We start from the raw sequence: 144,179 nt of genomic DNA on the forward strand, positions 1-144,179 counted from the left end.
CCCCTGTGTTGAACGCAGGCCACAGATGCCTGCTGGCGCGCATTTACTCAGGACAGTACCGTGTGGTCAGCACCAAAGCACAGGGATCCCCATGCCTGCCTTCCACATCCCTAGAGAAGACGGGGATAGACGTGCTCATGGGTGCCAGTCGGGACTCTGGTGGTGTTCTCAGGTGGTCGCAAGGTGGACTGACATGCAACTTGTGCATTGTCACACAACTGCGTTTCGGCCAAGGACACTCAGGGTTCAGACATGGCCAACCTTTGCGCCTCACAATCCTGTCACCGCAAGTCTATACTTGACTGATTGGGTGCAGCTTGGCATGCTTACTAAGGTTTCCTGGACACTCTGGAGTGATATCCGTCATAGTGTTCTCCGGTGAGAAGCCGTCTCCACCGACCTCGTGGCCACACTGAGGAATGGAGACTCTGGTGGATAATGGAGGGTACAGGTCAATTGTTGTGGATTCGCTCTGGGTCAATTTTGGAGATGTAGCGCAGTGCCCAAGTTGGAGCAGATGGCAGGGTGGGAGCCAATGGGTCGAAGAGCAGCCATCATCTTCACAGCCCGCTTCCTCCGTTGGGCTGTGATCCAGAAATCTCCAGCGATCCAGAAATCCAGGTTCCCTTTGGAGGTGAGAATAATTTCCAAAGAGACGCCAGAGAAACCCTTTGCACGATGTTTAGTAGCTCTCTTCTCACTGGACTTTGCGTTTGTGTTTTATTTCTCGTGTGCTCTTGCCCCGTGTGGCCTCGTGTGGCCCAGGCCTTTTTGAAATAAGGTACTTGTGCAAGGTTCGCAGGAAAACGCCACCACAAAACAAAAATGGTACAAAGTATTGGGCTCTGTAGGTCCACTTGTCAGTAGAGCTTCCTGGTTTCAAAATCTCTAACTCCGTCTCTCTCTGTTTATCTCTCGGTCCGCCTCCGTCTCTCTCTCAGCCTCCCAGCCCCTCCCCAAGTTATCTCATTCTTTCTGCCCGCCTTGCAGCAGGCTCTCGCTCAATGTGTCACTGTTTGAGAGATCATCTCTAGCCACTACAGTCTCCTCGTATCTGACTCGTTCTGATACGGTCTCTGTGGCTCTATCTGTGACTACCTGGCCAATAGTGACAGAAACTCTGTTGTGCCGAGACTTCTGGACAGACTAGTGTCCTCAATCTTATCGCTCAATCGTTCTTTCGTTCTTTCCTTCAGATCCTGCCGAGGCCTTGGAGAAGACTGACCAGGCGACTGACGGGGATGGCAGCAGAGGTTAGTGCTTACCCTATGTTCCCCGCCCCCCAACGCATTGCCATTTTGTTTTGGCCCACATTTCCATTCTCGTTGGGGAGTTCTTGTCTTGCAACTCCAAGAAACCCGTTTTCAATGCTAGCCATCCTTGCGCTTTCCATCTCTTCTTACCCAGATGGTTGAACCCTCATGTCTTCGTGCAGCGCTCCTCTTCAGAAACTTTCCCAGGTGAAGTCATCCTCAAACTTCAAAGGCACCGTCATTGTGTACTCTTTCTGTTTGTCCCTTGAGAAAAGTTGGTTGGCCATATTCAAAACTCCTCTACAATTTCGCCAGCTTTGGTAGTGATGGAAAATGTGCAGACGTGTGTAACTTGAGAAAGAGCCCCGTGATTTGCCTCTGGTAGCGACTATCTAGCATCCAGACATTTAGTTCCTGTCTGGACGATTTGAAACTTAGCATCGTTTCCTTGTATTTCTACACCACCTGCCCCACCCCCGAAGCCTTTGTCCACACTGGCTTTGGACTCAGGTGTCTGCTTCGCTTCCATCGGCTGTGTAAAGAGGGGATTGATTCCTTTGAAGGGGGAAAGAGCCTGCCGTAGAGCCAGCGGGTGTTGGATACATAGGGAGTGAGGGAAAGTGGGAGTCAGATGATTCCTGGATATGGTCAACAGCAACGGAAGTCTTCCACACGGAGTGCACTGGTATCAGGTTGTCTCAGAAGCTAGGACGGCCATTGCTTTTCAGACACATGAAATTCTTCACAGGCAGCCCTGCATTCAGACGTTCTCGGCGTCCGCAGGCTCTCAGTCGAAAGAGAGGCCTACTTCTCAGACTCTGAGAGTCCCAAGTCCAGTTTCTGTGACAGCCTTCACAGTGCTCTCGGCCACTGCTGCCAAGTTCCCCACACAATGCGCACATAGCTGTGTGTCGCCCTAGGCCCGAGAAGTGCTCCTCCTATATCGGCTGCGCACCTCAACGGTGCTTCCATCCCCAGAGTTGCTGGTATTCTTTTGACGTCTATGACAAACGGCATGCTTGCGCGTGAGAGGGGCGTCTTCTGCCCTTCACATGCTTGCCATGTGTCCCATCAAAGGTGGGTGAAAGTGCATGAGAGTCTGATGACGAGATTGCTGGCGAGGGCGGTTTATATGGCATGTTTTCTCCGAGAGTCTGTCTACAAATGCATGCTCATCTCTGATGAAGATGGAGCTGCTTCTCTCTACGGCCAACTTAGCAGGGCAACACGAAATACCTCCTGCAGAAGGATAGTTAGAGCTAGCTGGCTCGCTTTCTCCGTGAAGAGGGAGCAAGTGGGAGACTGAGAGGTCTAGACATAGCGAAAGATGTCGTTCTACGGATCCATGCACAAGTTGAAAGGGAAAGAAGATTGTTCCGCGGTTCTTATCAAGCATCCTGTTTTGAGGTGTTCCTGCGTTGATTTCACAACCCTCAACAGATTGGGGCATCTAAGGTTCCTTGGTATCAGACATGGGTGTGATGTTCATGATTTGCACATGAAGGAAGAGGAGGAAGTGGCATGGCACCCAAATTCCAGCCCAAGACAGGCTTGTCCAAATCCTGTGCTCTACTTTTTCCCTGGGAGTTTGCACGTGGTCCTGCCATCTCGTCTAAACTGAGTTCAATGCTGTCCGCAGATCCCGTCCTAGCTGCATTTTCCTCTTGTGTTGCCGGAACATGGAACATGTTTTCCTTCCATTCCTGCCATGTTCTCGTTACTTTCTCAGAAGTCATCTATCGAGAACGTCCTGGGGATCCGTGGGCTCTACCTGGATGACCCATGTGCCAAAACGTTGGCGGGGTCTAATGTACATGACATCCTTGGAAAAGGGGGAGCTTCCAGATGGTATTTCTGTGCCTGGTCTATTTCCCTGGTGACCTCTGTGGCTACAGATCAGCGATTCCCTGCACTCGAACAGGACTTTCCCGTGGCTCGGTATATTTGGTGGAATGATGAAGAACGCCCCTGTGTTGAACGCAGGCCACAGATGCCTGCTGGCGCGCATTTACTCAGGACAGTACCGTGTGGTCAGCACCAAAGCACAGGGATCCCCATGCCTGCCTTCCACATCCCTAGAGAAGACGGGGATAGACGTGCTCATGGGTGCCAGTCGGGACTCTGGTGGTGTTCTCAGGTGGTCGCAAGGTGGACTGATATGCAACTTGTGCATTGTCACACAACTGCGTTTCGGCCAAGGACACTCAGGGTGCAGACATGGCCAACCTTTGCGCCTCACAATCCTGTCACCGCAAGTCTATACTTGACTGATTGGGTGCAGCTTGGCATGCTTACTAAGGTTTCCTGGACACTCTGGAGTGATATCCGTCATAGTGTTCTCCGGTGAGAAGCCGTCTCCACCGACCTCGTGGCCACACTGAGGAATGGAGACTCTGGTGGATAATGGAGGGTACAGGTCAATTGTTGTGGATTCGCTCTGGGTCAATTTTGGAGATGTAGCGCAGTGCCCAAGTTGGAGCAGATGGCAGGGTGGGAGCCAATGGGTCGAAGAGCAGCCATCATCTTCACAGCCCGCTTCCTCCGTTGGGCTGTGATCCAGAAATCTCCAGCGATCCAGAAATCCAGGTTCCCTTTGGAGGTGAGAATAATTTCCAAAGAGACGCCAGAGAAACCCTTTGCACGATGTTTAGTAGCTCTCTTCTCACTGGACTTTGCGTTTGTGTTTTATTTCTCGTGTGCTCTTGCCCCGTGTGGCCTCGTGTGGCCCAGGCCTTTTTGAAATAAGGTACTTGTGCAAGGTTCGCAGGAAAACGCCACCACAAAACAAAAATGGTACAAAGTATTGGGCTCTGTAGGTCCACTTGTCAGTAGAGCTTCCTGGTTTCAAAATCTCTAACTCCGTCTCTCTCTGTTTATCTCTCGGTCCGCCTCCGTCTCTCTCTCAGCCTCCCAGCCCCTCCGCAAGTTATCTCATTCTTTCTGCCCGTCTTGCAGCAGGCTCTCGCTCAATGTGTCACTGTTTGAGAGATCATCTCTAGCCACTACAGTCTCCTCGTATCTGACTCGTTCTGATACGGTCTCTGTGGCTCTATCTGTGACTACCTGGCCAATAGTGACAGAAACTCTGTTGTGCCGAGACTTCTGGACAGACTAGTGTCCTCAATCTTATCGCTCAATCGTTCTTTCGTTCTTTCCTTCAGATCCTGCCGAGGCCTTGGAGAAGACTGACCAGGTGACTGACGGGGATGGCAGCAGAGGTTAGTGCTTACCCTATGTTCCCCGCCCCCCAACGCATTGCCATTTTGTTTTGGCCCACATTTCCATTCTCGTTGGGGAGTTCTTGTCTTGCAACTCCAAGAAACCCGTTTTCAATGCTAGCCATCCTTGCGCTTTCCATCTCTTCTTACCCAGATGGTTGAACCCTCATGTCTTCGTGCAGCGCTCCTCTTCAGAAACTTTCCCAGGTGAAGTCATCCTCAAACTTCAAAGGCACCGTCATTGTGTACTCTTTCTGTTTGTCCCTTGAGAAAAGTTGGTTGGCCATATTCAAAACTCCTCTACAATTTCGCCAGCTTTGGTAGTGATGGAAAATGTGCAGACGTGTGTAACTTGAGAAAGAGCCCCGTGATTTGCCTCTGGTAGCGACTATCTAGCATCCAGACATTTAGTTCCTGTCTGGACGATTTGAAACTTAGCATCGTTTCCTTGTATTTCTACACCACCTGCCCCACCCCCGAAGCCTTTGTCCACACTGGCTTTGGACTCAGGTGTCTGCTTCGCTTCCATCGGCTGTGTAAAGAGGGGATTGATTCCTTTGAAGGGGGAAAGAGCCTGCCGTAGAGCCAGCGGGTGTTGGATACATAGGGAGTGAGGGAAAGTGGGAGTCAGATGATTCCTGGATATGGTCAACAGCAACGGAAGTCTTCCACACGGAGTGCACTGGTATCAGGTTGTCTCAGAAGCTAGGACGGCCATTGCTTTTCAGACACATGAAATTCTTCACAGGCAGCCCTGCATTCAGACGTTCTCGGCGTCCGCAGGCTCTCAGTCGAAAGAGAGGCCTACTTCTCAGACTCTGAGAGTCCCAAGTCCAGTTTCTGTGACAGCCTTCACAGTGCTCTCGGCCACTGCTGCCAAGTTCCCCACACAATGCGCACATAGCTGTGTGTCGCCCTAGGCCCGAGAAGTGCTCCTCCTATATCGGCTGCGCACCTCAACGGTGCTTCCATCCCCAGAGTTGCTGGTATTCTTTTGACGTCTATGACAAACGGCATGCTTGCGCGTGAGAGGGGCGTCTTCTGCCCTTCACATGCTTGCCATGTGTCCCATCAAAGGTGGGTGAAAGTGCATGAGAGTCTGATGACGAGATTGCTGGCGAGGGCGGTTTATATGGCATGTTTTCTCCGAGAGTCTGTCTACAAATGCATGCTCATCTCTGATGAAGATGGAGCTGCTTCTCTCTACGGCCAACTTAGCAGGGCAACACGAAATACCTCCTGCAGAAGGATAGTTAGAGCTAGCTGGCTCGCTTTCTCCGTGAAGAGGGAGCAAGTGGGAGACTGAGAGGTCTAGACATAGCGAAAGATGTCGTTCTACGGATCCATGCACAAGTTGAAAGGGAAAGAAGATTGTTCCGCGGTTCTTATCAAGCATCCTGTTTTGAGGTGTTCCTGCGTTGATTTCACAACCCTCAACAGATTGGGGCATCTAAGGTTCCTTGGTATCAGACATGGGTGTGATGTTCATGATTTGCACATGAAGGAAGAGGAGGAAGTGGCATGGCACCCAAATTCCAGCCCAAGACAGGCTTGTCCAAATCCTGTGCTCTACTTTTTCCCTGGGAGTTTGCACGTGGTCCTGCCATCTCGTCTAAACTGAGTTCAATGCTGTCCGCAGATCCCGTCCTAGCTGCATTTTCCTCTTGTGTTGCCGGAACATGGAACATGTTTTCCTTCCATTCCTGCCATGTTCTCGTTACTTTCTCAGAAGTCATCTATCGAGAACGTCCTGGGGATCCGTGGGCTCTACCTGGATGACCCATGTGCCAAAACGTTGGCGGGGTCTAATGTACATGACATCCTTGGAAAAGGGGGAGCTTCCAGATGGTATTTCTGTGCCTGGTCTATTTCCCTGGTGACCTCTGTGGCTACAGATCAGCGATTCCCTGCACTCGAACAGGACTTTCCCGTGGCTCGGTATATTTGGTGGAACGATGAAGAACGCCCCTGTGTTGAACGCAGGCCACAGATGCCTGCTGGCGCGCATTTACTCAGGACAGTACCGTGTGGTCAGCACCAAAGCACAGGGATCCCCATGCCTGCCTTCCACATCCCTAGAGAAGACGGGGATAGACGTGCTCATGGGTGCCAGTCGGGACTCTGGTGGTGTTCTCAGGTGGTCGCAAGGTGGACTGACATGCAACTTGTGCATTGTCACACAACTGCGTTTCGGCCAAGGACACTCAGGGTGCAGACATGGCCAACCTTTGCGCCTCACAATCCTGTCACCGCAAGTCTATACTTGACTGATTGGGTGCAGCTTGGCATGCTTACTAAGGTTTCCTGGACACTCTGGAGTGATATCCGTCATAGTGTTCTCCGGTGAGAAGCCGTCTCCACCGACCTCGTGGCCACACTGAGGAATGGAGACTCTGGTGGATAATGGAGGGTACAGGTCAATTGTTGTGGATTCGCTCTGGGTCAATTTTGGAGATGTAGCGCAGTGCCCAAGTTGGAGCAGATGGCAGGGTGGGAGCCAATGGGTCGAAGAGCAGCCATCATCTTCACAGCCCGCTTCCTCCGTTGGGCTGTGATCCAGAAATCTCCAGCGATCCAGAAATCCAGGTTCCCTTTGGAGGTGAGAAGAAATTTCCAAAGAGACGCCAGAGAAACCCTTTGCACGATGTTTAGTAGCTCTCTTCTCACTGGACTTTGCGTTTGTGTTTTATTTCTCGTGTGCTCTTGCCCCGTGTGGCCTCGTGTGGCCCAGGCCTTTTTGAAATAAGGTACTTGTGCAAGGTTCGCAGGAAAACGCCACCACAAAACAAAAATGGTACAAAGTATTGGGCTCTGTAGGTCCACTTGTCAGTAGAGCTTCCTGGTTTCAAAATCTCTAACTCCGTCTCTCTCTGTTTATCTCTCGGTCCGCCTCCGTCTCTCTCTCAGCCTCCCAGCCCCTCCACAAGGTATCTCATTCTTTCTGCCCGTCTTGCAGCAGGCTCTCGCTCAATGTGTCACTGTTTGAGAGATCATCTCTAGCCACTACAGTCTCCTCGTATCTGACTCGTTCTGATACGGTCTCTGTGGCTCTATCTGTGACTACCTGGCCAATAGTGACAGAAACTCTGTTGTGCCGAGACTTCTGGACAGACTAGTGTCCTCAATCTTATCGCTCAATCGTTCTTTCGTTCTTTCCTTCAGATCCTGCCGAGGCCTTGGAGAAGACTGACCAGGTGACTGACGGGGATGGCAGCAGAGGTTAGTGCTTACCCTATGTTCCCCGCCCCCCAACGCATTGCCATTTTGTTTTGGCCCACATTTCCATTCTCGTTTGGGAGTTCTTGTCTTGCAACTCCAAGAAACCCGTTTTCAATGCTAGCCATCCTTGCGCTTTCCATCTCTTCTTACCCAGATGGTTGAACCCTCATGTCTTCGTGCAGCGCTCCTCTTCAGAAACTTTCCCAGGTGAAGTCATCCTCAAACTTCAAAGGCACCGTCATTGTGTACTCTTTCTGTTTGTCCCTTGAGAAAAGTTGGTTGGCCATATTCAAAACTCCTCTACAATTTCGCCAGCTTTGGTAGTGATGGAAAATGTGCAGACGTATGTAACTTGAGAAAGAGCCCCGTGATTTGCCTCTGGTAGCGACTATCTAGCATCCAGACATTTAGTTCCTGTCTGGACGATTTGAAACTTAGCATCGTTTCCTTGTATTTCTACACCACCTGCCCCACCCCCGAAGCCTTTGTCCACACTGGCTTTGGACTCAGGTGTCTGCTTCGCTTCCATCGGCTGTGTAAAGAGGGGATTGATTCCTTTGAAGGGGGAAAGAGCCTGCCGTAGAGCCAGCGGGTGTTGGATACATAGGGAGTGAGGGAAAGTGGGAGTCAGATGATTCCTGGATATGGTCAACAGCAACGGAAGTCTTCCACACGGAGTGCACTGGTATCAGGTTGTCTCAGAAGCTAGGACGGCCATTGCTTTTCAGACACATGAAATTCTTCACAGGCAGCCCTGCATTCAGACGTTCTCGGCGTCCGCAGGCTCTCAGTCGAAAGAGAGGCCTACTTCTCAGACTCTGAGAGTCCCAAGTCCAGTTTCTGTGACAGCCTTCACAGTGCTCTCGGCCACTGCTGCCAAGTTCCCCACACAATGCGCACATAGCTGTGTGTCGCCCTAGGCCCGCGAAGTGCTCCTCCTATATCGGCTGCGCACCTCAACGGTGCTTCCATCCCCAGAGTTGCTGGTATTCTTTTGACGTCTATGACAAACGGCATGCTTGCGCGTGAGAGGGGCGTCTTCTGCCCTTCACATGCTTGCCATGTGTCCCATCAAAGGTGGGTGAAAGTGCATGAGAGTCTGATGACGAGATTGCTGGCGAGGGCGGTTTATATGGCATGTTTTCTCCGAGAGTCTGTCTACAAATGCATGCTCATCTCTGATGAAGATGGAGCTGCTTCTCTCTACGGCCAACTTAGCAGGGCAACACGAAATACCTCCTGCAGAAGGATAGTTAGAGCTAGCTGGCTCGCTTTCTCCGTGAAGAGGGAGCATGTGGGAGACTGAGAGGTCTAGACATAGCGAAAGATGTCGTTCTACGGATCCATGCACAAGTTGAAAGGGAAAGAAGATTGTTCCGCGGTTCTTATCAAGCATCCTGTTTTGAGGTGTTCCTGCGTTGATTTCACAACCCTCAACAGATTGGGGCATCTAAGGTTCCTTGGTATCAGACATGGGTGTGATGTTCATGATTTGCACATGAAGGAAGAGGAGGAAGTGGCATGGCACCCAAATTCCAGCCCAAGACAGGCTTGTCCAAATCCTGTGCTCTACTTTTTCCCTGGGAGTTTGCACGTGGTCCTGCCATCTCGTCTAAACTGAGTTCAATGCTGTCCGCAGATCCCGTCCTAGCTGCATTTTCCTCTTGTGTTGCCGGAACATGGAACATGTTTTCCTTCCATTCCTGCCATGTTCTCGTTACTTTCTCAGAAGTCATCTATCGAGAACGTCCTGGGGATCCGTGGGCTCTACCTGGATGACCCATGTGCCAAAACGTTGGCGGGGTCTAATGTACATGACATCCTTGGAAAAGGGGGAGCTTCCAGATGGTATTTCTGTGCCTGGTCTATTTCCCTGGTGACCTCTGTGGCTACAGATCAGCGATTCCCTGCACTCGAACAGGACTTTCCCGTGGCTCGGTATATTTGGTGGAACGATGAAGAACGCCCCTGTGTTGAACGCAGGCCACAGATGCCTGCTGGCGCGCATTTACTCAGGACAGTACCGTGTGGTCAGCACCAAAGCACAGGGATCCCCATGCCTGCCTTCCACATCCCTAGAGAAGACGGGGATAGAAGTGCTCATGGGTGCCAGTCGGGACTCTGGTGGTGTTCTCAGGTGGTCGCAAGGTGGACTGATATGCAACTTGTGCATTGTCACACAACTGCGTTTCGGCCAAGGACACTCAGGGTGCAGACATGGCCAACCTTTGCGCCTCACAATCCTGTCACCGCAAGTCTATTCTTGACTGATTGGGTGCAGCTTGGCATGCTTACTAAGGTTTCCTGGACACTCTGGGGTGATATCCGTCATAGTGTTCTCCGGTGAGAAGCCGTCTCCACCGACCTCGTGGCCACACTGAGGAATGGAGACTCTGGTGGATAATGGAGGGTACAGGTCAATTGTTGTGGATTCGCTCTGGGTCAATTTTGGAGATGTAGCGCAGTGCCCAAGTTGGAGCAGATGGCAGGGTGGGAGCCAATGGGTCGAAGAGCAGCCATCATCTTCACAGCCCGCTTCCTCTGTTGGGCTGTGATCCAGAAATCTCCAGCGATCCAGAAATCCAGGTTCCCTTTGGAGGTGAGAAGAAATTTCCAAAGAGACGCCAGAGAAACCCTTTGCACGATGTTTAGTAACTCTCTTCTCACTGGACTTTGCGTTTGTGTTTTATTTCTCGTGTGCTCTTGCCCCGTGTGGCCTCGTGTGGCCCAGGCCTTTTTGAAATAAGGTACTTGTGCAAGGTTCGCAGGAAAACGCCACCACAAAACAAAAATGGTACAAAGTATTGGGCTCTGTAGGTCCACTTGTCAGTAGAGCTTCCTGGTTTCAAAATCTCTAACTCCGTCTCTCTCTGTTTATCTCTCGGTCCGCCTCCGTCTCTCTCTCAGCCTCCCAGCCCCTCCCCAAGTTATCTCATTCTTTCTGCCCGTCTTGCAGCAGGCTCTCGCTCAATGTGTCACTGTTTGAGAGATCATCTCTAGCCACTACAGTCTCCTCGTATCTGACTCGTTCTGATACGGTCTCTGTGGCTCTATCTGTGACTACCTGGCCAATAGTGACAGAAACTCTGTTGTGCCGAGACTTCTGGACAGACTAGTGTCCTCAATCTTATCGCTCAATCGTTCTTTCGTTCTTTCCTTCAGATCCTGCCGAGGCCTTGGAGAAGACTGACCAGGCGACTGACGGGGATGGCAGCAGAGGTAAGTGCTTACCCTATGTTCCCCGCCCCCCAACGCATTGCCATTTTGTTTTGGCCCACATTTCCATTCTCGTTGGGGAGTTCTTGTCTTGCAACTCCAAGAAACCCGTTTTCAATGCTAGCCATCCTTGCGCTTTCCATCTCTTCTTACCCAGATGGTTGAACCCTCATGTCTTCGTGCAGCGCTCCTCTTCAGAAACTTTCCCAGGTGAAGTCATCCTCAAACTTCAAAGGCACCGTCATTGTGTACTCTTTCTGTTTGTCCCTTGAGAAAAGTTGGTTGGCCATATTCAAAACTCCTCTACAATTTCGCCAGCTTTGGTAGTGATGGAAAATGTGCAGACGTGTGTAACTTGAGAAAGAGCCCCGTGATTTGCCTCTGGTAGCGACTATCTAGCATCCAGACATTTAGTTCCTGTCTGGACGATTTGAAACTTAGCATCGTTTCCTTGTATTTCTACACCACCTGCCCCACCCCCGAAGCCTTTGTCCACACTGGCTTTGGACTCAGGTGTCCGCTTCGCTTCCATCGGCTGTGTAAAGAGGGGATTGATTCCTTTGAAGGGGGAAAGAGCCTGCCGTAGAGCCAGCGGGTGTTGGATACATAGGGAGTGAGGGAAAGTGGGAGTCAGATGATTCCTGGATATGGTCAACAGCAACGGAAGTCTTCCACACGGAGTGCACTGGTATCAGGTTGTCTCAGAAGCTAGGACGGCCATTGCTTTTCAGACACATGAAATTCTTCACAGGCAGCCCTGCATTCAGACGTTCTCGGCGTCCGCAGGCTCTCAGTCGAAAGAGAGGCCTACTTCTCAGACTCTGAGAGTCCCAAGTCCAGTTTCTGTGACAGCCTTCACAGTGCTCTCGGCCACTGCTGCCAAGTTCCCCACACAATGCGCACATAGCTGTGTGTCGCCCTAGGCCCGCGAAGTGCTCCTCCTATATCGGCTGCGCACCTCAACGGTGCTTCCATCCCCAGAGTTGCTGGTATTCTTTTGACGTCTATGACAAACGGCATGCTTGCGCGTGAGAGGGGCGTCTTCTGCCCTTCACATGCTTGCCATGTGTCCCATCAAAGGTGGGTGAAAGTGCATGAGAGTCTGATGACGAGATTGCTGGCGAGGGCGGTTTATATGGCATGTTTTCTCCGAGAGTCTGTCTACAAATGCATGCTCATCTCTGATGAAGATGGAGCTGCTTCTCTCTACGGCCAACTTAGCAGGGCAACACGAAATACCTCCTGCAGAAGGATAGTTAGAGCTAGCTGGCTCGCTTTCTCCGTGAAGAGGGAGCATGTGGGAGACTGAGAGGTCTAGACATAGCGAAAGATGTCGTTCTACGGATCCATGCGCAAGTTGAAAGGGAAAGAAGATTGTTCCGCGGTTCTTATCAAGCATCCTGTTTTGAGGTGTTCCTGCGTTGATTTCACAACCCTCAACAGATTGGGGCATCTAAGGTTCCTTGGTATCAGACATGGGTGTGATGTTCATGATTTGCACATGAAGGAAGAGGAGGAAGTGGCATGGCACCCAAATTCCAGCCCAAGACAGGCTTGTCCAAATCCTGTGCTCTACTTTTTCCCTGGGAGTTTGCACGTGGTCCTGCCATCTCGTCTAAACTGAGTTCAATGCTGTCCGCAGATCCCGTCCTAGCTGCATTTTCCTCTTGTGTTGCCGGAACATGGAACATGTTTTCCTTCCATTCCTGCCATGTTCTCGTTACTTTCTCAGAAGTCATCTATCGAGAACGTCCTGGGGATCCGTGGGCTCTACCTGGATGACCCATGTGCCAAAACGTTGGCGGGGTCTAATGTACATGACATCCTTGGAAAAGGGGGAGCTTCCAGATGGTATTTCTGTGCCTGGTCTATTTCCCTGGTGACCTCTGTGGCTACAGATCAGCGATTCCCTGCACTCGAACAGGACTTTCCCGTGGCTCGGTATATTTGGTGGAACGATGAAGAACGCCCCTGTGTTGAACGCAGGCCACAGATGCCTGCTGGCGCGCATTTACTCAGGACAGTACCGTGTGGTCAGCACCAAAGCACAGGGATCCCCATGCCTGCCTTCCACATCCCTAGAGAAGACGGGGATAGACGTGCTCATGGGTGCCAGTCGGGACTCTGGTGGTGTTCTCAGGTGGTCGCAAGGTGGACTGACATGCAACTTGTGCATTGTCACACAACTGCGTTTCGGCCAAGGACACTCAGGGTGCAGACATGGCCAACCTTTGCGCCTCACAATCCTGTCACCGCAAGTCTATTCTTGACTGATTGGGTGCAGCTTGGCATGCTTACTAAGGTTTCATGGACAGTCTGGAGTGATATCCGTCATAGTGTTCTCCGGTGAGAAGCCGTCTCCACCGACCTCGTGGCCACACTGAGGAATGGAGACTCTGGTGGATAATGGAGGGTACAGGTCAATTGTTGTGGATTCGCTCTGGGTCAATTTTGGAGATGTAGCGCAGTGCCCAAGTTGGAGCAGATGGCAGGGTGGGAGCCAATGGGTCGAAGAGCAGCCATCATCTTCACAGCCCGCTTCCTCCGTTGGGCTGTGATCCAGAAATCTCCAGCGATCCAGAAATCCAGGTTCCCTTTGGAGGTGAGAAGAAATTTCCAAAGAGACGCCAGAGAAACCCTTTGCACGATGTTTAGTAGCTCTCTTCTCACTGGACTTTGCGTTTGTGTTTTATTTCTCGTGTGCTCTTGCCCCGTGTGGCCTCGTGTGGCCCAGGCCTTTTTGAAATAAGGTACTTGTGCAAGGTTCGCAGGAAAACGCCACCACAAAACAAAAATGGTACAAAGTATTGGGCTCTGTAGGTCCACTTGTCAGTAGAGCTTCCTGGTTTCAAAATCTCTAACTCCGTCTCTCTCTGTTTATCTCTCGGTCCGCCTCCGTCTCTCTCTCAGCCTCCCAGCCCCTCCGCAAGTTATCTCATTCTTTCTGCCCGTCTTGCAGCAGGCTCTCGCTCAATGTGTCACTGTTTGAGAGATCATCTCTAGCCACTACAGTCTCCTCGTATCTGACTCGTTCTGATACGGTCTCTGTGGCTCTATCTGTGACTACCTGGCCAATAGTGACAGAAACTCTGTTGTGCCGAGACTTCTGGACAGACTAGTGTCCTCAATCTTATCGCTCAATCGTTCTTTCGTTCTTTCCTTCAGATCCTGCCGAGGCCTTGGAGAAGACTGACCAGGCGACTGACGGGGATGGCAGCAGAGGTTAGTGCTTACCCTATGTTCCCCGCCCCCCAACGCATTGCCATTTTGTTTTGGCCCACATTTCCATTCTCGTTGGGGAGTTCTTGTCTTGCAACTCCAAGAAACCCGTTTTCAATGCTAGCCATCCTTGCGCTTTCCATCTCTTCTTACCCAGATGGTTGAACCCTCATGTCTTCGTGCAGCGCTCCTCTTCAGAAACTTTCCCAGGTGAAGTCATCCTCAAACTTCAAAGGCACCGTCATTGTGTACTCTTTCTGTTTGTCCCTTGAGAAAAGTTGGTTGGCCATATTCAAAACTCCTCTACAATTTCGCCAGCTTTGGTAGTGATGGAAAATGTGCAGACGTGTGTAACTTGAGAAAGAGCCCCGTGATTTGCCTCTGGTAGCGACTATCTAGCATCCAGACATTTAGTTCCTGTCTGGACGATTTGAAACTTAGCATCGTTTCCTTGTATTTCTACACCACCTGCCCCACCCCCGAAGCCTTTGTCCACACTGGCTTTGGACTCAGGTGTCTGCTTCGCTTCCATCGGCTGTGTAAAGAGGGGATTGATTCCTTTGAAGGGGGAAAGAGCCTGCCGTAGAGCCAGCGGGTGTTGGATACATAGGGAGTGAGGGAAAGTGGGAGTCAGATGATTCCTGGATATGGTCAACAGCAACGGAAGTCTTCCACACGGAGTGCACTGGTATCAGGTTGTCTCAGAAGCTAGGACGGCCATTGCTTTTCAGACACATGAAATTCTTCACAGGCAGCCCTGCATTCAGACGTTCTCGGCGTCCGCAGGCTCTCAGTCGAAAGAGAGGCCTACTTCTCAGACTCTGAGAGTCCCAAGTCCAGTTTCTGTGACAGCCTTCACAGTGCTCTCGGCCACTGCTGCCAAGTTCCCCACACAATGCGCACATAGCTGTGTGTCGCCCTAGGCCCGCGAAGTGCTCCTCCTATATCGGCTGCGCACCTCAACGGTGCTTCCATCCCCAGAGTTGCTGGTATTCTTTTGACGTCTATGACAAACGGCATGCTTGCGCGTGAGAGGGGCGTCTTCTGCCCTTCACATGCTTGCCATGTGTCCCATCAAAGGTGGGTGAAAGTGCATGAGAGTCTGATGACGAGATTGCTGGCGCGGGCGGTTTATATGGCATGTTTTCTCCGAGAGTCTGTCTACAAATGCATGCTCATCTCTGATGAAGATGGAGCTGCTTCTCTCTACGGCCAACTTAGCAGGGCAACACGAAATACCTCCTGCAGAAGGATAGTTAGAGCTAGCTGGCTCGCTTTCTCCGTGAAGAGGGAGCATGTGGGAGACTGAGAGGTCTAGACATAGCGAAAGATGTCGTTCTACGGATCCATGCACAAGTTGAAAGGGAAAGAAGATTGTTCCGCGGTTCTTATCAAGCATCCTGTTTTGAGGTGTTCCTGCGTTGATTTCACAACCCTCAACAGATTGGGGCATCTAAGGTTCCTTGGTATCAGACATGGGTGTGATGTTCATGATTTGCACATGAAGGAAGAGGAGGAAGTGGCATGGCACCCAAATTCCAGCCCAAGACAGGCTTGTCCAAATCCTGTGCTCTACTTTTTCCCTGGGAGTTTGCACGTGGTCCTGCCATCTCGTCTAAACTGAGTTCAATGCTGTCCGCAGATCCCGTCCTAGCTGCATTTTCCTCTTGTGTTGCCGGAACATGGAACATGTTTTCCTTCCATTCCTGCCATGTTCTCGTTACTTTCTCAGAAGTCATCTATCGAGAACGTCCTGGGGATCCGTGGGCTCTACCTGGATGACCCATGTGCCAAAACGTTGGCGGGGTCTAATGTACATGACATCCTTGGAAAAGGGGGAGCTTCCAGATGGTATTTCTGTGCCTGGTCTATTTCCCTGGTGACCTCTGTGGCTACAGATCAGCGATTCCCTGCACTCGAACAGGACTTTCCCGTGGCTCGGTATATTTGGTGGAACGATGAAGAACGCCCCTGTGTTGAACGCAGGCCACAGATGCCTGCTGGCGCGCATTTACTCAGGACAGTACCGTGTGGTCAGCACCAAAGCACAGGGATCCCCATGCCTGCCTTCCACATCCCTAGAGAAGACGGGGATAGACGTGCTCATGGGTGCCAGTCGGGACTCTGGTGGTGTTCTCAGGTGGTCGCAAGGTGGACTGACATGCAACTTGTGCATTGTCACACAACTGCGTTTCGGCCAAGGACACTCAGGGTGCAGACATGGCCAACCTTTGCGCCTCACAATCCTGTCACCGCAAGTCTATTCTTGACTGATTGGGTGCAGCTTGGCATGCTTACTAAGGTTTCATGGACACTCTGGAGTGATATCCGTCATAGTGTTCTCCGGTGAGAAGCCGTCTCCACCGACCTCGTGGCCACACTGAGGAATGGAGACTCTGGTGGATAATGGAGGGTACAGGTCAATTGTTGTGGATTCGCTCTGGGTCAATTTTGGAGATGTAGCGCAGTGCCCAAGTTGGAGCAGATGGCAGGGTGGGAGCCAATGGGTCGAAGAGCAGCCATCATCTTCACAGCCCGCTTCCTCCGTTGGGCTGTGATCCAGAAATCTCCAGCGATCCAGAAATCCAGGTTCCCTTTGGAGGTGAGAATAATTTCCAAAGAGACGCCAGAGAAACCCTTTGCACGATGTTTAGTAGCTCTCTTCTCACTGGACTTTGCGTTTGTGTTTTATTTCTCGTGTGCTCTTGCCCCGTGTGGCCTCGTGTGGCCCAGGCCTTTTTGAAATAAGGTACTTGTGCAAGGTTCGCAGGAAAACGCCACCACAAAACAAAAATGGTACAAAGTATTGGGCTCTGTAGGTCCACTTGTCAGTAGAGCTTCCTGGTTTCAAAATCTCTAACTCCGTCTCTCTCTGTTTATCTCTCGGTCCGCCTCCGTCTCTCTCTCAGCCTCCCAGCCCCTCCCCAAGTTATCTCATTCTTTCTGCCCGTCTTGCAGCAGGCTCTCGCTCAATGTGTCACTGTTTGAGAGATCATCTCTAGCCACTACAGTCTCCTCGTATCTGACTCGTTCTGATACGGTCTCTGTGGCTCTATCTGTGACTACCTGGCCAATAGTGACAGAAACTCTGTTGTGCCGAGACTTCTGGACAGACTAGTGTCCTCAATCTTATCGCTCAATCGTTCTTTCGTTCTTTCCTTCAGATCCTGCCGAGGCCTTGGAGAAGACTGACCAGGCAACTGACGGGGATGGCAGCAGAGGTTAGTGCTTACCCTATGTTCCCCGCCCCCCAACGCATTGCCATTTTGTTTTGGCCCACATTTCCATTCTCGTTGGGGAGTTCTTGTCTTGCAACTCCAAGAAACCCGTTTTCAATGCTAGCCATCCTTGCGCTTTCCATCTCTTCTTACCCAGATGGTTGAACCCTCATGTCTTCGTGCAGCGCTCCTCTTCAGAAACTTTCCCAGGTGAAGTCATCCTCAAACTTCAAAGGCACCGTCATTGTGTACTCTTTCTGTTTGTCCCTTGAGAAAAGTTGGTTGGCCATATTCAAAACTCCTCTACAATTTCGCCAGCTTTGGTAGTGATGGAAAATGTGCAGACGTGTGTAACTTGAGAAAGAGCCCCGTGATTTGCCTCTGGTAGCGACTATCTAGCATCCAGACATTTAGTTCCTGTCTGGACGATTTGAAACTTAGCATCGTTTCCTTGTATTTCTACACCACCTGCCCCACCCCCGAAGCCTTTGTCCACACTGGCTTTGGACTCAGGTGTCCGCTTCGCTTCCATCGGCTGTGTAAAGAGGGGATTGATTCCTTTGAAGGGGGAAAGAGCCTGCCGTAGAGCCAGCGGGTGTTGGATACATAGGGAGTGAGGGAAAGTGGGAGTCAGATGATTCCTGGATATGGTCAACAGCAACGGAAGTCTTCCACACGGAGTGCACTGGTATCAGGTTGTCTCAGAAGCTAGGACGGCCATTGCTTTTCAGACACATGAAATTCTTCACAGGCAGCCCTGCATTCAGACGTTCTCGGCGTCCGCAGGCTCTCAGTCGAAAGAGAGGCCTACTTCTCAGACTCTGAGAGTCCCAAGTCTAGTTTCTGTGACAGCCTTCACAGTGCTCTCGGCCACTGCTGCCAAGTTCCCCACACAATGCGCACATAGCTGTGTGTCGCCCTAGGCCCGCGAAGTGCTCCTCCTATATCGGCTGCGCACCTCAACGGTGCTTCCATCCCCAGAGTTGCTGGTATTCTTTTGACGTCTATGACAAACGGCATGCTTGCGCGTGAGAGGGGCGTCTTCTGCCCTTCACATGCTTGCCATGTGTCCCATCAAAGGTGGGTGAAAGTGCATGAGAGTCTGATGACGAGATTGCTGGCGAGGGCGGTTTATATGGCATGTTTTCTCCGAGAGTCTGTCTACAAATGCATGCTCATCTCTGATGAAGATGGAGCTGCTTCTCTCTACGGCCAACTTAGCAGGGCAACACGAAATACCTCCTGCAGAAGGATAGTTAGAGCTAGCTGGCTCGCTTTCTCCGTGAAGAGGGAGCATGTGGGAGACTGAGAGGTCTAGACATAGCGAAAGATGTCGTTCTACGGATCCATGCACAAGTTGAAAGGGAAAGAAGATTGTTCCGCGGTTCTTATCAAGCATCCTGTTTTGAGGTGTTCCTGCCTTGATTTCACAACCCTCAACAGATTGGGGCATCTAAGGTTCCTTGGTATCAGACATGGGTGTGATGTTCATGATTTGCACATGAAGGAAGAGGAGGAAGTGGCATGGCACCCAAATTCCAGCCCAAGACAGGCTTGTCCAAATCCTGTGCTCTACTTTTTCCCTGGGAGTTTGCACGTGGTCCTGCCATCTCGTCTAAACTGAGTTCAATGCTGTCCGCAGATCCCGTCCTAGCTGCATTTTCCTCTTGTGTTGCCGGAACATGGAACATGTTTTCCTTCCATTCCTGCCATGTTCTCGTTACTTTCTCAGAAGTCATCTATCGAGAACGTCCTGGGGATCCGTGGGCTCTACCTGGATGACCCATGTGCCAAAACGTTGGCGGGGTCTAATGTACATGACATCCTTGGAAAAGGGGGAGCTTCCAGATGGTATTTCTGTGCCTGGTCTATTTCCCTGGTGACCTCTGTGGCTACAGATCAGCGATTCCCTGCACTCGAACAGGACTTTCCCGTGGCTCGGTATATTTGGTGGAACGATGAAGAACGCCCCTGTGTTGAACGCAGGCCACAGATGCCTGCTGGCGCGCATTTACTCAGGACAGTACCGTGTGGTCAGCACCAAAGCACAGGGATCCCCATGCCTGCCTTCCACATCCCTAGAGAAGACGGGGATAGACGTGCTCATGGGTGCCAGTCGGGACTCTGGTGGTGTTCTCAGGGGGTCGCAAGGTGGACTGACATGCAACTTGTGCATTGTCACACAACTGCGTTTCGGCCAAGGACACTCAGGGTGCAGACATGGCCAACCTTTGCGCCTCACAATCCTGTCACCGCAAGTCTATTCTTGACTGATTGGGTGCAGCTTGGCATGCTTACTAAGGTTTCATGGACACTCTGGAGTGATATCCGTCATAGTGTTCTCCGGTGAGAAGCCGTCTCCACCGACCTCGTGGCCACACTGAGGAATGGAGACTCTGGTGGATAATGGAGGGTACAGGTCAATTGTTGTGGATTCGCTCTGGGTCAATTTTGGAGATGTAGCGCAGTGCCCAAGTTGGAGCAGATGGCAGGGTGGGAGCCAATGGGTCGAAGAGCAGCCATCATCTTCACAGCCCGCTTCCTCCGTTGGGCTGTGATCCAGAAATCTCCAGCGATCCAGAAATCCAGGTTCCCTTTGGAGGTGAGAAGAAATTTCCAAAGAGACGCCAGAGAAACCCTTTGCACGATGTTTAGTAGCTCTCTTCTCACTGGACTTTGCGTTTGTGTTTTATTTCTCGTGTGCTCTTGCCCCGTGTGGCCTCGTGTGGCCCAGGCCTTTTTGAAATAAGGTACTTGTGCAAGGTTCGCAGGAAAACGCCACCACAAAACAAAAATGGTACAAAGTATTGGGCTCTGTAGGTCCACTTGTCAGTAGAGCTTCCTGGTTTCAAAATCTCTAACTCCGTCTCTCTCTGTTTATCTCTCGGTCCGCCTCCGTCTCTCTCTCAGCCTCCCAGCCCCTCCGCAAGTTATCTCATTCTTTCTGCCCGTCTTGCAGCAGGCTCTCGCTCAATGTGTCACTGTTTGAGAGATCATCTCTAGCCACTACAGTCTCCTCGTATCTGACTCGTTCTGATACGGTCTCTGTGGCTCTATCTGTGACTACCTGGCCAATAGTGACAGAAACTCTGTTGTGCCGAGACTTCTGGACAGACTAGTGTCCTCAATCTTATCGCTCAATCGTTCTTTCGTTCTTTCCTTCAGATCCTGCCGAGGCCTTGGAGAAGACTGACCAGGCGACTGACGGGGATGGCAGCAGAGGTTAGTGCTTACCCTATGTTCCCCGCCCCCCAACGCATTGCCATTTTGTTTTGGCCCACATTTCCATTCTCGTTGGGGAGTTCTTGTCTTGCAACTCCAAGAAACCCGTTTTCAATGCTAGCCATCCTTGCGCTTTCCATCTCTTCTTACCCAGATGGTTGAACCCTCATGTCTTCGTGCAGCGCTCCTCTTCAGAAACTTTCCCAGGTGAAGTCATCCTCAAACTTCAAAGGCACCGTCATTGTGTACTCTTTCTGTTTGTCCCTTGAGAAAAGGTGGTTGGCCATATTCAAAACTCCTCTACAATTTCGCCAGCTTTGGTAGTGATGGAAAATGTGCAGACGTGTGTAACTTGAGAAAGAGCCCCGTGATTTGCCTCTGGTAGCGACTATCTAGCATCCAGACATTTAGTTCCTGTCTGGACGATTTGAAACTTAGCATCGTTTCCTTGTATTTCTACACCACCTGCCCCACCCCCGAAGCCTTTGTCCACACTGGCTTTGGACTCAGGTGTCTGCTTCGCTTCCATCGGCTGTGTAAAGAGGGGATTGATTCCTTTGAAGGGGGAAAGAGCCTGCCGTAGAGCCAGCGGGTGTTGGATACATAGGGAGTGAGGGAAAGTGGGAGTCAGATGATTCCTGGATATGGTCAACAGCAACGGAAGTCTTCCACACGGAGTGCACTGGTATCAGGTTGTCTCAGAAGCTAGGACGGCCATTGCTTTTCAGACACATGAAATTCTTCACAGGCAGCCCTGCATTCAGACGTTCTCGGCGTCCGCAGGCTCTCAGTCGAAAGAGAGGCCTACTTCTCAGACTCTGAGAGTCCCAAGTCCAGTTTCTGTGACAGCCTTCACAGTGCTCTCGGCCACTGCTGCCAAGTTCCCCACACAATGCGCACATAGCTGTGTGTCGCCCTAGGCCCGCGAAGTGCTCCTCCTATATCGGCTGCGCACCTCAACGGTGCTTCCATCCCCAGAGTTGCTGGTATTCTTTTGACGTCTATGACAAACGGCATGCTTGCGCGTGAGAGGGGCGTCTTCTGCCCTTCACATGCTTGCCATGTGTCCCATCAAAGGTGGGTGAAAGTGCATGAGAGTCTGATGACGAGATTGCTGGCGAGGGCGGTTTATATGGCGTGTTTTCTCCGAGAGTCTGTCTACAAATGCATGCTCATCTCTGATGATGATGGAGCTGCTTCTCTCTACGGCCAACTTAGCAGGGCAACACGAAATACCTCCTGCAGAAGGATAGTTAGAGCTAGCTGGCTCGCTTTCTCCGTGAAGAGGGAGCAAGTGGGAGACTGAGAGGTCTAGACATAGCGAAAGATGTCGTTCTACGGATCCATGCACAAGTTGAAAGGGAAAGAAGATTGTTCCGCGGTTCTTATCAAGCATCCTGTTTTGAGGTGTTCCTGCCTTGATTTCACAACCCTCAACAGATTGGGGCATCTAAGGTTCCTTGGTATCAGACATGGGTGTGATGTTCATGATTTGCACATGAAGGAAGAGGAGGAAGTGGCATGGCACACAAATTCCAGCCCAAGACAGGCTTGTCCAAATCCTGTGCTCTACTTTTTCCCTGGGAGTTTGCACGTGGTCCTGCCATCTCGTCTAAACTGAGTTCAATGCTGTCCGCAGATCCCGTCCTAGCTGCATTTTCCTCTTGTGTTGCCGGAACATGGAACATGTTTTCCTTCCATTCCTGCCATGTTCTCGTTACTTTCTCAGAAGTCATCTATCGAGAACGTCCTGGGGATCCGTGGGCTCTACCTGGATGACCCATGTGCCAAAACGTTGGCGGGGTCTAATGTACATGACATCCTTGGAAAAGGGGGAGCTTCCAGATGGTATTTCTGTGCCTGGTCTATTTCCCTGGTGACCTCTGTGGCTACAGATCAGCGATTCCCTGCACTCGAACAGGACTTTCCTGTGGCTCGGTATATTTGGTGGAACGATGAAGAACGCCCCTGTGTTGAACGCAGGCCACAGATGCCTGCTGGCGCGCATTTACTCAGGACAGTACCGTGTGGTCAGCACCAAAGCACAGGGATCCCCATGCCTGCCTTCCACATCCCTAGAGAAGACGGGGATAGACGTGCTCATGGGTGCCAGTCGGGACTCTGGTGGTGTTCTCAGGTGGTCGCAAGGTGGACTGACATGCAACTTGTGCATTGTCACACAACTGCGTTTCGGCCAAGGACACTCAGGGTGCAGACATGGCCAACCTTTGCGCCTCACAATCCTGTCACCGCAAGTCTATTCTTGACTGATTGGGTGCAGCTTGGCATGCTTACTAAGGTTTCATGGACACTCTGGAGTGATATCCGTCATAGTGTTCTCCGGTGAGAAGCCATCTCCACCGACCTCGTGGCCACACTGAGGAATGGAGACTCTGGTGGATAATGGAGGGTACAGGTCAATTGTTGTGGATTCGCTCTGGGTCAATTTTGGAGATGTAGCGCAGTGCCCAAGTTGGAGCAGATGGCAGGGTGGGAGCCAATGGGTCGAAGAGCAGCCATCATCTTCACAGCCCGCTTCCTCCGTTGGGCTGTGATCCAGAAATCTCCAGCGATCCAGAAATCCAGGTTCCCTTTGGAGGTGAGAATAATTTCCAAAGAGACGCCAGAGAAACCCTTTGCACGATGTTTAGTAGCTCTCTTCTCACTGGACTTTGCGTTTGTGTTTTATTTCTCGTGTGCTCTTGCCCCGTGTGGCCTCGTGTGGCCCAGGCCTTTTTGAAATATGGTACTTGTGCAAGGTTCGCAGGAAAACGCCACCACAAAACAAAAATGGTACAAAGTATTGGGCTCTGTAGGTCCACTTGTCAGTAGAGCTTCCTGGTTTCAAAATCTCTAACTCCGTCTCTCTCTGTTTATCTCTCGGTCCGCCTCCGTCTCTCTCTCAGCCTCCCAGCCCCTCCGCAAGTTATCTCATTCTTTCTGCCCGTCTTGCAGCAGGCTCTCACTCAATGTGTCACTGTTTGAGAGATCATCTCTAGCCACTACAGTCTCCTCGTATCTGACTCGTTCTGATACGGTCTCTGTGGCTCTATCTGTGACTACCTGGCCAATAGTGACAGAAACTCTGTTGTGCCGAGACTTCTGGACAGACTAGTGTCCTCAATCTTATCGCTCAATCGTTCTTTCGTTCTTTCCTTCAGATCCTGCCGAGGCCTTGGAGAAGACTGACCAGGCGACTGACGGGGATGGCAGCAGAGGTTAGTGCTTACCCTATGTTCCCCGCCCCCCAACGCATTGCCATTTTGTTTTGGCCCACATTTCCATTCTCGTTGGGGAGTTCTTGTCTTGCAACTCCAAGAAACCCGTTTTCAATGCTAGCCATCCTTGCGCTTTCCATCTCTTCTTACCCAGATGGTTGAACCCTCATGTCTTCGTGCAGCGCTCCTCTTCAGAAACTTTCCCAGGTGAAGTCATCCTCAAACTTCAAAGGCACCGTCATTGTGTACTCTTTCTGTTTGTCCCTTGAGAAAAGTTGGTTGGCCATATTCAAAACTCCTCTACAATTTCGCCAGCTTTGGTAGTGATGGAAAATGTGCAGACGTGTGTAACTTGAGAAAGAGCCCCGTGATTTGCCTCTGGTAGCGATTATCTAGCATCCAGACATTTAGTTCCTGTCTGGACGATTTGAAACTTAGCATCGTTTCCTTGTATTTCTACACCACCTGCCCCACCCCCGAAGCCTTTGTCCACACTGGCTTTGGACTCAGGTGTCTGCTTCGCTTCCATCGGCTGTGTAAAGAGGGGATTGATTCCTTTGAAGGGGGAAAGAGCCTGCCGTAGAGCCAGCGGGTGTTGGATACATAGGGAGTGAGGGAAAGTGGGAGTCAGATGATTCCTGGATATGGTCAACAGCAACGGAAGTCTTCCACACGGAGTGCACTGGTATCAGGTTGTCTCAGAAGCTAGGACGGCCATTGCTTTTCAGACACATGAAATTCTTCACAGGCAGCCCTGCATTCAGACGTTCTCGGCGTCCGCAGGCTCTCAGTCGAAAGAGAGGCCTACTTCTCAGACTCTGAGAGTCCCAAGTCCAGGTTCTGTGACAGCCTTCACAGTGCTCTCGGCCACTGCTGCCAAGTTCCCCACACAATGCGCACATAGCTGTGTGTCGCCCTAGGCCCGCGAAGTGCTCCTCCTATATCGGCTGCGCACCTCAACGGTGCTTCCATCCCCAGAGTTGCTGGTATTCTTTTGACGTCTATGACAAACGGCATGCTTGCGCGTGAGAGGGGCGTCTTCTGCCCTTCACATGCTTGCCATGTGTCCCATCAAAGGTGGGTGAAAGTGCATGAGAGTCTGATGACGAGATTGCTGGCGAGGGCGGTTTATATGGCATGTTTTCTCCGAGAGTCTGTCTACAAATGCATGCTCATCTCTGATGAAGATGGAGCTGCTTCTCTCTACGGCCAACTTAGCAGGGCAACACGAAATACCTCCTGCAGAAGGATAGTTAGAGCTAGCTGGCTCGCTTTCTCCGTGAAGAGGGAGCATGTGGGAGACTGAGAGGTCTAGACATAGCGAAAGATGTCGTTCTACGGATCCATGCACAAGTTGAAAGGGAAAGAAGATTGTTCCGCGGTTCTTATCAAGCATCCTGTTTTGAGGTGTTCCTGCGTTGATTTCACAACCCTCAACAGATTGGGGCATCTAAGGTTCCTTGGTATCAGACATGGGTGTGATGTTCATGATTTGCACATGAAGGAAGAGGAGGAAGTGGCATGGCACCCAAATTCCAGCCCAAGACAGGCTTGTCCAAATCCTGTGCTCTACTTTTTCCCTGGGAGTTTGCACGTGGTCCTGCCATCTCGTCTAAACTGAGTTCAATGCTGTCCGCAGATCCCGTCCTAGCTGCATTTTCCTCTTGTGTTGCCGGAACATGGAACATGTTTTCCTTCCATTCCTGCCATGTTCTCGTTACTTTCTCAGAAGTCATCTATCGAGAACGTCCTGGGGATCCGTGGGCTCTACCTGGATGACCCATGTGCCAAAACGTTGGCGGGGTCTAATGTACATGACATCCTTGGAAAAGGGGGAGCTTCCAGATGGTATTTCTGTGCCTGGTCTATTTCCCTGGTGACCTCTGTGGCTACAGATCAGCGATTCCCTGCACTCGAACAGGACTTTCCCGTGGCTCGGTATATTTGGTGGAACGATGAAGAACGCCCCTGTGTTGAACGCAGGCCACAGATGCCTGCTGGCGCGCATTTACTCAGGACAGTACCGTGTGGTCAGCACCAAAGCACAGGGATCCCCATGCCTGCCTTCCACATCCCTAGAGAAGACGGGGATAGACGTGCTCATGGGTGCCAGTCGGGACTCTGGTGGTGTTCTCAGGTGGTCGCAAGGTGGACTGATATGCAACTTGTGCATTGTCACACAACTGCGTTTCGGCCAAGGACACTCAGGGTGCAGACATGGCCAACCTTTGCGCCTCACAATCCTGTCACCGCAAGTCTATTCTTGACTGATTGGGTGCAGCTTGGCATGCTTACTAAGGTTTCATGGACACTCTGGAGTGATATCCGTCATAGTGTTCTCCGGTGAGAAGCCGTCTCCACTGACCTCGTGGCCACACTGAGGAATGGAGACTCTGGTGGATAATGGAGGGTACAGGTCAATTGTTGTGGATTCGCTCTGGGTCAATTTTGGAGATGTAGCGCAGTGCCCAAGTTGGAGCAGATGGCAGGGTGGGAGCCAATGGGTCGAAGAGCAGCCATCATCTTCACAGCCCGCTTCCTCCGTTGGGCTGTGATCCAGAAATCTCCAGCGATCCAGAAATCCAGGTTCCCTTTGGAGGTGAGAATAATTTCCAAAGAGACGCCAGAGAAACCCTTTGCACGATGTTTAGTAGCTCTCTTCTCACTGGACTTTGCGTTTGTGTTTTATTTCTCGTGTGCTCTTGCCCCGTGTGGCCTCGTGTGGCCCAGGCCTTTTTGAAATAAGGTACTTGTGCAAGGTTCGCAGGAAAACGCCACCACAAAACAAAAATGGTACAAAGTATTGGGCTCTGTAGGTCCACTTGTCAGTAGAGCTTCCTGGTTTCAAAATCTCTAACTCCGTCTCTCTCTGTTTATCTCTCGGTCCGCCTCCGTCTCTCTCTCAGCCTCCCAGCCCCTCCCCAAGTTATCTCATTCTTTCTGCCCGTCTTGCAGCAGGCTCTCGCTCAATGTGTCACTGTTTGAGAGATCATCTCTAGCCACTACAGTCTCCTCGTATCTGACTCGTTCTGATACGGTCTCTGTGGCTCTATCTGTGACTACCTGGCCAATAGTGACAGAAACTCTGTTGTGCCGAGACTTCTGGACAGACTAGTGTCCTCAATCTTATCGCTCAATCGTTCTTTCGTTCTTTCCTTCAGATCCTGCCGAGGCCTTGGAGAAGACTGACCAGGCAACTGACGGGGATGGCAGCAGAGGTTAGTGCTTACCCTATGTTCCCCGCCCCCCAACGCATTGCCATTTTGTTTTGGCCCACATTTCCATTCTCGTTGGGGAGTTCTTGTCTTGCAACTCCAAGAAACCCGTTTTCAATGCTAGCCATCCTTGCGCTTTCCATCTCTTCTTACCCAGATGGTTGAACCCTCATGTCTTCGTGCAGCGCTCCTCTTCAGAAACTTTCCCAGGTGAAGTCATCCTCAAACTTCAAAGGCACCGTCATTGTGTACTCTTTCTGTTTGTCCCTTGAGAAAAGTTGGTTGGCCATATTCAAAACTCCTCTACAATTTCGCCAGCTTTGGTAGTGATGGAAAATGTGCAGACGTGTGTAACTTGAGAAAGAGCCCCGTGATTTGCCTCTGGTAGCGACTATCTAGCATCCAGACATTTAGTTCCTGTCTGGACGATTTGAAACTTAGCATCGTTTCCTTGTATTTCTACACCACCTGCCCCACCCCCGAAGCCTTTGTCCACACTGGCTTTGGACTCAGGTGTCCGCTTCGCTTCCATCGGCTGTGTAAAGAGGGGATTGATTCCTTTGAAGGGGGAAAGAGCCTGCCGTAGAGCCAGCGGGTGTTGGATACATAGGGAGTGAGGGAAAGTGGGAGTCAGATGATTCCTGGATATGGTCAACAGCAACGGAAGTCTTCCACACGGAGTGCACTGGTATCAGGTTGTCTCAGAAGCTAGGACGGCCATTGCTTTTCAGACACATGAAATTCTTCACAGGCAGCCCTGCATTCAGACGTTCTCGGCGTCCGCAGGCTCTCAGTCGAAAGAGAGGCCTACTTCTCAGACTCTGAGAGTCCCAAGTCTAGTTTCTGTGACAGCCTTCACAGTGCTCTCGGCCACTGCTGCCAAGTTCCCCACACAATGCGCACATAGCTGTGTGTCGCCCTAGGCCCGCGAAGTGCTCCTCCTATATCGGCTGCGCACCTCAACGGTGCTTCCATCCCCAGAGTTGCTGGTATTCTTTTGACGTCTATGACAAACGGCATGCTTGCGCGTGAGAGGGGCGTCTTCTGCCCTTCACATGCTTGCCATGTGTCCCATCAAAGGTGGGTGAAAGTGCATGAGAGTCTGATGACGAGATTGCTGGCGAGGGCGGTTTATATGGCATGTTTTCTCCGAGAGTCTGTCTACAAATGCATGCTCATCTCTGATGAAGATGGAGCTGCTTCTCTCTACGGCCAACTTAGCAGGGCAACACGAAATACCTCCTGCAGAAGGATAGTTAGAGCTAGCTGGCTCGCTTTCTCCGTGAAGAGGGAGCATGTGGGAGACTGAGAGGTCTAGACATAGCGAAAGATGTCGTTCTACGGATCCATGCACAAGTTGAAAGGGAAAGAAGATTGTTCCGCGGTTCTTATCAAGCATCCTGTTTTGAGGTGTTCCTGCGTTGATTTCACAACCCTCAACAGATTGGGGCATCTAAGGTTCCTTGGTATCAGACATGGGTGTGATGTTCATGATTTGCACATGAAGGAAGAGGAGGAAGTGGCATGGCACCCAAATTCCAGCCCAAGACAGGCTTGTCCAAATCCTGTGCTCTACTTTTTCCCTGGGAGTTTGCACGTGGTCCTGCCATCTCGTCTAAACTGAGTTCAATGCTGTCCGCAGATCCCGTCCTAGCTGCATTTTCCTCTTGTGTTGCCGGAACATGGAACATGTTTTCCTTCCATTCCTGCCATGTTCTCGTTACTTTCTCAGAAGTCATCTATCGAGAACGTCCTGGGGATCCGTGGGCTCTACCTGGATGACCCATGTGCCAAAACGTTGGCGGGGTCTAATGTACATGACATCCTTGGAAAAGGGGGAGCTTCCAGATGGTATTTCTGTGCCTGGTCTATTTCCCTGGTGACCTCTGTGGCTACAGATCAGCGATTCCCTGCACTCGAACAGGACTTTCCCGTGGCTCGGTATATTTGGTGGAACGATGAAGAACGCCCCTGTGTTGAACGCAGGCCACAGATGCCTGCTGGCGCGCATTTACTCAGGACAGTACCGTGTGGTCAGCACCAAAGCACAGGGATCCCCATGCCTGCCTTCCACATCCCTAGAGAAGACGGGGATAGACGTGCTCATGGGTGCCAGTCGGGACTCTGGTGGTGTTCTCAGGGGGTCGCAAGGTGGACTGACATGCAACTTGTGCATTGTCACACAACTGCGTTTCGGCCAAGGACACTCAGGGTGCAGACATGGCCAACCTTTGCGCCTCACAATCCTGTCACCGCAAGTCTATTCTTGACTGATTGGGTGCAGCTTGGCATGCTTACTAAGGTTTCATGGACACTCTGGAGTGATATCCGTCATAGTGTTCTCCGGTGAGAAGCCGTCTCCACCGACCTCGTGGCCACACTGAGGAATGGAGACTCTGGTGGATAATGGAGGGTACAGGTCAATTGTTGTGGATTCGCTCTGGGTCAATTTTGGAGATGTAGCGCAGTGCCCAAGTTGGAGCAGATGGCAGGGTGGGAGCCAATGGGTCGAAGAGCAGCCATCATCTTCACAGCCCGCTTCCTCCGTTGGGCTGTGATCCAGAAATCTCCAGCGATCCAGAAATCCAGGTTCCCTTTGGAGGTGAGAATAATTTCCAAAGAGACGCCAGAGAAACCCTTTGCACGATGTTTAGTAGCTCTCTTCTCACTGGACTTTGCGTTTGTGTTTTATTTCTCGTGTGCTCTTGCCCCGTGTGGCCTCGTGTGGCCCAGGCCTTTTTGAAATAAGGTACTTGTGCAAGGTTCGCAGGAAAACGCCACCACAAAACAAAAATGGTACAAAGTATTGGGCTCTGTAGGTCCACTTGTCAGTAGAGCTTCCTGGTTTCAAAATCTCTAACTCCGTCTCTCTCTGTTTATCTCTCGGTCCGCCTCCGTCTCTCTCTCAGCCTCCCAGCCCCTCCGCAAGTTATCTCATTCTTTCTGCCCGTCTTGCAGCAGGCTCTCGCTCAATGTGTCACTGTTTGAGAGATCATCTCTAGCCACTACAGTCTCCTCGTATCTGACTCGTTCTGATACGGTCTCTGTGGCTCTATCTGTGACTACCTGGCCAATAGTGACAGAAACTCTGTTGTGCCGAGACTTCTGGACAGACTAGTGTCCTCAATCTTATCGCTCAATCGTTCTTTCGTTCTTTCCTTCAGATCCTGCCGAGGCCTTGGAGAAGACTGACCAGGTGACTGACGGGGATGGCAGCAGAGGTTAGTGCTTACCCTATGTTCCCCGCCCCCCAACGCATTGCCATTTTGTTTTGGCCCACATTTCCATTCTCGTTGGGGAGTTCTTGTCTTGCAACTCCAAGAAACCCGTTTTCAATGCTAGCCATCCTTGCGCTTTCCATCTCTTCTTACCCAGATGGTTGAACCCTCATGTCTTCGTGCAGCGCTCCTCTTCAGAAACTTTCCCAGGTGAAGTCATCCTCAAACTTCAAAGGCACCGTCATTGTGTACTCTTTCTGTTTGTCCCTTGAGAAAAGTTGGTTGGCCATATTCAAAACTCCTCTACAATTTCGCCAGCTTTGGTAGTGATGGAAAATGTGCAGACGTGTGTAACTTGAGAAAGAGCCCCGTGATTTGCCTCTGGTAGCGACTATCTAGCATCCAGACATTTAGTTCCTGTCTGGACGATTTGAAACTTAGCATCGTTTCCTTGTATTTCTACACCACCTGCCCCACCCCCGAAGCCTTTGTCCACACTGGCTTTGGACTCAGGTGTCCGCTTCGCTTCCATCGGCTGTGTAAAGAGGGGATTGATTCCTTTGAAGGGGGAAAGAGCCTGCCGTAGAGCCAGCGGGTGTTGGATACATAGGGAGTGAGGGAAAGTGGGAGTCAGATGATTCCTGGATATGGTCAACAGCAACGGAAGTCTTCCACACGGAGTGCACTGGTATCAGGTTGTCTCAGAAGCTAGGACGGCCATTGCTTTTCAGACACATGAAATTCTTCACAGGCAGCCCTGCATTCAGACGTTCTCGGCGTCCGCAGGCTCTCAGTCGAAAGAGAGGCCTACTTCTCAGACTCTGAGAGTCCCAAGTCTAGTTTCTGTGACAGCCTTCACAGTGCTCTCGGCCACTGCTGCCAAGTTCCCCACACAATGCGCACATAGCTGTGTGTCGCCCTAGGCCCGCGAAGTGCTCCTCCTATATCGGCTGCGCACCTCAACGGTGCTTCCATCCCCAGAGTTGCTGGTATTCTTTTGACGTCTATGACAAACGGCATGCTTGCGCGTGAGAGGGGCGTCTTCTGCCCTTCACATGCTTGCCATGTGTCCCATCAAAGGTGGGTGAAAGTGCATGAGAGTCTGATGACGAGATTGCTGGCGAGGGCGGTTTATATGGCATGTTTTCTCCGAGAGTCTGTCTACAAATGCATGCTCATCTCTGATGAAGATGGAGCTGCTTCTCTCTACGGCCAACTTAGCAGGGCAACACGAAATACCTCCTGCAGAAGGATAGTTAGAGCTAGCTGGCTCGCTTTCTCCGTGAAGAGGGAGCATGTGGGAGACTGAGAGGTCTAGACATAGCGAAAGATGTCGTTCTACGGATCCATGCACAAGTTGAAAGGGAAAGAAGATTGTTCCGCGGTTCTTATCAAGCATCCTGTTTTGAGGTGTTCCTGCGTTGATTTCACAACCCTCAACAGATTGGGGCATCTAAGGTTCCTTGGTATCAGACATGGGTGTGATGTTCATGATTTGCACATGAAGGAAGAGGAGGAAGTGGCATGGCACCCAAATTCCAGCCCAAGACAGGCTTGTCCAAATCCTGTGCTCTACTTTTTCCCTGGGAGTTTGCACGTGGTCCTGCCATCTCGTCTAAACTGAGTTCAATGCTGTCCGCAGATCCCGTCCTAGCTGCATTTTCCTCTTGTGTTGCCGGAACATGGAACATGTTTTCCTTCCATTCCTGCCATGTTCTCGTTACTTTCTCAGAAGTCATCTATCGAGAACGTCCTGGGGATCCGTGGGCTCTACCTGGATGACCCATGTGCCAAAACGTTGGCGTGGTCTAATGTACATGACATCCTTGGAAAAGGGGGAGCTTCCAGATGGTATTTCTGTGCCTGGTCTATTTCCCTGGTGACCTCTGTGGCTACAGATCAGCGATTCCCTGCACTCGAACAGGACTTTCCCGTGGCTCGGTATATTTGGTGGAACGATGAAGAACGCCCCTCTGTTGAACGCAGGCCACAGATGCCTGCTGGCGCGCATTTACTCAGGACAGTACCGTGTGGTCAGCACCAAAGCACAGGGATCCCCATGCCTGCCTTCCACATCCCTAGAGAAGACGGGGATAGACGTGCTCATGGGTGCCAGTCGGGACTCTGGTGGTGTTCTCAGGTGGTCGCAAGGTGGATTGACATGCAACTTGTGCATTGTCACACAACTGCGTTTCGGCCAAGGACACTCAAGGTGCAGACATGGCCAACCTTTGCGCCTCACAATCCTGTCACCGCAAGTCTATTCTTGACTGATTGGGTGCAGCTTGGCATGCTTACTAAGGTTTCATGGACACTCTGGAGTGATATCCGTCATAGTGTTCTCCGGTGAGAAGCCGTCTCCACTGACCTCGTGGCCACACTGAGGAATGGAGACTCTGGTGGATAATGGAGGGTACAGGTCAATTGTTGTGGATTCGCTCTGGGTCAATTTTGGAGATGTAGCGCAGTGCCCAAGTTGGAGCAGATGGCAGGGTGGGAGCCAATGGGTCGAAGAGCAGCCATCATCTTCACAGCCCGCTTCCTCCGTTGGGCTGTGATCCAGAAATCTCCAGCGATCCAGAAATCCAGGTTCCCTTTGGAGGTGAGAATAATTTCCAAAGAGACGCCAGAGAAACCCTTTGCACGATGTTTAGTAGCTCTCTTCTCACTGGACTTTGCGTTTGTGTTTTATTTCTCGTGTGCTCTTGCCCCGTGTGGCCTCGTGTGGCCCAGGCCTTTTTGAAATAAGGTACTTGTGCAAGGTTCGCAGGAAAACGCCACCACAAAACAAAAATGGTACAAAGTATTGGGCTCTGTAGGTCCACTTGTCAGTAGAGCTTCCTGGTTTCAAAATCTCTAACTCCGTCTCTCTCTGTTTATCTCTCGGTCCGCCTCCGTCTCTCTCTCAGCCTCCCAGCCCCTCCGCAAGTTATCTCATTCTTTCTGCCCGTCTTGCAGCAGGCTCTCGCTCAATGTGTCACTGTTTGAGAGATCATCTCTAGCCACTACAGTCTCCTCGTATCTGACTCGTTCTGATACGGTCTCTGTGGCTCTATCTGTGACTACCTGGCCAATAGTGACAGAAACTCTGTTGTGCCGAGACTTCTGGACAGACTAGTGTCCTCAATCTTATCGCTCAATCGTTCTTTCGTTCTTTCCTTCAGATCCTGCCGAGGCCTTGGAGAAGACTGACCAGGTGACTGACGGGGATGGCAGCAGAGGTTAGTGCTTACCCTATGTTCCCCGCCCCCCAACGCATTGCCATTTTGTTTTGGCCCACATTTCCATTCTCGTTGGGGAGTTCTTGTCTTGCAACTCCAAGAAACCCGTTTTCAATGCTAGCCATCCTTGCGCTTTCCATCTCTTCTTACCCAGATGGTTGAACCCTCATGTCTTCGTGCAGCGCTCCTCTTCAGAAACTTTCCCAGGTGAAGTCATCCTCAAACTTCAAAGGCACCGTCATTGTGTACTCTTTCTGTTTGTCCCTTGAGAAAAGTTGGTTGGCCATATTCAAAACTCCTCTACAATTTCGCCAGCTTTGGTAGTGATGGAAAATGTGCAGACGTGTGTAACTTGAGAAAGAGCCCCGTGATTTGCCTCTGGTAGCGACTATCTAGCATCCAGACATTTAGTTCCTGTCTGGACGATTTGAAACTTAGCATCGTTTCCTTGTATTTCTACACCACCTGCCCCACCCCCGAAGCCTTTGTCCACACTGGCTTTGGACTCAGGTGTCTGCTTCGCTTCCATCGGCTGTGTAAAGAGGGGATTGATTCCTTTGAAGGGGGAAAGAGCCTGCCGTAGAGCCAGCGGGTGTTGGATACATAGGGAGTGAGGGAAAGTGGGAGTCAGATGATTCCTGGATATGGTCAACAGCAACGGAAGTCTTCCACACGGAGTGCACTGGTATCAGGTTGTCTCAGAAGCTAGGACGGCCATTGCTTTTCAGACACATGAAATTCTTCACAGGCAGCCCTGCATTCAGACGTTCTCGGCGTCCGCAGGCTCTCAGTCGAAAGAGAGGCCTACTTCTCAGACTCTGAGAGTCCCAAGTCCAGTTTCTGTGACAGCCTTCACAGTGCTCTCGGCCACTGCTGCCAAGTTCCCCACACAATGCGCACATAGCTGTGTGTCGCCCTAGGCCCGCGAAGTGCTCCTCCTATATCGGCTGCGCACCTCAACGGTGCTTCCATCCCCAGAGTTGCTGGTATTCTTTTGACGTCTATGACAAACGGCATGCTTGCGCGTGAGAGGGGCGTCTTCTGCCCTTCACATGCTTGCCATGTGTCCCATCAAAGGTGGGTGAAAGTGCATGAGAGTCTGATGACGAGATTGCTGGCGAGGGCGGTTTATATGGCGTGTTTTCTCCGAGAGTCTGTCTACAAATGCATGCTCATCTCTGATGAAGATGGAGCTGCTTCTCTCTACGGCCAACTTAGCAGGGCAACACGAAATACCTCCTGCAGAAGGATAGTTAGAGCTAGCTGGCTCGCTTTCTCCGTGAAGAGGGAACATGTGGGAGACTGAGAGGTCTAGACATAGCGAAAGATGTCGTTCTACGGATCCATGCACAAGTTGAAAGGGAAAGAAGATTGTTCCGCGGTTCTTATCAAGCATCCTGTTTTGAGGTGTTCCTGCGTTGATTTCACAACCCTCAACAGATTGGGGCATCTAAGGTTCCTTGGTATCAGACATGGGTGTGATGTTCATGATTTGCACATGAAGGAAGAGGAGGAAGTGGCATGGCACCCAAATTCCAGCCCAAGACAGGCTTGTCCAAATCCTGTGCTCTACTTTTTCCCTGGGAGTTTGCACGTGGTCCTGCCATCTCGTCTAAACTGAGTTCAATGCTGTCCGCAGATCCCGTCCTAGCTGCATTTTCCTCTTGTGTTGCCGGAACATGGAACATGTTTTCCTTCCATTCCTGCCATGTTCTCGTTACTTTCTCAGAAGTCATCTATCGAGAACGTCCTGGGGATCCGTGGGCTCTACCTGGATGACCCATGTGCCAAAACGTTGGCGGGGTCTAACGTACATGACATCCTTGGAAAAGGGGGAGCTTCCAGATGGTATTTCTGTGCCTGGTCTATTTCCCTGGTGACCTCTGTGGCTACAGATCAGCGATTCCCTGCACTCGAACAGGACTTTCCCGTGGCTCGGTATATTTGGTGGAACGATGAAGAACGCCCCTGTGTTGAACGCAGGCCACAGATGCCTGCTGGCGCGCATTTACTCAGGACAGTACCGTGTGGTCAGCACCAAAGCACAGGGATCCCCATGCCTGCCTTCCACATCCCTAGAGAAGACGGGGATAGAAGTGCTCATGGGTGCCAGTCGGGACTCTGGTGGTGTTCTCAGGTGGTCGCAAGGTGGACTGACATGCAACTTGTGGATTGTCACACAACTGCGTTTCGGCCAAGGACACTCAGGGTGCAGACATGGCCAACCTTTGCGCCTCACAATCCTGTCACCGCAAGTCTATTCTTGACTGATTGGGTGCAGCTTGGCATGCTTACTAAGGTTTCATGGACACTCTGGAGTGATATCCGTCATAGTGTTCTCTGGTGAGAAGCCGTCTCCACCGACCTCGTGGCCACACTGAGGAATGGAGACTCTGGTGGATAATGGAGGGTACAGGTCAATTGTTGTGGATTCGCTCTGGGTCAATTTTGGAGATGTAGCGCAGTGCCCAAGTTGGAGCAGATGGCAGGGTGGGAGCCAATGGGTCGAAGAGCAGCCATCATCTTCACAGCCCGCTTCCTCCGTTGGGCTGTGATCCAGAAATCTCCAGCGATCCAGAAATCCAGGTTCCCTTTGGAGGTGAGAATAATTTCCAAAGAGACGCCAGAGAAACCCTTTGCACGATGTTTAGTAGCTCTCTTCTCACTGGACTTTGCGTTTGTGTTTTATTTCTCGTGTGCTCTTGCCCCGTGTGGCCTCGTGTGGCCCAGGCCTTTTTGAAATAAGGTACTTGTGCAAGGTTCGCAGGAAAACGCCACCACAAAACAAAAATGGTACAAAGTATTGGGCTCTGTAGGTCCACTTGTCAGTAGAGCTTCCTGGTTTCAAAATCTCTAACTCCGTCTCTCTCTGTTTATCTCTCGGTCCGCCTCCGTCTCTCTCTCAGCCTCCCAGCCCCTCCGCAAGTTATCTCATTCTTTCTGCCCGTCTTGCAGCAGGCTCTCGCTCAATGTGTCACTGTTTGAGAGATCATCTCTAGCCACTACAGTCTCCTCGTATCTGACTCGTTCTGATACGGTCTCTGTGGCTCTATCTGTGACTACCTGGCCAATAGTGACAGAAACTCTGTTGTGCCGAGACTTCTGGACAGACTAGTGTCCTCAATCTTATCGCTCAATCGTTCTTTCGTTCTTTCCTTCAGATCCTGCCGAGGCCTTGGAGAAGACTGACCAGGTGACTGACGGGGATGGCAGCAGAGGTTAGTGCTTACCCTATGTTCCCCGCCCCCCAACGCATTGCCATTTTGTTTTGGCCCACATTTCCATTCTCGTTGGGGAGTTCTTGTCTTGCAACTCCAAGAAACCCGTTTTCAATGCTAGCCATCCTTGCGCTTTCCATCTCTTCTTACCCAGATGGTTGAACCCTCATGTCTTCGTGCAGCGCTCCTCTTCAGAAACTTTCCCAGGTGAAGTCATCCTCAAACTTCAAAGGCACCGTCATTGTGTACTCTTTCTGTTTGTCCCTTGAGAAAAGTTGGTTGGCCATATTCAAAACTCCTCTACAATTTCGCCAGCTTTGGTAGTGATGGAAAATGTGCAGACGTGTGTAACTTGAGAAAGAGCCCCGTGATTTGCCTCTGGTAGCGACTATCTAGCATCCAGACATTTAGTTCCTGTCTGGACGATTTGAAACTTAGCATCGTTTCCTTGTATTTCTACACCACCTGCCCCACCCCCGAAGCCTTTGTCCACACTGGCTTTGGACTCAGGTGTCTGCTTCGCTTCCATCGGCTGTGTAAAGAGGGGATTGATTCCTTTGAAGGGGGAAAGAGCCTGCCGTAGAGCCAGCGGGTGTTGGATACATAGGGAGTGAGGGAAAGTGGGAGTCAGATGATTCCTGGATATGGTCAACAGCAACGGAAGTCTTCCACACGGAGTGCACTGGTATCAGGTTGTCTCAGAAGCTAGGACGGCCATTGCTTTTCAGACACATGAAATTCTTCACAGGCAGCCCTGCATTCAGACGTTCTCGGCGTCCGCAGGCTCTCAGTCGAAAGAGAGGCCTACTTCTCAGACTCTGAGAGTCCCAAGTCCAGTTTCTGTGACAGCCTTCACAGTGCTCTCGGCCACTGCTGCCAAGTTCCCCACACAATGCGCACATAGCTGTGTGTCGCCCTAGGCCCGCGAAGTGCTCCTCCTATATCGGCTGCGCACCTCAACGGTGCTTCCATCCCCAGAGTTGCTGGTATTCTTTTGACGTCTATGACAAACGGCATGCTTGCGCGTGAGAGGGGCGTCTTCTGCCCTTCACATGCTTGCCATGTGTCCCATCAAAGGTGGGTGAAAGTGCATGAGAGTCTGATGACGAGATTGCTGGCGAGGGCGGTTTATATGGCGTGTTTTCTCCGAGAGTCTGTCTACAAATGCATGCTCATCTCTGATGAAGATGGAGCTGCTTCTCTCTACGGCCAACTTAGCAGGGCAACACGAAATACCTCCTGCAGAAGGATAGTTAGAGCTAGCTGGCTCGCTTTCTCCGTGAAGAGGGAACATGTGGGAGACTGAGAGGTCTAGACATAGCGAAAGATGTCGTTCTACGGATCCATGCACAAGTTGAAAGGGAAAGAAGATTGTTCCGCGGTTCTTATCAAGCATCCTGTTTTGAGGTGTTCCTGCGTTGATTTCACAACCCTCAACAGATTGGGGCATCTAAGGTTCCTTGGTATCAGACATGGGTGTGATGTTCATGATTTGCACATGAAGGAAGAGGAGGAAGTGGCATGGCACCCAAATTCCAGCCCAAGACAGGCTTGTCCAAATCCTGTGCTCTACTTTTTCCCTGGGAGTTTGCACGTGGTCCTGCCATCTCGTCTAAACTGAGTTCAATGCTGTCCGCAGATCCCGTCCTAGCTGCATTTTCCTCTTGTGTTGCCGGAACATGGAACATGTTTTCCTTCCATTCCTGCCATGTTCTCGTTACTTTCTCAGAAGTCATCTATCGAGAACGTCCTGGGGATCCGTGGGCTCTACCTGGATGACCCATGTGCCAAAACGTTGGCGGGGTCTAACGTACATGACATCCTTGGAAAAGGGGGAGCTTCCAGATGGTATTTCTGTGCCTGGTCTATTTCCCTGGTGACCTCTGTGGCTACAGATCAGCGATTCCCTGCACTCGAACAGGACTTTCCCGTGGCTCGGTATATTTGGTGGAACGATGAAGAACGCCCCTGTGTTGAACGCAGGCCACAGATGCCTGCTGGCGCGCATTTACTCAGGACAGTACCGTGTGGTCAGCACCAAAGCACAGGGATCCCCATGCCTGCCTTCCACATCCCTAGAGAAGACGGGGATAGAAGTGCTCATGGGTGCCAGTCGGGACTCTGGTGGTGTTCTCAGGTGGTCGCAAGGTGGACTGACATGCAACTTGTGCATTGTCACACAACTGCGTTTCGGCCAAGGACACTCAGGGTGCAGACATGGCCAACCTTTGCGCCTCACAATCCTGTCACCGCAAGTCTATTCTTGACTGATTGGGTGCAGCTTGGCATGCTTACTAAGGTTTCATGGACACTCTGGAGTGATATCCGTCATAGTGTTCTCCGGTGAGAAGCCGTCTCCACCGACCTCGTGGCCACACTGAGGAATGGAGACTCTGGTGGATAATGGAGGGTACAGGTCAATTGTTGTGGATTCGCTCTGGGTCAATTTTGGAGATGTAGCGCAGTGCCCAAGTTGGAGCAGATGGCAGGGTGGGAGCCAATGGGTCGAAGAGCAGCCATCATCTTCACAGCCCGCTTCCTCCGTTGGGCTGTGATCCAGAAATCTCCAGCGATCCAGAAATCCAGGTTCCCTTTGGAGGTGAGAATAATTTCCAAAGAGACGCCAGAGAAACCCTTTGCACGATGTTTAGTAGCTCTCTTCTCACTGGACTTTGCGTTTGTGTTTTATTTCTCGTGTGCTCTTGCCCCGTGTGGCCTCGTGTGGCCCAGGCCTTTTTGAAATAAGGTACTTGTGCAAGGTTCGCAGGAAAACGCCACCACAAAACAAAAATGGTACAAAGTATTGGGCTCTGTAGGTCCACTTGTCAGTAGAGCTTCCTGGTTTCAAAATCTCTAACTCCGTCTCTCTCTGTTTATCTCTCGGTCCGCCTCCATCTCTCTCTCAGCCTCCCAGCCCCTCCGCAAGTTATCTCATTCTTTCTGCCCGTCTTGCAGCAGGCTCTCGCTCAATGTGTCACTGTTTGAGAGATCATCTCTAGCCACTACAGTCTCCTCGTATCTGACTCGTTCTGATACGGTCTCTGTGGCTCTATCTGTGACTACCTGGCCAATAGTGACAGAAACTCTGTTGTGCCGAGACTTCTGGACAGACTAGTGTCCTCAATCTTATCGCTCAATCGTTCTTTCGTTCTTTCCTTCAGATCCTGCCGAGGCCTTGGAGAAGACTGACCAGGCGACTGACGGGGATGGCAGCAGAGGTTAGTGCTTACCCTATGTTCCCCGCCCCCCAACGCATTGCCATTTTGTTTTGGCCCACATTTCCATTCTCGTTGGGGAGTTCTTGTCTTGCAACTCCAAGAAACCCGTTTTCAATGCTAGCCATCCTTGCGCTTTCCATCTCTTCTTACCCAGATGGTTGAACCCTCATGTCTTCGTGCAGCGCTCCTCTTCAGAAACTTTCCCAGGTGAAGTCATCCTCAAACTTCAAAGGCACCGTCATTGTGTACTCTTTCTGTTTGTCCCTTGAGAAAAGTTGGTTGGCCATATTCAAAACTCCTCTACAATTTCGCCAGCTTTGGTAGTGATGGAAAATGTGCAGACGTGTGTAACTTGAGAAAGAGCCCCGTGATTTGCCTCTGGTAGCAACTATCTAGCATCCAGACATTTAGTTCCTGTCTGGACGATTTGAAACTTAGCATCGTTTCCTTGTATTTCTACACCACCTGCCCCACCCCCGAAGCCTTTGTCCACACTGGCTTTGGACTCAGGTGTCTGCTTCGCTTCCATCGGCTGTGTAAAGAGGGGATTGATTCCTTTGAAGGGGGAAAGAGCCTGCCGTAGAGCCAGCGGGTGTTGGATACATAGGGAGTGAGGGAAAGTGGGAGTCAGATGATTCCTGGATATGGTCAACAGCAACGGAAGTCTTCCACACGGAGTGCACCGGTATCAGGTTGTCTCAGAAGCTAGGACGGCCATTGCTTTTCAGACACATGAAATTCTCCACAGGCAGCCCTGTATTCAGACGTTCTCGGCGTTCGCAGGCTCTCAGTCGAAAGAGAGGCCTACTTCTCAGACTCTGAGAGTCCCAAGTCCAGTTTCTGTGACAGCCTTCACAGTGCTCTCGGCCACTGCTGCCAAGTTCCCCACACAATGCGCACATACTTGTGTGTCGCCCTAGGCCCACAAAGTGCTCCTCCTATATCGGCTGCGCACCTCAACGGTGCTTCCATCCCCAGAGTTGCTGGTATTCTTTTGACGTCTATAACAAACGGCATGCTTGCGCGTGAGAGGGGCGTCTTCTGCCCTTCACATGCTTGCCATGTGTCCCATCAAAGGTGGGTGAAAGTGCATGAGAGTCTGATGCTGAGATTGCTGTCTAGGGCGGTTTATATGGCATGTTTTCTCCGAGAGTCTGTCTACAAATGCATGCTCATCTCTGATAAAGATGGAGCTGGTTCTCTCTAGGGCCAACTTAGCAGGGCAACACGAAATACCTCCTGAAGAAGGATATTTAGAGCTAGCTGGCTCGCTTGCTCCGTGAAGAGGGAGCATGTGGGAGACTGAGAGGTCTAGACATAGCGAAAGATGACGTTCTACGGATCCATGCACAAGTTGAAGGGGAAAGAAGATTGTTCTGCGGTTCTTATCAAGTATCCTGTTTTGAGGTGTTCCTGCGTTGATTTCACAACCCTCAACAGATTGGGGCATCTAAGCTTCCTTGGTATCATACATGGGTGTGATGTTCATGATTTGCACATGAAGGATGAGGAGGAAGTGGAATGGCACCCAAATTCCAGCCGAAGAGAGGCTTATCTAAATCCTGTGCTCTGCATTTGCCCTGGGAGTTTGCACGTGGTCCTGCCATCTCGTCTAAACTGAGTCCAAGCTGTCCGCAGAGCCCGTCCTAGCTGCATTTTCCTCTTGTGTTGCCGAAACATGGAACATGTTTTCCTTCCATTCCTGCCATGTTCTCGTTACTTTCTCAGAAGTCATCGATCGAGAACGTCCTGGGGATCCGTGGGCTCTACCTGGATGACCCATGTGCCAAAACGTTGCCGGGGTCTAATGTACATGACATCCTTGGAAAAGGGGGAGCTTCCAGATGGTATTTCTGTGCCTGGTCTATTTCCCTGGTGACCTCTGTGGCTACAGATCATCGATTCCCTGCACTCGAACAGGACTTTCCCGTGGCTCGGTATATTTGGTGGAACGATGAAGAACGCCCCTGTGTTGAACGCAGGCCACAGACGCCTGCTGGCGCGCATTTACTCAGGACCGTACCGTGTGGTCAGCACCAAAGCACAGGGATCCCCATGCCTGCCTTCCACATCCCTAGAGAAGACGGGGATACAAGTGCTCATGGGTGCCAGTCGGGACTCTGGTGGTGTTCTCAGGTGGGGCAAGGTGGACTGACATGCAACTTGTCCATTGTCACACAACTGTGTTTCGGACAAGGACACTCAGGGTGCAGACATGGCCAACCTTTGCGCCTCACAATACTGTCACCGCAAGTCTATTCTTGACTGATTGGGTGCAGCTTGGCATGCTTACTAAGGTTTCATGGACACTCTGGAGTGATATCCGTCATAGTGTTCTCCGGTGAGAAGCCGTCCCCACCGACCTCGCGGCCACACTGAGGAATGGAGACTCTGGTGGATAATGGAGGGTACAGGTCAATTGTTGTGGATTCGCTCTGGGTCAATTTTGGAGATGTAGCAAGGTGCCCAAGTTGGAGCAGATGGCAGGGTGGGAGCCAATGGATCGAAGAGCAGCCATCATTTTCACAGCCCGATTCCTCCGTTGGACTGTGATCCAGAAATCTCCAGCGATCCCGAAATCCAGGTTCCCTTTGGAGCTGAGAATAATTTCCTAAGAGACGCCAGAGAAACCCTTTGCACGATGTTTAGTAGCTCTCTTCTCACTGGACTTTGCGTTTGTGTTTTATTTCTCGTGTGCTCTTGCCCCGTGTGGCCTCGTGTGGTCCAGGCCTTTTTGAAATAAGGTACTTGTTCAGGGTTCGCAATAAAACGCCACCACAAAACAAAAATGGTACAACATATTGGGCTCTGTAGGTCCACTTGTCAGTAGAGCTTCCTGGATTCAAAATCTCTAACTCCGTCTCTCTCTGTTTATTTCTCGGTCCGCCTCCGTCTCTCTCTCAGCCTCCCAGCCACTCCCCAAGTTATCTCATTCTTTCTGCCCGTCTTGCAGAAGGCTCTCACTCAATGTGTCAGTGTTTGAGAGCTCATCTCCAGCCTCTACAGTCTCCTCATATCTGACTCTTTCTGATACGGTCTCTGTGTTTCTATCTGTGACTACCTGGCCAATAGTGACAGAAACTCTGTTGTGCCGAGACTTCTGGACATACTAGTGTCCTCAATCTTATCGCTCAATCGTTCCTTCGTTCTTTCCTTCAGATCCTGCCGAGGCCTTGGAGAAGACTGACCAGGTGACTGACGGGGATGGCAGCAGAGGTTAGTATTTACCCTATCTTCCCCGCCCCCCAATGTATTGCCATTTTGTTTTGGCCCACATTTCCATACTCGTTGGGGAGATCTTGTCTTGCAACTCCAAGAAACCCGTTTTCAATGCTAGCCATCCTTGCGCTTTCCATCTCTTCTTACCCAGATGGTTGAACCCTCATGTCTTCGTGCAGCGCTCCTCTTCAGAAACTTTCCCAGGTGAAGTCATCCCCAAACTTCAAAGGCACCGTCATTGTGTACTCTTTCTGTTTGTTCCTTGAGAAAAGTTGGTTGGACATATTCAAAACTCCTCTACAGTTTCGCCAGCTTTGTTAGTGATGGAAAATGTGCAGACGTGTGTAAATTGAAAAAGAGCCCCGTGATTTGCCTCTGGTAGCAACTATCTAGCATCCAGACATTTAGTTCCTGTCTGGACGATTTGAAATTTAGCATCGTTTCCTTGTATTTCTACACCACCTGCCCCACCCCCGAAGCCTTTGTCCACACTGGCTTTGGACTCAGGTGTCTGCTTCGCTTCCATCGGCTGTGTAAAGAGGGGATTGATTCCTTTGAAGGGGGAAAGAGCCTGCCATAGAGCCAGCGGGTGTTGGATACATAGGGAGTGAGGGAAAGTGGGAGTCAGATGATTCCTGGATATGGTCAACAGCAACGGAATTCTTCCACACGGAGTGTACCAGTTTCAGGTTGTCTCAGAAGCTTGGACGGCCATTGCTTTTCACACACATGAAATTCTTCACAGGCAGAACTGCATTCAGACGTTCTCGGCGTCCGCAGGCTCTCAGTCGAAAGAGAGGCCTACTTCTCAGACTCTGAGAGTCCCAAGTCCAGTTTCTGTGACAGCCTTCACAGTGTTCTCGGCCACTGCCTCCAAGTTCCCCACACAATGCGCACATACTTGTGTGTCGCCCTAGGCCCGCGAAGTGCTCCTCCTATATTGGCTGCGCACCTCAACGGTGCTTCCATCCCCAGAGTTGCTGGTATTCTTTTGACCTCTATAACAAACAGCATGCTTGCGCGTGAGAGGGGCGTCTTCTGCCCTTCACATGCTTGCCATGAGTCCCATCAAAGGTGGATGAAAGTGCATGAGAGTCTGATGACGAGATTGCTGGCGAGGGTGGTTTCTATGGCATGTTTTCTCCGAGAGTCTGTTTACAAATGCATGCTCATCTCTGATGAAGATGGAGCTGCTTCTCTCTACGGCCAACTTAGCAGGGAAACACGAAATACCTCCTGCAGAAGGATATTTAGAGCTAGCTGGCTCGCTTGCTCCGTGAAGAGGGAGCATGTGGGAGACTGAGAGGTCTAGACTTAGCGAAATATGTCGTTCAACGGATCCATGCACAAGTTGAAGGGGAAAGAAGATTGTTCTGCGGATCTTATCAATCTTCCTGTTTTGAGGTGTTCCTGCGTTGATTTCACAACCCTCAACAGATTGGGGCATCTAAGGTTCCATGGTATCAGACATGGGTGTGATGTTCATGATTTGCACATGAAGGGAGAGGAGGAAGTGGCATGGAACTCAACTTCCAGCCCAAGACAGGCTTGTCCCAATCCTGTGCTCTGCTTTTGCCCTGGGAGTTTGCACGTGGTCCTGCCATCTCGTCTAAACTGAGTCCAATGCTATCCGCAGAGCCCGTCCTAGCTGCATTTTCCTCTTGTGTTGCCGGAACATGGAACATGTTTTCCTTCCATTCCTGCCATGTTCTCGTTACTTTCTCAGAAGTCATCGATCGAGAAAGTCCTGGGGATCCGTGGGCTCTACCTGGATGACCCATGTGCCAAAACGTTGGCGGGGTCTAATGTACATGACATCCTCGGAAAAGGGGGAGCTTCCAGATGGTATTTCTGTGCCTGGACTCTTTCCCTGGTGACCTCTGTGTCTACAGATCAGCGATTTCCTGCGCTCGAACAGGACTTTCCCCGTGGCTCGTTATATATGCTGGAACGATGATGACCGCCCCTTTGTTGAACGCAGGCCACAGATGCCTGCTGGCGCGCATTTACTCAGGACCGTACCGTGTGGCCAGCACCAAAGCACAGGAATCCCCATGCCGGCCTTCGACATCCCTAGAGAAGACGGGGATACAAGTGCTCATGGGTGCCAGTCGAGACTCTGGTGGTGTTCTCAGGTGGTCGCAAGGTGGACTGACATGCAACTTGTGCGTTGGCACACAACTGCGTTTCGGCCAAGGACACTCAGGGTGTAGACATGGCCAACCTTTGCGCCTCACAATCCTGTCACCGCAAGTCTATTCTTGACTAATTGGGTGCAGCTTGGCATGCTTACTAATTTTTCATGGACACTCTGGAGTGATATCCGTGATAGTGCTCTCCGGTGAGAAGCCGTCTCCACCGAACTCGCGGCCACACTGAGGAATGGAGACTCTGGTGGATAATGGAGGGTACAGGTCAATTGTTGTGGATTCGCTCTGGGTCAATTTTGGAGATGTAGCGCAGTGCCCAAGTTGGAGCAGATGGCAGGGTGGGAGCCAATGGGTCGAAGAGCAGCCATCATCTTCACAGCCCGCTTCCTCCGTTGGGCTGTGATCCAGAAATCTCCACCGATCCAGAAATCCAGGTTCCCTTTGGAGCTGAGAATAATTTCCTAAGAGACGCCAGAGAAACCCTTTGCACGATGTTTAGTAGCTCTCTTCTCACTGGACTTTGCGTTTCTGTTTTATTTCTCGTCTGCTCTTGCCTCGTGTGGACTCGTGTGGTCCAGGCCTTTTTGAAATAAGGTACTTGTGCAGGGTTCGCAGGAAAACGCCACCACAAAACAAAATGGTACAAAGTATTGGGCTCTGTAAGTCCACTTGTCAGTAGAGCTTCCTGGTTTCAAAATCTCTAACTCCGTCTCTCGCTGTTAATCTCTCGGTCCACCTCCGTCTCTCTCTCAGCCTCCCAGCCCCTCCCCAAGTTATACCATTCTTTCTGCCCGTCTTGCAGGAGGCTCTCGCTCAATGTGTCACTGTTTGAGAGCTCATCTCTAGCCTCTACACTCTCCTCCTATCTGACTCGTTCTGTTACGGTCTTTGTGACTCTGTCTGTGACTACCTGGCCAATAGTGACAGAAACTCTGTTGTGCCGAGACTTCTGGACATACTAGTGTCCTCAATCTTATCGCTCAATCGTTTTTTCTTTCTTTCCGTCAGATCCTGCCAAGGCCTTAGAGAAGACTGACCAGTTGACTGACAGGGATGGCAGCAGAGGTTAGTGCTTACCCTATGTTCTCCGCCCCCAAACGCATTGCCATTTTGTTTTGGCCCACATTTCCATACTCGTTGGGGAGATCTTGTCTTGCAACTCCAAGAAACCCGTTTTCAATGCTAGCCATCCTTGCGCTTTCCATCTCTTCTTACCCAAATGGTTGAACCCTCATGTCATCGTGCAGCGCTGCTCTTCAGAAACTTTCCCATGTGAAGTCATCCCCAAACTTCAAAGGCAGCGTCATTGTGTACTCTTTCTGTTTGTCCCTTGAGAAAAGTTGGTTGGCCATATTCAAAACTCCTCTACAATTTCGCCAGCTTTGGTAGTGATGGAAAATGTTCAGACGTGTGTAAATTGAAAAAGAGCCCCGTGATTTGCCTCTGGTAGCGACTATCTAGCATCCAGACATTTAGTTCCTGTCTGGACGATTTGAAATTTAGCATCGTTTCCTTGTATTTCTACACCACCTGCCCCACCCCCGAAGCCTTTGTCCACACTGGCTTTGGACTCAGGTGTCTGCTTCGCTTCCATTGGCTGTGTAAAGAGGGGATGGATTCCTTTGAAGGGGGAAAGAGCCTGCCGTAGAGCCAGCAGGTGTTGGATACATAGGGAGTGAGGAACCTGGGAGTCAGATGATTCCTGGATATGGTCAACAGCAACGGAAGTCTTCCACACAGAGTGCACCGGTTTCAGGTTGTCTCAGAAGCTAGGACGGCCATTGCTTTTCAGACACATGAAATTCTTCACAGGCAGCCCTGCATTCAGACGTTCTCGGTGTCCGCAGGCTCTCAGTCGAAAGAGAGGCCTACTTCTCAGACTCTGAGTCTCCCAAGTCCAGTTTCTGTGACAGCCTTCACAGTGTTCTCGGCTACTGCTGCCAAGTTACCCACACAATGCGCACATAGCTGTGTGTCGCCCTATGCACGCGAAGTGCTCCTCCTTTATCGCCTGCGCACCTCACCGGTGCTTCCATCCCCAGAGTTGCTGGTATTCTTTTGACGTCTATAACAAACGGCATGCTCGCGAGTGAGAGGGGCGTCTTCTCTCCTTCACATGCTCCCCATGTGTCCCATCAAAGGTGGTTGAAAGTGCATGGGATTCTGATGACGAGATTGCTGGCGAGGGCGGTTTATATGGCATGTTTTCTCCGAGAGTCTGTCTACAAATGCATGCTCATCTCTGATGAAGATGGAGCTGGTTCTCTCTAGGGCCAACTTAGCAGGGCAACACGAAATACCTCCTGCAGAAACATATTTAGAGCTAGCTGGCTCGCTTGCTCCGTGAAGAGGGAGCATGTGAGAGACTGAGAGGTCTAGACTTAGCGAAAGATGTCGTTCTACGGATTCCGTGCACAAGTTGAAGGGGAAAGAAGATTGTTCTGCGGTTCTTATCAAGCATCCTGTTTTGAGGTGTTCCTCCGTTGATTTCACAACCCTCAACAGATTGGGGCATATAAGGTTCCTTGATAGCAGACATGGGTGTGATGCTCATAATTTACACATGAAGGAAGAGGAGGAAGTGGCATGGCACCCAAACTCCAGCCGAAGACAGGCTTGTCCAAATCCTGTGCTCTGCTTTTGCGCTGGGAGTTTGCACGTGGTCCTGCCACCTCGTCTAAACTGAGTCCAATGCTGTCCGCAGAGCCTGTCCTAGTTGCATTTTCCTCTTGTGTTGCCGGAACATGGAACAAGTTTTCCTTCAATTCCTGCCATGTTCTCATAACTTTCTCAGAAATCATCGATCGAGAACGTCCTGTGGATTCGTGGGCTCTACCTGGATGACCCATGTGTCAAAACGTTGGCGGGGTCTAATGTACATGACATCCTTGGAAAAGGGGGAGCTTCCAGATGGTATATCTGTGCCTGGTCTATTTCCCTGGTGACCTCTGTGGCTACAAATCAGCGATTCCCTGCGCACGAACAGGACTTTCCCCGTGGCTCGTTATATATGGTGGAACGATGATGACCGCCCCTTTGTTGAACGCAGGCCACAGATGCCTGCTGGCGCGCATTTACTCAGGACCGTACCGTGTGGTCAGCACCAAAGCACAGGGATCCCCATGCCTGCCTTCCACATCCCTAGAGAAGATGGGGATACAAATGCTCATGGGTGCCAGACGGGACTCTGTTGGTGTTCTCAGGTGGGGCAAGGTGGACTGACATGCAACTTGTGCATTGTTACACAACTGCGTTTCGGACAAGGACACTCAGGGTGCAGACATGGCCAACCTTTGCGCCTCATAATCCTGTCACCGCAAGTCTATTCTTGACTGATTGGGTGCAGCTTGGCATGCTTACTAAGGTTTCATGGACACTCTGTAGTGATATCCGTCATAGAGTTCTCCGGTGAGACGCCGTCTCCACCGAACTCGCGGCCACACTGAGGAATGGAGACTCTGGTGGATAATGGAGGGTACAGGTCAATTGTTGTGGATTCGCTCTGGGTCAATTTTGGAGATGTAGCGCAGTGCCCAAGTTGGAGCAGATGGCAGGGTGGGAGCCAATGGGTCGAAGAGCAGCCATCATCTTCACAGCCCGCTTCCTCCGTTGGGCTGTGATCCAGAAATCTCCAGCGATCCAGAAATCCAGGTTCCCTTTGGAGCTGAGAATAATTTCCTAAGAGACGCCAGAGAAACCCTTTGCACGATGTTTAGTAGCTCTCTTCTCACTGGACTTTGCGTTTGTGTTTTATTTCTCGTGTGCTCTTGCCCCGTGTGGCCTCGTGTGGCCCATGCCTTTTTGAAATAAGGTACTTGTGCAGGGTTCGCAGGAAAACGCCACCACAAAACAAAAATGGTACAAAGAATTGGGCTCTGTAGGTCCACTTGTCAGTAGAGCTTCCTGGTTTCAAAATCTCTAACTCCGTCTCTCTCTGTTTATCTCTCGGTCTGCCTCCGTCTCTCTCTCAGCCTCCCAGCCCCTCCCCAAGTTATCTCATTCTTTCTGCCCGTCTTGCAGCAGGCTCTCGCTCAATGTGTCACTGTTTGAGAGCTCATCTCTAGCCTCTACACTCTCCTCGTATCTGACTCTTTCTGTTACGGTCTCTGTGGCTCTATCTGTGACTACGTGGCCAATAGTGACAGAAACTCTGTTGTGCTGAGACTTTGAACATACTAGTGTCCTCAATCTTATCGCTCAATCGTTCTTTCTTTCTTTCCGTCAGATCCTGCCGAGGCCTTGGAGAAGACTGACCAGGTGACTGACGGGGATGGCAGCAGAGGTTAGTGCTTACCCTATGTTCCCCGCCCCCCAACGCATTGCCATTTTGTTTTGGCCCACATTTCCATTCTCGTTGGGGAGTTCTTGTCTTGCAACTCCAAGAAACCCGTTTTCAATGCTAGCCATCCTTGCGCTTTCCATCTCTTCTTTCCCAGATGGTTGAACCCTCATGTCTTCGTGCAGCGCTCCTCTTCAGAAACTTTCCCAGGTGAAGTCATCCCCAAACTTCAAAGGCACCGTCATTGTGTACTCTTTCTGTTTGTCCCTTGAGAAAAGTTGGTTGGCCATATTCAAAACTCCTCTACAATTTCGCAAGCTTTGTTAGTGATGGAATATGTGCAGACGTGTGTAAATTGAAAAAAATAGCCCCGGGATTTGCCTCTGGTAGTGACTATCTAGCATCCAGACATTTAGTTCCTGTCTGGACGATTTGAAATTTAGCATCGTTTCCTTGTATTTCTACACCACCTGCCCCACCCCGAAGCCTTTGTCCATACTGGCTTTGGACTCAGGTGTCTGCTTCGCTTCCATCGGCTGTGTAAAGAGGGGATTGATTCCTTTGAAGGGGGAAAAAGCCTGCCTTAGAGCCAGCGGGTGTTGGATACATAGGGAGTGAGGGAAAGTGGGAGTCAGATGATTCCTGGATATGTTTAACAGCAACGGAATTCTTCCACACGGAGTGCACCGGTTTCAGGTTGGCTCAGAATCTGGGACGGCCATTGCTTTTCAGACACATGAAATTCTTCACCGGCCGCCCTGCCTTCAGACGTTTTCGGCGTCCGCAGGCTCTCAGTCGAAACAGAGGTCTACTTCTCAGACTCTGAGAGTCCAAAGCCCAGTTTCTGTGACAGCCTTCACAGTGTTGTCTGCCACTGCTGCCAAGTTCCCCACACAATGCGCACGTAGCTGTGTGTTGCCCTAGGCCCGCAAAGTGCTCGTCCTTTATCGCCTGCGCACCTCACCGGTGCTTCCATCCCCAGAGTTGCTGGTATTATTTGACGTCTATAAAAAACGGCATGCTTTGGAGTGAGAGGGGCTTCTTCTGGCCTTCACATGCTTGACATGTGTCCCATCAAAGGTGTGTGAAAGTGCATGAGAGTCTGATTCCGAGATTGCTGGCTAGGGCCGTTTTTATGGCATGTTTTCTCCGAGAGTCTGTCTACAAATGCATGCTCATCTCTGATGAAGATGGAGCTGGTTCTCTCTAGGGCCAACTTAGCAGGGCAACACGAAATACCTCCTGCAGAATGATATTTAGAGCTAGCTGGATCACTTGCTGCATAAAGAGGTAGCATGTGGGAGACTGAGAGGTCTAGACATAGCGAAAGATGTTGTTCTACGGATCCATGCACAAGTTGAAGGGGAAAGAAAATTGTTCTCCGGTTATTATCAAGCATCCTGTTTTGAGTTGTTCCTGCGTTGATTTCACAACGCTCAACAGATTGGGGCATCTGCGGTTCCTTGGTATCAGACATGGGTGTGATGTTCATGATTTGCACATGAAGGAAGAGGAGGAAGTGCCATGGCACCCAAATTCCAGTCCAAGACAGGCTTGTCCAAATCCTGTGCTCTGCTTTTGCCCTGGGAGTTTGCACGTGGTCCTGCCATCTCGTCTAAACTGAGTCCAATGCTGTCCACAGAGCCCGTCCTAGCTGCATTTTCGTCTTGTGTTGCCGGAACATGGAACATGCTTTCCTTCCATTTCTGCCATGTTCTCGTTACTTTTTCAGAAGTCATCGATCGAGAAAGTCCTGGGGATCCGTGGGCTCTACCTGGATGACCCATGTGCCAAAATGTTGGCGGGGTCTACTGTACATGACATCCTTGGAAAAGGGGGAGCTTCCAGATGGTATTTCTGTAGCTGGTCTATTTCCCTGGTGACCTCTGTGTCTACAGATCAGCGATTCCCTGCTCTCGAACAGGACTTTCCCTGTGGCTCGTTATATATGGTGGAACGATGATGACCGCCCCTTTGTTGAACGCAGGCCACAGATGCCTGCTGGCGCGCATTTACTCAGGACAGTACCGTGTGGTCAGCACCAAAGCACAGGGATCCCCATGCCTGCCTTCCACATCCCTAGAGAAGACGGGGATAGAAGTGCTCATGGGTGCCAGTCGGGACTCTGGTGGTGTTCTCAGGTGGGGCAAGGTGGACTGACATGCAACTTGTGCATTGTCACACAACTGCGTTTCGGCTAAGGACACTCAGGATGCAGACATGGCCAACCTTTGCGCCTCACAATCCTGTCACCGCAAGTCTATGCTTGACTGATTGGGTGCAGCTTGGCATGCTTACTAAGGTTTCATGGACACTCTGGAGTGATAACCCTCAGAGTGTTCTACGGTGAGAAGCCGTCTCCACCGACCTCGTGGTGACACTGAGGAATGGAGACTCAGGGGGATAATGGAGGGTACAGGTCAATTGTTGTGGATTCACTCTGGGTCAATTATCGAGATGTAGCGCAGTGCCCAAGTTGGAGCAGATGTCACGGTGGGAGCCAATGGGTCGAAGAGCAGCCATCATCTTCACAGCCCGCTTCCTCCGTTGGGCTGTGATCCAGAAATCTCCAGCGATCCAGAAATCCAGGTTCCCTTTGGAGCTGAGAATAATTTCCTAAGAGCCGCCAGAGAAACCCTTTGCAAGATGTTTAGTAGCTCTCTTCTCACTGGACTTTGCGTTTGTGTTTTATTTCTCGTGTGCTCTTGCCTCGTGTGGCCTCGTGTGGCCCAGGCCTTTTTGAAATAAGGTACTTGTGTAGGGTTCGCAGGAAAACGCCACCACAAAACAAAAATGGTACAAAGTATTTTGCTCTGTAGGTCCACTTGTCAGTAGAGCTTCCTGGTTTCAAAATCTCTATCTCCGTCTCTCTCTGTTTATCTGTCGGTCCGCCTCTGTCTCTCTCTCAGCCCCCCAGCCCCTCCCCAAATTCTCTCTCATTCTCTCTGCCTGTCTTATAGCAGGCTCTCGCTCAATGTGCCACTGTTTCAGAGCTCATCTCTAGCCTCTACCCTCTCCTCGTATCTGGCTCGATACTGTGTAGTTATATTCATCAGCGTGTTCTACAGTTGTAGTCTTAGTAATTTTTGTGCTTGAATTTAAATTATTCAATGATCAAATACCCGTACCTGCACTAGTTCCCATTTATCACTACCACGGATCCCATTATACCTTCCACCCTCCACCCCCCTTCTCACCCTGCCTCTTTAATCCATTCTCTCTCCATGTTATTCTCTCCTACAGAAGCCTTCCAAAATCAAGTCATGTCAAGCGTGTAATGGCATTCTCATTCTCTACTTTTTCTGCTCTTCTCTTGTTAAGTGTATGCTGGACATGATTCAAAACTCCTCTGCTGATCACGTATTCTAATAGTCTTGGCATACTGTGCAGCATTGAATAAGGCTTGAAAAAGTTACTATTGAATAAGGCAGAAAATGTTACTATTCAACTCATGTGTTATTACTTGGTCTCATGTTTATTGAATTCTATTTCTCACTTTTTATATAAAGTGACTTTTTTAAAAAAAATTAATTGATTCACCGTGACATATAGTTAAAAGAATTTATGTTTGAGTTACAATTACACAATGATAAAACTCCCATCCCTCCAGCAGTGCACGTTCCCCACCAACAATATCCCCATTATACCATTCTGGTATCATGACATCTGTACCTATATGTAAATAAATGTATACCAGTATAGTTTTCCTACTCTCACACTGCCTCCATGGCAGAAAATATTTCTCATACTCTCTCTCTACATTTGGACATTTTTATGGTTTGCAATGCAGATAGAAAGAGTTTATTCATGTTTAGTCCTTTATCTACTTTTGGCACACATCACCCATCCCGAACAATTCTTCCGACCATCATTTTCTTAGTTATCCCTTCTCTATTCTAGCTGTCCTCTCCCTCCGATCATGAGGTATGTTTCTAAATATGGAGAAATCTTCTTGACCCTTATATCTATTGTCCTTGGATTTCGGTCTTATGTTATGTTATTTTATCCTTCACTAATGAGTGCAGTCTTTCTATATCTGTCCGTCACTTTCTGACTCATTTCAGACAGCATGATACTCTCCAAGTCTATCCACTTATAAGCAAATTTCATGGCTTTATCTCTCTTAACAGTTGCATACTATCCCAATGTCTAGATATACCAAGTTTCTTTAACCTTTGTCTGTTCTTGGGCACTTCAGTTATTTCCAGATTCTGGCTATTGTGAACAGTGCTGCAATGAACATGTAGACACATATGTCATTTTTATTGTGTTTTCTTGCACCCTTGGGATATATTCCCAAGAAGTGGTATTGTTTGGTAATATGGAAGCTCAACTTCTAGGTTTTGAAGGACTGTTCGTACTGTTTTCCAAAAAAGCTGGACCAGTCGGCATTCCCACCAACAGTGAAAGTGTGTCCCTTTTCCCCCACAGCAACGCCAGCACTGTTTGCTTTTGTTCTTTTGAATATATGCCAGTCTCTGTGGTGTGAGATGATATCTCATTGTTGTTTTGATTTTCATCTCCCTGATGAGTAGCGATGTGTAGTATTTTTTTCATGTGCCTTTTGGTCATTTGTATTTTGTTTTTTGAGGAAGCTTCTGTTTATTTCTTCTCCACATATTTTGATGGGGTTGGAGGTTTTATACTTGTAGAATTCTAAAAGTGTCTTGTGTATCCTGGATATTGATCCCTTATCAGCTGGGTATTGAGTAAATATTCTTTTCCATTCTGTGAGCTCTGTCGGTATTCTGGTCACTGTTTCATTTATTTATTTATTTATTTATTTATTTATTTTTGCTTTTTGGGTCACACCCGGCGATGCTCAGGGGTTACTCCTGGATCATGCACTCAGGAATTACTCATGGCAGTGTTCAGAGGACCATATGGGATGCTGGGAATCGAATCTGGGTCGGCCATGTTGGCTGCGTGCAAGGCAAATGCCCTACCTGCTGTGCTATCGCTCCAGCCCCAGTCACTGTTTCTTTTGAAGTGCAGAAACTTCTTAGTTTGATATAGTCCCGTTTGTTTATGATTTTTTTCACTTGCTTGGTCAGTGGTGTTTCATCATGAAAGATGCTTTTACCTACAATGTCATGGAGAGTTTTTCCCACTTTTTCCTTTATGGATTGGTGTCTGATATTTAGATCTTTAATCCATTTCAATATGACTTTTGTGCCTGGCACTAAAGAGAGCTCAGAGTTCATTTTTTGCAGGTACATATCCAGTTTTCCCAGAACCACTTATCGAAGAGGCTTTCCTTGTTATGCCTTACATTTCTTGCTCCTCTGTCAAAGATTAAGTGGTCATATATTGAGAGTCTGTGACAGAATATTCAACTCTGTTCCATTGGTCTGTGGTTGTGTTTCTAGCCCAATATCATGTTGTTTTAATTATTAACACTTCGTAGTACAGTTTGAAGTTGGAGAATGTGATGCCACCCATCTTTTTTGCAAGGAATGCTTTGGCTATTCGTTGGGGTTTATTGTTCCACATGAATTTCAGGAGTGTTTTGTCTATTTCTTTGAAAAATGCCATGGGTATCCTGATAGGTACCGCATTAAATTGGTATAGTGCTTTGGGTTGTATTGCTATCTTTATAATGTTAATTCTACCCATTAATGAACAGGAGATGTGTCCCCATATCCTAGTGTTCTCTTTTATTTCTTGAAATAGTGTTTTGTAATTTTTTTATAGGTCCCTCACCTCTTTGGTTAAGCTGACTCCGAGGTACTTGACTTTCTGAGATACTATTGTGAATGAAATTGTTTTTTTTAATGTTTCTTCCTTCTATTTTGTTGTTTGTATATAAAAAGCCATGGACTTTTGGGTGTTGATTTTGTAGCCTTCCACTTTATTGAACAGAGCTGTTGTTACTAGGAGCTTTTTTTGTAGAGTCGTTAGAGTTTTCTAAGTATAGTATAATATTATCTGCAAATAGTGGTAGCTTGACCTCTTCCTTTCCTATCTGTATTCCCTTGATACCTTTTTCTTGTCTAACTGCTATGGCCAGTAATTCCAGTAATATATTGAATAGTGGTGGTGAAAGTGAGCTACCTTGCTTCGTGCCCAATCTTAGAGGGAAGGCTTTTACTTTTTCCCCAATGAGAATGATACTTGCCATGGGTTTGTGGTAGATGGCTTTGACTATATTGAGGAAAGTTCCTTCGATGTCAATTTTGATGAGAGTTTTAATCATAACTGGGTATTGGATCTTGTCAAATGCTGTCTCTGCATCTACTGACATGATCCTTATATTTTCTTTTGTTGATATGATGGATTATGTTGATTGATTTCTGAATGTTAAACCATCCTTATATCCCTGGGATAAATCATACCTGTCATTATGTGTGATCTTTTTCATGAGTCGTTGGATTCTATTTGCTAATATTTTGTTGTTAGGGCTGGAGCGATAGCACAGCAGGTAGGGCGTCTGCCTTGCACGCAGCAAACATGGCCGACCCGAGTTTGATTCCTCCGCCCCTCTCGGAGAGCCCGGCAAGCCACTGAGAGTATTCGGTATGCCAGACACAGTAACAACAAAGTCTCCAATGGAGACGTTACTGGGCCCGCTCGAGCAAATTGATGATCAACGGGAGGGCCTTTACTTTACTTTTCACTTTAATATTTTGTTGAGAATCTTTGTGTCTGTGATCATTAGGAATGTCTGTAATTCTCTTTCTGTGTGGTATCTCTGTCTGCTTTTGGTATCAGGTTGATATTTGCTTCATAGAAACTGGATGTGTTTCTGTTACTTCAATTTCCTGGAAAAGCTTAAAGAGGATTGGGAGTAACTCCTCTTATAAGTTTGGAAGAATTCACTAGTGAATCCATCCGGGCTGAGACTTTTTGTGCTTGGGGGAGACTTTTTATTACCGTTTCAATTTCCTTAATGGTGATAGGTCTGTTCAGGTATTCCAGGTCTTCTTGATTCAGTCTTGGGAGGCTATAGTAATCCAGGAATTTATCCAGTTTCTCAAGGTTTTCTTGTTTCGTGGAATAACGCTTCTCAAAGTAATCCCTGAGTTTCCTTTGAATTTATGTAGTTTCTGTTGCAATGTCCCCCTTTTCATTTCTGATTCGGTTTAGTAGGGTTTTCTTTCTCCCTTTCTTTGTGAGTGTTGCTAGAGGCTAATCGATATTGTTTATTTTCTGTAAGAACCAGGTCTTGGTTTCATTGATCTTTCGGGTTGTTTTTTGGGTTTTTATCTCATTAATTTCTGCTCCAAGTTTTATTATTTCCTTCCTCCTGTTCGGATTGGGATCCTTTTGTTGAAAATTCTCCAAGCTCTTTTGCTGTGAGGTTAGGTTACTTATGAGGGCTCGCTCTTCCTTCCTGAGGAATTCTTGCAGAGCTTTAAACTTTCCTCTTAACACAGCTTCTGCCATGTCCCATAAGTTTTGGTAACTCGTGTCCTCATTTTCATTTGTTTCCAGGAATCTTTTGATTTCCTCTTTGGTTTCCTTTATATGCCACTCGTTGTTCAATAATGAGCTGTTTAATTCCCAGGAGTTTGATGTAGTTTTCTGTTTGTGTGTGTGATTTACTTTTAATTTTAGCGAATCATGGTTGAGAAGATTGTTGATACAATCTCTATCTTCTTAATTTTGTGGTGGTATCTCCATAAAATTTGTGTCCCGCATGTGGTCTATTTTGGAGAATGTTCCAAGCACACTTGAGAAGACTGTGTATTTAGCTATTTGAGGATAAAAGTTTCCCATATCTATCTACTACGCCCTTTTCTTCCATTTCTTCATTCAGATGATGTATGTCCTTCCTAACCTTAAGTCCGTTTGATCTATTGAGAGGAGATAAAGTGGTGTTGAAGTGTCCCACTACTATTGTGTTGCTATCGATGTCTTTCTTTGAGTCTATGAGTAGTTGTTTTAAGTAGTTTGCTGTTCCTTCATTAGGTGCATGTATATTTAATATTGTAAGTTCGTTCTGTTGTACAGATCCCTTGACCAATAAGAAATGGCCTTCACTGTCTCTTGTGACTTTCATTCTGAAATCAATGTGGTCTGATACCAGGATGGATACTCCATCTTTTTTATGGGAGTTGTTTGCCTGTAGGATTGTTTTCCAGCCTTTGACTTTGAGTCTGTATTTGTTCTGACTGTTGAGATGTGTTTCTTACAGGCAGCAGAATGAAGAGTTACATTTTCTTATCTGTCCTGTCACTGTGTCTTTTAATTGTGCATTTAATCCATTGACAGTGAGAGAGGTTATTGTTATGGGATTTTGTCCCAACTTTCTACTGAATTTTGGTGTATTTGAGGGGCTGGTCTTGTCTTAAAGTAGCCCATTTAGTTGTTATTTTAACCATAGTTTTGGTCTATGAAGTTCCTTAGCTGTTGTTTGAATGTGAAACTGCGTGTTTTTCTTTCTGATATGAATGAAAGTCTAGCTTGGTAAAGTATTCTTGGTGAGGTATTTATTTCTTTGAGTATTTTCACTATATCCCACCACTGTTTTCAGGTCGTGAGCATTTCATCAGAGAAGTCAGCTGTGAATCTTAAGGATGCTCCTTTATAGACAATTTCTTTCCTTGGTCTTCCTATTATCAGAATTTTTTTTCTCTTTCTAAGGTTTCGATCAAGATCATTCCTGGCGTATTTTCATTTAAATTTCTTCCAGATAGTACCCCTTAGGCCTCCTGAACGTGGTTGCATGTTTTCTTCAGCTCTGAGAATGTTGTAGCAATGATTTCTTTGATGGTTTCTTTTTCATAAGGGTTTTCTTCCAGTCCCTCTGGGACACCAATAATTCTTATGTTACTTCTATTGACTTCATTCCAATCTCTTGATATCTATTCCTGAATTGAGAGTCTCTTTTCCATTTTCTGCTCTTTTTTGGAGAGTCTCTGCACTTCATCTTGGAGCTCACTGATTCTGTCCTCAGCAGCTGTTACTCGGCTGCTGAGACATTCCACTGAGTTTTTCTCACAGGCCAAGAAATGTACTTCCTACAAATGCAAGAAACCTTCAAATGACACGAACGCATGCAGGCACGCACACACACATACACTCACACACACAAGCACCCAGTCACTCAGACACAAACTCACACTAGTGCAAATTGACCATGCTCCATACTATGTTTCTCAGCTTCTATGGAAGACTTCGAAAAACTCTCATGGAATGCAATTCTGTGTGCACTCTGTGCTAGGGAGAAGGAATTCACAACCGCCATCTACTCTCTGAATTCTCTTCATGATCCATTCTGAGTTTTGGAGATATTAAGAATCATGAGTACTAGGCTTTGGCTGCCTGAGTGACTATTCTTCTGTGCTCTGACAGAATATTAAGGAAAGAGATAAAGACAGAGACACAGAGACAGAGGGTGGAGAAAGAGAGAGATCCAGAGAGAGAGACACAGAGAGAATCAATCTTCTACTGAAAAAGAAAGTTTTCCACTGTCTAGAAATGGCTCAGTTTTTTAAATATTTTAATTTATTCCATAAGAATGAACGATCGGTTTGAGGCTTTTCATGTTCCCAGAGCGAACAGATGCCATTGGGCTACACTAGCACACGACAGGGACAAATGGAGACGTTACTGGCGCCCGCTCAAGCAAATCGATGACTAACGGGAAGTTAAGTGATTAAGTGAAGAATGCTAATAGATGTGCTCTTTTCTTTCAGATGAACTTCAAGAAAAATACGGTACATTTCCATTTTTCTAATTTGCTTGATAACTTTGGAATTCGCCCAGCAACCCCTTGCCATTGCACCCACTCTACGTGATTTCAGTATCTGCACATTTCAACCATTTGAAATCTTCTTGTACTGCTTTCACTGGTTGAGACTTTTCTGACTTCTATAGCCGCAATTCATCTCTCATATCAAACTCAGAGTGTCTTCCTGTGATATCCAGGCACTTTTCTTGGGTTTCAAAAGCAGGTGAATGTAGGAAGAAGGCAAGCTGGTTCTCCATGCTGCTTACTTACATGGGACCCACATGCATATATGCCAAAAGCTTGTGTGCAGGCAGAAAATCTAGAGTGCCTGGCAAACATGCTCTCATTCATAAGGATTTCCTGAATGAGAGCACGTATCTCTTCAAGAGATAATCCGTGAGCACCGGAGGGTCTAGAAACATACACAGCTTGCTGAATTATATGTGTCAAACAAGTTTCCAATCGAATTAGTAGTCATATCTTAAATAAACCAATTCTTGACTGTGGGCTGCCATCAACGTTCGTTTCATTCCGTGATTCCAGTGGGAATCTACTCAAGGAACCTTGAGACCTACTGAAACCTTAGTGAAACACTTCCCCCAACATACTAAAACGGATGTTCTCTAATATTACAAAGTCCCTGTCTTAGAAGAATGCTTTGCATGTTTCCTACTATACAGTACAGTACCTTTATTAGTAAGAGTGTAATTATTGTCCTACCTACTGTTTGACCCACTCATGGTAACGGAGGCTTTTCCCTCTCTGGAGTATGTGCTAGAGCCTGTGTCAAAGGTGGACTTCGGGATTGTGCTTTGGAATCCATTACCGCTCTTCCTGCAGTGATCATTGCTTGCAAAATTCTCACAGGCCACAGTACCTAAATATTGCGTGCAGGCGCGTGCGCTTACACACACACACACAAACACATGCACAAGCACACACAGACACTCACACAGTCAGGCACAGACACACACACAGACACACACACAAACACAGTCATGCAAAGTGTTCCTGCTCCGTACTGTGTTTCTCTGCTCTGATGAAAGGCTTTGAAACCCTCTGCTGGAACGCCATTCATTGTACACTATGCTCAGTTGAAAGAATTGACAACTGCCATCTATTCTCTCAATCTTCTACATTATCCTTCCTGAATTTTCAAAACACTGGTGAGTCACGATCTCTAGGCTGCGAGTGCCGGATGAAAATTCCTCTGTGTTCTACACAACAGTAAACCCAAATAAGAAGAGGAGGAGAGGGAGAGAGACTTGCAGATGGAGACAGAAAGAAAGTCACAAGTCTTCTGAAAATGAAAATGTTCTACTGTCTAGAATTGCTTCAGGTTTTAAGCCATTTTGATTCATTCAGTAGGAATGCTGATCGATGTCTTCTTTTCTTGCAGCTCAACTTCAAGGAGAATACGGTACATTTCAAAGTTTTAGAGTCGCTTGAGAAAAGTCCATCAGTCCAGCAACATCTTGCATTTGCGTCCTCTTTTGGCAATTTCAGTATTTTCACATTTCAAGCTGTTGAAATCTTTTATTGATTTCAGTGTTGAGTTTTTTCCTACTTCTTTCTCCTGCAATTTGTTACTCATATGAAATTAAGTGTGTCTTCATCTGCCATCCTGGCACTTTCCTCAGGATCCAAAAGCAGTTGAAGGTGGAAGGCAGCCAGTCCACTGCCAGGTGCTCCATGTTGCCTACCTCACATATGGGCCTCACATTCATGTATGCCAAAAGCTTGCTTTCAGGCAGAAATCTCAAATGCCTGACAATCTTGCTCTCTTTCAAAAGGATTTTCTGAATGAGAGGACTTATCTCTTCAAGAGATAATCTGTGTGCTACTTCAACGGCCTAGGAACATCCACAGGTCGCTGAATAACATCTCTCTCACTAGTTTTCCCTGGAATTCCTTGTCATCCCTCAAATGACACATTGCTTGACTAAGGGCTACCATCAGTTTTCTTTTCATACTGTGATTCGAATGACTGAGTCAAGGAACTCTGAGGCCTGCAGACACACTTCTTTTCCGGAAGCTCTTCCCCAATGTATGGGAACAGATGCTGTCAAACATTCCAAAGTCCCTGTCTTAGAAAAATGCTTTGCCCATTCTCTCCTATGCAGTATAGTTGGAAATATTTTGCAGCATTGCAACTTACCTAGGGCACACAAAATGCAACTGCGATACATATTCATCCTCCGATCAATAAGCTGTCCTGAACACATCTCCCTTTTAGTCTGAGTCACCAAATTATAATCATGGGGAATGGATAAAGGCAGAACACATACAAGAAATGAAAGATGAAGCAATAGAACACAATGCATGAGAATGTTTCAGAAATAGACACAATTGCGGATAACACTGACCACTACATTGCTTTTTCTGCAGTTCTGTCGATCCATGCACGAGGCTGGATCTGTATAAATGTTGTATTGGCTATATATAGATTTGATGGTTCGGAGAAAATCTGACAAAGGAGGGAGAGAAAAACAAAATGTTTATATTCAGCTGTAAGAGAAAAATTTCTTGTCAAAGTATGATTTCTATGTAAGGTGAAAACGTTTCATTACTTGAAGAGAACATTGATCTTGTTAAACTCCTAACCCACTCATCATTCCCTGTTCTTTTTACCTTTCAGAAACACTGCAATTGAGCTATGGTAAGATGCCTCTAGTTTATTTTCTCATGGCACGCCCTGGCATTAATGCCTCTTAATGCTTAAATCTCTTTGTCTATTTACTGAATTGCCTTCATCGCCTCCTGACCTATCCTCATGGTCCGATACAAACCGCCCCCCCCCCCCCCACGGCATGATTCAGAAAAAGCAATACTCGAGCTGCTAGGTTAAATGCTCCATGATAAAGTTGAGAGGCTCTTCAGATAGCACACAAAATCAATGATGACTCTGAGTTGTCCAAAATAAGTTATTCTATCCAGACCCTTGGGAGAACATATGAGATATCCGACAAGACTCGGTGATCAACTGTGATCCATTCCCTCTCCCTCTGAGGTAGATAGATTATGCAGTTCTTGCCAGGGGTACACATGATTTAGCATGTCTTTTCTTTACAAGCACAACTGCCAAGTGAATTCACCTCTTCACATAATTCATGGCTTGCCTAGCTCCTCAGCATCAGAGCTTGGTTGTCTTGCAGTGCTTCACAGGGACTGTAAATGTACTTCCTACAAATGCAAGAAACTTTCTGATGATAGGAGCTGTAGGCACAGCCCATGGGTGCGCCTTTAGTCATGCCTTACATTTCCAAAGAATCAACCTGCCCCCATTCTGATAAGAGCTGAGTCTTCTTTAATGACTCCCCATGATTTGAGGGTTGGCATGAAACTATATATTTCCATACCAATCCAATAAACTGTTCACAGGAATATAAGCTTGCCTCCAGTCATTGAAAGATGCATCTGGGGGGCACATGGATACACTGATGTGAGGAATTTTCGGAAAGTTTACATGCTGTGTCTCTCACATATTCGTATTGTTCTGTGTGTCAGCTGTGTGAAGCCTGAGAGAATTGGTGTCCCTAATGCTGTGCATTGCGCAATGTGCCTGAGTGCCATGAGCATGTGGTCACATGTCACCCCACCTTTTGGAGCAGGGGAGCTAGAGTGGAGCAGCCCAATTTCCTTGCTCATGAGGAGTACTCAGAAATCTCTAATTTGAGATATTCATCTGTGGGATTCAAAGTGACTCACAGAACAATTTGCCCATGATTGCCCATTTTCTGTTGCACCCTGGTGCTTCCACTAGAGAAAGTGTTCGTCTATGTCCTTTGACCCAACGACAGAAGAATGCAGCAAAAGGGGATGGGACAGATGCATGAGTGTCCTCTGTGGCTTTGCTTCCCTGATAATCTTCTTAACACTGCTATCCACTTTCAATGCCCTCCAGCACATGCAATTCTGGTCATACTGCATCCAAGTCCACTGCAAACAGTGATAAGGACCTGACCTCTCCTGACCTTTCTTTTTGTCCTACACACCTTGTGACCCACTCATGGGAATGCAGGCTTCTCTCTTTTGGGAGTGTGCACGACAGCCTCTGACACAAGCGTGGACTGGGATTGTGCTTAGGAGAATTTTCACGGGCATCCCGCAGCAATCATTGCTTGCAAAATTCATACAGGTCACAACCTCAAATGACACGCTCCCATGCAGGCACGCGTGCTCGCGTGCACACACACACACACACACACACAAGCACCCAGCCACCCAGACACAAACTCACACTAGTGCAAATTGGCCATGCTACATACTATGTTTCTCAGCTTCTATGGAAGGCTTCGAGAAACTCTCATGGAATGCAATTCTGTGTACACTCTGTGCTAGGGAGAAGGAATTCACAACCGCCATCTACTCTCTGAATCCTCTTCATGATCCTTTCTGAGTTTTGGAGATATTAAGAATCATGAGTACTAGGCTTTGGCTGCCTGAGTGATTATTCTTCTGTGCTCTGACAGAACATTAAGCAAAGAGATAAAGACAGAGACACAGAGACAGAGGGTGGAGAAAGAGAAATAGAGGGAGAGCCAGAGAGAGACACAAAGATAATCAATCTCCTACTGAAAAAGAAAGTTTTCTACTGTCTAGAAATGGCTCAGTTTTTAAATATTTTAATTTATTGCATAAGAATGCTAATCGATGTGCTCTTTTATTTCAGATGAACTTCAAAAAAAATACGGTACATTTCCATTTTTCTAATTCGCTTGATAACTTTGGAATGCGCCCAGCAAACCCTTGCTGTTGCACCCACTCCACGCGATTTCAGTATTTGCACATTTCAACCATTTGAAATCTTCTACTGCTTTCACTTGTTGAGGTTTTTCCGTCTTCTCTCTCCCGCAATTTATCTCTCATATCAAATTCAGAATGTCTACATGTGATATTCAGGCACTTTTCTCCATTCATGGATAAGGATATATGTCTGTAAATATTCTATTGGCTATATGAAGACTTTGTGGTCATAAAAAATATGAGTTAGAAGGATGAGCAAAAGAAAAAGTTGATATTCATTTTTTAAATATTTTTATTAGTGAAACACCATGAGGTACAGTTGTAGACTTACAAAGTTTTGTGCTTGGGTTTGATCAAACAGCCATCCCAATACCAGTGCCCACCGTCTACCACCATGTGTCCCAGTATCCCTCCCACCCCCTCCCACATCCCGCCCTGCCTTTGTGGCAGAGCACTCCTTTTTGATTTCTCTCTCCTTTTGGGTGTTCTGGTCTGCAATAGAGGCATTGAGTGGCAATCATGTTCGATCCATATTCTACTTTCAACATGCATCTCCCATCCTCGGAGTACCTTCCAAACACCCTTTATTTGGTGCGCCCTTCTCTATCTTAATTGCCCTTTCTCCTAGAATGTCCGGCTCGCCTCTAAGCTATGGAGTTATCCTCCTGGTACTGATCTCGGCTACTCTTGGGTATTAATCAACTATTTTGTTACTTTATTTCCCCCAGATGAATGCGATCTTTTTATGTCAATCCCTCTTTCTGATTCATTTCGCTTAGCATGATACTTTCCATGTAGTACCACATGTATGTGAATTTCATGACTTCATGTTTTCTAACAGCTACATAGTACTCCATTGTGTAGATGTACCAAAGTTTCTTTAACCAGTCATCTGTTCTTGGCACTCAAGTTTTTCCAGATTCTGGCTATTGTAAAGAGTGTTGCAACAAACAAACAAGTGCAAATGTCACTTCGACTATATTTTTGCCTCTCTGGGATATATTCCCAGGAGTGGTATTGCTGGGTCAAATTGAAGCTCAATTTCTAATTTTTTTAGAATCGTACATACTGTTTTCCAAAAGGGCTAAAGCAGTTGGCATTCCCACCAACAGTGAAGGAGTGGCCCTTTCTCGCCACATCGTGCCAGCATTGGTTTCTTTTGTTCTTTTGATTGTGAGCCAGTCTCTGAGGTGTGAGATAGTATCTCATTGTGGTTTTGATCTGCATCTCCCTGATGATTAATGATGTAGAGCATTTTCTCATGTGCCTTTTTGACATTCATATTTCTTATTGAGAAAGTTTCTGGTCATTTCATTGCCCCATTTTTTATGGGGTGGGGTGTTTTTTCTTGTGGAGTTCAACCAGTACTTTGAATATCCTTGATATCAACCCCTTGTCAGATGTGTATTCAGCGATTATCCTTTCCCATACTGTAGACTGTCTTTGTATTTTGGTAACTGTTACTTTTGAGGTGAAGAAGCTTCTTAGTTTAAGATAGTCCCCTTTATCTATCTCTGTTTTCATTTGCTCAGGCAGTGGCATGACATCGTTGAAGATACCATTAGCTTCAATGTCATTGAGAGTTTTGCTAACTTTGTCTACAATGTACCTTATGGTTTCCAGTCTGATGTTGAGGTCTTTAATCCATTTTGATCTTACTTTTTTACATGGGATTAGGCAGAGTTCTGAGTCCATTTTTTGGATGTAGCTGTCCAGTATTGCCATCACAATTTGTTAAAGATGCTTTTCTTACTCCACTTCACATTTCTTGCACCTTTATCAAAGATTACATGATCATATGAATGAGGGGAGATGTCAGTGTATTCAACCCTGTCCCACTGGTCTGCAGGTCAGCCTTTTTTCCAGTACCATGCTGTTTTAATTATTACTGCTTTGCAGTAGAGTTTGAAGTTAAGGAGGTTGATTGCTCCCATTTTTTTTCCCCAAGAATGGCTTTAGCTATTCTTGGGGGCTTATTGTTCCATATGAATTTCAGGAGTGTTAGTTCCATTTCTTTGAAGAATGTCATGGGTATCCTTATAGGGATTGCATTGAATTTGTACAATGCTTTGGGAAGTATTGCCATTTTTACAATGTTAAATCTCCCGGCCCATGAGGAGGGGATATCTTTCCATTTCCTCATCTCCTCTTTTATTTCCTGGAGTAGCGTTTTGTAGTTTTATTTATACAGGTCCTTTTACTTCCTTAATTAAGATTATTCCTAGGTACTTGATTTTCTGGGGCACAATTGAGAAAGGGATTTTTTTTTATGTCATTTTCTTCTCTCTCACTGTTTGCGTATAGGAAAGCCATGGTTTTTGGGTATTGATTTTATAGCTGCAACTTTACTATACAAGTCTATTGTTTCTAGGAGTTTCTTGGTGGAGGTTATAGGGTTCTCTATGTATAGTATCATATCGTCTGCGAATAGTGAGAGCTTGATTTCTTTCTTTCCTACCTGAATGCCCTTAATATCTTTTTCTTGCCTAATCGCTACTGCAAGTACTTCCAGTACTATATTGAACAGCAGTGGAGGGAGTGGGCATCCTTGTCTTGTCCCTAATCTTAGAGTGAAGACTTTCATTTTTTTCCCATTGAGGATAATGATTGCTGTAGTATTGTGGTAGATGGCTTTAACTATGTTGTGGAAAGTACCCCCTATACCCATTTTGGCTAGGGTTTTAATCATTAAAGGGTGCTGGATCTTCTCAAATGCTTTCTCTGCATCTACTGTGATGATCATATGATTTTATCTTTTGTTTGTTGATATGATGGATTATGTTGATCGATTTCCGATTGTTAAACCATCCTTGCATCCATGGGATGAATCCTACTTGGTCATGGTGTATGATCTTTTTGATGAGTCATTGGATTCTATTTGCTAGTAGTTTGTTGAGGATCTTTGCATCTGTGTTCATCAGGGATATCGGCCTGTAATTCTCTTTCTTTGGGGTATCTCTATTTGCTTTTGTTATTCAGGGTAATATTTCCTTCGTAGAAACTGTTCGGAGCTGTTTTTGATATTTCAATTTTGTGGAAAAGCTTAAAGAGGATTGGGAGTAAGTCTTCTGTAAAGATTTGGAGGAATTCACTAGTGAATCCATCTGGGCCAAGACTTTTGTGCTTGGGGAGACTTTTTATTACCATTTAAATTTCCTTGATGGTGATAGGTATGTTCAGGTATTCCAGGTCTTCTTGGTCCAGCTTTGAGAGTCTGTAGAAGTCTAGGAAATTGTTCATTTCCTCAAGGTTTTCATGTTTCATGGCATAAAGCTTCTGAAAGTACTCCCTGATGATATTCTATAGTTTCTGTTGTAATGACCTCCTTTTTATTTCTGATTCGGTTTATTAGGGTTTTCTCTCTCCCTTTCTTTGTGAGTTATGGTAGAGGCTTATCGATATTGTCAATTTTCTCAAAGAACCAGCTCTTGGTTTCATTGATCTTTAGGATTGTTTTTTTGGTTTCCATCTTGTTAATCTCAGCTCTGAGTTTTATTATTTCTTTCCTCCTGTTCGCATCGTACTCCTTTTGTTGGTCCTTCTCCAAGCTCTTAAGTTGTGAAGTTAGGTTATTTATGTAGTCTCCCTCCTACATCCTAAGGACTGCTTGTAGAGCTATAAACTTTCCTCTTAACACAGCTTTTGCTGTGTCCCATAAGTTTTGGTAACTCTTGTCCTCATTTTCATTCGTTTCTCGGAATCTTTTGATTTCCTATCTAAGCCACTCGTTATTCAATAGTGCACTGTTTAATTTCCAGGTGTTTGATTTAGTTTTCTGTTTTTGTGTGTGATTTACTTCTAATTTCAGCGCATTATGGTCTGAGAAGATTGTTGATAGAATCTCTATCCTCTTCTTTTTTGCAGGTATGTTTTATGGCTCACATGTGGTCTATCTTGGAGAATGTTCCATGTACGCTTGAGAAGAATGTGTATTCAGCTTTTTGAGGATGAAGTGTCCTGTACATATCTACTAAGTCCCTTTCTTCCATTGTTTCCCTCAGATGAAGTATGTCCTTGCTAAGCTTGAGTCTGATTGAACTATCAAGAGGTGACAAAGCGGTGTTAAAGTCTCCCACTAGTATTGTGTTGCTATTGATGTCTTTTTCCAAATCTATGAGCAGTTGTTTTAAGTACTTTGCTGGTCTCTTATTAGATGCATATACATTTATTATTGTAAGTTCTTCCTGTTGTACAGATCCTTTGATCACTAAGAAATGGCCTTCAATGTCTCTTATGACCTTCTTCACTCTGAAATCGATATGGTCTGATATTAGGATAACTACCCCAGCTTTTTTATAGGAGCTGTTTGCCTGTAGGATTGTTTTCCAGCTTTCGACTCTGAGCCTGTGTTTGCTTTGACTATTGAGATGTGTTTCTTCTGTCTTTTAATTGATGTGTTTAGCCCATTGACATCAAGCCCATTTTTCTTTTGAAATTTGGTGTATTTGAGGGGCCTGTCTTGTCTTAAAGAAGCCCATTTAGTTGTACTTGTAACCATGGTTTTGAGTCTTTGAAGTTACTGAATTGTCGTTTGTCTGTGTAACTGTGTGTAGTTCCTTCTGTGATGAATGAGAGTCTCGCTGGGTTAAGTATTTTTGGTGAGGCATTTATTTACTTGAGTTTTTTCACTATATACCACCACTGTTTTCGGGCCATGAGGGTTTCATCAGTCAAATCAGCTGTGAATTTTAAGAATGCTTCCTTGTAGGAAATTTCTTTCTTTGATCTTGCTGCTTTCAGAATTTTTTCTCTATCTAAGGTTTTGGTCATTTTGATCAGAATGTGTCTTGGGGTATTTTTATTCGGATTTCTTCTAGCTGGTACCCTTCGGGCTTCCTTTATGTGGTAACAAGTTTTCTTCAGCTCTGGAAACTTTGTAGCAATGATGTCTTTGACAGTTTCTTCTTCATCAGGGTTTTCTCTCTGTCCCTCTGGGACTCCAATAATTCTTATGTTAACCCTCCTGGCTTCATCACGATCTTCTCTTGTCATCTGTTCCTGAATTGTAAGTCTCTTTTCCATTTTCTGCTCTTTTCTCGTGAGTCTCTGAACTTCATCTTCGAGCTCACTGATTCTGTTCTCAGCCTCAGCAGCTGTTACTCTGCTGCTGAGGCCTTCCACTGAGTTTTTCACTTCGCCTACCAGATTTTCCAGGTCTGACATTTCCGTTTTCATTTTCCTCATTTCTACCTTCACATCCTCTTGTCTTTTATTGGCATTGCTTTCTATTGTTTCTTTTAGCTCCCTAAGCATTCCTAAGAATCCTGAGTATCTCTCTTCTGAATTCCTTTTCAGGGAGGTTTTCTAACACTACAGTACTGTTGGTATCTTCTGGGCTAGTCTCTTCAATAAGAAAGTTTGGTGGGCTTTGCTTTGCTTTACCATTCCGACCAGTGTGGTTTAGACCTTCATGTTCACTGTTACTGTGCTGCTTGATATGCAAAATGAATTGAGATATGCTTAACGAATTATTGGCTACTGTGTTTCTAGTGGTTGAGCTAACCTAGAGAACCATAAGAGGGTAACTTATGGTTCCTATGGGATATGTAGTGGGAGAACAGTTCATGGCCTCATTAGCACCTGCGGCTCCAGAATGGGTCCCTGGCTCTGGGTGCCGAAGCCGTTCAGCTTTGTTTCCACGAGATGTGTCTCAGTTCCCGCCCCGCGCAGATCAAGGGGGAAAACCGGCTGTTATAGGGGATCAAGCTAGCTGCACATGCCCAGAAAGAGTCCCTAACCCTGGGAGCTGGGCAGGCGGTACCTGTTTGAATGAGACAACGCCCGGAACCGGTCAGCTTTGTTTCAGTGAAATGCGTCTCGATATTCAGTTTTAAGAGCAAAATTTCCTGTCAAAATACGATATCTATGTTAAGTCAAAATTTTTATTTTTTTCAAGATAATGTAGATCTTGTTCACCTCTTTCATTTCTTGAAGAGAACGTGATTTTTCTTCTATTCCACCACATTCCAATCCCTTTGTTTTATATTTCAAAAAACTGCAGTCAAACTCTGGTTATATATTTCTATATTTGCACAGTTTGACATGAATGCTGTATAATCTTCATATCCCTTTTTTCTTTAATGTATTAAATAGAAATCTTTTTTATCATATTGTAGCAAATCTGCTGTCGTGTCATTTGATTTCATATATTATATATTCTAAGTGGTAACATATTTATATTATGCAGTTGTAAGGATCCTAAAACCAAAGACAAAGAAATCATTTAATGTTTCTTTTGCTCATTCTTATTCACTTCATTCAGCATGATAGTCTCTATGCACATCTTTTTTTTTATTTGAGTATCATGTGTTTCTTTTCTCATCAGCCTTGATATTTGTCGTGCAAAAAGTACACTGGTGGGCCCCTTGGTCTTTTAATATTGTATGACTTAATTCCGGTAATAAATAGCTTTGTACCTATGTATCACAAGATGATTGAATAAAAATGAAAGAACTGGCTCCTCCTCTGAAAAAATTAATGAATAAATCCAATGTCTCTCACCTGCACATGCAAGTTTATTCTGTCCAGAGCCCTGTGGAGAGATTAGGATATCTTATAAGTTTCAGTGATCAGGGGCCAGAGCAATTGCAGAGTGGGTAGGACTTATAGTTGCACCTGGCCGACCCGGATTCAATCCCTGGCATCCCGTATGGTCTCCCAATTATCACCAGAAGAAATTCCTGTGTGCAGAGCCATGAGTATCCCCTGAGCATCACTGAGTGTGATACACAAAAGAAAAATAAAAGATTCACTTATCTGATCTGATTACTTTTCTCTCCTCTTGAAAAAAACACAATGATACATACCATTCTAAGGATCTATATGACCTTGCTTTACTTAAAAAGCCCACCTAGTGAGTGATGTTTTCCCTCTTCAAATAAATCATTGGCTGTATATCTCCTCAGTAACAGATATTAGTTTCTTGGCAACATTTTTCAGGGGCTATGTACATCCTACAAGTGCAAGAATTCTTGCCACAAAACCAAGAAACCAAGTGCAAGAAACCAAGCTGATCTCCTAAATCCAGCACACAGATGTGCTTTTATTTATGTGTTGTATTTCTAAAAAAACAAAAGTGCCATCATTCTATGTATTGAGTGTCCTTGTTTATGTCTATATATCGTTTGATGGTAGATATGATGGTAACAGTTGTGTCTTAAAAAAAACAACTTTTTCAATGAATATGCATATTTTTATCATTTTATGCAAATTTTTTACTTGAATTGACTGTATTTGTCAAAAACAAAAATCAATTTCAGTGAACCACTCACCATTATGAAATTATTATTATTCTTTAGTACATACCTTAATACTTGAATTATCTACATCCTTAATAGTATCTAAAAACAAAATATCTAGGATATAAATTCTTATTAGTATTTTTATGTAAAATCTTCACTATTAAACCAACTGAAAAAATAATGCCTTTTACCATTGTAATATAAAAGCATGCCTGCATCAATTTTTATTTCTGTTTTCTAATTATGTATGCTATTCTACCAATTTCCATACTAGCAATTTTGAACTCATTTATTTGAATACTGGTTGTCCTTGAGATTTAACGGATTTTTTTTGTTTCTATTTAGAAGCAGTTCAGCATGAGATTGGTAACTTTTTCCTCATGTCTTTTTTTGTTTCTTATAAATGCTTTAATTTTTTGTTTTTATTTCTTACTGTTATCTACAAATATTATATTGCATTTTCCAGTTGATTACTAAAATGTAACTCTAAGGTTAATAAGATGAAGGGGTTATACTGTGAAAGATGTTTTCTCCACTTAGTAGAATCTTAAACTTTGATTCTACACTATGTGTCTGCAATGAAGCACCAAGGTTTTAAATAAAATATTAAATGAATTCTTAATAAGAAGATCTGACCACAAAAATGCTCAGTAAAAGCAATACTTTCTATCACTAATCTTTTACACACTTTTGATGTTATTGATATGCAATGTGAATTTGAAAGTAAACTTTTAATTTCCAAGTGACTTCTCTCGACCAAATCATTGATTATAATATATAACCACTTTTACATGATTTTTACTTGATAAAATATCTAATAATTTTTATCTTTTTCATGTATTTGATTATAATTTAAAAATTACTTCATTTTTATGCATAAATTCTATATATTCAGTTTTCAGTCAAATTTCATTAGCAATATATCTCAGAAATCTGAGCCATTTTCTAAGACAATTTTTCACTAATTTTTAGTGATCCTTTAAAATCATTAAATCTTCAGGCTAAACTAATCAGATTGTAGCCATCAAATTGAATTGAGATTTGCAATTTGAACAGTCTTTAGCAATTTCTTAAATTAATTTTGAAATGGGAATTACTTTTTATTATACCAATACACATTTATTGGCAACTTAAAATAATATTATGTATGTCACCTTCATAAATGTTCATTTAGACTTATTTTTTTCAGATAGGAGGAAGAATCAATTCAAGTTAGGTGAGAAAACATTTAATAAATTTATGTCATTAACTTTCTTATGGGTAATTCTATTTTTATTTTTTATTTTTTTTTAAATTTTATTTATTTATTTTCTTTTTATATTTATTTATTGAATCACTGTGGGAAAAGTTACTAAGCTTTCAGTTTTAAGTCTCGGTCATACAATGATCAAACACCTTTCTCTTCACCAGTACCCACTTTTCACCACCAAGAACCCCAGTATACCCCCCCCAAATGCCTGTGAGGCAGATGATTTCTACTTAACTCTTCTCTACATTGATTGCATACATTATTTCAACAAAAGTAAGTAAAGTACTTACTTCAACAAAAGATGCACCATTATTGTTTAGAATTTCCCCCCAAACAATCGGAATTGCTGAAAAGGCATTGTGAAATATTTTGTTTTCTATAGCTGGTTATAAGAATCATATAATGTCACATGGCCATGATTTTGGATTTCTACAAAGAGCCAGATAATTACGAGATTGGTTTCTGTGTGTCTGGTGTTATGGCTGTGGCGGAGACCCGCTCGTGGTGTAACTTGTGACCTCGGTAAGGCATGAAGGACGTGCCAGTACCGCTCCCCTTCCCATGAAACTACAGTTGCCCTGTCACCTCCAGCTCATACCTGGCTTTCCTATAAGCTCTGAGGCGGTGGACACCATGCTGCCAGGGGGGAAAAAGGCAGAAGGGAGCAACACCCTTTCCCTCCTGGGGAGGCATGGCGCCATAGTTTAAAGCATGGTCCATTCACTTTTCTCCTGCAAGCTAAAGGGCTCTGGACTAAGTCCTTTTGCCTCTGGAGCTGTGGCCATGCCAGAGAGCCGCTTGTGGGGGGCAACTCATGACCTAGGTAGGGCATGAAGGACAAGCCAGGACCGTCTCCCTTACCATGAGACTGCAGTTGCCCCTTCACTGCCGGTTCATACCTGGCTTTCCATAAAGCTCTGAGGTGGCAGCTACCTTGCTGCGGGGGGGGGGGGGGGGGGGAGGGGGAAGGCAGAAGGGAACAGCACCCTTTCCCTCCCGGTGAGGCATGGCACCGTAGTTTAACGCATGGTCCATTCACTTTTTTGCCGCAAGCTTCCAGGATCTGGATTATGTCCTTTTGCCTCTGGAGCCATGGCAGTGCCAGAGATCCACTTGTCCGGGGCAACTCGTGACCTCGCTAGGGCGTGAAGGACGAGCTGATACCACCCCCCTTCCCATGAGACTGCAGTTGCCCCGTCACTGCCCACTCATGCCTGGCTTTCCAATAAGCTCTGAGCTGGCGGCCACTTTGTATGTAGTCCAGATGCATTTCTCCCAAAATCTGCTAGGTTTCAAGATTTGTTTCTGAGTCTCTGGTATCATGGTTATTAATCAGCTTGATCAGTAGCCAGAGAGTCCGTTTGTATGCTGCGAGTTGGGGTCTCTTTGGGATGGGGAGAATGAGTCGGCTCCACCCCCATGTGGTGAGGCCACGTGTGTCTCATCACTGCAGGCCCAAACCTGACTATCCAGTGGCCTCTGGAGGATGGTGGTCACCAGGCCACCAGGGGGAACAGGCCAATGCACAAAACCTATTCCCACCTGGAGTGGCCCAGCGCCAGTAACCTACTGCAGGAACAGGACGCATTTCTGCCAAAAGCCTTTGGGTTCCCAGATTTGTTTCTGAGTCTCTGGGATCATGGCCATTAAGCAGTTCGATCAGGAACCAGAGAGGCCATGCCTCCAATTATATACCTGAGTAGGAGATGGTTTGTGGGTGTGTGTCCCACATATCTAACTTTTGGTCATTTACTTTCTTGGTAAACTTTGTCCCAAGTTTTTGGGGTCTGGCCAAAGGCACAGCAGTAATTTTGGGGTATCTGAAAGTGTGACGTTGCCATCAGGCTGCTTATGCACTCACCTCACAGGTACAGATTGACCTGCTCGCGGCACCATAACCCCACTAATGGGTAACTCTTTGATGGTACAAACATATAGAATTAAAATCAAAACACAGATATTGTTGAGGAATAAGTATTCATAGCATCATCTCTATAAATTTAGGGTATTTTATTATATCTTTTCTAAATTGTCAACCACCATGAGTTGACCTCACCATATTTCTTCCTTAATCTTCATTGTCATCATCTTCCTTTTCATGCTTACTTTCTCTCTACCTCATATTATTTAGTTTATATTTCTGTTTTATACTTAATTTATTGGGCTAGAGCGATAGCACAGTGGTAGGGTGTTTGCCTTGCAAGTGGCCAACATGGCTGACCCGGGTTCGATTCTTCTGCTCCTCTCGGAGAGCCTGGCAAGCTACGGAGAGTATCTCGCCCTAACGGCAAAGCCTGGCAACCTACCCGTAATGTATTCAATATGCCAAAAACAGAAACAATTGTCACAATGGAGACGTTACTGGGTCCGCTTGAGCAAATCAATGAAGAGCGTGAGCACAGTGACAGTGACTTAATCTATTGGGGAGTGTTGAGCCACATCACGTGTTATTCATTGACTACTACTGGGTGCATGTGAAGCAAACAGCTTAACCACTTAATTATTTATTATTAGCTGAAAAATAATATAAAGTAAAAGAGTCTAGAAAGAGGGGGTACAAAGGATTCAGAAGCAGAAATAGAGCAAAGATAACATGAAGTATTAAAGATAATGAGAGAAAATATAAGAAGAAACCAAGTAAACGTTTTTTATTTTATTATTTTGCAGTCTGGAAAGATGCACCTTTGTATGCTGGTGAGTAGCAACATGAAGTTTGTTGAAGAAAATCCTATCCCCAAAAATTCATTATATGAGTACCACAGCTAGCACATTTATATGCCAACAATCAAAGAATGCCAATATCCAATATTTTAACATAAAATTTAGTTTGACTAAATAATTTTATCAGCTTTATTATATGTAATCTTCACGAATGTTTGATGATAAAAGCTTAGGGTTAGGCTGTTTTGAAGTCAGATAAATTTTAGCATATTGTTAAATAATGCTCAAATATATTAAAGAATAGATATTTTGTTTCTATTTATTTTTAATTTGGAGTCACACTCATCAGTGTTCAGGGCATACTCTTGGATCTGCACTCATGGATCACTCCTGGCATAATCCTTATTCGGAAGGCCATATGGGATGCCAAGGACTAAACCTAGGTCAGTCATGTGCAAAGCAAATGCCCTGCTTACCATACTCTCATTATTTATCTTTTAATTAATCTTAGGAAAGTACATATTATCTTATTTTCAGATACACAGCTTTGTCTTTTATATAGTGAGTACTTAATGGTAATTTTTTATTTTTAGATTGGAGAAAAGAAGAGTTCCAGTCAGGTGAGTGTACGATGATCTAGGAAAGATTGTGCATGCTTTTGTAGTATAATCTTATATAGGAGGAGGAAAATTGGATATAACTTTTCTGGTTTACTTTTGAAAAATGGGGGCCTTCTTTTGTATATCTGACCAGTGACCTTTTCCAAAACTATGATGTTGCACTTATTTTTGCAGTAAATATGATCCTGGATGCAGCTACAGCCCATCCTAACCTCCTACTCTCTAAGAATGACACAGAAGTAACTTGGCAAGAAAGGAGTGAAAATTCAGCAATTTCTGAAGAGAGATTTGATTTTCTTCCCTGTGTGCTTGGTCAGCCAGATATTACCTCAGGGAGATGGTACTGGGAAGTGGAGGTGGGAAACGCATGTTCATGGGACCTGGGGATTTGTAAGTATAATGTAACAAGGAAGGGGAGGGCCATAATGTCACCACAGAATGGTTTCTGGGCCATCAGAATCTATGAAGGGGAATACTGGGCGATCACCTCCCCTGAAACCCCTCTTGCACTAAGAGAAAAACTTCAATGTGTAGGAATATTCTTAGATTATGAGGCTGGAGGTATATCTTTTTTTAACATGACAGATGGATCACACATTTTCACATTTTCTCCACAAAAGTTTTCTGGGATCCTAAAACCCTTTTTCAGGCTTTGGTCACCTGATTCAGGTACACTAATCATCTCTCCAGGTGATGGAAAAAACTGAGTTACACTATAATTCCTATGCCTACCTTTTTATTAGAATGTTTCCTTTGGACACCAGTGATATTCACAAATATCTTTCCCAATGATAATCACATAAAGATCATCCCCAGTTAGAAATTCACTATTGTATTTTTTATTTCTTTTACTGGTTTGAAAATTAACTCTAAATATTGGTCCTTATGCAATTGTTTCCTGTGGTTATAGTGATATAGTTCTGTTACTCTATAATAAACTTCAAAAATCTTCTTAACTATCCCTCCAAAGTTCTATTGCATATAATAATGCCTAGTGTACTGTACACCAAAATATTCTGTACCCTTAGTGGTATATGTATACTTAAATGTATATCATATTTTCTTGTCAACATTTTATGATGCCTAAAATGTTTTTATAGCTATTATTCAAAGACATTTACCAAGCATTCAATGAGTCATGACTAGTAAAATAATTAGAACGAACTTGGTATTTCAATACTGTGAAGAACTAATCTATTGTCTAATACCGGAATTAATTTATATTAAAAATAAACATAGAATCTTAAAGCAACGTTTTGTGTAATTTTTGCCATTTATAAAAAAATCTTACTCTGCCTGGAGCCAAAATTGCATGTCTGCCAGTACAGCCTGACATGAAATTTAGGAACTAATTTCTTCTTAGAAAAATGCTAAAATACGTTGAGTAAGTGTCTGAGCTATGCCCGAGATAACTGCCATGAGCCTGCTGTTAGGGCTCACACCCTGATTCACTGAAAATCTGCATGCTTTGTTAATTCCCCATTTTGCCCACTTCCTCATGTAATCAATTATAAAAAGCTAGCTTGGCAGAAATAAATTTGGAGCTTTATAAATCTTGTCTTGCTCCCATTCTTCTGTCTCTTTTTTTCCCCACTTGCACACCCTCTCCTGGTTACCCAAGTTGACTATGTAAGGTCCCTTGGGACCCGAGGGAGATTCCAGATTTAAAACTCTACAAATTAGTAACTCTCCCTTTTCTGCTCCCTCCCTAGTAGAGCCTTAGCTGTGAAACCCTTCCTTATTGGGATGTAAATTCTGAAACCATTTGTTCATTCTTCCTTGCTGGGATGTAAATTCAGAAACCATTTGTTGGCCCTTCCTTATCTGTTACCTCTATTAGGAACTTTTCCCTTATCCAACTCCACCACAATGCAGGAGCCATGAGCTGAGAATCAAAGGGAACAAAGAAGATAACCAAATGTCGGAGTTACCAGATGTCTATTACCCACAATGCCTATGTACTTAAATGCTGATCTTTGAATCTATAGGCTAAGGTGTGATGTACTTTTAAATGGATTGGTTAAGAAAGTATGTGTTGTTACAAATCTATTGGCTATGAAATGTGCTGGCTTGAAGAAGTTTGGGGTCTTGCCAAACGGCTTGACCCTGACTAGACAGCTCAATAAACTACCTGCTTGCTGATTGCATTTCTTGTGGTCCTTGCTTACCGTGAGAGATCCAGAGTAGTGCCCTAACAGACTAGTCCCGCAGGACGGGGTAGGTGGAGCCCAATGTAGGGCAGGTGGAGCCCAATGTTGGCTCACCCTGCGATGAGCACAGCTGAAAAGTGGCCAACCTCACAGGAAGACAGGGTCTTAGGACAGGTAAGAGGTGATTCTTTTCAACCTTGGCCCATCAGACGAGGTGATCGACGCACTGACTGAGATACTAACTTATGGCCTGCCTTAAGTCTGTTTCTTTTGTTTGTATGCACTCTTTTGAAGTTCCTTTTATATAGTTTTTCTTATCATTTACTTGATTTACATTTCTGTTTGTCTGGTTGAGTGTTATTTTTCCCTGAAACAAGATCTCCCCCCCCCCCCCCCCCCGCACAGGTCAGGCATTTAAGAGCCACTAGGGTACCCCCGCTAGAAGATTCCAGTGACAGGATAAGGGGGTCACAGCCGTGAATCCCAGATAAATTTGCATCCCCTGCAGAAGAAAAAAATGTGCATCTGTTGGGCACTTGTTTCAATCACTCCACTGGCCCCTGATTACTGTAAGATCGTTGATAACCGCATCTTTTGTTTCCTTCTTTATTAACATGTGGCATACATTGAGTAAACATGACTTATTTCTTAAAGGATTTAAAGACTCCTTGTAAACACAAGGAATTAGGGTAAAGAAAAAGGATTTGTAGAATTTTTTACCTATATTACTGAAGTTTGCCCCTGGCTTCCACAAGAGGGTACTATTGATGAGAAACGCTGGGGGAGTGTATGAGACTGTTTGAAGGATTATTATGGCATGTTTGGACCTGAAAAGGTCCCTGTTCAAGGCTTATCCTACTGGAACTTCATTAATGACATCCTTAAAATTTATAATCATTCCTCTGAAGCACAGGACATCTTCAACAGGGCAGAGAACTTTTACTGGGATTGTCCTGACCTGCCTCAGGTTGTGGTTCTATTACCATTTCTATGCTGGATGGCCCCCCTGCTGCTGGTAAAGCACTTGTGAATGGTCAGGCCAAAACCCACTCAAATTCAAATGAATCCCTCTCTGGTAATGATCACTGTAAAGATTCTCCTCAATTTAAGTCCCCTTACTGTTCCTCCTGATGATCTTTCACCTGCAGACCTTGAATCTTTAGAAGATGAGGCCACCCATTATCATGATGATAATACCCTTCAAAAAGTTGAGCTGTCTTCCCCCTCTGAATGCCATTCAAAAACTGATATTCATAACAATCCCCTCTCTCCACTCCAGGGAAACTCCCACTGGGGCCAGCCCCAGGCCCCTACTCAGAAGCAAACTGCTGGGACTCTCAGGTTTGCTCCTCAGCCATTTGTTCCTCTAATGCAGCCCCCTTTGCAGACTTTAACTCCCTCCTCTGCAGCATTGTTGAATTGCTCTGGGACTCCCCAGGTCGCCCAGGATTGGACCTCTGTTACCTCACCAGCACAATATTAACCCCTGAAGCAGGCACTCAGGTATTGTCCACAGGGGAGTGCGGGCCTCTCTGGCTGGGTGTTTTGGCCTACTTTTTGGTAAAATTGATATGCCTTTCCTAGATTTTCATATTATTCCTGGGGCTGTGGATTCTACCTTAACAGGAGAAATTCAGATCCTAGGTTCTGCCCTTGCCAGCCCTGTGGTCATCCCTAAGGGCACACCCTTGGCACAGCTTTTGTTTCTTCCTAGTCAGCAAAATCAAATTAGAGATATAGAAATGCCCCGATCTATTTCACAAAATCATATTAAAGATACTCATATGCCCTATGCCCTGATCCCATCTCCCAAATCCTCCAAGGCCTTCTGGATTCAAAAACTCTCCCAAGACAGGCCCCTCTTGCTCTTAAAGGTCGTTCCTTTGAGGGGCTACTTGATATCAGTGCCAATACGATTGTCCTTTCTCAAAAGGACTGGCCCAAGTCTTGGCCTCTCACTGCATCCTCCACTAATCTTAAAGGCATAGGACAAACAACCAACACTTTCCAAAGCTCCTGCCTGATTTAGTGGACAGATGAGGATGGCAATTCTGGCACGGTACAATCCTATATAGTCCCAGGAATGCCTGTCAATCTATGGGGTCAGGATATTCTTTCTCAAATGAACATAATCATGTGCAGTCCTAATGAAGTAGTGTCCCAGCTCATGCTGAAGCAAGAATATTTGCCTGGCCAAGGCTTGGAGAAAATGTCCCAAGGAATATAGGAGCCTGTGTCAGCTTCCTCCCAGACCGACCACGCAGGATTGTGTGCAAAGAATTTTTCCTAATGGCCACTGCCATGCCTGTACCCCACGTAGATAAAATCAAATGGAAATCGAATGACACTGTGTGAGTTGACCAATGGCCTTTACCACGGGGGAAGCTTGCAGCTGCCACCGCTCTAGTGCAGGAACAGCTTGCTGAAGGTTATATTGAACCCTCTACATCTCCCTGGAATATACCCATTTTTGTTATTAAGAAAAAGAGTGGTAAATGGAGACTGCTTCAAGATCTTATAAAAATTAATAAAACTATGATACTCACGGGCACCTTGCAACCTGTCCTGCCTTCTCCTGTGGCCGTTCTGCAGGGTCCATTGAAATTGTTATAGATTTGAAGGATTTTTTTTATCATACCCCTTCACCCCTTGGATAAGGAGCACTTTGCATTCATCTTACCAGTTGTAAACTTTGCAGGCCCCATGCCTAGATTTCAGTGGAAAGTCCTACCACAAGGAATGACCAATACTCCCACCTTGTGCCAAAACTTTGTGGCTCAAGCTGTTGATCCCATAAGGCGCTGTTGGTCCACTATTTATATACTCCACTATGTGGATGTTATACTCTTGGCAGCTTCTGATGGCTCCTAGCTCCTTGCATGCTGCAAGGACTTAGTTCTGAATCCGACCTTCAGGTTGCTCCTGATAAAATTCAGCTAAAACCGTATTTTATTTGGGTTTTGAATTAAGAGGTTCCAAAATTTTCCCACAAAAAAATGCAACTTCAGACTGCTCACTTGAAGACACTTAATGATTTCCAGAAATTGCTGGGGAACATAAACTGGATTTGCCCTTATTTGCGTCTGACCACTGGGGATCTTAAGCCCCTCTCTGACATCCTTAAAGGAGACCCAGACCCCACTTTCTCTAGGAAGCTTAAGCCCCCTACCCTGGCTGCCTTGCAGTTGGTCAATTAAGCCACTCAGGATCAAAATGTTTCCTTTGTATCCTATAAAAAGCCCCTTCTGTTTGTTTTCTGTGCCACCTCTCATGCACCCACCAGGGTGTTTTGGCAAGGGGCCCTGATTATTTTGGGTACACCTTGCCTCCACTCCAACAAAAGTCCTGACTTCTTATCCATTATTGGTGGCTGAGCTTATACTTCTCCGGAGAGAATGCAGTCTTCAGTATTTTGGGAAGGAACCTGATATGCTCATTATGCCCTATACTCAAGAACAGTTAAACTGGCATCTACACACCTCAGATAATTGGTCAATTGCCTGCCTTTCCTTTAGAGGCACAGTAGATAATCATTGCCCTGCTAATAAGGTTTTACAGTTTGCTAGGGTGCACTCTTTTGTTTTTCCAAAAGTTACCTCCTTTACTGCCTTCACAGTTTTTACAGATGGATCCTCTAATGGCTAGGCCACCTATATGATTAATGGCACCCCCAGCATAATAAGTCCCTCTATACCTCTGCCCAATTGGTTGAATTGATTGCCATTGTTCAAGTTTTTCAGCAATTACCCTCTGTACCCTTTAAATTATATACAGACAACTCCTATTTTGCCTTTGCCCTTCCTCTCTTGGAAACTGTCCCCCTTATTAAACCTTCCACAAATGCCCCTTTTCTTTTTTGCTCAGTTGAAAGAATTGACTTAGTTACAATTCCAACCATTTTATGTAGGTCATCTTTGCGCTCACTCTCATCTTCCTGGACCTTTAGCTGCAGGGAGGTCCCTCAGCTGATGCCACCTCTCAGTTGACCTTCCCGGTTCTCATTGGCTCAGTTACCCAAGCTCAGCAAGCTCATGCCCTTCATCATTTGAATGCCAATACTCTTAGGCTTCTTTATAAACTCACCTGCGAGCAAGCCCGGCAAATAGTTAAAAATTGTCCTGGATGCGTTACTATGTTGCCCTCACATCTGGGTGTTAACCCCCGAGGATTGGTACATAATGATACTTGGCAAATGGATGTCACTCACTATCATCAATTTGGGAAACTTAAATATATTCATGTTACTATTGATACTTACAGTGGCTTTATTCATGCCTCATTACAATCTGGGGAGGCTTCCAAGAATGTTATCGCCCATGTCTTAACCTGCCTTGCCCTTATGGGGAAGCCCAGGATAATTAAAACTGACAATTGCCCAGGTTATATAGCTAAGAATTTCCAGACCTTCTGTTATCAGTTCCAAATAAAACACATAATGGGCATCCCCTACAACCCACAAGGTCAAGGCATAGTAGAGCATGCTCACCAAACCTTGAAGGCCTACCTTCAAAAACTGAAAATAGGAACTATTTACCCAGACTTAGACGCTCCTTTTGAGTCATGCCCTTTTGGTTCTAAATTTTTTAACCTTGGATTTACAAGGACGTTCGGCAGCAGGCCACCTGTGGCACCCATCTACTCAAAATAAGGAAAGACCATGTGGAAAGACCCTATTACCTTTTAATGGAAAGGCCCAGACCCTATGCTTATCTGGGGACGAGGGTCAGCTTGTAATTTTGACAACCAAGAGGGCGCAGCTCCCTGGCTCCCTGAACGGTTGAGTAAGCTTGTGAATATACCTCCTAACACCAAAGAATCCAGGGATATTCAAATCCCTGAGTATAGCTTCCTTTCTTTTCCCAAAGATGGAGATGAAAATCATACTTCCCTTCCTGATGGCGCTGACACAGACAATCTGAAGTTAAAAAGAAGACGCGCACTGGGAATTTCAGTTTCTTGGTTTTGTGTTTGACCCACCCTTGCTTCTTAATAAATCCCGATATGATCCTTCAGCAGATAACCATGTAGATTTGTACTTTGATGCCTGCCACCCTACAAGGGGTGCTGACTCCTGTGGCTCTTGGGAGAAAACTTATTCCACTGACCAGAAATATATTTGCTTGGAATACAGGCAGTCATCATCCTCTTTGCATGCCCAGCATGGATGTTGCCCATATTGGTCTTGTCCTCATGACCATACCGGCTCTATGGGGAGTGCTTTGACACTTCTTTCCCCTCCTAAGAACTGTCAGTTGGGTCAATGTAATCCAGTAAAATATAGAATCTCTGACCCCTCCAATTCCCGTTGGAACTCCAAGACCTACGCTGGGATCAGAGTGAATGGAAGAGGGACAGACCCCATGGGTTTAATTATGGCTCAGAAGGTCTGGGTTCAGACACTCACCCCTTCACCTGCAGAGTGGTGAATAGTTGCTCATGCATCCCAGGCTTTACAAGCTCTTGTGCAACAACTAACCCAGTATATACTTGGACCTTTGCCCTTTTACTTGAATTGTTGAAATACTGCTATCAATTGCTTAATGCTACTCAGGTTGGGTACGCTCAAGGGTGCTGGTTGTGTATGTGCCCCTCATATGAGATTCCCCCTAGATGCGTCTAGCTTGCTGATTAATGAAATCCTTAATTTCTCTGAAGTAGTTAAGCCCTGTCATGATAATAGGCCTTTGTATTATTTTCTCCATCATTTGCTGTCTACAGTTCTAGAGAATCTTACTTGCTTTAATAAGTCTAATTTAATCGGCATTCCTACTGGGAAACTTTCCCTTGCTTGTAAAAAATTCCTGGAATCCCCAGTAATGGATGCTGCCCTTAAGTACTGCCCTTCATATGGTATTCGCCCCTTTCTATATGGAAATTGGACTAGAATTTGTACCATTGTCTTTGTTTTCCGACACCTTAGTATACTCCCAGCATCCAAACCCATCCCAATATTTGTGAAAGAACATACTCGTACACCCCGGTCTCTTGCCTTCATCCCTTTTTTTCTGGGCCTGGGAGTGACAACTGGGATTACCACAGGCACAGCGGGCATCACCACTGCTGTCTCCTTACATGATTCCTTTCAACATCAGCTGATAGGGGACATCCAAGAGGTATCCCAAATAATTTTGACTATTCAAGAGCAATTAAATTCTCTTACCCAAGTTCTATTGCAGAATAGATAAGGTCTGGACCTCCTTACTGACGAACAGGGAGGCCTTTGTATTCTTTTTTGCAAGAAGAATGCTGCTTCTATGTGAACTAGAGCGGTGTGGTCCAAGATCGAATAAGACAGCTCCAAGAAGACCTCGAGAAGTGGAGATGACCCAGTGATGCCTTCCAAGGGTGGTGGGGTATGGGAGGAATATTATCTTGTGTACTTCCCCTGCTTGGTCCCCTTTTTGGTATCCTGATCGTAATATCCCTGGCTTCGTTTTTGTTTAATAGAGTTATGTCTTTTATAAAAAGACAGATTGACTTCCTGGCATCAAAAACCATCCAAAATCATTACCATCAATTGGATCTTGCTAATCAAGGGCTAGAGGTGCCTGAATGGACCTGTACACTCACTCCTTGTGAAGCTACTGGCTCCTTGCACCCAAACTTGGGCAGCTGCATCTCAGGGCAGTTGTGATGATGCAATGGGCACCTCCGGGGGCAGGAACCAGGCGATATCCGCTGACAAAGAGCCTTCAAAGGCTGTCCTGAGCTCATAGAAGCACACCTATCTGCATAGAGCTTGGATCTGAAAAATATTCCTCTCCTCACTAAAAGGATCCTTAATAGTGACTGGGGGATAGGCCCCTACTTCCCCCGCTGGTTACTGCACTTCTTTCCATGAAGGAGAGCTTGACTTCTGTGATACGAGTTGAGCTATCTCTGGAGCTGCAAGAACAGGCCCTCTATACTGCCGATACTTAATTGCCTATTTTAAAAATAAAAATTAAGGTTCTCTATAAGATACTTAATGACCTATTTTAAAAATAAAAAGGGAGGAGATGCTGGGAGCCAAAAGGTCAGTATAGCCTGACATGCAATTTAGGAATTAATTTCTTCTTGGAAAAATGTTAAAATACGTTGTGCAAGTTGTGGAGCTACGCCCGAGATAACTGCCATGAGCCTGCTGTTAGGGCTCACACCCTGATTCACTGAAAATCTGCATGCTTTGTTAATTCCCCATTTTCCCCACCTCCTCATGTAATCAATTATAAAAAGCTAGCTTGGCAGAAATAAATTTGGAGCTTGATCAGAGTCTTGTCTTTCTCCCATTCTTCTCTCTCTTTTTCCCACTCGTGCACCCTCTCCCAGTTACCCACATTGAGTAGTCCTGCGGGTTGGGGCATTACTCTATGGTTTTTCTTGATTTTGGGATTAAAAGCAAAATATGTCACTGTTGAATAGTTGGGTAAACGAGAAATCTAGAATTCTATACTGAAGGAGTTTATTATTCCTACTACTTTACCATTTTCCACTGGGATATTTTAACTTATTCTGTTTCTTTAGTCATCCCTGCCTTCACTTTTTATCCTGTAATGGTGTCATGGTTGACAACTTTAAATATTCTCTTATTAATAAGTGAGAATGTCTGCTGTCATTTCCTAACATGTTTGTGATACAAAACTCTAAAATTGGCCCTGATGCTACCTTGATGTCAGAATTTTAGCCATCTCAATTGTGAAATAATAAACATATGATGCATAAAGCATTTAAGATGTGGCACTTTGTTATAATAATAGGAGCAAACTAATGACACTATTTTTTCACCAAAATTCCTCCAGAATTTTTCACATAAAATCCAATATATGTGAAACTATTAAAACTAATTTATGTGAAACCATACCCACTAAATGGTTCTGTGTCTAGGCAAGTAGAAGCCATATTATGCATTCTTGAAGTTCCATCAATAGTTTTAATATTTTACTGAAATTGAGTATTATATTTTAAAAACAATATTTAAAACAAACATACTATTCAAGTTCCATCTAGCTGTTTCATAGATAGTCTCCAGAAGAACTTATACAACTTAAGAGATAACTATATTCCAAGAAAAGAATCATATAAAGTGTAAATTGCAAGTTAAAATATAAACCCTCTAAGAGAATTTTTTATCAAAAATCTCATCGCTTTGGAGTCAGTTTTGGATGAACATAAATTTAAAGAAATAAAATTCCATCCAAAAATTAGTACTGTTCTTTCTTTGTTCTATATCAGAACCCACTATATCAGAACCCAAGCAAAGTCTCTGAGGACAAGAGACAAAAAGGCAATACAGATATCAAACCTGAATTCATAGGCTATGATAAGAAAAACACAGGTAGAACACTTTATAGCATTAAAACTAGAAGTATCTTAAATGATACAATGCCATTGGCCAATAAAATGGAATATGCTGTTGTTGTTTTATAAATGGGACCATATCAATTTAAGAATGCCTGTGCATTCGAGTGCTGCCTAAATCTGAACTTCTCTGGGTGCCTGAACACTGCCTGTATTCAGCCCCTATCTGGGCCAATGAGGTCTGCCTCTACTTAGCCACATGTCCCACAAAGGAGCCCTACGGGATCCTGCAGTCTGTCTGGGCAAGTTCAAATAAATAGAGAATGTGTGAGTCAAGTCAAGAGACAAAGAGAGAAGGGCTTTAGATTTCCTTTTGTCAGTTGCCACCCTCTACCCACCAGCCATATCACTGTCTATTTATATTGACTTCCTATCTCATGAATGAGGTTTATAGTGATTGACTAAATTCATCTGATACTCCACGCTTCACTTCCATTGTATTACTGCCTGCCTGGTTATGTCCTCTTTCTCCAGGACATAACAACCCTGAGTCATTTCTGCACTAACCCTGGTGAAACTCTCCAATTTAATTGCCATAGAGCTAATTCCCTGCTCTGCTTCCTCCAGTTCATGTTCTGAAAACAATAATTTAAACCAATTAATTATGCAAGCTCAAAATGTCCTTCACAATCTGAACCATGCACTCCCCTCTATTTAAACTTTTTGTATCTATGATTGTCAACCATAGTTACTCACACCTAGTCATTCTTACACCTGGATCCGAATTTACTGGTCTGTAACAACAGTAGCATGTCTTATCTAACAGCGCTTCCCCCAAAGCACTTTGAATGTAGGGTTGGACACCTAACACATAAAAGATTCCTCAAACCTATACTATGCAAGTCTCCCTCTGAATTCTTCACTATTTCTTTCTTTAAAAAACTTCTGTTTTGCTCCTGTATAAATGTTTTATCGGTCTGCCATATGAGATTTTCAAGATACGGATCAGAAGAAACCCCTAATACTTCTTTTCCATGTGCTTGTACATGTGTGTGTCTGTCTGCACATGCAAATACACACTGTGTCACCTACAGAAGTCAGCAGTATCTAAAATTACAAGTCATGCTCCATATACAAGAAAAGACAAAAGTATTACTACCTAATCATGGTTGATGATACTGGAATTGTTTTTTGTTTTTGCTTTAGTTTTTAAAAAATTTTTATTAGTGAAATATCATGAGGTACAGTTGTAGACTTACAATTTCTTGTTCTTGGGTTTCAGTATTCATCCCTCCACCAGTGCCCATTTTCCTCCATCAATGACACCAGTATCCCTCCCACCCCCCATCCCACCATCCTACCAGCTCTGTGGCAGGGCATTCCCTTTTGTCCTCTCTCTTCTTTGGGTGCTGTGGTTTTCAAAAGATGCACTGAGTGGCAATCATGTTTGGTCTATAGTCTACTTTCAGCATACATCTCACATTCTGGTAGGATCCTCCCAACATCCTTTACTTGGTGGTGCTCCTTTCTCTATCTGAGCTGCCTTTTCCCCTAGCATGTGTGGTTGGCCTCCAAGCCATGGAGTGCAATCCTAACACCTATTCGGCTATTCTTAGTCTTCTATTTTGTTACTTTATATTCCCCAGATGAATCCAATCTTTCTATGTCTGTCCCGCTCATTCTGACTCATTTTGCTTAGCATGATACTTTCAATTTGGTACCAATTGTATGTAAATTTCATGATTTAGTTTTTTGTAACAGCTGCATAGTACTCCAAGGTGTATATGTACCAAAGTTTCTTTAACCAGTCATCTGTTCTCTGGCACTCGGGTTTTTTCCAGATTTTAACTATTGTGAACAGTGCAGGAATGAACATAGAAGTGCAGATGTCATTTCGACTGTACTTTTTTGCTTCTCCGGGATATATTCCCAGGAGTGGTATTGCTGAGTCAAATGGGGGGTCAATTTCTAATTTTTGAAGAATCGTCCATACTGTTTCCAAAAGGGCTGAACCAGTCGGCATTCCAACAGACAGTGAAAGAGGGTCTCTTTTCCCCCACACCTGCTTCAACACCGGTTGTTTTTGTTCTTTCGGATGTGGGCCAGTGTCTATGGTGTGAGAAATCTCATTGTTGTTTTGATCTATATCTCCCTGATGATTAATGATGTAGGGCATTTTATCATGTGCCTTTTTCCATTCCGATTTCTTCTTTCAGAAATTTTCTGTTCATTTTGTCGCTCCATTTTTGATGGGGTTGGATGTTTACTTCAGTGGAGTTCAACCAGTACTTTGTATATTCTTGATATCAACTCCTTATCAGATGTGTATTGGGCAAATATACTTTCCCATTCTGTAGACTGTTTGTATTTTGGGCACTGTTTCTTTTGAGGTGCAGAAGCTTCTTAGTTTAAGATAGTCCCATTTGTTTATCTCTGTTTTCACTTGCTTGGCCAGTGGAGTGACATCTTTGAAGATACCATTAGTTTCAATGTCATGGAGGGTTTTGCCAAACTTGCTTCAATGTACCATATAGATTCCCATCTGATGTTGAGGTCTTTAATCCATTTTGATCTTATTTTTGTACATGGAGTTAGGCAGAGTTCTGAGCCCATTTTCTTTTTCTTGCATGTATCTGTCCAGTGATGCCAGCGCAATTTGTTAAAGAGGCTTTCTTGTTCCACTTCACATTTCTTGCTCCCTTATCAAAGACAAGACGAGCATATGTTTTTGGGGAGATGTCAGTATTTCAACCCTGTTCTGTTGGTCTGCAGCTCTGCCAGTGTTCCACTACCATGCTGTTTTTATTTATTTATTTATTTTTATTAGTGAGACACCATGAGGTACAGTTGTAGACTTACAAATTTTTGTGCTTGGGTTTCAATTATACAATGATAAAATACTCAGCCCTCCACCAGTGCCCATTACCCACCACTACGGATCCCAGTATCCCTCCCACCCCCCATGCTCCCAATCCCACCCTGTCTCTGTGGCAGGGCATTTCCTTTTGTTCTCTGTCTCCTATTGGGTGTTGTGGTTTGCAAAAGAGTCAATGAGTGGCAATCATGTTTGGTCTACAGTCTACTTCATCGTGTTTTAATTATTACTGCTTAGTAGCAGTGTTTGAAGTTAGGAAGGTTGATTCTTACCACTCTTTTTTTCCCCATAAATTGCTTTAGCTATTCTTGAGGGCTTGTTGTTCCATATGAATTTCAGGAGTGTTTGCTCCATTTCACTGAAGAATGTCATGGGTATCGTTATAGGGATCACATTGAATTTGTACAATGCTTTGAGGAGTATTGCCATTTTGACAATGTTAATTCTCCCGATCCAGGAGCAGGGGATATCTTTCCATTTTCTCATGTCCTCTTTTATTTCCTGAAGTAGTATTTTGTAGTTTTTTTTGTATAGTTCCTTTACTTCCTTAGTTAAGCTGATTCCTTGTTACTTGGTTTTCTGGGACACAATCGGGAATGAGATTTTTTTTTCATGTCACTTTCTTCTCTCTCACTATTTGCGTATAAGAAAGTCATGGATTTTTGGGTATTGACTTTATACCCTGAAAGTTTACTATACAAGTCTATTGTTTCTAGGAGGTTTTTTGTGCTAGATGAATTTAAGTATATTGAGAAAAGTCCCTTCTGTACCCATTTTGTTGAGGGTTTTCATCATAAACGGGTGCTGAATCTTGTCAAATGCTTTCTCTTCCTCTATTGATATGATCATACGGTTTTTATCTTTTCTTTTGTTGATTTGATGGATTATCTTGATTGATTTACAAATGTTAAACCATCCTTGCATTCCTGGGATGAATGCCACTTGGTCATGGTGTTTGATCTTTTTGATGAGTTGTTGAATTTTATTTGCTAGTATTTTATTAAGAATCTTCACATCCGTGTTCATTAGGGATATTGGCGTGTAGTTTTCTTTTCTCGTGGTGTCTTTGCTTCCTTTTCGTTTTAGAGAGATATGCGCTTGATAGAAACAGTTTGGAAGAGTTTCTGTTTCTTCAATTTCCTGGAAAATCTTGAGAAGAACTGACAATAGGCCGTCTTTAAATGTTTGGAAAATTCGCTAGCGAAATTTCTGGACCTGGGCTTTTGATTTTGGGAAGACTTTTGATTACAGTTTCAATTTCCCTGTGTTGATAGGTCTACACAGGTACTCTGGGGTCTTCTTGATTCAGACTTGGAGATTATAGGAATCTAGGAATTGTTCCATTTCTTTTAGTTTCTCTTGTTCCGTGGCATGCAGACTTTCAAAGTAGTCTCTGAGGATCTATTGAATTTCTTTGGTTTCTGTTGTGATATCCCCCTTCTCACTTCTTATTCATTTTATTAGGGTTGTCTCTCTCTTTTTCTTTGTCAGTATTTCTAGTGGTTTAACTATCTTGTTTATTTTCTCAAAGAACTAGCTCTGGGTTTCATTGATCTTTCCAATTGTTTTTGGGATTCCATGCCATTTATTTATGCTCTAAGTTTTATGATCTCTTTCCCTCTGCCTGGTTTAGGGTCTTTTGGTGGTCCTTTTCTTAGATATTGAGCTGTGAAATCAAGTTGTTTATGTGAAACCTTTCTTCCTTCCTGAGAAATGCTTGCAGAGTTATAAATTTTCCCCTTAAGATGGCTTTATCTGCATCCCATATGTTTTGGGAGCTGGTGTCTTCATACTCATTTGTTTCCAGGTATCTTTTGATTTCTTCCTTGACTTCCTTCCTGAGCTCTCGTTGAACACTAAATTGTTTAATTTTCAGGTGTTTGATTTGGTTCTCCGTGTCTGTGTGTGATTCAATTCTATCGTTAGTGCAACGTGGTCTGAAAAGATTGTTGATACTATTTCTGTCTTCCTGATTCTATTGAGGTATGTTTTATGGCCTAGCACATGGTCTATTTTGGAAAATGTGTGCTCTGAAGAAGAATGTGTATTCTTTCTCTTTGAGGTATAAAGCCCTGTATAGGTCTTTAAGTCCTCTCTCTTCTATTTCTTCCTTCAAAGCCAATGTTTGCTTAATGAGTTTTGTTCTTGTTGACCTATCCAGAGGTGATAAGTCGATGTTTTAGTCTCTGACTACTATTGCGTTGCTAGAAATATTCTCCTTAAAATCTGTTAGCTGTTAAATATTTAGCTGTTCCCTCATTAGGTGCATATACATTTAAGAGTGTGATTTCTTCCTCTTGTATGTATCCCTTGATAAATATAAAATGGCCTTTGCTATCCCTTCTAATCTTTTTCAATCTAAATTTATGTTCGGATACTTGTATGGTCATCCCAGCTTTTTTGAGGGAACAGTTTGCTTAAAGGACTGTTTTCCATCCTTTAACTTTGAGTCTGTGTTTGCTCTGACTGTTAAGATAAATTTCTTGTAGGCAGCAGAATGTTGAGTTCTGTCTCTGAATCCATTTTTCAACTCTGAGTTTCTTAATTGGTGAATTTAGACCATTGACTTTGAGATTATTGTTATGGGGTTTTGTGTCTTCTTTCAGTGTAACGGTTTGTTTTGCTTGTTGAGTTCATCTTGTCTAATAGTAACCCCTTTAGCCATTCTTTTATGTTTGGTTTTGAGTATATGAAGTTCCTCAGCTGCTGATTATCCACAAAATGGTGTACTGTTCCTTTGATTTTGTGTGAGAGTTTGGCCGGATAGAGTATTCTTAGTGAAGCATTCATTTCAGTGAGTTTTTTTCACTATATATCACCCTTGGATTTCAGGCTTGGAGGGTTTCCTCTGATAGGTTTGCTGTGAATCTAAGGAGTGCTCCTTTGTATGTGATTTCCTTCTTTAATCTTCTGCTCACAGTATTGTGTCTCTATCTGTGGCATCCATCATTCTCACTATGATATGCCTTGGAGTGTTTTTGTTAGAGTCTCTTTTAGCTGGCACCCTTCGGGCTCCTTGAATCTGAATGGCTGCATTGTCCAGGTGTGGGAACTTTTCAGCAATTATTTGTTTAAATATGGCTTTTTAATTAGGATTGCTTTCCTGACCTTCTGGTACTCCAATGATTCTAATGTTGTAATTATCTCCTAGGACACTGATTCATTCCAGGGCTATTTTGAGGTCTTTTGCCATTGTTTGTTGTTGCCTGTCGGCTTCAGGCAGCTGATCTTCCAGCTCACTGTTTCTGTCTTCAGCTTGTTGGTTTTATTTTTGAGGGCACAGACTGAGTTTTTTATTTCGTCTACTGAATCTTTTATTCGTGACAGTTCTGTGCATAGCTTTCTAATTTCTTCTCTCATTTTTTCCTGTATTTTCTTTATTGTTTTTCTTATGTCCTCCTTTAATTCCTGGATATCTGTCTCACTGTTTTATTGAGTTCATTGAACATCTTCATTACTTCATATCTGAATTTTTTTTCTCAGAGAGGTCTCTTAGGTGAGTAGCACCTACTGAGGCTTCTGGACTAGTTTCATTGTCCTTCTTTCATGGTGGGGATTTGCATTGTTTCTTCATGTTCGTGTGGAGGTATGAAGGCTGAGATGTTGCACGAGATTGCTCGGTAGTTGTAAACTACCTGTTCCACAAAATTAGGCCACTCCCACTTCTACAGTGGCCAGGCCCACTTCCGATGGTGCCATGCCCACTTCTACGGATGCCCCACCCACTTCTATAGAGGGTATGCCCACTTCTGAAGATGCCATTCCCTCTATGGTTACCTGGTGTGTGTGTGGGGGGGAACAACCTGAGGGAGCAAGAAGACTGGGCACATTGTTGGTGATGAACAGGAAGAGGCTCAGGGATCAAACTCCACAAGAAGGAAACACCCATCCCCATCAAAAAATGGGTCGATGAAATGAACAGAAATTTTCTCAAAGAAGAAATCGCAATGGCGTAAAGGCACATGAGAAAATGCTCTACATCATTAATCATCAGGGAGATGTAGATCAAAACAATAATGAGATATCATCTCACACCACAGAGACTAGCCCACATCCAAAAGAACAAATCTGTGTTGGCACAGATGTGACGAGAAAGGGACTCTTCTTCACTGGCTGTGGGAAAGTCAACTGGTTCAGCCCTTTTGGAAAACAGTATGGATGATTCTCAAAAAATTAGAAATTGAGCTTCCATTTGACCCAGCAACATCACTCCTGAGAATATATCCTGGAGAGGCAAAAAAGTACAATTGAATTATATCTGCACTTCTATATTCACTGCTGCACAGAAAGGCAAGTCTTAAAAAGACCAAAGGTGGCTTTGGGCCTTCCATCTCATATCTGTTATTTTAAGTCAAGTTTGGTGAAGCCAGACTGTGACCCTTTCACCTTCACACATGTGGAGGTATTCAGGATGACAGTGTAAGTTCCTTTTAAAGCATAAGTAAGTCCATTGTTGTTCCAAACACTGTCCCTCGTTTGGAAAGGCTGAATGAAATTGGAACAAAGAAAATTAAGAATCTCCTGGACCTGTTCATGGATTAATTTGCCGAGTAGCCTAAAGGTTTTGTATAAATATAACTGAAAAAAGCATTGTAAATTTCAATTACTACCTCAGTATGGACCTAATGGGGGAAACCTTCTAAACATTATCTTATAGGAGTAAAACCCACCTAACATGGGGTGACCAAGTTCTTAACAGAGATAGAGGTAGCTCAGTTTTCACTGCTCCTTAACATGAGTAAAGCTAGAATTAGAAGATTTGGTCCAGTATCAAAGATGAATTTAGTTTTCTCCTCCAGAGTTCAATTCATTTGTTCAACCTGATCTGAAATCTGGGACTGTATGCAGAATGAAACTTCCAATTAAGATTAAAAAGCTTTTCCTATCCATTTAGAGATCTAAGATATAACTGCAGGTCCAATATTGGAGCTTCGAGTTAGGGATAAGCTGAAATGAGGAACAATCTTATATAGCAACTTTCCTATCACAATGGTTGCTATCATCAGCAAGCCAAGCTTTATGCGAATTATCCACGGGGATTATCTTTAAATCAAGCTTACTAAAGTATACCTCTTCACTTCTGTAGATGTTGGATCTCATTTCTACAGAAAGGCAAGTTATTGAAACGTGATTTTTTTTCTTTCCACCTTTACATTATCCACTTAACAATCATAGTGATGGGTTCAATTTATTTCTGATAAATTGTCAGTCATCTTGTATAAACAAAATAAGAAATATACAGGTTTCTTTTATCTATAACATTAGTGGGGTCAGGAGTAAAATGTTAGAGTAGAATGACTTTTCCTAGGGACATATCTTCAATTCCCCAAACTACAGGGATTATACTAATTGTTTTAGCTTTTTCTAGCCCTTCCTCTCTCTTTAATTGCTTGAATCTTTGAGGTAGAATCTGTCCCATGACAGCTATTTATGTGGAAACCTTTGGTCTTCTTTTGCCAAAGCCAAAGTAGCATCTACCAGCTCCAGATCTATCTAGGCCCATGGAGCATATACAAATTTGGAGGTGCTAAGAAATAATGTCAGTCTCAGGGTAACTGAAGCTTATATTAATATATTGAATGTCAAGGATTTTAAGATTATTTACCATAAGAATCCATTGCAACACTAGCATTTTGAAGTTAATTAACTCTCAAATTATTGATTACAAAGACATTTGTCTGTCTTCCTGTATCTGAAAAAAAAAAGATATTGCCAGGAACAAACACATACAAAAGGCTTAGGAGTAAGAAAAGCAAATAGTTCACTTGTATCACAATGCAGTCCTCACGTTGTTTCAGGTAGTGGCTTAAAACCCAAAGTCTCTTGAACCACTTAAACATCCAATAAATGTATGATATAATCTCAAACCAAGTTGTTTAAAATTGAATTTATCTTCAGTAGTTTGTTCACTCTCAAGCAGACACTCTATTTGGCAACAATTCTTTACAGTTCAGTTTTTCACAAACCTTGCAAATTTCACAAAAGTTTCATGTAACTTTTAGCGAGACTGGTGTACAATTGTCAAGATAAGTAGAAAATTCATAATGGAAAATGTGATTAAGCTTGTTTGAAATCAAGACTATGTTAATGTAAGTCTACAAAGCTATCCTGGCATAGAGAATGTCTACACTAACTTCTTCAACTTTCTGCAAACAATCATTTAATGGAATTAGCTTACTCATGTAGAATTTCCCCATTTTCCCCTTTAAAGGTTCAATCCTCTTTTACCATACCACTTTTCACACATACATATACCTTCTTAACTTACTAAGTTACTTCAATTTTATTCCACCTGTCAGAAAATTATTTTATTTTCCTATCATCTATTTGGATTGGAATGATATCACAGAGGGTAGGGCGTTTTCCTTGCATGTAGCCAACCTGGGTTCGATTCCTCCATCCCTCCCGGAGAGTCCGGCAAGCTACCAAGAGTATCCCACCTGCACTGCAGAGCCTAGCAAGCTACCTGTGGCATATTCAATACGCCAAAAGCAGTAACAACAAGTCTCGCAATGGAGACATTACTGGTGCCCACTTGAGCTAATCGATGAACAACGGGAGGGCAGTGATACAGTGCTGTCTTCTCTTTGAAACTCAAGTTCCTTATCCTTCCTTAACCAACAATACACCTTTCAAATCACATATATTTTCTTCATTCTTTATGCATTTCTTCACTCCTACTGAACTCTAAAAACTAAGGATGAATATCTGCCATTAGTATTTTAAAATTAGTTTAAACTCCATTTCCAGTACACAGCTCAAACACTTTAATATACGGTTTAAGTTTGTATCTTAAAAGAAGCTTTTGAAAGCACAATCTAGGGAATAGGCCAAAATTTTGAATAATTCCAAGTTTACTTCAGTATTCTGTTTTTTAAAAATTTTTTCCTTTTATTAAAGACCAATCGTCACTTGAGACAGAATCCTTCTACAATCTTTTTTAATCTTAGATTTATTTTTACCAGCAGTATAATTTAGTTTTCCTGATATGCTCAAATTTTATTCATAAAGCAGTTAGAAATTTTAACCCTTAAAATATCAGCTTGCTGATATAAAAACGGTAGCTAGTGTAAATTATTCCTCATTATTCCCATATCTCACCTGACCTGAGGAGGAAGACAGCTGTCTTTCCTGCTGCAGGGATAGCGATGCGGTCAGTGAGAGGGATGGCAAAGGCAGCACTGGGACATGCTGAGGGGGTAGTGGTGTAGGTAAAGGCATTAGTGCATATGCAGGAGAGTGACAGTTTCTAATTTTCCTTCACGTTTTTGTTTTGAGGTCAGAAGTACTGTCACTCCCACTTTCATTCATTCAGGAGAAAACATCTGCAAGGACCCAGTGTTATGGTGCTGTGGAATAATAAAAATATTTGGAAATACTCCATTTGCCAGTTATTTGATAACATAGTTCTAATTTTGAGGTAAATAGCCAATTATAAAACTGTTTTAGGAGCCATGTCTTCCTTTATCTTAATAGCATGGGTCAAGCCTTCTCAGTGAACCAAAAAGGGCGTATTTCAACAATAACAAAATCCAAATCTCAAACACATGTACAAACTCACAAAAATCAAATCATTAGAAAATTCTAAACATAAATTCATCAGTACAGAACCAGATTTCAAATGGAAACAAGGGATGCCTTCAAGTGCAAATCCTCCTGAAGAGAAGACAGTTATTCGGGTCTTAGAAATAACTTAATTAATTTTTAATAACCCATAATTTACTTTTTATTTAAAATGACCCATTATTGACATAGTACTTTTATAAATTGAGATTACCAAAATCTCAGAGATAAAATACTTTCTCAAATGTTTTAGTATTTTAGTTTACTTCGTTGCTTCTTAAACAAGTTAACCTGACTTACTACTATTAAAAGTATCTCTAGGCAAGTTTTATAACAATTTCATGTGGAATCAAAGTTTGAAATTTCATTTCAAACATAAATCATTTGTAATATGTAAAGGTTAAATTCCAGTCTTTAAGCTTTAATATCAGACATGAATCCATAAGATACATAGAGGAAAATGTAGGCGGAGCTCTCCATGACATTGAGTTGGGGACACCCTCCCCAACTTCAAACTGTACTACAAAGCAGTAGTGATTAAGACAACATGGAACTGGTCTAGATAAAGACCTGCAGACCAATGGAACAGGGTTGGTATTCTGTCACAGACTGCCAAATATATGACCACTTAATCACAAAGGAGCAAGATATGTGAAGTGGAACAAGGAAAGCCTCTTCAACAAGTGATGCTGGAAAAACAGGGTAGCTCCCAGCAAAAAAAAAGTGAATTCTGATCTTTGTTTAAAGCCAGGCACAAAAGTCAGATCAAAGTGAATTAAAAACCTCAATATTATACATGAATCCATAAGGTACATAGAGGAAAATGTAGGCAGAACTCTCCACGACATTTAAGGCTAAAAACATATTTAAAGATGAAACAGCACTGACCATGCAAGTGGAAGCAAACATAAACAAATGGGACTACATCAAACTAAGAAGCTTCCGCACTTCAAAAGAGACTCTGACAAAAATACAGAAAGTGCTCACAGAATGGGAAAGAATATTTACCCAATACCCATCTGATAAGGGATTAATATCCAGGATATACAAGACACTAGTAGAATTGTACAAGAAAAAAACTTCCAACTCCATAAAAATGGGGAGAAGAAATGAACTGGAGTTTCCTCAAAAAAGAAATACAAATAGCCAAAAGGCACATGAAAAAATGCTCCACATTGCTAATCATCAGGGAGATGCAAATCAAAACAACAACGAGTTATCATCTCACACCACAGAGACTGGCACAGATTCAAAAGAACAAAAACAACCACTGCTGACATGGATGTGGGGAAAAAGGGACACTCTTTCACTGTTGGTGGGAATGCCCACTAGTCCAGCCTTTCTGGAAAACAATATGGACAGTCCTTCAAAAACTAGTAATTGAGCTTCCATAGGACTGTGCAATACCACTTCTGGGTATATATCCCGAGGATGCAAAAAAGCACAGTAGAAATGATATCTGTACCTATATGATCATTGAAGCACTGTTCACAATAGCCAAAATCTGGAAACAACCCAAGTGTTTTAGAACAGATGACTGGTTAAAGAAACTTTTGTACATCTACACAACAGAATACTATGCAGCTATCAGGAGAGATGAAGTCATGAACTGTGCTTATAAATGGATAGACATGGAGAGTATCATGCTAAGTGAAATGAGTCAGAAAGAGAGGGACAGACATAGAAGGACTGCACTCATTTGTGGAGTATAAAGCAACATAACATGAGGCTGACACCTAAGGATAGTAGATACATGGGACAGATACATTGCCCCATAACTGGAAGCCTGCTTCATGAGCAAAGGGGAGAAGGCAGCTGGAATAGAGAAGGGATCACTAAGAAAAAGATGGGTGGAGGAATTGGTCGGGATGGGAGATGTGTGCAGAAAGTACTACTACTTCCACTACCCAGCCGTCGCCACACTCCAGGACGCTTTCCGGACCCGCTTTGCGGCCACGCGACACATCATAAGACACTAAATACCCATCTTCCGGAATTGTCATACCATATTTGATAGGGTTCAAATATGGTAACACCTACAAGGGTGATTAGAGGTCGCCCAAAAAGCCTCTATCCCTCTCGGAAAGACTGGCAAGCTACCGAGAGTATTCCACCCGCATGGAAGAGCCTGGAAAGCTATCCGTTGTGTATTCGATATGCCAAAACCAGTAACTACAACTGGTCTCATTCACCTGACCCTGAAGGCTTCACCAACATGGCAGCACTGAGAAGGATGAGAAAGGAGAGGCCGAAAAAATCTCAAGGCCGACCTAGGCTGCCACAACGAAGGAAGACAAAAATGATCGTCTGTACTTTCTTTTTTTTTTTTCAGTTGGTCATTTTTATTTATTTATTTATTTATTTATTTATTTTTTATTAGTGAAACACCATGAGGTACAGTTGTAGATTTACAAATTTTTGTGCTTGGATCTCGGTCATACCACAATCAAATACCCATCCCTCCACCAGTGCCCATTTCCCACCACCAGGATAATATCCCTCCCCCCCAACCTCCCATCCCCCCATCCCCCCCTGCCACTGTGGCAGGGCATCCCCTCCTGTTCTCTCTCTCCTCATGGGCGCTGTGATCAGCCAAAGAGGCATTGAGTGGCGAACATGTTCAGTCCAGTCTACTTTCAACCTGCATCTCCCCTCCTGGGAGGATCCTCCAAACACCCTCCACTTGGTGTTCCCCTTTCTATCTGAATTGTCCTTTCCCCTAGAATACCCAGCTGGCCTCTAAGTTATGGAGTAATTCTCCTGGTGTTGCTCTCAGCTATTCTTGGGTATTAATCTCATATTTTATTATTTTATATCCCCCAGATGAATGTTATCTTTCTCTGTCTATCCCTCTCTTTCTGACTCATTTCGCTTAGCATGATACTTTCCATATTGTACCACTTGTATGTAAAGTTCATGACTTCATCTTTTCTAAGAGCCACATAGTACTCCATTGTGTAGATGTACCAAAGTTTCTTTAACCAGTCATCTGTTCTTGGGCACTCAGGTCTCTTCCAGTTTCTGGCTATTGTAAAGAGTGCTGCAATGAACAAACAAGTGCAGATGTCACTTCGGCTACACGATTTTGCCTCTCTGGGATATATTCCCAGGAGTGGTATCGCTGGGTCAAATGGGAGCTCAATTTCTAATTTTTTGAGGAACGTCCATACTGTTTTCCAGAAGGGCTGAACCAGTGGACATTCCCACCAACAGTGAAGGAGTGTCCCTTTCTCGCCACATCCGCGCCAGCAACGGTTGCTTTTGTTCTTTTGAATGTGGGCCAGTCTCTGAGGTGTGAGATGGTATCTCATTGTGGTTTTGATCTGCATCTCCCTGATGATTAATGATGTAGAGCATTTTCTCATGTGCTTTTTTGCCATTAGGATTTCTTCTTTGAGAAAGTTTCTGTTCATTTCATTGCCCCATTTTTTGATGGGGTTGGATGTTTTCTTCTTGTGGAGTTCAACCAGTATTTTGTATATCCTTGATATCAAGCCCTTGTCAGATGTGTATTCGGCGAATATTCTTTCCCATTCTGTAGGCTGTCTTTGTATTTTGGTCACTGTTTCTTTGGAGGTACAGAAGCTTCTTAGTTTAAGATAGTCCCATTTATCTATCTCTGTTTTCACTTGCTCAGCCAGTGGCGTGTCATCTTTGAACATACCATTAGCCTCAATGTCATGGAGGGTTTTGCCAACTTTGTCTTCAATGTATCTTATGGTTTCTGGTCTGAAGTTGAGGTCTTTAATCCATTTTGATCTTACCTTTGTACATGGTGTTAGGCAGAGTTCTGAGCCCATTTTTTTGCATGTAGCCGTCTAGTGATGCCAGCACAATTTGTTAAAGAGGCTTTCCTTACTCCACTTCACATTACTTGCACCTTTATCAAAGATTAGATGAGCATATGATTGAGGGGAGATGTCAGTGTATTCAACTCTGTTCCATTGGTCTGCAGTTCTGCCTTTGTTCCAGTACCATGCTGTTTTGATTATTACCGCTTTGTAGTAAAGTTTGAAGTTCGGGAGGTTGATTCCTCCCATTTTCTTTTTCCCCAGAATTGCTTTAGCTATTCGTGGGGGCTTATTGTTCCATATAAATTTCAGGAGTGTTTTCTCCATTTCTTTGAAGAATGTCATGGGTATCCTTATAGGAATTGCATTGAATTTGTACAGTGCTTTCGGTAGTATTGCCATTTTGACAATGTTAAGTCTTCCGACCCATGAGCAGGGGATGTCTTTCCATTTCCTCATGTCCTCTTTTATTTCCTGAAGTAGCGTTTTGTAGTTTTCTTTGTATAGGTCCTTTACTTCCTTAGTTAAGCTGATTCCTAGGTACTTGATTTTCTGGGGCACAATTGTGAACGGGATTGATTTTTTCATGTAGCTTTCCTCTCTCTCACTGTTTGCGTATAGGAAAGCCATGGACTTTTGGGTATTGATTTTATAACCTGCAACTTTACTATACAAGTCTATTGTTTCTAGGAGTTTTTTGGTGGAGGTTATAGGGTTCTCTAAGTATAGTATCATATCATCTGCGAATAGTGAGAGCTTTATTTCTTCCTTTCCTACCTGAATGCCCTTAATGTCTTTTTCTTGCCTAATTGCTATTGCAAGTAATTCCAGTACTATATTGAACAGCAGTGGAGAGAGTGGGCATCCTTATCTCGTCCCTGACCTTAGAGGGAAGGCTCTCAGTTTTTCCCCATTGAGGATGATGCTTGCTGTAGGCTTGTGGTAGATGGCTTTAACTATGTTGAGGAAAGTCCCCTCTATACCCATTTTGGCTAGGGTTTTCATCATAAAGGGGTGCTGGATCTTGTCAAATGCTTTCTCTGCATCTATTGATATAATCATATGCTTTTTATTTTTTCTTTTGTTGATATGATGGATTATGTTGATTGATTTCCGAATGTTGAACCATCCTTGCATCCCTGGGATGAATCCTACTTGGTCATGGTGTATGATCTTTTTGATGAGTAGTTGGATTCTATTTGCTAGTAGTTTGTTGAGGATCTTTGCATCTGTGTTCATCAGGGATATCGGCCTGTAGTTCTCTTTCTTTGTGTTATCTCTGTCTGCTTTTGGTATCAGTGTGATATTTGCTTCATAGAAACTGTTCGGAAGTGTATCTGATATTTCAATTTCATGGAAAAGCTTAAAGAGGATTGGGAGTAAGTCTTCTTTAAAGATTTGGAAGAATTCACTGGTGAATCCATCCGGGTCAAGGCTTTTGTGCTTGGGGAGACTTTTTATTACCATTTCAATTTCCTTGATGGTGATAGGTCTGTTCAGGTATTCCAGGTCTTCTTGGTTCAGCCTTGGGAGTCTGTAGGAGTCTAGGAATTTATCCATTTCCTCGAGGTTTTGATGTTCTGTGGCATAAAGCTTTTCAAAGTACTCCCTGAGGATCCTTTGAATTTCTGTAGTTTCTGTTGTAATGACCCCCTTTTCATTTCTGATTCGGTTTATTAGGGTTTTCTCTCTCCCTTTCTTTGTGAGTTTTGCTAGGGGCTTATCGATTTTGTTAATTTTCTCAAAGAACCAGCTCTTGGTTTCATTGATCTTTCGGATTGTTTTCTGGGTTTCCATCTCGTTAATCTCTGCTCTGAGTTTTATTATTTCCTTCCTCCTGTCTGGGTTGTGCTCCTTTTTTTGGTCTTTCTCCAAGTTCTTAAGCTGTGAGGTTAGTTTATTTATGTGGGCTCGCTCCTCCTTCCTGAGGAATGCTTGTAGAGCTATAAACTTTCCTCTTAAGATTGCTTTTGCTGTGTCCCATAGGTTTTGGTAACTCATGTCCTCATTTTCATTCGTTTCTAGGAATCTTTTGATTTCCTTTTTAATTTCCTGTCTAAGCCACTCGTTGTTTAATAGCGCACTGTTTAATTTCCACGTGTTTAATTTAGTTTTCTGTTTTTGTTTGTGATTTACTTCTAATTTCAGAGCATTATGGTCTGAGAAGATTGTTGATATAATCTCTATCTTCTTAATTTTATGGAGGCATGTTTTGTGGCTCAGCATGTGGTCTATCTTGGAGAACGTTCCATGTACGCTTGAGAAGAATGTGTATTGAGCTTTTTGTGGATGAAGTGTCCTGTATATATCTACTAAGTCCCTTTCTTCCATTGTTTCCCTCAGATGAAGTATGTCCTTGCTAAACTTGAGTCTGGTTGATCAATCAAGAGGTGACAAAGCGGTGTTGAGGTCTCCCACTAGTATTGTGTTGCTATCGATGTCTTTTTCCAAATCTATGAGTAATTGTTTTAAGTACTTTGCTGGTCTCTCATTAGGTGCATATACATTTATTATTGTAAGTTCTTCCTGTTGTACAGATCCTTTGGTCAATAGGAAATGGCCTTCACTGTCTCTTATGACCTTCTTCACTCTGAAATCGATGTGGTCTGATATTAGGATAGCTACCCCAGCTTTTTTCTGGGAGCTGTTTGCCTGTAGGATTGTTTTCCAGCCTTTGACTCTGAGTCTGTGTTTGCTTTGACTATTGAGATGCGTTTCTTGCAGGCAGCAGAATGTTGGGTTCAATTTTCTAATCCATCCTGCCACTCTATGTCTTTTAATTGGTGCGTTTAGCCCATTGACATTGAGAGAGATTATTGTTATGGGATTTTGTCCCATTGTTCTGTTGAAATTTGGTGTATTTGAGAGGTCTGTCTTGCCTTAAAGTAGCCCATTTAGTTGTACTCGTAACCATGGTTTTGAGTCTATGAAGTTCCTGAGCTGTTGTTTGTCCGTGAAACTGTGTGTTGTTCCTTCTATTATGAATGAGAGTCTCGCTGGGTAAAGTATTTTTGGAGAAGCATTTATTTCATTGAGTTTTTTCACTATGTCCCACCACTGTTTTCGGGCCCTGAGGGTTTCATCAGAAAAATCAGCAGTGAATTTTAAGGATGCTCCTTTGTAAGAGATTTCTTTCTTCGATCTTGCTGCTTTCAGAATTTTGTCTCTGTCTAAAGTTTTGGTCATTTTGATCAGGATGTGTCTTGGGGTATTTTTATTCGGATTTCTTCTAACCGGTACCCTTCGGGCCTCCTGGATGTGGTCACAAGTTTTCTTCAGCTCTGGAAACGCTGTAGCAATGATTTCTTTGACAGTTTCTTCTTCATCAAGGTTTTCTTCCCGTCCCTCTGGGACTCCAATAATTCTTATGTTACCCCTCTTGGCTTCATCACGATCTTCTCTTGCCATCTGTTCTCGAACTGTGAGTCTCTTTTCCATTTTCTGCTCTTTTCTGAGAAGACTCTGAACTTGATCTTCGAGCTCACTGATTCTGTTCTCAGCCGCTGTTACTCTGCTGCTGAGGCCTTCCACTGAGGTTTTCAATTCGGCTACCAGGTTTTTCAGGTCCGACATTTCCAATTGCATTTTCCTCATTTCTGCCTACAAATCCTCTTGTCTTTTATTGGCATTGGTTTCCATTGTTTCTTTTAGTTCCCTTAGCATCCTGAGTAGCTCCATTCTGAATTCCTTGTCAGAGAGGTTGTCTAACGCTATAGTACTGTTGGTGTCATCTGGGCTAGCCTCGTGAATAAGAAAGTTTCGTGGGCTTTTGCGTTGCTTTACCATTGTGACCAGTGTGGTTTGGTCCTTCACACTCGCTGCTACTGTTCTAGTTGAGTGAGGAGAGGCTGCCTGGAGCCGTTCAGCTTTGTTGCTGCTAGATGTGCCTCTTTTACCTTTCTGAGTCTGACCTTCTTCTCAATCAGGGGTTATTCTTTGTTTTATAACTGACATTGAGTGAAACTTTTGGAGGCGTTACTATTTACTACTGAACTTGTATAGCTATTTTCCAACTGAACTTTTGTTGGAAATGGAGTAGGCGAGTGGGATTTTGTTGAATTGTAGTAGAAGAGGTGAGAAATTTTGTTTGGTATTAGGTAACAAGTTGATGAAAAGGATGAAAGGATGCAGGTCCAAGTCGATTGAAGTGAGTGATATACCTCCGCCCGGAAGTAGGCCACGCCCACTTTTAGGCCACGCCCCTTCTTAGAGGCCACGCCCCTAGACAATCCCAGGCCACTCCCTCCCAGGATCCTGGGATCCGCGCTGTTCTCCGGCTGGACTCGCTCCGCGGGCCGCGCGTCCGGGTTCAGGGGCGGGGCTCCGCTCGGGTCCTCCAACCCACCTGGATGGGAGGGGCCGGTGTGCTGCCGGGTGCGCTGGGGCTTGGGGTCGCTGGGGGTCCGCGCTCTCCTCCCTCTTCCGGCTGCGCTTGCTCCGCGGGCCCTCGTCTGTACTTTCAATGCACGTACGCTAGCGTCAGATGCATCCATCGAGATCCTGATGGTACAAGCGCGAATGATCAAGTACGACATCATTGGTCTGACCGAGACAAGAAGGCACGAATCTCACCAAGCAGTTTTCAACACTGGAGAAGAATTGTTCCTCGGAACATGCGATAAAAGAGGTGTTGGAGGCATCGGTGTCCTTGTCAACACAAACTTGGCCAAGAGCATTGATTCATTCGAATGCCTAACAACCTAAATAGGACGTTTACATTTGAATAGATGTGGCTCACTGCATGCAGTTTCTATCTTCGTTGTCTATGCACCAACATCTCATTATGATGAAAGAGAAATCGAGAAGTTCTACATGGAGCTAGAGAAGTTCTATAAAGGAGACCACACCTTCTACAAGATCATTGTGGGTGATTTTAATGCCAAGATAGGACCGAGAAGATCAGCAGAAAACTTCACATCGGGACCCATGGCCTAGAATGGAACGAACAGGGTGAGAGACTGTCTGAGTTCATCATGTTGACCAAGACCATTCATGGTAACTCACAGTTCCAGAAGGCAGAATCTAAACGATGGACATGGGAGTCTCCCGGTGGACGATTCCACAACGAAATAGACGACATCATATTCAATCGACGGTTTTGCCTGACTGATGTTGCTGTTGTCCCAAAATTTCGAACGGGATCGGACCACCGTTTCAATCGTGCAAAATTCTACTTCACAGAGCGGAGAGAAAGGGCTGCAAAGTTCAAAAAGAGAACTCCCAGAATGAACACCAACTGGGAACTCTTTGGTACTATTGCGGCAACATGGGAAGATGCCATTGTTGACAACATTGATGAGGAATACGACCAACTGGTTCAGCACCTCCATGAATGTGCGAGGAACGCCAAGAGAGAGATTTCCACAAAAAATCGCCTATCTTCGAAAACTCTTGAGCTAATTCGCCAGCGAGGTTTGGCGCATGCCTCAGGCAACAGCAAGCTAACGTCCGAGCTCGCAAAGCAGTGCAGAGATGCGATCAAGGAAGACCTCAAAGAGAGAAGAGTAGAAGTACTTGTAGATGCGGCAGAAGCTGGGAAAAGTATTCGTAAAGCCCGCCTGTCCTTCGCCAACTACAAGACCAAGATGACTGCCCTCCGACGTCCTGATGGATCCATCACATCCTCCAGAACGGCAATGGAGAAGATTATCCATGACTTCTACTCAAATCTCTTCGATAGCCATGTCCACTTGCCGTTCTGGATGGATATGTCATTCCCAATGTTCTCGCTTCCAAAATCCCACACGCCATTTCGTCGGTAAAGAAATAAACATCACCCGGCCCAGACAAGGTCAGACCTGAACACCTGAAGAACCTGTCATCAGTACTCATCAATACACTGGCTCTGCTCTTCACTCGCTGCCTGTCTGAATGCAAGGTTCCATTCCAATGGAAAACCAGCAGGACCGTACTACTGTTCAAGAAGGGATACATCCTTGACATTGGCAACTATCGCCCGATCTGCCTATTGTCTGTCATCTACAAGTTGTTCACTTGAGTCATCCTAAATAGGATTGGCAGAACACTAGATGAAGGACAACCATGCGAGCAAGCTGGGTTCCGCAAAGGATTCAGGACCATCGACCATAACCACACGATAACCAAGCTCACTGAGGTTTCTCGGGAGTTCAAGATGCCACTCTGTTTAACGCTCATTGATTTAAAGAAGGCCTTTGATTCTGATGAGACGGGAGCAGTCATTGAAGTCCTAGCCAATCAGGGCATTCAAGCCCAATATATCAGGATCCTCTGTGAGCTGTATTGCGGATTCACTACCAGGATCTCACCATTCTACATAGAAGTGACCGTTGATATCAAGAGAGGGGTGTGGCAGGGTGATACCATTTCACCGAAACTCTTCAGTGCCACCCTCGAGAACATCATACGACGACTGGAATGGGAAGGAATGGGAGTGAAGATAGATGGTCAGCAACTACACCACCTCCGCTTTGCTGATGACATTGTTTTAATAACACCAAACATCAGCCAAGCAGCACAAATGCTGGCCGACATTGACCATGAGTGTGGAAAGGTAGGACTACAGCTGAATCTTACGAAGACAATGTTTATGAGAAACAGCCTCGCTCCTGATGCCCCATTCGCTCTCAATGGAACGACCATCTCCGAATGCAACAGCTATGTGTACCTAGTTCGAGAGGTCAACATGACAAATGACCTGGCACCCGAGCTGCGCAGGAGGAAGAGAGCGGCTTGGAACGCCTTCAAGAACGTTGAAGAAATAGCTAAGAGGACGAAGAACCTCCGGCTCCGGGCACATCTCTTTGATTCCACTGTTCTTCCTGCATTAACATATGCCTCAGAGACCTGGGCCCTATGCAAACAGGATGAGAACGCTATTCAGGTCTCCCAAAGAAGAATAGAAAGAGCTATGCTTGGAATATCACCTTTCACTCAAATGAGAGAAAGAATCTGGAGTTCTGACATCCGTCGACGTTCAAGAATCAGGGACACTGTCTCATTTGCCAAGGTGTCGAAAATCAGATGGGCTGGTCACGTAATGAGATTTAAAGACGACCACTGGACTAGAGCTGTTACCGACTGGATTCCACGGGATGTCAAAAGACCACGTGGCCGCCCACCTACCAGATGGTCAGACTTCTTCGTCAAGATCATGAACGATTGGTTTGAGGCCCTTCATGTTCCCGGAGCGAACAGATGCCATTGGGCTACACTAGCACGCGACAGGGACAAATGGAGACGTTACTGGCGCCCACTCGAGCAAATCGACGACTAACGGGAAGTTAAGTGATTAAGTGAAGTTATCCAAAAGGGTTGGACCAGTCGGCATTCCCACCAGCAGTGAAGGAGTGTCCCTTTCTCGCCATATCCATGCCAGCAATAGTTGCTTTGTTCTTGTGGATGTGGGCCAGTCTCTGTGGTGTGAAATGTTATCTCATTGTTGTTTTGATCTGCATCTCTCTGATGATTAGTTATGTAGAGCATTTTCTCATGTGCCTTTTAGCCATTCGGATTTCTTCTTTGCGAAATTTTCTGTTCATTTCTTGCTCCATTTTTTTATGGGGTTCAGTGATTTCTTCTTGTAGAGTTCAACCAGTACCTTCTATATCCTTGAAATCAACTCCTTGTCAGATGTGTATTTGGCCAATATCCTTTCCCATTCTGTAGACTGTCTTTGTATTTTGGTCACTGTTACTTTTGAGGTGCCATTTGCCTGTCTCTGTTTTCACTTGTTTGGCCAGTGGTGTGACATCTTTGAAGATTCAATTAGCTTCTTCTAGGTTCTCTTGTTTCGTGGCATACAGACTTTCAAAGTAGTCTCTGATGATCACTTTAATTACTTTAGTTTCTGTTGTGATATCCCCATTCTTATATCTGATTCGATTTATTAGGGTTCTCACTCTCTGTTTCTTTGTGACTGTTGCTAGTGGTTTATCTATATTATTTATTTATTTTCTTATTTTTTATTATTATTAGTGAAACACCATGAGGTACAATTGTAGATTTACAATTTTTTGTGCTTGGGTTTCTATTATACAATAATCAAACACCCATTCCTCCACCAGTGCCCATTTTCCATCACCATGGATAATATCCCTCCCACCCCCATCCCTCCCATCCCACCCTGCCTCTGTGCCAGGCTATCCCTTGTGTTATCTCTGTCTCTCCTTTTGGGTGTTGTGGTCTGCAAAAGAGGCTTTGAGTAGCAAACATGTTCAGTCCATAGTCTACTTTCAACACGCATCTCCCCTCCTGGGTGGATCCTCCAAACATCCTTTATTTGGTGCTCCCTTCTTTATCTGAGCTGCCCTTTCCCCTAGAATGCCCGGCTGGCCTCTAAGCTATGGAGTAATCCTCCTGGTGCTGATCTCAGCTATTCTTGGGTATTAATCTCCTATTTTGTTACTTTATATCCCCCATATGAATGGAATATTTCTATGTCTATCCCTCTCTTTCTGACTGATTTAGCTTATCATGATACTTTCCATGTTGTACCACTTGTATGTAAATTTCATGACTTCATCTTTTCTAACAGCTACATAGTACTCCATTGTGTAGATGTACCAAAGTTTCTTTAACCAGTCATCTGTTCTTGAGCACTCAGGTTTCTTCCAGTTTCTGGCTATTGTAAAGAGTGCTGCAATGAACAAACAAGTGCAGATCAGGGGGAAAAAACTGCTGTTCTATGAGATCGAGCTAGCTGCACATGGTTGGAATGAGGAGAGAGTTCCCGGAGACGTTCACCTTTGTTGCTGAGAGGTGGGGCTCAGTTCCCATCCGGTGAAGATCAGGGGAAAAAACTGGCTGTTCTATGGGATTGAGCTAGCTGCGCATGCCCAGAGAGAGTCCCAGGCCTTGGGGGCGCGCTGTACCTGGTTGGAATGAGGGCCTATATTATTTATTTACTAGAAGAACCAGCTCTTGGTTTCATTGATCTTTTCAGATTGTTTCTTTGTTTTCTATGTCATTGATTTCTGCTCTAAGTTTTATGATCTCTTTCCTTCTGCCCAATTTGGGCTCTTTCTGTTGTTCCTTTTCTAAGATCTTGAGCTGAGTAGTCAAGTTGTTTGTGTGCATCCTTTCTTCTGTCCTGAGATATGTTTGCAGAGCTATAAATATCCCCTTAAAATGGCTTTCGCTGCATCCTATAAGTTCTGGTAGCTCGTGTCTTCATTATCATTTGTTTCCAAGTATCTTTTGATTTCGTCCTTGACTTCTTTCCTGACCCACTTGTTGTTCAGCATTGAGTTGTTTAATTGCCAGGTGTTTGATTTGGTTTTCCGTGTCTGTGTGTGATTCACTTCTATTCTCAGTGTGTCATGGTCTGAAACGATTGTTGATACTATTTCTATCTTCCTGATTCTATTTATGTATGTTTTGTGGCCTAGGATATGGTCTATTTTGGAAAATGTTCCATGTGCACTGGAGAAGAATATGTATTCTTTCTTTTTGGGATGTAAAGCCCTGTATACGTCTATAAGCCCTTTCTCTTCTATTTCATGTCTCAAAGCCAATGTTTCCTTCCTGAGTTTTGTGCTTCTTGATCTATTCAGGGGTGTTAAGGCGATGTTGAAATCTCCAGCTACTATTGTGTTGCTAGCAATGTCCTCCTTAAAATCTGTTAGCAGTTGTTTTAAATATTTAGCTGTTCCCTCATTAGGTGCATATACATTTAAGAGTGTGATTTCTTCCTGTTGTACGTATCCCTTTGATGAAGAGAAAATAGCCTTCGCTGTCCCTTCTAATCTATTTTAACATGAAATTAATGCTTTCGGATACTAGTATGACCACCCCAGCTTTTTTGAGGGAGCTGTTTGCTTGCAGGATTGCTTTCCATCCTTTGACTTTGAGTCTCTGTTTGCTCTGACTGTTGAGATGAGTTTCCTGTAGGCAGCAGAATGCTGGGTTCTGTCTCTGAATCCATTTTCCCACTCAGTGCCTCTTAATTGGTGAATTTAGACCATTGAAATTGAGAGAGATTATTGTTATGGGGTTTTGTGTCACCTTTCTGTGAGGGTGCGTTGTGGTTGTAGGGTTTGTCTTGTCTTAGAGTAGCCCCTTTAGCTCTTGTTTTAGGTTTGGTTTTGAGTCTATGAAGTTGCTGAGCTGCTATTTGTCTAGAAAATAGTGTATCGTTCCTTCGATTTTGAGTGAGTTTAGCCGGATAGAGTATTCTTGGTGAAGCATTCATTTCAGTGAGTTTTTTCAGTATAACTCGCCACTGCCTTTGGGCTTGAAGCATTTCCTCTGATAGATCTGCTGTGAATCTAAGGGGTGCTCCTTTGTATTTGATTTCCTTCTTTGCCTTTGCTGCTTGCAGTTTTGTATCTCTATCGGCAGCATCAATCATTCTAACTATGATATGTCTTAGAGTGTTTTTGTTAGGGTCTGTTTTAGCTGGCACCCTTCAGCCTGCTTGTGTGTGCTTGTGTGTGCATTGTGGAGCTTCGGAAATTTTTCAGCAATGATTTGTTTGACCGTGTTTTTTTCATTGCAATTATTTCCCCGAGCTTCTGGTAGTCCAGTGATTCTAATGTTGTTCCTCTTGGAATCATCTGGTAGGATTCTGATTCTCTGTAGAGCTATTTTGAGATCCTTTGCCACTGTTTGTTGTTGCCTGTTGGCTTGGTGCAGCTGATCATCCAGCTCACTGATTCTCTCTTCAGCTGCGGCCATTCTATTGTTAAGAGAAGAGACTGAGTTTCTCATTTCATCTACGAAATCTTTAAATCGTGACCTTTCTGCTCTCATTTCTTCCCGTAATTTCTTGTTTGTTTCTGTCATGTTACTGAAGATCTGTCAGCCTGTTTCATTGATTTCATTGAACTTATTCCTGACTTCTGTCATGTTACTGAAGATCTGTCAGCCTGTTTCATTGATTTCATTGAACTTATTCCTGACTTCATATCTGAATTCTTTCTCAGAGATACTTTAGGTGAGTAGCACCTACTGAGGCTCCTGGACTCTCATCTTTATCCCCACGTGGTAGGGATTTGCGTTGTTTCTTCAAGTAGGTGTGTAGGTATGGGAACTGAGATGTTCCACTAGATTTCTTTTTTAAAAATTTTTATTAGTGAAAAATCATGAGGTACAGTTGTAGACTTACAAATTTTTGGCTTGGGTTTTGATTATACAGTTAACAAACTCACATCCCTCCACCAGTGCCCATTTTCTATCACCATGGATCCCAGTATCCCTCCCACCCCCATCACCCCTATCCCACCCTGCTCTGTGGCAGGGCATTCCCTTTTGTTCTCTCTCTCCTTTTGGGTGTTGTGGTCTGCAAAAAAGTGGCAATCATGTTCGGTCTATAATCTACTATCAGCATGCATCTCCCATTCTGGGAGGATCCTCCAAACACCCTTTATTTGGTGCTTTCTTCTCTATCTGAGCTGCCTTTTCCCCTAGCATGCCCAGCTGGCCTCTAAGCCATGGAGTAATCCTCCTGTTACTTATCTCGGTTATTCTTGGGTGTTAATCTACTATATTGTTACTTTATGTCCCCCAGATGAATGTGATCTTTTTATGTCTGTCCCTCTCTTTCTAACTCATTTTACTTAGCATGATATTTTCCATGTAGTACCACTTGTATGTAAATTTCATAATTTCATCTTTTCTTACTGCTACATAGTACTCCATTGTGTAGATGTACCAAAGTATCTTTAACCAGTCATCTGTTCTAGGGCAGTCAGGTTTTTCCCAGATTCTGGCTATTGTAAAGCATGCTGCAATGAACAAACAACTACAGATGTCACTTCGACTATACTTTGTTTCCTCTCTGGGATATATTCCCAGGAGTGGTACTGCTGGGTCAAGTGGTTGCTCAATTTCTAATTTTTGAGAATAGTCCATACTGTTTTCAAAAAGCGTTTTACCAATCGGCATTCCCACCAGCAGTGAAGGAGGGTCCCTTTCTAGCCACATTCATGCCAGAACCCATTGCTTTTGTTCTTTTGGATGTGGGCCAGTCTCTGAGGTGTGAGATGGTATCTCATTGTTGTTTTGATCTGCATCTCACTGATGATAAATGATGTAGAGCATTTTCTCATATGCCTTTTTGCCATTCAGATTTCTTCTTTGAAAAAGATTCTGTTCATTTCGTGGCCCCATTTTTATGGGGTGGCTGTTTTCTTCTTGTGGAGTTCAACCAGTACTTTGTATATCCTTAATATCAACCCCTTGTCGATGTGTATTCAGCGAATATCCTTTCCTATTCTGGAGACTGCCTTTGTATTTTGGTCACTGTTTCTTGTGAGGTGCAGAAGCTTCTAGCTTAAGATAGTTCCATTTGTCTATCTCTGTTTTAAATTGCTCGACCAGTGGCATGACATCTTTAAAGATACCATTAGCTTCAATGTCATGGAGGGTTTTGTCAACCTTGTCTTCAATGTACCTTATGGATTCTGGTCTGATGTTGAGGTCTTTAATCCATTTTGAACTTATTTTTGTACATGGTGTTAGGCAGATATCTGAGGCCTTTTTTGCATGTAGCAGTCCAATTTTGCCAGCACAATTTAAACAGACTTTCCTTACTCCACTTCACGTTTCTTTCTCCTTTATCAGAGATTAGATGATCATATGATTGAGGGGAGATATCAGTATATTCAACCCTGTTCCATTGGTCTGCAGTCTGCCTTTGTTCCAGTACCATGCTTTTTTAATTATTACTGCTTTTTAGTAGAGTTTGAAGTTAGGGAGTTTGATTCGACCCATTTTCTTTTTCCCAAGAATTGCTTTAGTAATTCATGGGGGCTGATTGTTCCATAAAAATTCAGGAGTATTTGCTCCATTTCTTTGAAGAATATCATGGTTATTCTGACAGGGATCGCATTGAATTTGTACAATGCTTTGTGAAGTATTGCCATTTTGACAATGTTAATTCTTCCCATTAATGAACAGGGAATATTTTTCCATTTGCTCGTGTCCTCTTTCATTTCCCGAAGTAGCGTTTTGTAGTTTTCTTTGTACAGGTCCTTTAATTCCTTAGTTAAGCTGATTCCTGGGTACTTGATTTTCTGGGGCACAATTGTGAATGGGTTTCTCTCTCACTGTTTGAATATAGGAAAGCCATGGACTTTTGGGTATTGATTTTATAGACTGCACACTTTACTATACAAGACTATTGTTTATAATTGTTTCTTGGTGGCCGCTATAGGGTTCTCTAAGTATAGTATCATATCATCTCTTAATAGAGAGAGCTTGATTTCTTCCTTTCCTACCTGAATGCCCTTAATATCTTTTTCTTCCCTAATCACTATTGCAAGTATTTCCAGTACTATATTGAACAGCAGTGAAGAGAGTGGGCATTCTTGTCTCATCACTAATCTTAGAGGAAAGGCTCTCAGTTTTTTCCCCATTGAGGGTGATGCTTGCTGTAGGCTTGTCGTAGTTGGCTTTTACTATATTGAAGAAAGTCCCCTCTATTCCCATTTTTGGCGAGGGTTTTCATCATAAATGGGTGCTGGATCTTGTCAAATTCTTTCTTTGCATCTATTGAGATGATCATATTCTTTTTATCTTTTGTTTGTTGATATGATGGATTATGTTGATCAGTTTCCGAACATAAAACCATCCGTGCATCCCTGGGATGAATCCTACTTGGTCATGGTGTATGATCTTTTTGATGAGTCGTTGGATTCTATTTGCCAATAATATGTTGAGGATCTTTGCATCTGTGTTCTACAGGGATATTGGCCTGTAATTCTCTTCTCTTGTGGTATCTCTGTCTTCTTTTTGCATCAGGGTGATAATTGCTTTCATAGAAACTGTTTCGAAGTGTTTTTGATATTTAAATTTCATGGAAAAGCATAAAGAGGATTGGGAGTAAGTCCTCTTTAAAGATTTGAAAGAATTCACTAGTGAATCCATACGGGCCAGGACTTTTGTGCTTGGAGAGACTTTTTATTACCATTTCAATTTCCTTGATGGTGATAGGTCTGTTCAGGTATTCCAGGTCTTCTTGGTTCAGCCCTGGGAGTCTGTAGGAGTCTAGGAATTTATCCATTTCCTCGAGGTTTTGATGTTCCGTGGCATAAAGCTTCTCAAAGTACTCCCTGAGGATCCTCTGAATTTCTGTAGTTTCTGTTGTTGTGACCTCTTTTTAATTTCTGATTCGGTTTATTAGGGTTTTCTCTCTCCCTTTCTTTGTGAGTTCTGCTAGAGGCTTATTGATCTTGTTAATTTTCTCGAAGAACTAGCTCTTGGTTTCATTGATCTTTCGGATGATTTTTTGGGTTTCCATCTCATTAATCTTCACTCTGAGTTTTATTATTTCCTTTCTCCTGTTCAGGTTGTGCTCCTTTTTTTTTTTTGGTCCTTCTCCAAGCATTTAAGCTGTGAGGTTAGGTTACTTATGTAGGCTCACTCTTCCTTCCTGAGGAATGCTTGTACAGCTATGAACTTTTCTCTTAACACAGCATTTGCTGTGTCCCATAAGTTTTAGTAACTCTTGTCCTCATTTTCATTCGTTTCTAGGAATCTTTTGATTTCCTCTTTGATTTCCTTTCTCAGCCACTCATTGTCCAATAGCACACTGCTTAATTTCCAGGTGTTTCATTTAGTTCTCTGTTTTTGGGTGTGATTTACTTCTAATTTCAGCGCATTACGGTCTGAGAAGATTGTTGATATATTCTCTATATTATTAATTTTATCGAGGTATGTTTTGTGCTCAGCATGTGTTCTATCTTTGAGAGTGTTCCATGCATGCTTGAGAATAATGTGTATCCAGCTTTTTGAGGATGAATTGTCCTGTATATATCTACTAAGTCCCTTTCTTCCATTGTTTCGCTCAGATGAAGTATATCCTTGCTAATCTTGAGTCTGGTTGATCTATCAAGAGGGGATAAAGCGGTGTTGAAGTCTTCCACTAGTATTGTTTTGCTATTGATGTCTTTCTCCAAGTCTATGAGTAGTTTTTTTAAGTACTTTGCTCGTCCCTCATTAGGTGCATATACATTTATTATTGTAAGTTCTTCCTGTTGTACAGATTTTTTGATCAATAGGAAATTGCCTTCACTGTCTCTTGTGACCTTCTTCACTCTGAAATCAATGTGGTATGATATTAGGATGGCTACCCCAGATTTTTTTAGGAGCTGTTTACTTGTAGGATTGTTTTCCAGTCTTCGACTCTGAGCCTGTGTTTACTTTGACTATTGAGATGTTTTTCTTCCAGGCAGCAGAATGTTGGGTTCAATTTTCTAATCCATCCTGCCTCTCTGTGTCTCTTAATTGGTGCTTTTAACCCATTTACGTTGAGAGAGCTTATTTGTATGGGGTTTTGACCCATTTTTATGTTGAAATTTGGTGTATTTGAGGGCCCTGTCTTGCCTTAAAGTAGCCCATTTGCTTGTTCTTGCAACCAAGGTTTTGAGTCTATGAAGTTCCTGAGCTGTTGTTTGTCTGTGAAACTGTGTGTAGTTTCTTCCATTATGAATGAGAGTCTCGCTATGTAAAGTATTTTTGGTGAGGCATTTATTTCCTTGAGTTTTTTCACTATATTCCACCACTGTTTCCGGGCCATGAGGGTTTCATCAGACAAACCATCTGCGAATCTAAAGGATGCTCCTTTGTAGGAAATTTCTTTCGTTAATCTTGCTGCTTTCAGAATTTTTTCTCTATCTAAGATTTTGGTCATTTTTATCAGGATGTGTCTTGGGGTGTTTTTATTTGGATTTCTTCTAGCTGGCACCTTTTGTGCCTCCTGAATGTGGTCACATGTTTTCTTCAGTTCTGGAAACTTTGTAACATTGATGTCTTTGACAGTTTCTTCTTCATCAGGGTTTTCTTCCTGTCCCTCTGGGACTCCAATAATTCTTATGTTACACCTCTTGCCTTCATCATGATCTTCTCTTGCCATCTGTTCCTGAATTGTGAGTCTCTTCCATTTTATACTCTTTCCTTGCCTTCATCATGATCTTCTCTTGCCATCTGTTCCTGAATTGTGAGTCTCTTCCATTTTCTACTCTTTCCTGGAGAGTCTCTGGACTTCATCTTCGAGCTCACTGATTATATTCTCAGCAGCTCTTACTCTGCTGTGGAGGACTTCCACTGAGTTTTTCAATTCGCCTACCAGGTTTTTCAGGTCTGACATTTCCATTTTAATTTTCCTTATTTCTACCTTCAAGTCCTCTTGTCTTTTATTGGAATTAATTTCCATTGTTTCTTTTAGCTCCCTAAGTATCCAAAGTAGCTCCCTTCTAAATTCCTTTTCAGAGAGATTTCTAACACTGCAGAACCGTTGGCATCTTCTGGGCTAGCCTCTTCAATAAGAAAGTTCGGTGGACTTTTTTGTTGCTTTACCAATGTGACTGGTGTTTTTTAGATCTTCATGTTCATTGCTCCTTTTCTGCTTGAGATGCAGAATTGCAATGGGTTTTATGAATTATTGGCTAATGTGTTTTTAGTGGTTGAACTAACCTAGAGAAGATTCCATCTAAGAGGGTAACTCATGGTTCCTATGGTATATGTAGTGGGAGAATAACTCACGGCCGAGTAAGCGGCCGCAGCTCCGGAAAGGGTGCCTGGTGCTGGGCGCATGATGCCTGGTCAGTAACTGTTTGAATCAGGAGAAAATGCCCCGTGCAGTTCATCTTTGTTTCCAGTGGTGTGCCTCATTTTCCGTCCCATGCAGTCCCAGGGTGAAAACCAGCTCTTCTCAGGGGATCAAGTTAGTTGAGCATGCCCTGAAAGGGTGCTTGGTGCCAGGCACCTGTCCGGTACCTGTTTGAATGAGGAGAGAATGCCCGGAGTGGTTCAGTTTTGTTTCCGTGCAGTGTGCCTCAGTTCCCATCCTGCGTAGTCCCAGGGTCCACTAGATTTTTTGGTATGTGTAAACTACCTGCAGTCGCATGAGTGTTGGTCAGCCCGGAATTAGGTGACACTTCTTCAGAATTCATGCCCACTTCTGTAGAGCCCACGCCCCCATGGGAAACTGGTGTGTGTGGGGGGGGGGTACTAGCTGGGAGGGGAAGAAGACCGGAACAGCGTCGGGGACAAAGAGGAAGAGGCTCAGGGCTGCTTTTGTCTCAGGGTCCTATAGGACGCCTGGGGCACTTGCACGGAGAAAGCCAAGTCATGGGTTCGAGTACTGGCGGGTAAACTGACGTGGGTGGAGAAGAAGACCAGCACACCTTGAACAGATTTTAAATGTGGACTTTTGATCTCCAATTTTTAACCTATTTTGTGTTCAATATTTTCTTATAAATAACTTTTATCTTGGTGTATATTAATCAAAAATATTAAATACAAAATTAGAGTGTGTGAGCTATAGAAATAGATCAATAGGTGAAACACATATTTGGATATGAGGGGATTCATGTAAATCAGTGGTGTTAAGGAATGGTAGAGTTAAATATCCAGAGAACATAGTCAATAATACTTTAATTGTGAAACCCAAACTTTAATAACAAATCTTAAAAGGTGTCCATCAATTTGAAAGGATGGCCTAGGGTGGGGTTAATGGTGTAGGAGAAGGAATCTGAGTAAACTGGTGAAGGGAAATTGACACTGGTGGCAGGATTGGTGGAGGGAAAACTGTATACCAAAAATCCACTATGCATAACTGTGTAACTTGTGATGGTTTAATAAAATAAAATCTGGGAAGAAAAGAAAAGAAAAAAGAAAAGAAAGGAAAGGAAAGTAAATGTAAAGAAAGAAAAAGGAGACAGCCATGCCTCCTTTCATTCAGTCAGAACTGCCTCTTTCAGTAAATTGCAAAGATGACCAGCATATACAGAAAGAGGAAGGGCACCCATTATATGTTCTCAAGACCTTTTAGATAGCATACAGTTGCTCCTTTTGCCACACACACGCAATCTACAAGAAAAGTGATATCACAGACATAGAGTAAATGGGCACTGTCCAAAAAGCAATGCTCCACAAATGCTACCATCGTATAAATGGAAGGGTCTACGATGTTATCCAGAGTAGAGTTGGCATTGTCTTAAGCAAGTAAAGGGCAAGATTATCTCCAAGAGAATTATTGTTCATATTGAGCGTATCAGCACTTTTACAGTCAACACAGCTTCCTGAAATGGGTGAAGGAAAACAATAAGAAAAAGAAGGCCACATTTGTATCCTGAATTGTGTAATCTCCGGGCGACTAAAGAAAGCCCCGGCAATTTTCCCTCTAACCAGCCCTGTTTGATGGACTCAGGCTGCTCTTCCACCTGGGACGGTCATTGCCATGGGTGGATGAAGAAGGAAACAAGGGCTATCACACTGGTTGGTGATCAGTTACCATTTATTTCAATCTCCTCACAGGTCTGTTTCAACCTAATTAAGTCATCTAGTCTCACACTGATCCTCATACCCACCTCCTCCTGTCTCTCCTGCACATCTCTCCATGCTTCCTCTCATAGCTGCATCTCTTGGTTCTCCATGTGCCTGCTCCTGCATTCTCTCTCTACATTCTTCTCCCTTGCAAGTCTCTCTGCGCTCCATCTTGCTGCCTTTGTCTCTCTCTAGTCTCTCTCCAACTCCCTCTCCAACTCCCTGCACTGGGGGTAGACAGTACTCCCCTTGGATAGCACGATCCACATATCAAAAGCCCTTCCTGATTGCTGATCATGCTCAAGGGAGGGAAATACAATCTAGGGGTGTTTCTCCTCTCCTTAGTACAATACCTTAAAAAGGTAAAGGTAAAGGCCGTCCCGTTGTTCATCGATTTGCTCGAGCAGGTCCAGTAACATCTCCATTGGAGATTTTGTTGTTAATGTGTTTGGCATATCAAATACATCACGGGTGCCTTCCCAGGCTCTGCTGTGTGGGAGAGATACTCTCGGTAGCTTGCTGGGCTCTCCGAGAGGGGCAGAGGAATCGAACTCGGGTCGGCCATGTTGACTGCATGGAAGGCAAACGCCCTAACGCTGTGCTATCGCTCCAGCCTTAATTACACCTTAATTAACATTAGTACCTTAATTACACCTTAATTAACATCTTAATTCTACTTCTTAATATCAGTTATTCTGTATGGACACAGTAAGAAAGAAATTGAGAGCTGCTTGTAGAGTGGGTCTTCTGGGAACATCTCTTTATAGATCTCAGATTACAGTGCTCATTCCAGATTAACCTTTCCTAACCCTAACAGGGTCCTAATCTGTATATTACTTTTTGGAATTCGATATGCCAGACACAGTAACAACAAAGTCTCCAATGGAGACGTTACTGGGCCCGCTCGAGCAAATCGACGATCAACGGGAGGGCCTTTACCTTTACCTTTACCTTTACTTTTTGGATGATGACAGAATTTGTCCATGTCTCTTAACTTTTAGTTACGTATTATGGCACCTTGTCCAGGCCCATTTTGATGACAGAGTAGCTAACAGCTTGCTGTGGGTCCAACCAGTTCCTCTTCAGGACCCTGTTTTGGGGGTGCTAGGAAGTAAGGGCAACTGGGGCTTAAGTCGAGAGAACAGATGCCCAGGAGTGAATATTATTAGGAGTCAATTAACTACCAAGTTACAAAAGCTTAGCATTAACTGTCTTCTGTGTCCATACAAAAAGGACTTGTAATCACTTTTCATCCCATTGTTCATCAGTTTGCCTGAGCGGGCACCAGTAATGTCTCCATTTGTCCCTGTCACATGCTAATGTAGCCCAATGGCGTCTGCTAGCTCCAGGAACACCAAGAGCCTCAAACCGTTTATCTAGGGTCTTAACAAAGAAGTCGACAATCTCATTGTGGGCTACCAGGTGTTTCTTGACGTCCTGTGAAATCCAGTCAGTAATGGCTCTAGTTTAGCGGTTGTCTCCAAATTGCATTACATGTCCAGCCCATCTGATTTTCGACACCTTGGCAAATGAGGGGGCATCCCTGATATTCAATCGTTGATGGGGGTTGGAACTCAGGATTCCTTCTCTCACTTGAGAGAAGCATGATACTCCAAGCATAGTTCTTTAGATTCTTCTTTGGGTGATCCAAAGAAGTTCTTGTCCTGTTTTCGTAGGGCCCAAGCCTCTGAGATGTATGTTAGTGCAGGAAGAATGGTGGAGTCAAAGAGATGTGCCCAGAACCGAAGGTTCTTTGTCCTCTTAGCTATGTCTTCAACACTCTTGAAACTCTCCACACTGCTCTTTCCTCCTGCGCATCTCAGGTGCCTGGTCGTTCGTCATGTTGAGTTTTCAACCTAGGTACACATAGCTGCTGAATTCGGAGATGTTTGTTCCAAGGAGAGCAAATGAAATGTCAGGGACTAGTCCATTTTTCATTAACATTGCCTTTGTGAGATTCAGCTGCAGTCCACATTTATGGTCAAAGTTGGCCAGCATTCATGCTGCTTGGCTGATGTTTGGTGTTATTAGAAAGATGTTATCAGTGAAGCAGAGGTGGTGTAGTTGCCAACCATCTACCTTCACTTCCATTTCTTCTTATTGCAGTTGTTGCATGATGTTCTCAAGGGTGGAACTGAAGAGTTTTGGTGAAATGGTATCACCCTGCAGAACCCCTCTCTTGACATCAGTGATCACTTCCTTGTGGAATGGTGAGATCCTGATAGTGAATTCGTAAATACAGCTCACAGAGGATCCTGATGCATTGAGTTTGAACGCCCTGTTTGACTAGGGCTTCGATAACTGCTTCAGTCTCAACAGAATCAAAGGCCTTATTTAAATCAATGAATGTCAGACAGGGCGACATCTTGAACTCCCGAGAACCTCAATGAACTTGGTTACCATGTTGATATGGTTGATTGTGCTGAATCCTTTTCGGAACCCGGCTTGCTCCTATGGTTGTTCTTCATCTAGTGTTCTGTCAGTCCTATAGATAATAACTCGAGTGAACAGGCTGTAGATGACAGACATCAGGCAAATCAGGTGATAGTTGGCAATATTGTGGATGTCTCCCTTTTTGTACAGTAGAACAGTCCTGCTGGTTTTCCATTAGGACAGAACCTTGAATTCATATAGGTATTGTGTATAGAGCCAAGCAAGTGTATTGACAAGTACTCAATTTCTTTTTAGTTGGATGACGAACATGCCCATGGAGCAAATCAATGAACAACAGGGAGGAAAGTGACAGTGACAGTGAAATATAAAAAAGTATATACACATATAAATATATTTATATAAATGTAGCACTGTAGACCTGTCCTCCCATTGTTCTTCAATTTGCTCAAGTGGGCACCAGTAACGTCTCGATTGTGAGACTCATTACTGTTTTTGGCAGATTGAACACGTCACGGGGAGCTTGCTAGGCTTTTGCTGTGTGGGCAGGAACTCTTGATAGCTTGCCAGGTGGAGGATTCGGACCCGGGTTGACTGCATGCAAGGTAGATACCTTACCTGCTGTGCTATCACTCCAGCCCATTTATATAAATTTAATATGTAAGTATACTTATAAATAAATATAAATATTCATAAGTATAAAACTATAAATAAATAAAATTTATTTATATAAATATAATTAATATAACATATAAATATGTATATTTATATATATTTAGTATATATATTCATAATTATATATATATGGCTGAGGCAATAGCACAGCTGTACAGTGTTTGCCTTGCACTTGGCTGGCAGGGTTCAATTCCTCCACCCCTCTTGGAGAGTCCAGCAAGCTACCAAGAGTATCTTGCCCGCACAGCAACGCCTGGCAAGCTACCCGTGACATATTCAATATGCCCAAAACAGTAACAAGTCTCACAATTCGTTGTGAGAAGTTACTGGTTTCTGCTCGAGCAAATCGATGAACAATGGGAGGACAGTGCTACAGTGCAGTGCTATAGTTCACAATAAAGGTAAGGTAAAGGTAAAGGCCCTCCCGTTGATTGTCGATTTGCTCGAGTGGGCCCAGTAACATCTCCATTGGAGACTTTGTTGTTACTGTGTTTGGCATATCGAATACTCTCGGTAGCTTGCTGGGCTCTCCGAGAGGGGTGGAGGAATCGAACTCGGGTCGGCCATGTTGGCCACTAGTAAGGCGAACACCCTACTGCTGTGCTATCGCTCCAGCCCATAGTTCACAATATTCAATTACATTTAATATTCTAACATCAATCCAACCACCATTGCACCTTCCCACCACCATATTTCAGATGGTTTCACCCCCCCCATCCCAAACCCTGCCCCATAGCAGAAACAGAATAATATATTTTGTATTGTTTGTTATGAAAGACCCCTGAATATGCTACAAAAAAAAAGTTTCCTTAGAGGAAAGAGTGTGAATATTGTTGTGTTTCACATAGAGGCCATTAAACCCTTCTATAAGAGATCACTAATATGTTGTTAAAGGTTTAAACTTGTGTGCTTACGCACACATTTCTATGATTGGTTGCTTCCTACTTTGAACCCCATCAAATGTGGCGTGGTACTCTTGGAATATGGTTGGTATATAGTATGACCTGCCAGAGACCGGAAATGTGGCCATGTGGCTCAGGAATAGGTTCATTCATGGGTGAGACTCGGCCAGAGTGTATGTAAAGTGGTCATGAGCAGGGGGGGCAGTTGAGTTCTGGAGGTTTTTAGTTGCCAGGGATGAGTCCCTCAGGGTGGTGATGGGTCTCACCCACCTCGCTCTGGGACTCTTTATTCGGTCCTTTAAAAACAAAAAGTTAACATTCTTATCCAGTACATTAGGGATATCCTCAAGGATAGAAAACATGCTGTGTCAGAAAACAAATATCCATAAAAAACAAGAAAATGGAAATTTTATCAACTCTCCTCTCATAGCATGATTCTTTGATGATGAACATTAATCACAAATAAAGTTGGGAAAAAACTTGAATGCACAGCAATTAAACAAAATAATTAGGAAGTGATTTTGAATAAAAAAGATATTTGAGATTATATGAATGTTAAAGTAAATAAATATCAATTTAGAGGCTTAATTTGTAGACTGAAAATTTGTAGAAAATATAAATTTAATTTTCACTTGATCACTTGACTTCGTCATTATTCATCGATTTGCTCAAGTGGGCGCCAGTAATGTGTCCATTCGTCCCTGTCGCATACTAGTGTAGCCCAATGGTGTCTGTTCGTTCTAGTAACACGAAGAGCCGCAAACAGATCGTCCAGGGTCTTGACAAAGAAGTCTGACCATCTTGAGGGTGGGCGGCCATGGGGTCTTTTGACTTCCCATGGAATCCAGTCAATAATGGCTCTAGTCCAGTGGTCATCTTTAAATCTCATTATGTGTCCAGGTCATCTAATATTCGACACCTTGGCAATGGAGACAGTATCCCTGAATCTTGACCATTGATGGAGGTTGGAGCTCCTGATTTGTTTTCTCATTTGAGTGAAGTGTGATATTCCAGGCATAGCTCTTTCAATTCCTCTTGGAAGACCCGAATAGTGGTCTCATCCTGTTTGCATAGGGCTCAGGTCTCTGAGGCATATGTTAAGGCAGGAAGAACAGTGGAATCAAAGAGGTGTGCCCAAAGCCGGAGGTTCTTCATCCTCTTAGCTATTTCTTCGATGCTCTTGAAGGTGTTCCAAGCCACTATCTTCCTCCTGCGCAACTCAGGTGCCAGGTCATTCAACATGTTTACTTCTCGACCTAGGTACAAATAAATGTTGCATTCAGAGATGATCATTCCATTGAGAGTGAATGGAACATCAGGAATGAGACTATTTCACATAAGCATTGTCTTCATGAGATTCAGCTGGAGTCCAACTTTTCCATACTCACAGTTGAAGTTGGCCAACATTTGTGCCCCTTGGCTAAAGTTTGGTGTTATTAGAATGATGTCATCAGCAAAGCAGAGGTAGTGGAGTTGCCGACAATCTATCTTCACTTCCACTTCTTTTCATTCCAGCCATTGCATGACGTTCTCGAGGGTGGCACTGAAGAGTTTTGGTGAAATGGTATCAACCTGCCGAAACTCTCTCTTGACATCTATGATCATTTCTTTGTAGAATGGTGAGATCCTGGTAGTGAATCCGCAATACAGCTCACGGAGGATCCTGTTGTATTGATTTTGAATACCCTGATTGGCTAGGGCTTTGATGAACATTTCCATCTCAACAGAATCAAAGGGCTTCTTTAAATCAATGAACATTAGACAGAGCATCATCTTGAACTTACAAGAAACCTCAATGACCTTAGTTATTGTGTGGATATGGTCGATCATGCTGAATCCTTTTCGGAACCCTGCTTGCTTGCATGGTTGTTCTTCATCTAGTGTTTTGCCAGTCCTATTCAGGATGATATGAGTGAACAACTTGTATATGACAGACAATAGGCAGATCGGGTGATAGTTGCCAATGTCATGGATGCTCCCTTCTTGTAAAGTAGTACAGTCCTGTTGGTTTTCCATTGGAATGGAACCTTGCATTCAGACAGCTAGCATGTGAAGAGCTGAGTCAGTGTATTGATGAGTACTGACAGAAGGTTTTTCAGGTGTTCAGGTCTGACCTTGTCTGGGCCAGTTGCTGTTCGTTTCTCTACAGACGAAATGGCCTGTCAGATTTTGGAAGGGAGAATGTTGGGAACGACATATCCATCCTGCACAATTTGGTATGTGGGCAGGTGGACGTGGATATCAAAGAGATCTGAGTAGAAAGCATGGATAATCTTCTCCATTGTCCTTCTGGGAGATGTGATAGATCCATCAGGACGTTGGAGGGCAGTCATCTTGCTCTTGTAGTTGACAAAGACAGGCGGGCATTATGAATGCTTTTGTAAGCTTCTGTCGCATCTACTAGCACTTCTGCTCTTCTCTCTTTGAGGTCTTCCTTGATCGTTTCTCTGCACTGCTTGGCGAGCTCGGACATTAACTTGTGGTTGCCTGAGGCATGCGCCAAGCCACGTTAGAGAATAATCTCAAGAGTTTTTGAAGGCAGGCACTTTTTTTGTGTGTATGGCTATCTCTCTCTTGGCATTCCTTGCACGACCATGGGGGTTCTCAACTAGTCAATCGTATTCCTTGTCAATGTTGTCAATGACTGCATCTTCCCACGTTGCTGTAATAGTGCCAAAGAGCTCCCAGTTGGTGGTCATTCTTGGAGTTCTCTTCTTAAACTTTGCACCCCTTTCTCCCCGCTCTGTGAAGTAGAATTTTGCATGAAGGAGTCCACGGTCAGATCCCATTTGGAATTTTGGGACAAGAATGACCAGTCAGTCAAGACCGCTGATTAAATATGATGTGGTCAATTTCGTTTTGGAACCGTCCACCAGGAGACTCTCATGTCCCACGTTTAGATTCAGCTTTCTGGAATTTTGAGTTACCATGGATGGTCTTGGTCGACATGATGAACTCAGACAGTATCTCTCTCACCCTGTTCATTCAATTCTAGGATATGGGTCCCGATGCGGAGTTCTTTGGCTGATGTTCTCTGTCCTATCTATGCTTCAAAATCACCAACAATGATCTTGTAGAAGGTGTGGTCTTCTTTATAGAACTTCTCCAGCTCCATGGAGAACTTCTCAATTTCTCCTTCAGCATAATTGGATGATGATGCATAGACAATGATGATAGAAACTGCCGCCAGTGAGCCACATCTATTGAAGTATAATTGTCCAATTCAGGTTGCTATGCTTTTGAATGAATCAATGCTCATGACCAGTTTTGTGCTGACAAAGACACCGCCACCGCCAATGCCTCTTTAGTCTCTTGTTCAGAGGAACAGTTCTTCTACAGTGTCGAAAACGGGATAATGTGTTTGATGTCTTCTTGTCTTGGTCAGACCAATGATGTAGTATTTGATCTTTTGCACTTGTACCATCAGGTCCTTGATGGATGCATCTGATGCCAGCGTACATGCATTGAAAGTACAGACAATCATTTTTTGTCTTTCTTCCTTTTGGCAGCTTAGTTCGGCCTTGAGATTTTATCAGACTTTCCTTCCAGAGCCTTCTCAACGATGACCTATTGATGACTCCTTCAGGGTCAGGCAAATGATCCCCATTGTATTTATTGGTTTTGGCATATAGAATATTCTACGGGTAGCTTGCCAGGCTCTGACGTGCAGGCAGGATAGTCTCGGTAGCTTGCCAGGCACTCCAAGAGTGATAGAGGCTTATGGGTCGGCCTCTAATCATCCTTGTATGTCTTCCCATGGTTCAAACCATATTTGAACCTCCACTACATCCACTACCCAGCTGTCGCCATGCTCCAGGACGCTTTTCGGACACATCACATCATAAGACACTTAATACCCATCCTCCAGGATTGCCACACCATATTTGATAGGGTTCAAATTTAATTTTATTAAGTTTAATAAAATATAATATAATTTATATAAAATATAAATTAATAAAATCAATATCAAAATATAAATGGGAATCAGCAAGAAGGACAATATTTGAAATTGTCATTGTCACTGTTCTCCCATTTTTCATCGATTTGCTAGAGCTGGCCCAGTAACATTGTGAGACTTGTTACTGTGTTTGGCATATCAAATTTGTTACGGGTAGCTTGCCAGGTTTTCCTGTGCCGGGCGAGATACTCTCGGTAGCTTGCCGGGCTCCCTGAGAGTGGCGGAGTAATTGAACTCGGGTCGGTCATGTTGCCCGCGGGCAAGGCAAATGCCCTACCCGCTGTGCTATCACTCCCCAGCCCAATATTTGAAAAATAAAAATAAATGAGAGGAAAATAAAGAGGTGAAATATAGACAAATTAAAGAGATAATAGTTGAATATGTCCCCAATTGTGTGAGCGCGGTGCGCAGATTTAGGAGGCCCAAAAAGTACCATGCAAAAATATACTGAAAAGAAAACATACATAAAGTATTGCAATAAAAATAGGAAGAACCACAGATAAATTACTTGAAGTGACAAAACACAAGCAAAATATAAAATAGAGAGGAAACAACATCAAATTTACAACAGAGCTATCATATAAGCAAGAATACAATGAAGTGACATATTCAAAAATGCAAGAGAAAATATTTCAATCTGGTATTTTATCCTGCAAAGCTGTCATTCAGACCAAAGTGAAATATAAAAACATTCTGTGACAACCAAGAGCTCAAGATAGTTGCTATATGTAATCTGGCCTGGCCTGCATAAAGCAAGAGCTTCCACAAACACCAAAGAGAAACAAAAATCAGCTTAGAAAAACTATGAAAAAAATGTCTATCAATCATGATCACGACCATACTGTTGTTCGTCTATTGCCTCAAGCAGGCCCCAGTAACGTCTCCTTCATCCTAGCCCTGAGATTTTTTAAAAGTGCCATATTAAAGGCTCTTTCAGGGCTAGGAGAATGAGACTCAGCGTTGTTACTGGTATTTGGCATATTGGGTACACCACGGGGAGTTTGCAAGACTCTGCCCTATAGGCAGGTTACATTTGGTAGCCTGTCATTTTGTCCAAAGTAAGAATGAGATAATAAGATGTTGCGCAGCTGCACACTCCCAGGATCTGGGTTTTATAGTCTCTGGGTCTTGGCCGCTGATGGGATTACATGGCGCCAGGGGGCCAGTTGGTGTGTGTGACCCCTGTCTACTGGAATATGAAGGATCTGGGTGGAGGTTGCTCAGCCCTGATCCGAGCAGTCTTGGAGATCTCAGCTCCGGGACCCGCATGCCTTTGTTCCTCTGCCTGTACCTTCATGCATGTGGAGAGTGGTCTCAGCATGGTGGTGGCTGGTTCTGGAGGTCTTCGGCTGCTGGAGCCCTGGTCGGGGCGGGGAGGGGAACTCAACCCACTCCCCTCCAAGGGGCTCCGGCGAGGATAGCCAGGTGCATGGGCAGGAGACTCTGCGTGTATCAATAATCATCCTAAATAACGGACTAAACTCTTCCAACTAAATGCATAGAGTAGTTATATTGATCAAGAAGCAAAATCTATTTTCTGCATATAGGAAACAAATTCACAGAATAAATATAGGCTTACAGTGAAAAGATAGAATATAACCACATACCTTTGGGCAGTGTGCTCAGTCAGTAGTCACAAGGAACTCTAACCTCTCCTCCTCAGTCAAGGTGCCTGCATAAGCACCTAAGCCAGAGGGAACCCCTTCGGTTTTGGAGGTGCACCAGAAGTAGAACCCTAATCCAGGCCCCATCTCCAATACAGACCCTCTCTCAGAGTTAACAGCTTTGGTGGGTGGGGGGGTGCGGGGTGTGGACGAAGTTCTTTTTCTCTTTTCCAAAGCTTTGGACTCATATCTCAACCTCCATTACTAATTCTTATGAGGACAACCTGACTATCCCAAACACATTAGGCCAATGATCTTCTAGCCTCTTCCAATCAAAATACTCCATAAACTCACCAAATTAATGGTAAACACAACAATCTGAACAAGCCTAATGTAAAAGATATGTCCCCTGAAGCTACACTAGAGCCTCACATAAGTGATAGAGAAGAGCCAAAGGAGAAGTTAGTAATCTTGAAGGGATAAAAGGAGACCAACATTGATCAAGCTCATACAGAATCCTTCCTCACATCCAGAGGGACACACTGATAGTGAACTAGAGGGATACATCTTCATATTATTACAGCAACACGAAGAGTACAAATCTTCACAACGTGGAGTGGATGAAAAAAAGAGCACAGAAACTTCAAAAGGAAATACCCACAAATACTATCTCTCCAAAAAGGAATTCAGAGATGAAATGTTGAGGATGTTCAATCAGCTCAAAGAAACAGTGGAACAGGCATCCAGTAAATTAAAGGAGGATATGAAAGAAACATTGGAATGGGCAGGACAGCCAATAAATACCAGAAGAAATGAGAGCAGAAATATGAAAGCTACAAACAGAAGTGCCATTAATAAAGAATTTGGTAGATCAAATTAAAAACTCAGTGGGTGCCTTCAACAGTAGAATGAAAACAACCGAAGACAGAATCAGTGAGCTTAAAGATGAGCAACATAAAGCATATAGGAAGCAAGACCTAATGGAAACAGACCTCTAAATAGCGCTTTGGGCTAATAAGAGACTTCACTGTATCACTGTCATCCCTTTGTTCATTGATTTCCTCGAGCACGCATTAGTAACGTCTCTATTCGTCCTAGCTCTGAGATTTTAGCAAGTGCCACATTACAGGCTCTTACAAAGTCAGGGGAATGAGACCGATCATTGTTACTGGGTTTCGGCTTACTAAATATGCCACGGGGCGCTTGCCAGACATTGGTGCCAGAAGGATACTCCTTGTAGCCTGCCAGGCTCTCCGAAAGTGAGAACTGGACCACAGAAGTCGTGCAGCTGGAAATACAGTCATGCACTTCCTGGAGCTTGGTTTTACAGTCTCTAGGTCTTGGCCGTTAATGGGATTACATGGCATCAGAGGCAGTTGGTGTGTGTAAAGCCTAGCTACTGGAAGATGGTGAATCTGGGTGGAAGAGGCCCTGTACCTATCTGAGCAGCCTTGGAGAGATCAGTCCCAGATCCTTATAGACTTAGGGGGTCAATTCAAGAGGAACAACGTAAGAATCACTGGACTACCAAAAGGACAGAGAGGCAACCCAACAAAGTAGTAAGACATTTCTATATCAATGCTGAGAAGGTCCCAGTGCTGGAGAATGCAGGCATCCAGATCCAAGGAACCCAAAGAGTACCAGATAAACGAGACCCTAATAAAAAGAATACAAGACATATCATAGTCAGAATAACGAAGACCACAGATTGAAACACAATACTTCAGGCAGCAACGTCAAAGAAATAAATCACATACAAAGGATCACCCCTTAGATTTACAGCAGACTTATCAAAGGAAACAATCTGAGTCCAAACACAATGGCGGGATATAGCGAAAAAACTCAATGAAATGACTGCTTTACCAAGAATACTTTAACCGGCTAAACTCTCTTACTCAAACTTGAAGGAATGATACAATATTTCATGGATAAACCATAGCTCAGGAGCTTCATAGACTCAAAACCAACCTTAAAAAGGGACTAAAATGGCTACTGTAGTACTAGACAAACCCCTATAAGCACAACAAACCTCTACAGAAAGATGGCACAAAACGCTGACAATAATATCTCTCAATGCCAATGGTCAAAATGCACCAATTAAGAGACACAGAGTGGCAAAATTGATTTAAAAACTGAACTCAACTTTCTGCTGCCTACAGGAAATACATCTGAAAAGTCAGAGCCAATACAGATTCGAAGTCAAAGGATAAAAAATAATCCTTCAAGTAAACAACTCCCTGAAAAAAAGCCGGGGTGGTTATACTATTATGCGAAAACATAGATTTCAGGCTGAAATACATTAGAAGGGACAGACAAGGTCACTTTTAAATGATCAAGGCATATGTACATCTGGAAGAAATCACACTTCTAAAAATAGATGCACCTAATGAGGGGCCACCAAACTATTCAGAACAATTTCTAATACACTTCAAGTAGTACATTAGTAGCAACACAATAGAAGTCAGAAACTTCAACACTGCCTTATCATCTCTTGATAGATCAACAAGACTAAACCTCAGCATGGAAACACTGGCTCTGAAAGAAGAAACGAAAGAGAGCAGGCTGGTAGATGTATATAGGGCTTTTCATACTCTAAAAACAGAATACACATTCTTTTCCAGTGCACATGGAACATTTTTCAAGATACACTGTATGCTGGTCCACAAAATATACCTCAGTAGAATCAGGAAGATAGAAACTGTATGAACGATCTTCTCAGACTAGGATTCACTGAAGATAGAAGTTGATCACATGCAGAAACGGAGAGGAAAATAAAAACCTGGAAATTAAACAGCTCAATGTTGACAAAACAAGTGGGTTAGAAAGGAAATCAAGGAAGAAATCAAAAGATTCCTGGAAACAAATGAGAATGAAGACCCGAGCTACCAGGACTTTTGAGACACAGCTAAAGCAGTGTTAAAGGTAAAATCTATAGCACTGCTAGTTTTTATCGGGAAAGTAGAAAGGATGCACATAAATAACTTGATTCATAGCTTATGATCTTAGAAAATAAGCAACAAAAGAAGTCCAAACCTGGCAGGATGAAAGAAATAATAAAACTTAGAACAGAAATTAATCTGGATTGCTAAAAATACAATTCAAAATATCACTGAAACAAGAGCTGGTTCTTTTAAAAAATTAACAAGATTAATAAACCACTAGCAAGACTAACAATAAAAGAGAGAGTAACCTAATAAACTGAAACAGAAATAAAAAGGGGAACATCACAACAGAAACCAAAGAAATTCAAAAGATCATCAGAGATTACTTAGTTTGTATGTCACATACCAAGAGAAATTAAAGAAATGGATAAATTTCTAGATTCCTATAACCTTCCAATACTGAACCAAGAAGATTTAGAATACCTTAATAGATCTATCACTATCAGGGAAATTGAAGCAGTAATTAAAAGTCTCCCCCCATTGTGTAAATGTACCAAAGTTTCTTTAACCAGTCATCTGTTCTCGGGCACTCAGGTTTTTTCCAGATTCTGGCTATTGTAGAGTGCCGCAATGAACAAACAATTGCAGATGTCTCTTAGACTATAACTTTTTGCCTCTCTGGGATATATTCCCAGGAGTGCTATAACTGGGTCAAATGGGAGATCGAATTCTAATTTTTTGAGAATCGTCCATATTGTTTTCCAAAATGGTTGGACCAGCCGGCATTCCCACCAGCAGTGAAGGAGCATTTTCTCATGTGCCTTTTTGCCATTCGGATTTCTTCTTTGCGAAAGTTTCTGTTCATTTCCTTGCCCCATTTTTTGATGGGGTTCTGTGATTTCTTCTTGTGGAGTTCAACCAGTACCTTGTATATCCTTGATATCAACCCCTTGCCGGATGTGTATTTGGTGAATATCCTTTCCCATTCTGTAGGCTGTCTTTGTATTTTGGTCACTGTTTCTTTTGAGGTGCAGAAGCTTCGTAGTTTAAGATAGTCCCATTTGTCTTTCTCTGTTTTCACTTGCTCGGCCAGTGGCGTGACATCTTTGGAGATACCATTAGCTTCAATGTCATGGAGGGTTTTGCCAACTTTATCTTCAATATACCTTATGGTTTCCGGTCTGATGTTGAGGTCTTTAATCCATCTCGATCTTACTTTTGTGCATGGTGTTAGGCAGAGATCTTAGCCCACTTTTTTGCATGTAGCCGTCCAGTTTTGCCAGCACAGTTTATTAAAGAGGCTTTCCCTGCTCCATTTCACTTTTCTTGCCCCCTTAGCAAAGATTAGATGATTATATGTTTGGGAGGAAATGTCAGTATATTCAACTCTGTTCCATTGGTCTGCAGCTCTGCCTTTGTTCCAGTACCATGCTGTTTTAATTATTACTTCTTGTAGTAGAGTTTGAAGTTAGGGAGGTTGATTCTTCCCATTTTCTTTTTCCCAAGAATTGCTTTAGCTATTCGTGGGGGCTTATTGTTCCATATAAATTTCAGGAGTGTTTGCTCCTTTTCTTTGAAGAATGTCATGGGTATCCTTATAGGGAGTGGCGACATATGCAATTGTTTGTTCATTGCAGCACTCTTTACAATAGCCAGAATCTGGATAAAACCTGTGTGCCTGAAAACAGATGACTGGTTAAAGAAACTTTGATACATTTACACAATGGAGTACTATGTAGCTGTTAGAAAAGACGAAGTTATGAAATTTACATACAACTGGTACTACATGGAAAGTATCATGTTAAGCGAAATGAGTCAGAAAGAGCGGGATAGACACAGAAAGATTACATTCATCTGGGGAACATAAAGCAACAAAAAGGGAGATTAACACCCAGTAATGGCTGAGATTAGTACCAGGAATTTTGCTCCATTATTTGAAGGCCAGCCACACATGCTAGGTGAAAAGGAAGCTCAAATAGAGAAGAGAGCACCAAATAAAGGGTGTTGTGCGGACCCTCCCAGGGTGGGAGAAGCATGCTAAAAGCAGTCTATAGACCAAACATGATTGCCACTCAATGCCTTTCTTGCAAAACACAGTACCCAAAAGAAGAGAGAGAGAACAAGGGCGAATGCCCTTCCACAGAGGCAGGGTGGGACGGGGGGATGGGGTGTGGAGGGGATTCTGGGACCCGTGGTGTAGGAGGATGGGCACTGGTGGAGGTATGGGTACTTGATCATTGTATAACTGAAACCCAAGCACAAAAATTTATAAGTCTATAACTGTACCTCATGGTGTTTCACTAATAAAAAAAAGTCTTCCCCCAAACAAAAGTTCAGGTCCAGATGGTTTCATTAGGAAATTCTTCCAAACATTTAAAGGGTGTCTATTGCTAGTCATTTGCAAGCTTTTACACGAAATTAAATAATCATAAACTATCCCAAACAATTTCCATGAGGCATATTCCACCTTAATACCAGATGAACACGGATGCAAAGATACTCAACAAAATATTAGCAGAAAGAATGAAGCGACTTATTGAAAAGATCATACACCATGAGCAAGTGGAATTCATCCTGGGGATGCAAGGATGGTTTAACATTTGCAAGTCAATCAAAATAATTCATCATATCAACAAAAGTAAAGACAAAAATCATATGATAATATAAATAGATACAGAGAAAGCACGTGACAAGATACAGCACCTGTTTATGATGAAAACTCTCAGCAAAATGGACATTGAAGGAATTTTCCTCAATATAGCCAAAGCCACCTACCACTAGCACACAGCAAGCATCATTCTCAATAGGGAGAAACAAAATTCCTTCCCTCTAAGGGGAAAAGAGAAGTGTGTTCACTCTACTCACTCCTGTTCAACATAGTACTGGGAATTCTGGGCATAGTAGTTAGGCAAGAAAAAGATATTAAGGGCATCCAGTTAGGAAAGGAAGAACTCAAGCTCTCACTATTTGCACATGACATGATACTATACTTAGAGAACCCTAATGACTTTACCAAGAAACTCCTAGAAACAACAAATGTGTATAATAAAGTTGCAGGCTATAAAACCCATACTCAAAAAGTCCATGGCTTTCCTATATGCAAATAAGGAATAAGAAGAAAGGTATATGAAAAAATACAATCCCATTCACAGTCGTGCCTCAGAAAATCAAGTACCTCATAATCAGCTTAACTAAAGAGGTAAAGTACCTATATAAAGAAAAATACAAAACTCTAGTTCAAGAAATAAAAGAGGACATGAGGAAATGGAATCACATCCCCTGCTCATGCATTGGGAGAATTAACAATGTCAAAATGGCAGTACTCTCCAAAGCATTATACAGATTCAATGTGATCTCTTTAAGAACACTCCTGACTTTCTTCTAAGAAATTGATCAAACACTCCTGAAATTCATAGGAAACAAGTCCCCACAAATAGCTAAAGCAATTCTTGGGGGGAGGATATGGAAGGAATCACCTTCTCCAAACTCAAACTGTACTACAAAGTGGTAATAATTAAAACAGCAAGGTATTAAAACAAAGACAAATCCAAAGACCAATGGAATAGCATTGAATATGCTTATACACATCCTCAAATACATGATCATCTAATCTTTGATATGAGAGCTAGAAATATAAAGTGGAGCAAGGAACTCCTCTTTATCAAATAGTGCTGGAAAAACTGGATCACTACATCCAAAAAAAATGGGTTCAGACCTTCACCTAACACCATGCACAAATGTCAGATCAAAATGGTTTAAAAACCTTAACATCAGACCAGAATCAACAAGGTACACTGAAGAAAAGGTTGACAAAAATCCTCCACTATGTTGAAACTAAAGTTATCTTCAAAGATGAAACACCACTTACATAACAAGAGGAAGCAGAGATAAACAAATGGGACTTTCTTAAACTAAGAAGCTTCTGAACCTCAAAAGAAACAGTTACCAGAATTCAAAGGCAGCGTATAGGATGGGAAAGGATATTCACTCACTACCTCTGATAAGTGGTTAATATCAAGGACATACAAGGACATACAAGGCACTAGTTGAACTGTATATGAAAAAAATCATATCCCATCAGAAAATGGGGTGATGAAATAAACAGAAACTTTTTCAAAGAAGAAATTTTAATAGCCAAAACTCACATTTAAAAATGCTCTTCATCACTAATCATCATAGAGATTCAGATCAGAACAACAGTTAGATATGACCTTATACCACAGAGACTGGCACACATCCAAAAAAGCAAAAAAAATACTGGTGTTGGCATTGATGTGGGAGAATGGTACTCTCCTTCACTGTTGATGGGAATGCTGACTGGTAAAGACTTTTGGAAAACATCATGGACATTTATCAAAAATCCAGAACGTTGAGCTCCCATTGGACCCAGCAATACAACTTCTGGGAATATGCCCTGGGGCCCAAAAGCCTAGAGCAGAAATACCATCTGCAGTCCTCTGTTCATTGCAGCACTATTCACCATAGCCAGAATTTAGAAGCAACCTGAGTGCCTAAGAACAGAAGAATGGATAAATAAACTATGGCACATCTATGCAATGTAATACTATACAACTGTCAGGAAAATTGAAGTCATGAAATTTGCCTATAAATGAATGGACATGGAGAGTATCATGCTGAGTAAAATGAGTCAGAAGGAAATTGACAGATATATAATGACTGCATTAATTTGTGGTATATAAAATATATATTCTAGAAGACTAATATTCATGGATATGAAAAACAGGGGTAAGGAGTACTGGTCAATGTTTGGAACTAACCACAAGTGTGTGGGGGCTGAGTTTAGGTAACAAAGAGAAGAGAGCATTATGACAATAAGAGCTGGGAATGACCATGCTGGACAAGAGTTAAAAGAAGGTAAGGGATATTCTTGATAAACTTTTAGTAACAATATTGCAAGCCAAAATGCCCAAAAGGAGATAGAGAGAGAGAGAGAAAGAGAGAGAGAGAGAGAGAAGGAAAGCACCTGCCACAGATGCAGGCAAGGGGTGGTGGGGTGGGGGTGATAGGAGGGACTCTTGGGACACTGTTGCTGAGAAATGTACTCTGGGCAAGGGATGGTGTTGAAATATGTATGACTGTAATCCAATCATGAACAGCTTTGTAATGGTCTACCATATAGTGATTCAATAAGAAGTTGGAGAGAAAATTTTAAATTAAAGAAAAAGAAAAGAATCACACAAGTCAATGGTAAAAAAAATGTTGGGCAGCCTTATTTATTTATTTATTTGTTTATTTTTTGCTTTTTGTGTCACACCCAGCAATGCTCAGGGGTTACTCCTGGATCTTGCACTCAGGAACTACTCCTGGAGGTGCTTGGGGGAACATATGGGTTGCTGGAATCGAACCCAGGTTGGCAGCATGCAAGGCAAACGCCTTACCCACTCTGCTATCGCTCCAGCACCGAAAGTTGGGCAGCCTTATTTATATCAGATCAAACTGCATTTAATATAAGGAAAGTAGACAGACACAATGGTTTTGGTTAAAAAAATAAATTATTCACTTTTATCAACATACATGTGCCAAATGAACGGGTGAAAAAAATTATAAAGATTCTGATCAGAGACCTAAAGAAACACATTGAAAAAAACGAAAAAGAAGTGGGAGGCTTCATCATTCTGATTTTGCCATTAGACAAATTAATGAGAAAAAATATCAGTAAATATAAAAGAGAAATGGGGGAAATTGAGTTAATTATGACAATTATATCACGGTCACAATCACGGTCCTCTTGTTGTTCATCGATCTGCTCGAGCGGGCCCAGTAACGTCTCCATCATGAGACTTGTTGTTACTGTGTTTGACATATCGAATACGTCACAGGTAGCTTGCCAGGCTCTGCCGTGTGGGCGAGATACTCTCGGTAGCTTGCCGGGCTCTCCGAGAGGGGTGGAGGAATCAAACTCGGGTCTGCCATGTTGGCCACTTGTAAGGCAAATGCCCTACTGCTGTGACAATTATATAATTAACAAGAAAAAGCTAAAATATATATTCTTCTTTAGTACACCTGGAGCATTCTCCAGGATAGATCACATGCTAGGATATAATTTTAACGTATATATATCTCTACAAAAATGTTTACTCTTAAGATTTTCTGAAAACTCTTCTGACCCTTTTATATCCATTTCTTGGTTTCCATTTGAAACTCCATGTGATTAATTGCTCCTCTAGCCATTTTCATCACAGCGTTCTATTTAAAATTTCTTAATATCTATGTTTATTTTAAAAATATTTTAAATTATATTATATATTCATTATAATATTTTAAAATCTATAGATATATTTATTATTATAAAATCTCTATTCTATTCTTTCAAGTTTCAACAGTGAATCAAATAAAAGGTTCTGCATCAAATTACTTTCTCAGCAATAAAAATTGTAATTTGCCCTTTTAGAGTCCATAAATTAGGTAACAAAGGTTAACCAACATAGATATGGGTCCAACATAGATATGTGAAGTCAATTTTACTGAGGCAAATTGCAGCTGTAACCATGCTTATCCAGGTATAAAATCTAAGCAAGACATTTTATGTTATCTAAAGTAGTATGCTCAAAGACCCATGACATTACTAGAATGAATCAAAGAGAGAAAGAAAGTGAGAAAAAGTCTCCTTTCTATTTTACTCAATATATAATTCATGGAAAACAATTTTAAATAGGAAATTAGAAAATATGTACCAATATTCTTCATTAATCACATCTAGAGTATGATCCATAAGACCAATAAATTTAAGGGATCATGAAGACATTTTTGACTCTGTTAATCTATTTACCCTTTTTATTAGTTGACTATTAACTAGTTTTTGTTTAGCAAATCTGACTCTGTTTTCCTTTTGACTGTTTACTAGTTTTTAACTCTTTGCAAAATAAACTTAAAAAATAAAATAAGCTGGTTATTCAGAAAATTGTTCCTGGAGCATGAGGAGAGAAAAATGAACACAATCATCTTCTGTTGGTTGCTGGGATTGAATTATTTTGTTAGAAATAAATTTTGAGATCAGAGGAATTCTCTGAAAATCTTAATGTCCTGGTATTTTTTTCCCTTTATTTTATTTTATTTTTTTTTACAGTTGTAAATTTACAATTTTTTGTGCTTTGGTTTCAATTATACAATGATCAGATACCCATCCCTCCACCAGTGCCCATTTTCCACCACCATGGATAATATCCCTCCCACCCCCATTCACCCATCCCCCCTGTCTCTGTGGCAGGGCAATCCCTTGTGTTCTCTCTCTCCTTTTGGGTGTTGTGGTCTGCAAAAGAGGCATTGAGTGGCAAAAATGTTCAGTCCATAGTCTACTTTCGACATGCATCTCCCCTCCTGGGAGGATCCTCCAAACATCCTTTATTTGGTGCTCCCTTCTCTATCTGAACTGCCCTTTCCTCTAGGATACCCGGCTGGCCTCTAAGTTATGGAGTAATCCTCCTGGTGCTGATCTCAGCTATTCTTGGGTATTAATCTCATACTTTGTTACTTTATATCCCCCAGATGAATGCAATCTTTCTATGTCTATCCCTCTCTTTCTGACTCATTTCGCTTAGCATGATACTTTCCATATTGTACCACTTGTATGTAAATTTCATGACTTCATCTTTTCTAACAGCTACATAGTACTCCATTGTGTAGATGTACCAAAGTTTCTTTAACCAGTCATCTACTCTTGGGCATTCAGGTTTCTTCCAGTTTCTGGCTATTGTAAAGAGTGCTGCAATGAACAAACAAGTGCAGATGTCACTTCGACTATACATTTTTGCCTCTCTGGGATATATTCCCAGGAGTGGTATTGCTGGGTCAAATGGGAGCTCAATTTCTAATTTTTTGAGAATCGTCCATACTGTTTTCCAGAAGGGCTGAACCAGTGGACATTCCCACCAACAGTGAAGGAGTGTCCCTTTCTCGCCACATCCACGCCAGCATCGGTTGCTTTTGTTCTTTTGAATGTGGGCCAGTCTCTGAGGTGTGAGATGGTATCTCATTGTGGTTTTGATCTGCATCTCCCTGATGATTAATGATGTAGAGCATTTTCTCATGTGCTTTTTTGCCATTCGAATTTCTTCTTTGAGAAAGTTTCTGTTCATTTCATTGCCCCATTCTTGGATGGGGTTGGATGTTTTCTTCTTGTGAAGTTTAACCAGTATTTTGTATATCCTGGATATCAACCCCTTGTCAGATGTGTATTCGGCGAATATCCTTTCCCATTCTGTAGACTGTCTTTGTATTTTGGTCACTGTTTCTTTGGAGGTGCAGAAGCTTCTTAGTTTAAGATAGTCCCATTTATCTATCTCTGTTTTCACTTGCTCGGCCAGTGGCGTGGAATCTTTGAACATACCATTAGCTTCAATGTCATGGAGGGTTTTGCCAACTTTATCTTCAATGTACCTTATGGTTTCTGGTCTGATGTTGAGATCTTTAATCCATTTTGATCGTACTTTTGTACATGGTGTTAGGCAGAGTTCTGAGCCTATTTTTTGCATGTAGCCGTCCAGTGATGCCAACACAATTTATTAAAGAGGCTTTCCTTACTCCACTTCACATTACTTGCAGCTTTATCAAAGATTAGATGATCATATGATTGAGGGGAGATGTCAGTGTATTCAACCCTCTTCCATTGGTCTGCAGTTCTGCCTTTGTTACAGTACCATGCTGTTTTAATTATTACTGCTTTGTAGTACAGTTTGAAGTTCGGGAGGTTGATTCCTCCCATTTTCTTTTTCCCCAGAATTGCTTTAGCTATTCGTGGGGGCTTATTGTTCCATATAAATTTCAGGAGTGTTTGCTCCATTTCTTTGAAGAATGTCATGGGTGTCCTTATAGGGATTGCATTGAATTTATACAATGCTTTCGGTAGTATTGCCATTTTGACAATGTTAAGTCTCCCGACCCATAATCAGGGGATATCTTTCCATTTCCTCATGTCCTATTTTATTTCCAGAAGTAGCGTTTTGTAGTTTTCTTCATACAGGTCCTTTACTTCCTTAGTTAAGCTGATTCCTAGGCACTTGATTTTCTGGGGCACAATTGTGGACGGGATTGTTTTTTTCATGTTGCTTTCTTCTATCTCACTGTTTACGTATAGGAAAGCCATGGACTTTTGGGTATTGATTTTATAACCTGCAACTTTACTATACGAGTCTATTGTTTCTAGGAGTTTTTTGGTGGAAGTTATTGGGTTCTCAAAGTAGAGTATCTTATCATCTGCAAATAGTGAGAGCTTGATTTCTTCCTTTCCTACCTGAATGCCCTTAATATCTTTTTCCTGCCTAATCACTATTGCAAGTACTTCCAGTACTATATTGAACAGCAGTGGAGAGAGTGGGCATCCCTGTCTCGTCCCTGATCTTAGAGGGAAGGCTCTCAGTTTTTCCCCATTGAGGATGATGCTTGCTGTAGGCTTGTGGTAGATGGCTTTAATTATGTTGAGGAAGGTCCCCTCTATACCCATTTTGGCTAGGGTTTTCATCATAAAGGGGTGCTTGATCTTATCAAATGCTTTCTCTGCATCTATTGATATAATCATATGCTTTTTATCTTTTCTTTTGTTGATATGGTGGATTATGTTGATTGATTTCCGAATGTTAAACCATTCTTGCATCCCTGGGATGAATCCTACTTGGTCATAGTGTATGATCTTTTTGATGAGTAGTTGGATTCTATTTGCTAGTAGTTTCTTGAGGATCTTTGCATCTGTTTTCATCCGGGATATCGGCCTGTAATTCTCTTTCTTTGTGGTATCTCTGTCTGCTTTTGGTATCAGTGTGATATATACTTCGTAGAAACTGTTCGGAAGTGTTTTTGATATTTCAATTTCGTGGAAAAGCTTAAAGAGCATTGGGAGTAAGTACTCTTTAAAGATTTGGAAGAATTCACTAGTGAATCCATCCGGGCCAGGACTTTTGTGCTTGGGGAGAATTTTTATTACCATTTCAATTTCCTTGATGGTGATAGGTCTGTTCAGGTATTCCAGGTCTTCTTGATTCAGCCTTGGGAGTCTGTAGGAGTCTAGGAATTTATCCATTTCCTCGAGGTTTTGATGTTCCGTGGCATAAAGCTTCTCAAAGTACTCCCTGAGGATCCTCTGAATTTCTGTGGTTTCTGTTGTAATGACCCCCTTTTCATTTCTGATTCGGTTTATTAGGGTTTTCTCTCTCCCTTTCTTTGTGAGTTTTGCTAGAGGCTTATCGATCTTGTTAATTTTCTCAAAGAACCAGCTTTTGGTTTCATTGATCTTTCGGATTGTTTTTTGGGTTTCCATCTCATTAATCTCTGCTCTGAGTTTTATTATTTCCTTTCTCCTGTTCGGGTTGTGCTCCTTTTTTTGGTCCTTCTCCAAGCTCATAAGCTGGGAGGTTAGGTTACTTATGTGTGCTCGCTCCTCCTTCCTGAGGAATGCTTGTAGAGCTATAAGCTTTCCTCTTAACACAGCCTTTGCTGTGTCCCATAAGTTTTGGTAACTCGTGTTCTCATTTTCATTCGTTTCTAGGAATCTTTTGATTTCCTCTTTGATTTCCTGTCAATCCACTCGTTGTTCAATAGTGCACTGTTTAATTCCCAGGTGTTTGATTTAGTTTTCTGTTTTTGTGTGTGATTTACTTCTAATTTCAGCGCATTATGGTCTGAGAAGATTGTTGATACAATCTCTACCTTCTTAATTTTATGGAGGCATGTTTTGTGGCTCAGCATGTGGTCTATCTTGGAGAATGTTCCATGTACGCTTGAGAAGAATGTGTATTCAGGTTTTTGTGGATGAAGTGTCCTGTATATATCTACTAAGTCCCTTTCTTCCATTGTTTCCCTCAAATGAAGTATGTCCTTGCTAAGCTTGAGTCTGGTTGATCTATCAAGAGGTGACAAAGCGGTGTTGAAGTCTCCCACTAGTATTGTGTTGCTATTGATGTCTTTTTCCAAATCTATGAGTAGTTGTTTTAAGTACTTTGCTGGTCTCTCATTAAGTGCATATACATTTATTGTTGTAAGTTCTTCCTGTTGTACAGATCCTTTGATCAATAAGAAATGGCCTTCACTGACTCTTATGACCTTCCTCACTCTGAAATCCATGTGGTCTGATATAAGGATGGCTACCCCAGCTTTTTTATGGGAACTGTTTGCCTGTAGGATTTTTTTCCAGCCTTTGACTCTGAGTCTGTGTTTGCTCTGACTATTGAGATGCGTTTCTTGCAGGCAGCAGAATGTTGGGTTCAATTTTCTAATCCATCCTGCCACTCTATGTCTTGTAATTGGTGCGTTTAGCCCATTGACATTGAGAGAGATTATTGTTATGGGATTTTGTCCCATTGTTCTGTTAAAATTTGGTGTATTTGAGGGGCCTTTCTTGCCTTAAAGTAGCCCATTTAGTTGTTCTTGTAACCATGGTTTTGAGTCTATGAAGTTCCTGAGCTGTTGTTTGTCTGTGAAACTGTGTGTTGTTCCTTCTATTATGAATGAGAGTCTTGCTGGGAAAAGTATCTTTGGGGAGGCATTTATTTCATTGAGTTTTTTTACTATGTCCCACCAGTGTTTTCGGGCCATGAGGGTTTCATCAGAAAAATCAGCTGTGAATTTTAAGGATGCTCCTTTGTAAGAGATTTCTTTCTTCAATCTTGCTGCTTTCAGAATTTTGTCTCTGTCTAAGGTTTTGGTCATTTTGATCATAATGTGTCTTGGGGTATTTTTATTCGGATTTCTTCTAGCTGGTACCCTTCGGGCCTCCTGAATGTGGTCACAAGTTTTCTTCAACTCTGGAAATGTTGTAGCAATGATGTCTTTGACAGTTTCTTCTTCATCGAGGTTTTCTTCCTGTCCCTCTGGGACTCCAATAATTCTTATGCTACCCCTCTTGGCTTCATCACAATCTTCTCTTGCCATCTGTTCCCGAATTGTGAGTCTCTTTTCCATTTTCTGCTCTTTTCTGGAGAGTCTCTGAACTTCATCTTTGAGCTCACTGATTCTGTTCTCAGCCGCTCTTACTCTGCTGCTGAGGCCTTCCACTGAGTGTTTCAATTCGCCTACGAGATTTTTCAGGTCTGACATTTCTGATTGCATTTTCCTCATTTCTGCCTTCAGATCCTCTTGTCTTCTATTGGCATTGCTTTCCATTGTTTCTTTTAATTCCCTAAGCATCCTAAGTAGCTCCCTTCTGAATTCCTTGTCAGAGAGGTTGTCTAACACTACAGTACTGTTGGTGTCATCTGGGCTAGACTATTCAATATGAAAGTTTGGTGGGCTTTTGCGTTGCTTTACCATTGTGAGAGGTGTGGTTAGGCCTTCACGTTCACTGTTACTATTCTGCTTGATATGCAGTGTGAGTTAAGATAGGCTTATGAGTTATTGGCTACTGTGTTTCTAGTGACTGAGCTAAAATAGGAAGTTTCCATCTAAGAAGGTACCTTATGGTTCCTATGGCATATGTAGTGGGAAAATATTTCGTGGCCGCGTCAGCGGCCGCGGCTCCGGAAAGAGTCCCTGGCACTGGGCGAGGGGTTGGGAACGTCTCCTGTTTGGAATTGGAGCCGTTCAGCTTTGTTGCCCAGAGCTGGGCCTCTGTGCCCGTCCCACGCAGATCAGGGGTCGAAAACCGGCTTTCTAGGGGCTGGTTCTAGCTGCGCACGCCCAGAGAGGGACCCAGGCCCTTGGGGTCGGGCTGTACCTGTTGGAATTGGAGCAGTTCAGCTTTCTTGCCCAGAGCTGGGCCTCTGTGCCCGTCCCACGCAGATCAGGGGTTGAAAACCGGCTTTCTAGGGGCTGGTTCTAGCTGCGCATGCCCAGAGAGGGACCCAGGCCCTTGGGGTCGGGCTGTACCTGTTGGAATTGGAGCCGTTCAGCTTTGTTGCCCAGAGCTGGGCCTCTGTGCCCGTCCCACGCAGATCAGGGGTTGAAAACCGGCTTTCTAGGGGCTGGTTCTAGCTGCGCATGGCCAGAGAGGGACCCAGGCCCTTGGGGTCGGGCTGTACCTGTTGGAATTGGAGCCATTCAGCTTTGTTGCCCAGAGCTGGGCCTCTGTGCCCATCCCACGCAGATCAGGGGTCGAAAACCGGCTTTCTAGGGGCTGGTTCTAGCTGCGCATGCCCAGAGAGGGACCCAGGCCCTTGGGGGCGGGCTGTACCTGTTGGAATTGGAGCCGTTCAGCTTTGTTG

The sequence above is a fragment of the Sorex fumeus genome, unplaced genomic scaffold, assembly GCF_029834395.1.
Source record: "Sorex fumeus unplaced genomic scaffold, SorFum_2.1 ptg000063l, whole genome shotgun sequence".
Taxonomy (NCBI): Eukaryota; Metazoa; Chordata; class Mammalia; order Eulipotyphla; family Soricidae; genus Sorex; species Sorex fumeus.